This window comes from Notamacropus eugenii, chromosome 5, assembly GCF_028372415.1.
Source record: "Notamacropus eugenii isolate mMacEug1 chromosome 5, mMacEug1.pri_v2, whole genome shotgun sequence".
Classification (NCBI taxonomy): Eukaryota; Metazoa; Chordata; class Mammalia; order Diprotodontia; family Macropodidae; genus Notamacropus; species Notamacropus eugenii.
Genome location: NC_092876.1, coordinates 97,678,428 through 97,822,606, shown reverse-complemented (window position 1 = coordinate 97,822,606; position 144,179 = coordinate 97,678,428). Strand labels below are relative to the sequence as shown.

At 38.7% G+C, this 144,179-nt stretch overlaps 1 protein-coding gene and 1 pseudogene across 4 annotated transcripts; both read right to left on the bottom strand.

Moving 5' to 3' along the window:
* Nucleotides 1–53,340: 53,340 nt before the first annotated feature.
* CCNA1 (cyclin A1) lies at nt 53,341–94,306 on the bottom strand. Of its 4 annotated transcripts, none has more exons than XM_072610342.1 (9): nt 93,920–94,306; nt 92,361–92,546; nt 61,125–61,377; nt 60,815–60,939; nt 59,851–60,074; nt 58,149–58,353; nt 56,237–56,350; nt 54,831–54,964; nt 53,341–53,589 (listed from the first exon to the last, which is right to left on the bottom strand). In XM_072610342.1, exons 2-9 carry the CDS (start codon nt 92,523–92,525, stop codon nt 53,538–53,540), a joined length of 1,272 nt encoding a protein of 423 aa, XP_072466443.1. In that variant the 5' UTR covers nt 92,526–92,546; nt 93,920–94,306; the 3' UTR covers nt 53,341–53,537. The 4 variants fall into 4 exon arrangements, with proteins under 4 accessions (XP_072466443.1, XP_072466445.1, XP_072466444.1 ...); XM_072610344.1 differs by lacking the exon at nt 93,920–94,306 and adding an exon at nt 92,939–93,848; XM_072610343.1 differs by lacking the exon at nt 93,920–94,306 and adding an exon at nt 93,007–93,272.
* Nucleotides 94,307–96,896: 2,590 nt separating this feature from the next.
* Nucleotides 96,897–97,721, bottom strand: LOC140508852 (phosphatidylinositol transfer protein beta isoform pseudogene; annotated as a pseudogene).
* Between the last annotated feature and the right edge of the window lie 46,458 nt (nt 97,722–144,179).

Here is a 144,179-nt window from a genome sequence, read left to right as displayed (position 1 = left end):
TACAGGTTAGAGGTGGTGAATTCCAGAGTTAGAGCAGTGGTTTATTGATAGAAAATAGACAGATGTGAGAAATGTCATTAAGGTAGAAGTAAAAAGACTTGGGAGTTGATTGAATATGGAAAGTGAGGGAGAGGGGAAGAGTCAAGGATGGAAGAGCCCTCAACAAGAGTAGGAATGGTTAGAGGAGTGGTAATTTTTAGAGGGTGAAGAAAGTGAGCTCTGTTTAGTGTATGTTAAGTTTAAGATGCCTGCAAGACATCCAGGAAGAAATCATTAGCATGTAGTTGATGGTTGTGGTTGTTGCTCAGTTGTGTCCAACTCTCTGTGATCCCATTTAGGATTTTCTTGGTGAAGATAGTGGAGTGGTTTGCCTTTTCCTTCAGCTCATTTTTTACAGATGAGGAACTGAGGCAAACAAGGTGAAGTGACTTGCCCAGGATCACACAGCAAGTCTGAGGCTGGATTTAAACTCAGGAAGATGAGTTTTCCTGGTTCCAAGCCCAATGATCTATACATTGTGCCACCTAGCTGCCCCTGTAGTTGATGGTGGGAACCTGGAATTCAAGAGAGAGATTGGATCTGGATATATTAATTTGAGCATCACATGCATGGAAATGATACTTGAAACCAACGGAACTGATGAGATCACTAAGAGAAAAAAAATATAGGAAAGAACCCAGGATAAAGCCATGGGAAACACTAATGCTCTGGGGGTAAAAATGCATGTTGGTCCAACAAAAGACACTAAAAAGGGGCAATCAGATGGACAGGAGAATGAGGAGACATCAATATCAACAAAGGCAAGGGAAGAAAACCTGTCTAAGAGGAGAGTGTGGTCAACAGTATCAAAGCCTTCATAGAGACCAAGGAGATAGCAGTCTTATTCTAATTGTGGGGCAGAAGCCAGAATGAAAGGGATCAGGAAGATAGGAGATGATGAGGAAGAATGTCAACAATTTTTTCCAAGATTTTGTAATAAGCAGAAGAGGTATAGTATAATGACTTTAGTAGATGACAAGGTCAAGTGAAGAGTTTTTAAATGATGGAGAACTGGGTATGTTCTATATGTGACAGAAAAAGGCGATGATTAAGGTAGCGATCTCTGGGAGGAAAGAAAAGAGAATGAGACTGAAGGTTCAGGCAGAACAGTTGACTTTGGCAAGAGGAACATATCTTTCTCAGAAGCAAGAATAAATGAGGAAAGGATAGTTAATGTGCAGAAAGGTTTTAAATTAGAGTCAGGGAAAAGAAGGAGCTCACAGTGGATTGGCTTTTATTCTACAAGTAAGACAGTTGGTAAGGCCCTAAGCTGAAGGGGTGGGAGCCTAAGAAAGGAAAAGTTTGGAACAACACCTAAGGGGAATAATATAGAAAGATTATCAAGAAAGAATAAAAGTTTACCATTCAACAGCAAGAGCCCAGTTGAGATTAACTTGCCTACCTTTGTAGAAGATGAAACTGTCACAGTGGCACAACTTCCTCTAGTAGGAAGTAGTAGGAGTAGAGAAGGTTAATGGTGAGGGCAATACAGAAATGAGCATTTTCAAATTAGCAATAATGGTAGGACAAGGAGGCAAAGAAATTATTTCTCGTTGCTTATAGAACATACTCAGTCCTCCATCATTTAAAAACCCTTCACTTGACCTTGCCATCTACTAAAGGCATTACACTACATCTCTTCTGTTTATTGCAAAATCTTAGAAAGAGATAAAAGGGTATGGCTGAGTTGGTAAACTACAGGGTCAAGACCCTGAGAACAGTAAAAGAAAGTCAGCAAACAGATGGTAGCCTGGAAGAACATGAAGGGACTAGAGGTTATGATAAGGGTAAATAATAGATTCAGGAAAAATAAGGCATAGGGAAAGAAGGAAGGAAAAGCAATTATGATTAGGTAAAGGAATGTCGGAATTAAAAATCATAAAAGTGACAGTTATACCTGGGAAATGATGAGCTCTAAGGTGGGGCATCCCTGTGAGTAGCTGAGGTTGAGTGAAATTATAAGTCATAAGACCTTAGGAGGTGGAAGAACTGGGAGGTCAAAGCATTTGCAGGTAAATCAACATGTACATTGTAGTCCCAAGTATAAAGGAAAGCATTAGGTTAAAGAGAAAAACTGATCCAGATGAACTTTTTGAGAAAAGACAGACAATAACCTGGAGACCAACAGATCACAGTAACAAGGATTTAGATTAGGTGAGAAAGCTGGATGAAGTGAACTTCAAAGAAAGAAAAGTTGATGAGTCATGGTACTAGGGAGAGCATCTGATAATGAGGAATGAGAATTTTGCCAACTTCTCTTACTGATCCAGTATGTCAGAGGATATGAGAAAAGTGAAAACAAGCCTAGAGAGGCATGAATCTTTCACAGAGAATACAAGATTTCCAAAAGACTGTGAAAAGATCAAAAATAATGGGAAGGTTTTTTTTTAATGATCAGTTCAGGGTTCCAAAGGTAGCAATCAATAGAATGGGATGACAGAGGAATTAAGGGAGTCAGGACTAGTAGGATTAGGCCAGAGGAGGACAGAAACACAAACGAAGGAAGTAAATTGAATAAAGGATGGAGGAAGGATGGGCATCTTGTCTCTGGTCCTTATGTGCACATTTATACTATTTTTAACAAAGACTCAAGAATGGTTTCCTTCCTCCTTTCCTCTTGTAAATGATGTTACAGCATATGCACTGTTAAGCGACAGCACACCCTACTTGTATTTATATCTAGCAGCATGATGATTGGAATCAGCATTTAATTAATTATGCATATTAAACAACTGCAGTCATGCTTACGGTCTAATATCTAGAATGTCTGCTGGGATGCCTTGTGACTTCAGAATCCTGGATTAAACAGGGTGTGCAGATGTTCCATTTTATTAGCTGATGTATCAAGGAGGCCACACTTTAAATACTCTTCAGATTTACTAGACATGCATTTTGTGAAATTATACATTTTTTACATTTCTTGCATTGAGAAGGAGAAAAGAAAACTTCACATTTTAGCTTTACCAGGATTCTCACTGGCTGCCATGTAGGATCTGCATATAATTACTTCCTAATTTGCTCTGCCTTTTTGCCATCTGCATGACCTTGGGAAAGTTGTTTAACGTCCCTGAGCCTCAGTTTCTTCATCTAAAAAATGAAGGATATTTACTAATTGACCTCTACAGTCCCATCCCTCTCTCTATATTTTACTAATTTCCTGAAGATTTTCCTGATCCCTCAACTATTGATGTTCTCTGCCCATGAGCAAATCACTCTATTTTCACTTTGTATGTGTGGCAGCAGGTGGTTCAGTGGATAGAGTCCTGGGCCTGGAGTTAGGAAGACTCATCTTCCCGAGTTCAAATTTCAGACACATACTCTGTGGCCCTGGGCAAATCATGTCACCCTATTTGCCTCAGTTCCTCATCTGTAAAATGAACCAGAGAAGGATGTAGTAAACCACCCTAGCATCTTTGCCAAGAAAACCCCAAATGGGGTCATGAAGAATCAGATACGACTGAAAATTGCCTGAACAAGAGCAATTTTATGTATACTTTTATGTGTGCATATTGTTTTTAAGGCAGGTAATCTTGCAAGTAGGGATTCTTTCATGAATTATTTTTGCACCCCTAGTACCTACCCCAGGGCCTGGTACATAGTTGGTGCTTAATGAGTATTTATAGATTGATTGGCTATGGCTTCTCTTCTCCAGTATACAGAACTGAAAAGGTTAAGGGGGTCTTTGTTACAGAATTATAATGACAGAATCCTGGCCTGTTCTATGATCAGACCCATATATCCTGTACTGGGTGCAATGTTTCTAAACAAACCATCCAAGATTACAGAAGCTTTAAGACTTAATTAATGAGATTCCCTGGTGCTTTTCTCTCCACAACATATTTGTGCTAAGTCACGTGAACATTATTTGTATCGGCAAATGGCCACTGCGTGGACTTAAAAGGAAGCATTAAAAATGGATTTGGGAAGATGGAAAGCTAGTATTTAAGTGGGCATGTGTCTGATTTTCAAATCATCCCCCCCAAACTCAAATTTCCACCTGATATTGATGTTTGGAAATGCAGACCATGTGGTTGGTGATGATTAGCATAGATGTTTAGCAGTTTGATCAGTAAATGTCCAAAAGCACAGGTTCATTTTGAAACTCAGAGAGGAAAACTCATCTTCCTGCATAGTCATCTGGTCAGAATGGCAGAACAGTCATCCTGCAGCTGCATTCACTTTTCATTCTCTCTCAGCTTGACCTGCTTTCAGTGCAGATGGGGAGTAGAAAGGGGGCTCTCTAGCTATTAGATTATATATCTCATCAATGCATGTTGTTCAGTCATTTCAGTTGTGTCTGCCTCTTTGTGATGCCATTTGGGGTTTTATTGGCAAAGATACTGGAGTGGTTTGCCATTTCCTCCTCTAGATCTTTTTACAGATGAGAAAACTAAGGGAAACAGGGTGAATTGACTTGCTCAGGGTCACACAGCTACTAAATGTTTGAGGCCAGATTTGAACTCAGGAAGATAAGTCTTCCTGACTCCAGGCCCAGCACTCTACCCACTGCCCCACCTAGCTGTCCTTATCAATACTATGAATCACAGATTATTAAGCTTTCTAATAAAGGATGAGAGCTGGTAGGAGGCAGTAACACTTCCACCTCATTTGCATATATGAGACTAGCTACGATAAAGAACATTTATCTTGGCTTAATTTGAATCAATGAAATAGGAGAGGAAGACAAGTAGGATTCAATTACCCCAGCTGTTACTTTTTCCTTGTAATTATTGTATTTATTTTGAGATTTACAGCTGTATAAAAGAAAACTAGGAAATGAAATCCTGAAATGCTTTTTCAGTCCCTAGATAAAATGATTAGGTTGTGATTAATAAGTTTCATACACCAAGTGCCCAAGATAATGAGCTCTATCTTCACCTTACTATTGATGCTTGTCTCCAGTTTTACAGTTACCTGACCCACTTTGAGTAAAGAAAGACTCTTGACAACTTCAGAGCTGAGGATCTTGCTCACCATGGAAGTGCAAGCTCCAGTATACCCAGCTAAACTGTAAAAGCAGCAAGTAGTAATAGCTCTGTTTCAAAAGCATTTGTCCAGAGACACCTGATAATGATGATTTGGGGGAGGGAGGTAGAAGGCTGAGAAGGGAGGCAGTCGAGTTGGTGATGTACCAACCATATTGCATACCTTAGAGCAACAAACTCCCTCCACTAATGAAAATTGGCTATTCGTTAGTCAGCCAATATGCATTTATTAATGGTCTACTTAGGCACTATATCAAATGCTGGGGATACAAAGCAAGGCAAAATATAGTCCCTGTTCTCAAGAAGCTCACAGTTTAATGTGTGTGTGTACGTGTGTAAACAATATACAATTAACTCGTTACAAACAAACTATACAGAAGGTAAATTGAATATGATCTCATAGGGAAGACACTAAGATCATGGAAGTCTGGGAACAGACTTCTATAAAAGGCAAGACTCTAGCTTAGATTTGCAAGAAGCTAGTAGAAAGAAAGAAGGAGGGAAAGAATTCTAGATATGGAGAAGAGCAAGAGAAAATGCTTGGAGTGAAGAGATTTAGAGAGAAATTGTAGCAGTAAACACCCCAACATGCACAGGTGGCCTGGCATCACAGGTTCCTAGATCTGCAGTCTTAAAAGGAAAACAATTTTCAAAGGGTTAACAATCACTTTAATCAAACACATATCATCATTCAGTTAGTTCAGGGAATCAGTACCCTGAATTTCAAAGAAAATACAGAGAAATAAAAAAATCAACAGACAGCTTCCTCTGCCTGAATTCAACAGACATGGACCCCAACTGTTTGACCATAATTACCAGAGAGGGAAGCACAATATCTGGGTTCTCAGAGCCAGGGGTGGGGAGGACTCCTTAGCAGCTTCCCAGAGTCCTCATCTGGCACTCAAACCCTCTTACCAAAAACTAAGCCCCAAAGTAAAACCTCACCCTCAGAGTATTTATACCTTTTTAAGAGTCAGAGGGCATCCCAACCTTTGAGAACCAGTGCCTCATTAACAAAAGCTGTGGGTGTTCCTACAAATCTTCCCTAATCAAACTCCCCTTAATGGGAAGGCCCATTAATGGGTGGGGAAGATCTTTAATCGCATTAACTAATCACCAATACATGTACTGTTTCTAGTTAAAGAAACTCTTGTTTCTATACTTTACTCCTAGTAAAGACTCTTGATTGATAAAGGCAATATTCAATCACTTGATTATATGAAAACAAAAACAGCAAAAGATCCTAATTTTACTTGCCATTACAGAAGTAAGGTGTAAGAAGACTGGAATGATAGGAAGGAACTATGTTATAAAGGGTTTTAGAGGCCAGAGCATTTCCTATTTGATCCAGAGACAACAGGGAGCCACAGTTTGTTGAATGGGAGTGACATGGTCAGAACTGCACTTTTGGAAAAAAGCTTTGTCAGTTAAATGGACTGGAGTGGAAAGAAGAAAATATTTATCCAGCAAGTATTTATTAAGCACTTATTATTCTAAGCAATGGAAATATAAAACCAAAATATGTCAAAGAAACAAATCTGACTCACAACAGGACTCATGGAAATGATCAATATCTATGCAGCAGCCCTCTCCCAGAGGTTGTATAACCTCAGTTATTTATTTTCAGTCATGCTGGGATAGAGCTTCCAGCAAGTGTCACTTAAAGTGTAGCTTCTTATAATGCTCTTTTCTACTGAAGCCCTCTAATGTGTCAGCAGGGAGTGCCTATGACTTTTCCCTATCAATGTTACTTCAGGCTCTCTCTGCCTACAGTTCCCTGCAGAAGGAGCTTATTGTACTCTTCAAAGCCCCCAGCCAGTTAATATATCAGGAGTGACGTTCCTCAGGTCAATATCCCTTTCAGAGGCCTAGATTGTATCTACAGAGCAGGAGTTAACCTTTTATGTGTGATGGACCACTTTGTCATCTGGTGGAGCCTATGGTACCACTTCTCAGAATGATTTTACAGACATAAAATAAAATACATAGGACTACAAAGGAAACCAGTTATATTGAAGTGGTTATCAAAATATTTTTTAAGGTTTACAAACCTCAGGTTAGGGTATACTCCAGAGCTCCTTCATTTGAACCAGTGATACTTGATTTCTGTGTCTAGCTCTAATTCAGAGCAAAACAATAGACTTCATTCCAGATGGCTTCCTTCCAACTGTTTCTACTGCTCTCTGGAGTCCAAGAACTTTACCTATTTATCCATCCCCAATACTAGGTAGGAAAAGGGTGAATTTCACATCTGGTGTCTCGTCTACTCCCAGCACCTGGAGAATGTAATTTTGGCCCTTATCAACACTTCTAACAAGTCTAGAGGAGAGGTTCTTACCCTCTTTTGTGTCATTGACACTTTGACAGTCTGGTGAATGCAATGGGCCACTTCTCCTAATAACATTTTTTTAAATTTTAAATTATTTTATTTGTTTTCAGGTTTCTACAATCATTTCCATATTTCTTAGATTTTTTCCCCCTCCCTTCTCTGCCTTTTCCCCTCCCTCTCCCCTCCTGCCCCGAAATAGCATGCAATCATACGTAAGTCTTAAACATATATTCTTATAAAATACATTTTCACCTTAGTCATGTAGCATAGAAGAATTAAAATGAATAGGAGAAACTATAAAACAAAACAAAGCAAAACATAACATAACATAACATAATACAAGGGAAGATGGTCTGCTTCATTCTGTGATCTGATTCCATAGTTCTTTCTCTGGATGTGTAAGGCATTTTGCCTTGAGTCCATTGGGAATTTTTAGGTCCTTGCACTGTTGTGAAGGGTTAAGTTTACCAGAAAAATTCCTCACACACTTTGTTTGTTGCTGTGTAGAAAGTTCTCCTGGTTCTGCTCCTTTCACCCAGCAGCAGTTCATATACGTTCTTCCAGGCCTCTCTGAAGTCTTCCTATTCATCATTTCTCATAGCACAATAGTATTGCCATATACCAAATGTGTTCATCCATCCCTCAATTAATGGGCATTCCCTTGATTTCCAGTTCTTGGCAACCACAAAGAGAGCTGCATAAATATTTTTATACATGTGGGACCCTTTCCCATTTTTATACAGTTCTGAAAGCAATATTGCTGGGCCAAAGGGTATGGAGATTTTTATAGCCCTTTGGTCAGAGTTCCACATTGCTCTCCAAAATGGTTGGATCCACTCACAGCTGATCAACACAACAATGAATTAGTGTTCCAACTCTCCCACATCTTTTCTAGCATTTATCATCTTCCTGGTTTGTCATGTTAGCCAATATGATAGGTGTAATGTGGTACCTCAGAGTTGTTTTGATTTGCATCTCTCTGATCAGTAGGAATTTAGAGTATTTTTTTCATATGACTACAGATAGCTTTAATTTTGTCCTCTGAAAACTGTCTGTTCATATCATTTGACCATTTATCAAATGGGGAATGATTTGTATTCTTGTACATTTGACTCAGTTCTCTATATGTTTTAAAAGTGAGGCCTTTGTCACAGACATTAGTTGCAAAAATTCTTTCCCAGTTTTCTGATTCCCTCCTAATCTCGGTTGAATTGTGTTTATTTATGCAAAAACTGTTCAATTGAATGTAATCAAAATTATCCATTTTGCACTTCGTAATATTCTCTGTCTCTTGTTTAGTCAAAAATTTCTCCATTCTCCAAATATCTGACAAATATACTATTTCTTGCTCCTCTAATTTGTTTATATCATCAATCTTTATACCTAGATTGTATGTCCATTTGGACTTTATTCTTGTGTACAGTGTCATATATTGGTCTATGCCCAGTTCTGCCGCACTGTTATACAGTTTTCACAGGAATTTTTGTCAAACAGTGAGTTCTTATCCCAGAAGCTGGGTTTCTTGAGTTTATCAAACAGTAGGTTTCTATATTCTTTGACGATTGTGTCTTGAGAACCTAACCTATTCCACTGGTCTACCCTCTATTTCTTAGCCAGTATCAAGTGGTTTTGATGATTGCTGCTTTATAATACAATCTGAGATCTCGTAGGGATAGGCCACCTTCCCTAGCATTTCTTTTCATTGGTTCCTTTGATATTCTGGACCTTTTGCTCTTCCAGATGAATTTTGATATTATTTTTTCTAGCTCTAGAAAATAATTATCTCTTAATAGGTAAATTAATTTAATTAGAATTGTCATTTTTATATTAGCTTGGCCTTTCCACAAGCAATTAATGTTTTTCCATTTACTTAGGTCTGGCTTTATTTGTGGGAAAAATGTTTTGTAATTGTGTTCATACAGTCCCTGGGTTTGTTTTGGCAGGTAGACTCCCAAATTTTTTATAGTGTCTACTGTAGCTTTAAATGAGATTTCTCTTTCTATCTCTTGCCATTGGTCTTTGTTAGTAATATATAGAAATGCAGATGATTTATCTGGGTTTATTTTGTAACCTGCAACTTTGTCTAAGTTGTTTATTATTTCAAGTAGTTTTTTATTTGATTCTCTGGGATTCTCTAAGTATATCATCATATCATCTACAAAGAGTGATAACTTAGTTTCTTCTTTGCCTATTCTAATTTCTTCAGTTTCTTTATCTTCTCTAATTGCTACAGCTAACATTTCTAGTACCATATTGAATAACAGTAGAGATAATGGACATACTTGTTTCACCCCTGATCTTATTGGAAATGCATCTAGCTTATCCCCATTACATATAATGCTTGCTGATGGCTTTTGGGTAAATACTTCTTATTATTTTCTGATGGGCTGCATTTATTCATATGCTCTCCAAGGTTTTCAATAGGAATGGGTATTGTATTTTGCCAGAAGCTTTTGCTGCATGCATTGAGATAATCATGTGGTTTCTGTTAGTTTTGTTGTTGATGTGATCAATAATGCTGATAATTTTCCTAATATTGAATCAGCCCCCCATCCTGGTATAAATCCTAACTGATCATAATGAGTTATTCTTGTGATAAGCTGCTGTATTTTTTTGCTAATATTTAAAATTTTGCAACTATATTCATTAGAGAAACTGGTCTATAATTTTCTTTGTCTGTTTTGGCTCTTCCCAGTTTAGGTATCAGAACCATGTTTGTATCATAAAAAGAATTTGATGGCACTCCTTCTTCACTAATTTTCCCATATATTCTATATAGTATTGCAATTAATTGTTCTTTAAATGTTTAACCAGGTTCACTTGTAAATCCATCTGGACTTGGAGATTTTTTCCTAGGGAATTCATTGATAGTTTGTTCAATATATTTTATTGAAATGGAGTTATTTAAGTATTCAACTTCATGATCTGTTAATCTGGGCAATTTATATTTTTGAAATATTGATCCATCTCATTTAGATTGTCAAATTTATGTGCATATGTTTGGGTAAAATAATTTTTAGTTACTGTTTTAATTTCCCCCTTGTGGGAGGTGAGTTCACCCTTTTCATTTTTGATATTGGTAATTTGGCTTTTTTCTTTGTTTTTTAAAATAAAAATGATCAAAAGTTTATCAATCTTATTGGTTTTCCATAAATCTGACTCTTAGTTTTATTTATTAGTTCAATAGTTTTCTTAATTCCAATTTTATTAATCTCTCCTTTGGTTTTCAGTATTTCTAATTTGACATTTACTTGGGGATTTTCAATTTGTTCTTTTTGTAGCTTTTTCAGCCATATGCCCAATTCATTGATCTCCTCTTTCTCTATTTTATTCATGTAGGCATTCAATGATATAAAACTTCCCCTAAGAATTGCTTTTGCAGCACCCCATAAGTTTTCCTAGGTTGTCTTATTATTATCATTCTCGTGAATGAAGTTGTTGATTGTTTCTATGATTTGTTGTTTAACCCACTCATTCTTTAGGATTAGATTATTTAGTTTCAAATTAATTTTTGGTTTATCTTTCCATGGCTTTTTATTAGATATAATTTTTATTACATTATGATCTGAGAAGGATACATTGACTATTTCTGCCTTTTTGCACTTGACTGTGAGATTTTTATGCCCTACTACATAGTCAGTTTTTGTATATATGCCATGTACTGCTGAGAAAAAGGTATATTCCTTTCTATTCCCATTCAGTTTTCTCCAGAGATCTATCATATCTACCTTATCCAGAGTTTTATTCACCTCCTTAGCTTCTTTCTTGTTTATTTTGTTATTTTGTCTATTTATTTTAGACTTATCAAGTTCAGAAAGGGGAAGGTTGAGGTCTCCCACTGGTATAATTTTGCTGTCTATTCCTTCCTGTAACTCCTTTAGCATCTCCTCTAAGAATTTAGATGCTATGCTACTTGGAGCATATATGTTTAGTAATGATATTGCTTCATTGTCTATGATGCCTTTTAGGAGGATATAGTTTTCTTCCTTATGTCTTTTGATTAGATCTATATCTGTTTTTTTGCTTTGTCTGAGATTAGGATTGTTACCCCTGCTTTTCTTACATCAGCTGAAGCACAATATATTCTGCTCCCACCTTTTACTGTTACCTTGTGTGTATCCCCTTGTTTCAAATGTGTTTCTTGTGAAGAACATATTGTTGGGTTATGGTTTTTAATACATTCTGCTATCTACCTCCGTTTTATGGGAGGGTTCATCCCATTCACATTCACAGTTAGGATTACTCTCTGTGTCTTTTCCTCTATCTTCTTTCCCCCCACTTATGCTTTTAGTTCTCCCTTCTTCCTTCGCCTCCACAATAGAGTTTTAATTTTTGATCACTGCCTCCCTCAGCATTTCAGCCCCCCCCACTTTTTACTCCCCTTTTTCCTTATTACTTCTCTCCCTTTCAACCTCTCCTCACCCTTTTCCCCCTTTCCCCTGCTACTGTCTATAGAGTTAGTTAGATTTCTATACTTAACTGAGTTTGTTGCTTTCTCCTTGAACCAAATCAAAAGAGAATATATCTCAAACAATGTTCTTCTCCCTTCCCTCTTTCCCTCTCCTGTAATATGTTTTTGTGCCTTTTTCTGTGATATAATTTACCTTTTTCTGCCTCCTCCTTTTCACATCTCCTGTTACAATCCCTTCACACCCTTAGATCATATTTTATCATCACATCATTTAATTTATACTCACTCCCTCTATCTATGTATATCCCTTTAAAATATCATAATAAATAAATAAATATCCCTTTTAAATATCAAAATAAATAAAATATATACCATTCTCAAGATTAACAAGTATCATCTTCCTTTATAGGAATGTAAACAGTTTGCCAGTATTGAATAAGAAGTGTTTTCCCCCTGTCTAACTTTTTATGCCTCTCTTCAAACTTGAGTTTTAAAATCGAATTTTTTTTTTTTTTTTGAGATCTAGCCTTTTCTTCAGGAAGGTCTGGAAATCCTTTATTTCATTGAATGTCCATCTCCTTGCCAGAAATATTATGCTCAATTTTTCTGGGTAATTGATCCTTGGTTATAGTCCAAGCTTCTTTGCCTTATGGAATATCATATTTCAGTCCCTCTGATCTTTTAATGTAGAAGCTGCAAGGTCCTATGTGATCCTGACTGTAGCTCCTCGATATATGAATTATTTCTGTCTGTCTGCCTGCACTATTTTCCCCTTCACTTGATAGTTCTGGAATTCAGCAGTGATAGTCCTTGGTGTTTTCAGGTTGGGATTCTTTCAATGACTATTTTGCCCTCTGGATCTAGGACCTCTGGGTAGTTTTCCTTGATGAGTTCTTGGCAGATATTGTCCAGGCTCTTTTATTCATCATGGCTTTCTGGTACACCAATAATTCTTAGATTTTTCTCTCTTGGATCAATTTTCCAGGTCAGTAGTTTTTTCAATTAAATATTTTCTATTTTCTTTTATCTTTTCATTCTTTAGATTCTGGTTGACTGATTCATGATGTCCCATAGAGTCATTAGCTTCTCCTTGCCCAATTCTAATTTTTAATAGATTGTTTTCTTCAGTTAACTTTTGAATTTCTTTTTCTATTTTCCTAATTGTTCCTTTTAAGGAGCTATTTTCTCCAGTTAGGTTTTGTCCTTCCTTTTGCATTTGTCCAAGTTTCCTTTCTAAGGAGCTGTTCTCTTCAGTGAATTCTTTTTTCATATTTTCATTGGCCAGTTTTTCTTCTACTTCTTTTATTTGGCTTTTAAACTCCTTCTTGAGCTCTTCCAAGAATGCTCTTTGGGTTTGAGACCAGTTCATATTCCCTTCTGAAGTTTCATATTGGAGTCCAGTCTCAATGCTGATCTCTTCGGTATTCGTATTTTGGTCCTTGTCCCCATAGAAAGATTCTATGGTCTTTTCTTTTCTGGTTTGCTTCTTAATCATGATGATCAACCTTTTCCTGGCTTTTAAAGTGGATCTCTACTTCTGGGGTGCAGGTTCTTGTGCTTAGAACTTGTGGCTTTGTGTATTGTGGCCTCTGATTCTTTCAGCTAGTAGCTAAAATGCTGCAGTTGACCTGGTCCTAACTGGCTGATATGCCAAAGCAGAGGCCAGGTGAAATCTTTCTGAGTTTCCCTGGAGTTACCCTGGAGCTAGCTGCATTAAGTGTGAGTGAAGGGTGGTCTGGCTACAGGAGGTCTACTCTGCTGAGCTAAACCATAGGCAAGCTCAGAGGTTGTTGAATCCCTTCTGCATTAGTGTCAGCAATTGCAGGTGCCACTCCCTTGGGGTTCAGGAGCTCCTTCCAGTTTGCTGAGGTGGGGCTGTCTGGGACAGCTCTGGTCCTGCACTGTTCCTCTTCAGTCACAGCAAGAGGGACCCCCCTTTGTGATTTTCTTAACCTCATGGGCTAAGAGATTGTTTACCCCTTTGACTGATCCAACTGTTCCAAGATTTTTCCTGGGGAAACATTCTCTGGATTTTTAAGGTCAACAACAGAAGGGGGATAGCATTTACAGATCACTCCACCATCTTGGCTTCCACAAGTTCAAGTAGATGACTTACAGACGTTTAATCTGTGGGCTGACAGTCTCAGGAGCAGCTCTTACAGTTACCTGGGGCTCTGAGGTTCTCTATCACTCACTTCCACTGGACTCCCATCCTGAGCTGATGTGTTTGAGAATCTGTACTGCTGCTGCTTCAGACTTCCCAGCTTTGCTATTTTGGGGTCTGTGCTGGTATAGCCTGTGCACTGTGCACTCCTCCAGCCCCATGCAACAAATCCTTCCCATTGACCTTCCAGTATGCCTTGGGTTGGAAATCTGCCATACTCTGTCTCCTAATATATTCTTCCACCCTTAAAATTTATTCAGATTCTCTTTTTAGAAGTATCTGAAGGAGTTTGTCTCAGAGCTTAGGTGAGTACTTGATCTCACTCCACCATCTTGACTCTGCCCCCCTCATAATAACATTTTTAAATAATTGAAGGAACTACTAAATTTTGGAGCTTAGTGAAAATAAAACTGTAATCCTCCTCCCTACCCCCATCCAACTTCACAGACCCGGTGAAATTTATCATGGACTCCAGGTTAGGAACCACTGCTCTAGCAGCTAGTCAGACTTGTTTTCCCCCATTACCAACTGTTCTTTCAGACCATGCAATTCCCTCTTGGAATATCTGAGTCAGATTAGCCAAGTTATTCAGTAATGTTTCCTCACACAGTAGATTAGGTAAATGCAACTGACTAGAAGTCAATTACTCCCCTGACATTGTCATTTTCCAAGAAGGAGAAAATTTGACTCTCCTCATTACAATAGTGTACCCGGAGACTGGGTTTTAATTGCTCCCAAAATGTCCAGTAGTCAAGGGTGGTTTTTTCCTACCAGGTTTCTACCAGAAATTCTACGAAAATCCATACCTAGGAAACCCTAGAAAAGTTCTTTAAAGTGTTAAATTAATATCACACATTATTAAATATTGAAATAGAGTAGTGTATTTTTATCAAAGATCTTCTCCACTATCACAGAGAATATCTAATGCTATTATTTGTTCTTCATTTTTAAAGAGGACCATGGCATCAGGAAGGTGATTCCATGACTTGCAAGTGAAATAGATTTAAGTGAGGGAGGGCTGTGCTAAGTCACCAGTCTCTCTTTCTTCTCTGGAGCCCTCTGAGTCCAGTGGCATGATATAAGTCAGGATAACTGGAGATGACCCTGATGCAGTGGGAGATCTTGGACTTTTTAGGTTATGGTCTTTCCCAGGCATCAATTTGACTGAGTCACTGCCCATTCATTGATTAAGGCTAGGTAAGAAATGAGACAAAGACTTTTACCCAGTCAAAAAAAAAATCAATCTGGGAGGGGAATACCCTCAGGGTTTCTGGACAAAACAGAAATAATTGCTATTTACATCCACTTTGAGCCATCTGGGTCCAAACAATGATCACTGAATTGGGCTTGGAATGGGACCTATTATTGGCCAATCAATGAGAGCTAGAGTGAATTGGCTTTAGGGCATGGTTCTTAAGGAAGAAGTCTAGCCAGTCTAATGCAGAATCTAAAAGAGGAACTCCTCAGAGAAGGTAAGATCCTACAATTAACTTCTGTTTGAAGATGACGTTACACTAATTACATTGTGCCACAAAATATTACAGAGCCTACTCTATGAGATCCACAACCATATAAAAGAGTCTATCTTAACAATTCACATGGGGAAAAAAAAAAGAATTGGATGAAGAATGCTTCTTTTTCAGATTGTGATATACAGTTGAAAGGACAATCCATTAATTTAGTACCAATGTGTATATCTTAAATGGACACAGCATTTAGATAATAAGTTGAGTCCATGATTGAACAGGAGGAAGAAAATTAATGGGATGTCATCTAAGAACTAATATAGAACTTTCAACAATCCCTGAATGCTCTCTGAAAGAAAATCCCATAATAAATATCCATAATAAATATGGGAAGGATCCCATAATTCTACTTGTCTACAGATCATGGAAATCTCTGAAAAAGCAAAATTCTAGCTGATCAATAGGGCAATAGGGAGATGCAGAGTAGGTCTAAAAAGGCTGTAGTATATTGCTAATAATGACATGCATAAGAAGAGGTATCAGTGAAAATGTATGAAAGGAGTTTAAAAGATAATTCAAATGGAAGCAATTCAGTTTTCTGATGTGCTATTGATAGACTATCCAGGTGCCACAGCCATAAAACAGTGAAGTCAACACAACAGTTCTGTAGACTTTCAGTTTGGTATGCAGCCTAATACCTCTTCTCTCATACATTTTCTTTAGGAGCCTCCTGAACACTGAGCTAACTCTGGCAATGCACGTGTCAGCCTCATCATCTTTGAATAAAGACCTGGAAAGTATTCTGCCAAGGTAAGTGAATTTGTACACAGCATTCCAAATTTCTCCATTTACTGTGACTAATGGCTCCAGATATAGATGGTGCAGTGCTGGGTGGTGGAGAACCTGTTTTCTTAGTGTTGATTGTCAGGCCAACACTAGCATAAGCAGCAGAGAACTGATCCATACCCTGCTGTATCTTAGCCTCAGAGACTGCATTGAGTGCACAACCATAGGCAAACAAAAAGTCAAGCACTGACCTCCATATTGGCCTTGACTTATAGCCTTTTCAGGTTAAATAGTTTACCATCAGTGCAGTAGCTGTCCTTGATGTCCCTTTTCATTCTCATTAAAGACATCTGACAACCTCTCAGAAAACATCATGCTAAAAATCATGAGAGGAAGCACACTGCCCTGCTTCACTCCACTGGTGACTAGGAAAGTATGAGAGCTTTATCCTTAATCCAGAACCTATGCAAACACACCATCATGAAACTGGTGTACAATATTGATGAATTTCTCCGGAAACCAAATTTTGCCAGAATTTTCTGCAAGCCCTCATAACTGACAGTATCAAAGGCCCTGGTCATGCCAACAAACATTGTGTATAAACCTGTCTTTTGCTCCTGACATTTCTGGTGGAGTTGTCATGCAGCAAACCCATATTTACTATTCCTCTGCCATTTGTGAAGTCACATCGGTGCAAGTGAAGGAACAGCTGATTAAGGAGAACTCTGGCAAGAATCTTGTCAGCAATAACAAAGAGAGTGATCGCCTTGTGATTGTCACAGAACAGCCTGCTTCCTTTTCATTTATAGAGATTCTGAAGATTACCTGGCAAGATAAGATATTGGACACTGAGGCCCTCTCTCAAGATGCACTGCCAAGCATTCAAACTTTACTGTAGAGAGCACGATTCCTATGGGCTGACCATGTAGCCCAAATGCCAAATGTGCTTTTACCTACAAGACTGTTTTATAGAGAACTCACACATGGTGGCCAGAAGAAGCAGTACAAGGACACTCTCAAGCTCTCTCTGAAGAACTTTAGTATCTATTGTGAGATATGCTAGATGTTAACATAGGACTACCGAGCATAACGTGCCCTCATCAAAGGCACTGCACTCCATGAGCAAAGCAGAATTGCAGTAGCACAAATCCAGAGACATATCCATTCCAAATGTTTAATTTGTCTATTTGTGCCCGACTTGTGGTAGAACCTTCCAAGCTCACATTTGGACTAATCAACTGAACACACCCTGATCCCAACATTGTGATGTCATCGGTCCTCTTCAAAAATTAACAATGAATAGCAACATCAAAAGGGGTTAGGCTAATCATGTACCAAGAATGGTAGATGGCCAAAGGACAGCCTGAATGTTCTTCTAGTACCCATCCAATGACAGATGACCCAGAGGAAGGTCTCTGTGCATTGTGTGTGTTCCTTTATGGAGGATTTGCAGAAAGATAGGACAAGAGTGACACAAGATAAGGTATTAGATCATGTGCATGTTGAAGTATTGAAATAAGCAGTGATCTCCCTAAAAATTTGTTCTCACTCTATTTAAGCAATATATTTTGCTCACATGAAAAAAGAAAAACAAACGGGACGGAAGGGAAAGAAAGTGAAGGAAAGAGAAGGAAAAGGAAAGGAAGGCTAGAAGTAGGGAGAAGAGGGAGGAAAGGCTTTGCTACTATGTGTACTTAGGGAAAAAGGAAATTAGCTGACATTGAGGGACAATTTTATATACAACCAATGTACTGGTAGCCTAAAAAACTCTACTCATACTCCTGTGTGATGTTAATTCCAACCCCACTCTTTTATTCTTGTAAGCTACAATCACCCAGAATTTCCTAGAGCATCAACCAAGTTTCTGACTACTTGCCACCAACCCCTGCTTGAGGGACTAAATTTTAATTTAAGACCTTTATTCTTTCTTGTTCTTTAAGGATTGAAAATTATTTCTGGGATCCCCAAAAATCAGAAGTGAGGAAATATCCAAATGAGGTAGCTAAGTGGTCCTTTTCCTTTATTCATACTTTGTCTCCTTTTGGCAATAGCTAATAATAAAAAAAAGCCAATTCAGCAATATTAATCTGTAGCAAAAGACCTCTGAGGTCTTAGATCCCAGGCCTGTTCCCATGAACAGACCTTTTCTAATTTCCTCAGGTGCTCTACCTCTTCATCTCTGCTTTGTATAATCTTTAAATTAGGTGCCATCTCCTGCAGGTGGCTTTGATCCTTCTCTCTATTATTAATGCTCTTCCTTTACTCCCAAATTATTTACATTTACTTTCTCTTGATTTGTTTGTATTTGTCTGTGTACATGTCAGTTTTGTGACATAGGCTATCATCTCCACAAGGGAAGAGATTGTTTGATTTGTAGGCTTACATCCCTAGCACCCATCAAAATGCCTGGCATGATCAGTGTTTGTTGAAATCAGTTATCTTATCAATCGCTTCTACTTCAAGGATCATGATGGTGGTAACCATTGTTACAATAGTAATAACAAGGCTACAGGGGCTTACTGAGCTCCAGAAATTGTTATTGGAGTACCCACTCAGGAGTCCACTGACAGGATTTTGTTTTGAATCTGCCACCTCCCCAGATCTGTCCGAAAAAATAACCAATGAAAAGAAACAAGGAGATCCCTATCTATGATGGCCCTATTTAATTATTCTTCATTTAGCATATATCAGGTTTTTCAAAGGTCTTTCTTCTTTGTCTCTCTTTTGTAAATTCCAGAAATGAAATAAACCTTAGACTGAGAACATCTGTGTTCAATAAAGAACTACATATCTTTGTGTACACAAAACCTTGCACATTGTAGGCACTTAATAAATGCTTGTTGAATTGAATTCTTGCAGGTAGGACTTTAGTGTAACAAATCAGAAGCTTTTCTTTCAGCCAGATCAGGATGTATCTCCCTCTTTTCTCTCCCTTACTCACCCTGGAGATATCCAAATTGAAACCATGCAATAATTTACCCAAATTAAACCCAGACACATGATATATTTTGTGACTGAGGTCAGAATCTCAGATATGAAAAATGTAGGAAGAGAAAAATTCATGAAGCTGTCCTATCATAGTATGATTAAAAGGACATGAATACACCTCATCCTCATCTCATGTACTCATGCAAACCATAGGGGTTACATTCAGTAGCTGCTCTCTATGATCTCCACAACCACTTACTTCTTCTTCTAACAGCTAATCAAATAGCCTTGCAAGAATGGAAACAAAATTATGTCAAGCATTAGTAATGATTAAATGGGTAATAGGCAAATGTGAAGACAAATACATCAACGTATTTGGTTTGTAGGATTTGTTACAGAAAAATAAATGATGGAGCAATTTTCTGGAGCATAAGAAATGGATGCTGCTGATTAAACACATGTTTCATTTCCCCGAAATGTGCTTCCTGTGCAAATGTGTTAAAGGCACCAAATCAGTGCTTTTATACAGTCACTTCAAAATTAGAACCCTTCTTTAAATTCTACCCCTAATCAAAATTAATAGCATGACATTGTGTGAAGCATGAGGTGTCCAAGGAAATTATAATTTGATTTCACCATGTGAGAGCGTTGCCAATTGATTCTGAGATTACTCCAACAATCCCATGGTTTGCTTCTATATTACTATTTACTGCTTTGTCATTTTCCAGGTTTCATTGGCCAATAATGCTTTAGTCTAACCAATACAAAGTGAAAGCTATTAGTATGTTCTGGGAGTGGGAGGAACTATAGTCAATTAAGCAAGATTTTAATGGGGATATGGAAAGGAAGACGAAAACTACTCCAATGCCAGGATAGAAACTCACCATTCATATACCATGGGTCAAAACTACTCTAAATTTCTCCCCAATCTTCTTGAAGGAATCAAATTATGTAGTTGCTATTATCCATTTCTGAAGGGTGACTATTAGTGTTTTCAGCTTGTGAAAGCGAATTCTGCAAATACAACACAAATGATAAGTTACATAGTATACAATGGAGAGAGACAGAGTTTATATTTTTCAACTCTCTTGTCTCCCTGACAATACTTTAATTCTAAAGAAATCAAGGTGTCCAGACATGATCTAGTTCAACTCTCCTTGTAGGATTATAGGAGCAAAGATTTTGAACTAGAAGGGATCTTAGAAGTCTTCTCTAATTCCCTCACTTTACAGATAAGGAAGCTTAGGTCCAAAGAGGTTAAGTCATTTGCCCAAGATCACACAGCTAATAACACAGCTGAGATTTTAACTCAGGTCTTTCAATCCCAATGCTGCTTCACCCAACTATTAAAGTTGTAATTATTTATCAGGATAAATCTATCTTAATGAAACAATGTACTCCAATGTAGACAGAGATGGTTACTTCCTATGTGTTACAATCAGTGACAAAAACTACTGTTGATAAATGGTTATAATTATAATTGTTACATGATTATAATATTTTAAGGATCTTGGATTTTCTTATCAGAATGGATGTTCTCCCCACTATTGATCATAACTTGCTCCAGACATCATTGGAAGAGCTTTGTATACTGCTGCAGCCAAAAGCTACCACTGCATGATGGCAGGCTCACCATCTAACCTGACTGGGCTAGAAGGTCTGCACCAGTCATTACACTCGAGCCCTGTTTGCCATCCCTATGGTTTTGTGAACCAAAGTGCCACTTGTCTCCTAGGAGTAACTCTCTTTGTATTAGTATATGTGTGCCCAAATCTAGAAAGCAAAGTCTATTACTTGGCCCAGTTTGGGAAGGTAGGATCCAGTAGAATCCAATGGTCCAATGCAATTTAGTTCAACTAGCATTTATTAAGTGCAAAGTATGTATAAAGTACTGTGCAAGGACTGCAGATATAAAGACAAAATGAAAAAGTCTCTGTCCTCAAGGGGGTGATAAAATATGTAAACAGATAAGTGAATGCATATGTGATTATTTGAGTAGACAGAGAATATTGACAACTAAGGGTATCAGGAAAGATTTTCTGTTGGAGGTGAGCATGGAAGGAAGCCAGGAATTCTAAGTTTAAAGGAAGAAGGGAGTACATTTCAAGCATCAGGACCAATCTGTGCAAAGGCACAGAGACAAGAGATGGAATGCCAAATTCAAGCAAAGGCACATAGGCCAGTTTGGCCAAAATGCAGAATGCTAAGAAGGGATTTGCATGAAATAAACAGGGAAATATAGTCTGGCAGTTGATTATAAAGGGTTTTAAATGCCAAATCAATATCTTTGTGTCTTCCCAAGAGACTACAGGAAGCCACTGAAGTTTCTTGAGAGTGGGAATAACATAATCAGCTTTATGCTTTAAGTAGACTACTGGACAGCTGTATAAAGGATAGATCTGGGAAGAGAACAGGAAATCAGAAGTTCAAATAGGAGGCTACTGCAATAGTCTGAAAGAAGTAATGAGAATAGGAACTAGGATGGTAAGTGTTTGGATAGAAAAATAGGAGAGATAAAAGATATATTAGGAAGATAAAACTGACAAATCTTGACAGCAGATCAGATATTGAAAGGTAAGGGAGAAAACTTCCAGGTCATGTGACCAACAAAATCGAGGACTAGACCTTTTCTTGGATTCTTGCAACTTCTCAAATCTCTCCAAAAAAAGATATATTCTAGAGATAAAGCAATTTCAACTGCCTTCACAGTCTATGACATCAAGAGCTCAAACAAGCAATATAAAAAGTCAATGAACTAACAGCAGAGAAGGCCAATATTCTCCAACCCCTAATGAAAGTTCCTTCAGCATCTCTACCCTCTCTGTTCATCTTGCCTTCCTTAGAAGGGGTATACGTGTTGTTCCAAAAGGACCAGCACCTCTGGTGTGATGGCTGCTGAATCCTTTTCAGGGCTGCTCATTCACTTTGGTATCTAGGACTGCTGAATCCTTTTCAGGGCTCCTCATTCACTTTGGTATCTACCTTTCACCCAACTCTCACCTGTCACTCCAAGAAGCTGTAGCATGAGCAGTGGCCACACCCCAATGAAACCATGTTGGCATATGGGCTAAACCAGGCTGAGGTAACCAACCATCAAACCCAATGATGAGTTGGGGGCATGTCTATTTTAAGTGTGTGAAGACCTTTTCCAGCAAAATGGGCAGATAAAAGCAATTTGCTCCAATGGCCATGAAGGTGGCTGAAGCAGATGCTGTGGAACTCTTAGAACTTGGTCAGGCATCAGAAATGCCAAGATCATCCATTGCATCCTGAGCCATTGCCTGTAGTCTGAACTTTTGTCTTGCCACTGGATTTTGATAACTCTGGAAGAGAGGGAAACTTTGTAAAACTCTGCCTCATTTAAATTCAATTCACCCACAAGTCAAGACATCACCCATCAGTCCTCTTTGAAAATAATGGAAAAACCACAGCAAACAAGGCAACTCACAGGCTTACAAAAATCTCAGCTCCACATGTCAAACACTCTACACCCCTCCTTTCTCCTTCCAATGTCTCAGAGCTCCAAACTCTAAAAAGCAGAAATGCCATCAGACTATGATAACCACATGGCAGCATTCTATGCCACAAAAGGGGCAGAAGAGCACAGTAATAGAGGGAACAGGACAGAATATGTGACCCATTTGTTACTGAACCAACAACATGTCACTGTTTGTACAAGAACCCAACTCCATACCCTACCCCACACCCTCCTCCAAGTACCTAGGAGAGCCAAACATCGAACAGCAGAAGTGTGCTTAGGTGGAGATAGGAGTGTGGTAGGGCCAGAATACTGAAAAAAAGAGTATGTGGGCAGGATAAGTTGCATTAGACTCCATGAGTGTGGGACTCCACTGAACCTGAAGGAAAAAACCCAGAATTCATTTGGGGCTAGTTCTGCCCCCCCCCCCCCAGAAGTCATTTGGGGAATAAATTTTAGGCTGGTGAACTATGTATTACCTAGCCTGTGAAGAGCTTGAGATGGTTTAAGATGTAGCCCCCAGGGAAACCATTATCAAAGGGGAAGGTCTCAAGAAGTGAGCAATAAGAAATGATAAGGAGGAGGATCCCTAAAATTGCCAAAAACCTAAGGAAGAAGAAAACTCAAAGACTTTGAGCATAAGCACATAAACTAACAAAGAAGATATTAATAGCAGAAGGAAATGTGACTTGTAGATATTATAAAGGAGTTCAGGCATCTATAATAAAGTATTGTGAAATAAGGGAAAATGATTCAATACCTTATGAGGCAGAAGACCTTGTGGATTTTAAAGAAAACATGGAATCACAGAATACTGTTTCTGAAAATTTTAAAAGAGAAATAAAAATCAGAAGGGCATAATTTGTGGCCTGCACAGCAGAAATAATTGGCAGAAGAAAAAACCTTGAATCCATAGTGTCAAATCCCACAAAAGAAATAAAAGAAAACTGGGAATATAAATACAAGAAAGTAGAGGACAGCATAAAAGAAAAGAAGTAAAAAGTCATAACATTAAAAGGGAACATGCTCCTTATACAAGTGAAATGTTTTGCTTTTGAAGACAAGATATACCAAGACAACTTAAGGATTATAGGTCTCCAAAAAGAAGACAAGTCAAAAGACCTGATCATCACAATGCAAGAAATATTATAAGAAAACTATCCAGAACTTCTGAACACAGAAAACAAAGTGCCAATTGAAACCATTCATAGATCATCTCTTGGGACAGTAGGGAAGAGGAGGAGGGGAGTTCTAGTCTGGGAACTCCAAGACATGTAGTAGTTAAAGTCAACAATTTTATTGAGAAACAATAAATTCTGCAAGGGTCCAGGAAACAGACTTTCAATAAAGGAAACTACATTTAAATAATGCAAGACTATTCTGTGCCCACCAAAAAATGCAAGAGAAAATGGGATAAATTGTAATAAAAGGCAATGGAAGCCAAGTTCAAGGTGACCTACCCTACAAATCTAAGTCTAATCATAATGTTCAATAATAAAGGGGTATTAGAAAGATTCTTAAAAAGAAAAGACATGAAGACCTTATTTACTTCTCAAACACTCCAGAGAATAAAAATACAAGAGCAAATAAATACAGAAACAAAAGATGACAACAACAAAACAACGTCGTGTATATTGGAGGCAAGGATAAAAACAGAAGTAAAATAGAAGTGACGGTGGAGAAACAGCCCTGCCACATCATGGACTACAGCTTACAACACGCCCCCAACCCCACTGGTGAATCAACGTACTTTATGGGAATAAATTACAAAATGAGAAGGATCATTAAAAATGGAAATAGGAGGAAGTAAATATAGGGTAATATGCAATGTATCCTAATCAAGACAAATGATAACAATGAAGGGAAAATAACTCCTGTTGTCTTTCAGGGAATGGGGCATTCACAGGAGAATGATAGGAAGGCACAGAGAGGAATTAAAAAGAGGTTCTCCCTTTTAAGGAAAAAGATGAAAACCTTAAGAGTTTTCTTGAGGTCAGAGTCCCATTGATTAATACTTCTTTGGCAAAAGAAAGATATTTTATCAAGAAAAAAGAGGACCTTGTAATGGGTATGATCTGCATGAATTTAAAGTTCAGAGAGACTACTCATCCTACCTCTGGGGATTCAGAGTTCCTGGAGGCAGCTGGCATGCAGAAGAGTAGTAAGGGGGGCAGAGCCAAGATGGCAGAGTAGAAAGATGCATATACTCTAGCACTTCCCCCACAGCCCACAAAACACCTCTAAAAAATAACTCTCAACAAATTCTAGAGCAGCAGATGCCACAGAACAACAGAGTGAAAGAGGTTTCCAGCCAAAGGTAACCTGGAAGGACAACAGGAAAGCTCTGTGTCATAGGATGCTGAGCAGAGCAAAGCCCAGCCCTGACCATGTGGCACTGGGAGGAACAGGACCTGAACAGACCTCCTGGGCAGAATAACCATCAGGGAGGATCCCAGATCCCTCAACCCACAAGCCACAAAGAAAACTCCAAAGGTCAGTGTGGCAGGACTTTCCCAGCTGGGCAACAGGGGAATGGGATTCCCCCACCACTAGCCCCAGATGACAGCAGCAGCAGCATTGGGAGGCAGGTGGCTACAATGGCTGAGGAAGCATCCTGGCTCCATTGTCCAGGCAGCTCAGCTTAAAACCTCTGGTGGAATTGAGCTGCTGATCTGAACCTCAGCCCTCAGTGGTGGCCCTGCCCCCACCCAAAGCCCCTGGGGGAGTTGAGCACCTGATCTGAATCTCAGCCTTGAGCACAGTACTGGGGAGATGAGAAGCACTGGGACCCCCCTCTTGACAAAGGATTCAGAAGTCAAGTAACTGGCTGGGAAAATGCCCAAAAAAAGGGGGAAAAAATAAGACCATAGAAGGTTACTTTCTTGGTGAATAGGTGTCTCCTTCCATCCTTTCAGATGAGGAAGAACAAAGCATACTGTGAGGGGAAGTCAGGGCCTCTGCCTCCGGTACCTCCAAAATGAATATGAAATGGGCTCAGGCCATAGAAGAGCTTGAAAAGCATGTCAGCAGTCTGCTAAAGGAGAACCAAAAAAATGTTGAGGAAAATAACACCTTTAAAAAGAGGCTAACTCAATTGGAAAAGGAGATCCAAAAAGCCAATGAAGAGGAGTCTTTAAAACACAGAATTAGCCAAATGAAAAAGAAAGTTCAAAAGCTCACTGAACAAAATAGTTCTTTAAAAGAGAGAATCAAGTTCAGGGAAGCTAATGACTATGAGATAAACCAAGAAGTTAGAAAACAAAACCAAAAATTTGAAAAAATAGAAGATAATGTGAAACATCTCTTTGGAAAAACAACTGACCCAGAAAATAGATCCAGGAGAAACAATTTAAAAATTATGGGACTACCTGAAAGCCATGATCAAAAAGAGAACCTAGACATTATCTTCCATGAAATTATCAAGGAAAACTGTCCTGATATTCTAGAACCAGGGGGCAAAATAAATATTGAAAGAATTCACTGATCACCTCCTGAAAGAGACCTGAAAAGAGAAACTCCTAGGAATATTGTGGTCAATATTTTTCAGAGTTCCCAGGTCAAGGAGAAAATATTGCAAGCAGCTAGAAAGAAAGAATTTGAGTATTGTGGAAATACAATCAAGATAACACAGGATCTGGCAGCTTCAACATTAAGGGATCAAAGAGCTTAGAATAGGATATTCCAGAAGTCCAAGGAACTGGGATTAAAATCAAGAATCACCTACCCAGAAAAACTGAGTATAATATTTCAAGGCAATAAATGGTCATTCAATGATATAGAGGACTTTCAAGCATTCATGATGAAAGGACCAGAACTGAAAATTTGACTTTCAAACACAAGAATCAAGAGAAGCATGAAAAGGTAAACAGGAAAGAGAAATCATAAAGCACTTTGTAAAGCTGAACTGTTTACATTCCTACATGGAAAGATAATATTTGTAACTCTTCAGACTTTTCTCAGTATTTGGGTAGGTGGAGGGATTACACACACACACACACACACACACACACACACACACACACACACACACACACATAGACAGAGAATACAAGCTGAGTTCAATCAGAATAGATGATATCCATAAATAAATAAATAAAATAAAAATTAAGGGAGGAGGGAGGAAAATACTGGGAGGAGAAAGGGAGAAATGGAATGGGGCAGGCTATAACTCATAGAAGAGATAAGAAAAATCTTATTCAACAGAGGAGAAAAGGGAGAAAGTGAGAGGGGAAAAGTGAAGCCTACTCACTTCACATATGGCTTAAGGAGGGAATAACATGCTCACTAAATTTGGTATGAAAATCTATCTTACACTACAGGAAAATGGGGAGGAGGGGACAAGTGGGGTGAGGGGGATGATAGAAGGGAGGGCAAATGGGAGAAGGGAGTAACTAGAAGTAAACACTTTTGGGAAGGGACAAGGTCAAATGAGAGAATAAAAAAAGGGGGGCAACAGGGTAGGATGGAGGGCAATATAGTTAGTATTACACAATATGATTATTATGGAAGTCTTTTGCAAAATGACACATATATAGCCTGTATTGAATTGCTTGCCTTCTCAGTGGGGATGGGTAGGGAAGGAAGGAGGGAGAGAAGCTGCAATTCAAAATTTTAGAAACAAATGTTGAGAATTATTATTGCATATAATTGGGAAATAAGAAACACAGGGAATGGGGTATAGAAATTTATCTTGCGCTACAAGAAAAGAGAGAAGATGGGGATAAGGGAAGGGTGGAGTGTGATAGAAGGGAGAGTACATTGAGGGAAGCGATAATCAGAATGCAAAATATTATTGGGTGGGGAGGGGAGAGATAGGGAGAAAAACTGGAACTCAAAATTTTGTGGAAATGAATGTCAAAATCTAAAAATAAATAAATAGACAATGAAAAAAACAAAACAAAACAGAAGAGTGGTAGGGCAGACCCAGGGAAGAAATTGCAAGGCAAATTAGAAAAAATGACCAAGACAAAGGCAAAGGTCAATAATGAACTGGTCATTTGGGGATGTAAAAAATCCTACCATGGGGCAATATCCTTTCTATCACCTGCAGGAATTTATTTTGTAAGAGTGAGGCACAACAGATAAGAGGCCAGAGGGCAAGATCTATGCACCAATAACAGGAAATGTTTAGAAGAGAGAATTCAAAATAGGTACCATAAAATCTGAGGAATACAGCTGATAAAGTACTTAATCAGCATAAAGGTCATGGAATCAAAGAACAAAAGTCTAGAATCAGCAGAAAGGGAAGGTAAATAATGAAGAAGGTAAGGGAACAAATAAGGTGCCCAAAATTAAATTTGATAATTAATGAATAAAACAAATTGAAGGGGAAGAGAGAAAACAGAATTCTACTTCACTTCTTAATGGAGAGGGGAAAAGAGGGCAAGATTAAAATACTAGAGAAGAAAACAAAAGGAAATAAGTGAAATCAAGGAAAAGGATAACAGACATCAATGGGAAGGAATTGTCTTGAGGGTGAGAGGAGGAGGACCAGTAAAAATAGTGACATGTGAAAATAAATTAAGCTAAAACAATTGAAAAGATATAGTACTGTATTTATAAGAAATTAAGGGAAAAATCTTAATTTGGGGACAATACATTGCAAAAAATATAAGTCTAACTTTCATAACTTTAAATGACATTGAATTAAACAATCCAATAAAATAGAAAGGAATGACAGACTACATAAGAAAAGCAAATTCCACGATATGTTGCTTACAAGAAACACATTTAAAAACAAAGACATATACATAATAAGAATGAGAGGCTAGAAGAAAACTTACTGTTCAACCTATGAATCCAAAAAAGCAGAGTTGAAATCATGCCAAAACAAATATTTAAAACATAAAAAAGTAAAAACAAGCAAACTACACGTTGTTGAAAAGAACCAAAGACAACAAACCAATATCAGTGTTTGAAAAAATAGAAAACATAAATTACTTAGGAAAGAACTTGCTGTAATAGTAATTTAAATGGAAAGACCTTTCTCATTCATTGATAGGCCCATATGATTTGCTTACATCACCTGGAAGCCTAAGTCACATGTGGTGGGAGGAGTTTGCTGAACTGGTAGAACAGGAAGCTTGGAGCAGAACCAAGAGGAAGGGAGTGAGTGTGGTCCAGGCAGAGGAGAGAGGAAGCAAGCAGTCAGGTAGATGTGCACGGCAAGGCTCAGGCTCTTGAGAGTTTTCTTGTGAGAAGGCCCTGGCTGAGGGGGAGAGGCTTGGGAATGGCTTTGCTCCTTGCAATGATCATGTTTATTAACTTCTTGCTCACCATGACAGATTTTACTTTCTGGTTCTGGGATTTGGCTTTCTGGAGTCTAAATAAATGTTTTTCTTTTGCCTTCTATATAGAGAGTCTTTTATATTTTGTGATTGAGACCTATGCTGGCATATTCATAGTCATCACCAGTGCCGTGAATATTGCTGTGGTGATACACTTGCTATTTGATAAAAACTCCTGGAAAAATTGTATAGCATGCTGGCAGAATTTAGGTCCCAGGGGTGGGGAACCTGAGTCTTTAAGGCTACATGTGACCTTCTAGGTCCTCAAGCATGACTTTTTGACTGAATGCAAACCTCACAGAACAAATCCCCTTAATGAAAGGATTTATTCTGCAAAACTTGGACTCTGTCAAAACCCATACCTGAGGACCTAGAAGGCCACATGTGACCTCAAGAAAATTATCTGGAATAACAAAATTAATATTCCTGGGATAAGAGGGGAAGTGGTCAACTGGAGAAAAATGTCTTTATATAAAATTTTTCTGGTAAGAGTTTGGTATCCAAGACATATGAACAATAAAGCACTTAGCACACAATGCCTGGCACATATTACTACATAAATGTTAGCTATTATTATTATTATTATTAATAGAGAGATATTAGATAGATAGATAGATAGATAGATAGATGACAAATAAGCATTCCTCAATAGGCAAATGGTCAAAGGATATGAGCAGTTATGCAAAGAAAAATCACAAAGTATTAACACTTATATGAATCAATTCCCCAAATCACTAATGATAAGAGAAACAAGTGCACATTAAAACAACCCATAGGTTTAACTTGATGCCCTGTAAATTGGCAAAGATCACAAGAGGACAGTAGTTAATGCTGGAGGGATTGAGAAGACTAGTGTGTTGCTGATGCAGTTGTGAATTGGTAAAACTATTTTAAAAAGCAATTTGGAATTTTGCATGTATGATTAAAATATCCCCCCTTTGACCTAAAGATTATATCACTGTGCTTATCTTCCAAGAAAGCTATTGGTAAAGTAAGAAGATAGTCCTCTATATGCCAAAAAATTTATAGAAGCACTTATGTGATAGCAAAGAATTGTAAACCAAACAGATTCTTTTCAATTGGGGAATGGTTAAACAAATGTAGTATATGAATATAATGGAATATTGCCATGCCATATTATTTGGAATAATGAATATGATAAATAAAGAGAATGGAAAGAACTGCATGAGCTGATGCAGAGTGCAGTAAAAAGATCCAGGAGAGAATACACAGAATTTCAATGTAAAAGGACACACTCCCCAAAAAAGTCAAAAGTGAATGTTTTACAATTATGAACAAGAAGCATGATTGAAGTCTACAGCTGCTACAAATGTTTAGGAACTTTTTTCCCTTTTTCCCTTATCTTAAAAAAAATACTATTTGTTATACTAGAGATCTGTCTGTATGACCTAGAGAGTCATTCCAGAGAAGAAAAGGAGTAGTAGAAAAAATTATGAGGGTGTAAAAAACAAAACAAATAAATAAAAACTCTTTAAAATAAATGAAAAAAGATAAGGGAGAGGAAAGCATCAAGGATGACACAAGCTTACATATCTGAGAATCTAAAAATATAGAAGCACCCTCCCCAAAATTAGGAAAATTTGGAAAAGTGGATTTAGGGAGGGTAAAATGAATTCTGTTTTGGACATGTTACATTTGAGTTGTCTATGGAACTGCTAGGCAGAAATGACTTAAAGACAATTGGTGATGCATGACTAGAGTTCCCAAAAGAAATTGGGACTTAGTAAGTGGAATTCATCTGCATAGAGATAATTGAACCCACAACAGATTTTGAGATCACCAAGAGAAATGTGGAGAGAGAAAAAAAGAGAGCCTAGGGCAGTCTTGAGGGACACTTACAGTTAAGGGTAGAGACATTCATGATGATCTCACAAAGACCATTGAGGAGCAGTCAGACAGGTAAGAGGAGAAACAAGAGATAATGGTGTTAGAAAAATACAGAAAAAAGAGAATATTCAGAGAGAGGATATGGTCAATGGTGTGAACAGCCACAGAGATCAAGAAAGATGATAAATGATGCCACTGAATTTCCATTCTCAGAATTTGGAGGGACCACAGAGATCATCCAGTCTAAGCCTTACATAACAGAATTCTCTATACCACATTCTGGTTCAATGTAAAGAGCACTGAGGACCTAGATTTGAAACACCTTAAACACTATCTATGAGACATAGCTAGTCATTAAACCTCCCTGGGCCTCATTTTCCTCATCTATAAAAGAGAAGATTCAATGAGACAATCTCTGTGATCCCTTCCATCTCTAAATCTTTAATCCTATTTTCCATAAGTACATTCAGTCTCTGCTTGAAGACCTACTGTGACTGGGAAAACACTATCTCTCAAGGTTGCTACATCCCATTCCATTTTTGAAAAACTACATTTGTTAGGTAGTTTTTCCTTATGTTAAGCCCAAATCTAGCTTGCTGTAACCTCCACCCATTGCTTTTAGCTCTTCCTTCTTAAACCAAGGAAAATAATTCTATCCCATCTTCTATGTGACATCCCTAAAAATAACTGAAAACAAATATCATCTCCCCCACCCACCTACTCAACCCACTGCTATCCCCAGTGATTCTCTACTTTGGGATAAACAAACATCTCCACTTCCTTCATATGGCATGATCTCAATGCTCTTCCCTACCTTGGTCACTCTACTCTGGAAGCACTTTGGCTTATAAAAGTTACTTCTAAAATGTGGCACCCAGAACTGAATACCATCCTTTGAAAATGGTTTCACCAGGATAGAGTGTAACCAAATTATGACATCCCTTGCTCTGAATATTATGCCTCTCTGAATGAACACTATGCTTTTATTTGCTTTTTTGAGCTGTTACCATCTCATACTATTGACTTATATTGATGATGCAGGCCACTAAAACCCATAGATCTTTTCCACAGGTATTCTTGCCTCATCATACTTCTCAACCTATATGTGTTCACTTTTAAATCCCAAATGTAGGTTATTACATTTATTCCTATTAAATTACAGTTTGATAGTGATGAGATAGTGTGGTATAGTGTGGATAGAGAGCTGGCCTTGGAGTCTCAAAGATCTGTGCCTCTGACACATGTTGATTTTGTGGCCCTGGACAAGTCCCAAAGCCTCCAGTCAACTCTAAGACCATAAACTGAAGAAGTTTGCATTGGTGGAAGATGTTTTCTAATTGGGAGGTTCCCTATATCAGTGAAAGCATAGATCCAAGAAAAAAAGCCATCCTATTAGATTTGGTCCATCATCCATCAGATGTGTTAGCTATTTCTCCTTTTTTTCAAAAAGTATATTAGATACCTACTATATGCTGAGCAATGTTCTTAGTTAGTCTGTAAGACTACCAGGATAACAAAGCTGAAGTCATACTGAAATGCAATGCAGATGAAGCATGAAGCACTGGAGATTCAAGTAGAAAGAATTTGATAAGCATGCTTTCTGTACTTTCATCCAAGTTAGTGATTAAAATGTTAAAAATAGGACAGAGTGCTGTACAGCCCCCTCTCTGCTGGCTTACCCTTTGAGAAACCAGAATTATCTCCATGGCTCAATGAGGCAACAAAAGAATAGCTATAGCAGTCAAATTTTCATAACAACTTTGATTTATTAAGGACAATGTGGCTGATTAAACGTGGTGATATTTTATAAGATCATAGAATCACAGCTGGAAGGTATTGTCAGAGGTCACCTAGTCTAACCCCCTGCCTGAAACATGAATCTTGATGTAACATCCCTGACATGTTTTTGTACAGCCTCCAGACAGAATAATGGCACAATTTTTGTCTCTGGTCTTTTATAAATTGGATAAAAATTTCTAAATCTAAAAAAGAAACACTGATCTGGAAAGAATAGGTTTATCTCCCTTCCCCAGGGCTGAAAAGCTAATATCAAAAAACAAAAGGCCTTTTTGGGATTATTCAATTTTCTACAGTCTGAATTTTGCAGCTTCTTTTCAAGCTCTGGGCATTATTGTCTTGATTTGGCAGATACATTTTTAATTCCTCCTTCCCATTTGGCCAGAATTGAAACCTTAACATGCTACATTCTCCTGAAATCTGATTATGCATCACATCTGTGTCTTTACACAGGAACAGCTTGGAGTTCCTCCTTGGGCTCTGGGCATCCATACAGCTGGGCTAAACAGTGATTTTATATAGACATGAGAATTGGAGAATTACAGGCAGAGGTAACATATCTCTGAAAGAAGAGATAAAAGAATCAAAAGAGGAAGAATTTCATGAGGAAGGGAATCAACCGGGATGCTGTGGTCCCAGCTATAGATAAAAAAAGCTGAAAGGAAAATGTTGAGAGATTGTATGTTAGTGGACTGTCATAGGGTTATAGGACTTGAAACAATTTCCTAGGCTACATTAGCACTAAAAGCCTGAATAGAGATGAAGTAGATAGATATAAAAGACAGACATAGAGAGTATGACAGAAAGAGACAAAGAATCATGAAACAATTAAAAAGTACACAGAAGAAAATAAAAATTCTGGAGTGTTCATAAATAAATTGTAATTTTGTCTGTACCAGGTTAAATTTAATTTAAAAACAAGCTGCACATAACAGAAATCTATATTTTCATACACATCCTCTTTTTTCTTTTTATATTGAAATGTTTGTTGATGAATAAGTTCATCATGAAAAAGAAAATTAAAAAAAGAAAAAACATGGTGTTGCTTCAGGTCCATATGTAAGTTACAGCCCCTGTTCAGAGACAGAGAATGTAATTGGTGATGTCAGGTCAGGCAATTAAAGACTTTTATTTCTCAGGGATATGCACATCATCCAGTCTAAGCATTATATAACAGAATTCTCTATACCATCTGTAGAACATTTCCACTAATAAAAGAAACTGATTTTTATATAGTATATTATAGTATTTACTATATATTATAGCATTATAATATCTTCCAGTAATATGATTATAGTATCTTCCAATAATATGATTGTCAGAGTCAGGGCTTACTTCAGTGCCCCTCTCTGGCTTTGACTGGATGTGTCAGCATAGGAAAGAATCAGAAATGCTACTTAAACAGGTATAATAAAGTGAGACAGCTCTGTAAGCTTAACTTTATCTCTGTACCACTCACTTGCAGTGGAAAGTGGTAGAAACATAGTGTTGGAATACAATCCCCTGAGGTCTTTGATAGTTATTGGGCATATAATTACTACCTAGTTTATGATATACTGGGTGGCTCAGTGGATAGAGTGTGATCCTGGAATCAAGAAACCTGAGTTCAATACTCACTATCGATGTGACTCTTGGAAAGTCACTTAACCCTGTTTGTCTCATTTTCCTCATCAGCAAAATGAGCTAGTGAAGGAAATAGCAAACAATTTCAGTGTCTTTGATAAGAAAACCCCAAATGGGGTTATAAAGAGTCAGACATGACTGAATGGCAACACAGAGTTATTGTGAGGAACAAATGAGATAATATTTGTAAAGCATGTATTCCATGGTAGGCACTTAATAAATACATATTCCCTCCCCTCTTCAGGGGGATGCTGTAAAGAAAACATTCTATAAACTGTAACATTACACAAAACAAAATACTACCCTTTCTGTACAATTCTTGGGACTTGTTGCTGAGTCTGTAGAGAGATGCAAAAGGGGGAACAGAGGAGCTCTGTTCTCACTCAGGGGCGATCTCTTCTCCATAAAAGGACAATTAACATAAGTGGCATTTGTTAATGATCTCTCTTTCTAAAAGATAAAAAGACCAAATCACAATGTTTATCATAGCAGAGAACAATGCAAGATACAGGGTTGGGACTGGAGTCACACCAGCCTTTAGGAATCATGATTTAAACAATGGAGGTAAATTCCTTTACCTGGATTTTCAATTTCATGAAATTGACTGTCATCTGTTCATAAAGATGATGACAATATCAACCTGAATCTTTCAGTCTAGTGCTGAAGAAATCTTAGGAATGAGTACTAAGAAGAAAATGAATTTTTTTTTCATGAAAAGAGCATTCAGGTAAGCCTTGAGGCTCTTGGTGGTTTATAACAAATCAATTCTAAGATTACTTAGAATTTTCAGCATTTCATATGGAGAGCTGCTGCCCAAAACTCCAACTTCCTTTAAACATGATCAAGTCATGAAATCCTTGCAAAAGAAAATTCTTGCTACTCATGGACTATTAAATGTTCTTTTAAATGTTCAGAAAAAACAAACCAAGACATAAACATTTCTTTCTTTTCCTCTGTATACCATATATAGTATACTGTGTATACTATATACTTACACAGTCAATGCTGGACTTACAGCAATTCAGTTTGTATTGATTCACATTTACAAATTCCCCCCAGGTTACCAAAGTATGGTACCTGTAATACAGAAATGAAGTTTCATCTGTCAGGCTGTTGCTTGTCATTCGTAGGATGTTTCTGGTTGCCAGTCCCAATATGATCCATCTGTCCACTCTCTCCCAAGCCAAAGGGGTGCATTATGCGACTATAAAGTAATTAATTTGTTCTTGGTGTGGTTGCAGAGTCAGCTATGTGGGTAATCTTGAAAAAATATTGGGACATCAAAAAGCTTTTCATTAACAGTGTCATTTTAAAATGATATAGCTTTTGAAGGAGTCTACTTTGAAAAACAACGTTGTTGGAATGCACAGATTCTCATTCATGCCAGAACCTTTGTACTAGTGCTTTCCTTCTGTTAGTTAGCTCTAATATTTTCTGTATATATCTTTTTTGCACACATATATTTGCATGTCATCTTCCCCACTAGATTGTGATCTCCTTGAGAGTAACCTTTCTTTGCATTCCTAGTGCTTAGCACAGAGCCTGACATGTGGTAGGTGCTTCATAAATGCTCATTGAATGGCATTTTTGATTGGTTCTCCTGTCAGTTCTGCCAGAAACTAGCCAGAGCAAGACCCAGAGATAGTAAGGTCTTGTTTGCTCATAATATTATGTTGGTTATATCACTCTCAGAATACTGTACAGTCTCCTAAATGAGGTCCATAATCACAAATAATTTTAACTGAAAAATGCGTGGAAAGTGCTTAAGAGAGAAGCAAATAAAGTGCTATGTGAGTCTAAGATAGGAAGGAGCTCTTTTCCCTGGAGAGATTAGAGAAGATTAAAGGAAGACCTCTCAGAAGAAGTGTTTGAGCTGGACTCAAAGAGGCAGAGATTCAAGGAGAGGTCATTCTAGGCTAAGAGAAAAATATGAACAAAGTTTCATAGGCAGGAGGGTATGAGGCTTACTTTGGGCCCCAAAACACTTCTTCAAATAGCAAAATAGGGAAGGGAAAAATTGAGTCTTTTGCAAGACTGGGAAAAGCCAATTGTGTTTGAAGATAGACAGGAAAGAGCCATTGGAGGAAAGACTAAAGTTGCATGAGAAACAAGGAATGATTTAATAGGCAGGAAAGGATAAAAATAAGAGATCAGATAAAGAGGTGAGTCTTAGTAAAGAGTGATGATACTTATGGCTAATAAGTTAATAGTAAAGAAGGAAAGAATAATGGATATTGCTGAGAAATTTTCATGAAGAAAGGGAGGAAGTCAAAGTATCTCTCCTCACATGGAGCCTAAATTATTTGATTTTAGTATAAAGGGCGGGATTGTAATTAGAGCAAGATTTCTTAAGTTGGGTTCTGTGAACTTGGTTTCTGTTCTTGTTGATGGTGGTGGTGTTTTTAAATAGTTTGACAACAGTTATTTCAATTTATTTGATATACTTTTTAATTCCATGTATTTTTTTATGCATTCAAAAACATTATTTTGAGAAGGGGTCCATAGGCTTCACAAGACTGCCAAGGGGGTCCATGAAACAAAAAAGGGTAAGAACCCCTGAATTAGAGCCTTGAGGAGAAAAAAAAAGGTTTAAAATACTCAAAATATGAAATAAGAAAAAAGCATTTAAAAAGAACAGAGTAGAACAATAACTGAACATTGGTTGGTGAAGTTGTTAATGAATCACAGATTTATAGGGGGTGAAATCAGTCAATTCATCTTCACAAACTGGATGAGAATGAACTAAAGCCCTGCCCAAGTGCCTCATCATGGCATACAGATGACTCAGTTCTTGAAGGCTATGCCAGCAGAGTACAAGCACTGTCAGGTTCTGCCAAGCTGGGAAAGCTTTGAGCCCTTTGGCTTATCAATGGACTATATAACTAGTCCAAGGACCAGCATAGCCCTGTTTGAAAGACTGGCCACAAGGTCATCTGCTCCACTGGTTATTGGATCCATATAAATAAAATGATAGATTTTGAAGTTTTGATTTAGGTGAAGGCATAGATGGCATATTTATTAAATTTGGAAATGAAATGAAGCCAGATGAGGTAACTAATATGTTAGGTGAGAGAGTTGTGAGCCAAAAAGATTCTGACAGGCCAAGTTGTTGGACTGAGTCTAATGAGTTCAGATTTAATAGAGATAAATGTATAGTCCTACACGTGTTTGAAAATCAACAGCCCAACTAAAGAATGGAGAAGGAATTATCATTTTCACTTGAAAAAGACTTTGGTTCATGGGTTACAGCCAAAACAGTACTTAGCAGAAAATTTATATCTCTAAATGCTTACATCAATAAAGAGAAAGAGCAGAACAATGAATTGGGCATGCAATTAAAAAAAACAAGAAAAAGAACAAATTAAAAATCCCCAATTAAACACAAAATGGAAATCTTAAAAATCAAAGGAGAGATTAATAAAGTTTAAAGTAAAAAAAAATACAACAAGCCATACACTAATAAATAAAACTAGATTCTGTTTTTTTATGAAAAAAATAAACCATTGGTTAATTTGATTTTTTTTAATGAAAACCAAATTACCAGTATCAAAAAATGAAAAGAGGGAATGCATCATCAATGAAGATGAAATTAAAGCAATTATTAGCAGCTATTTTGCCTAATTGTATGCCAATAAATCTGACAATCTAAGTGAAATCATGAATATTTACAAAATGTAAATTGCTCAGATTAACAGAATAGAATACTTAAATAATCCTATTTTTAACAAATAAATCTAATATGCTGTCAATGAGCTCACTAAGAAAAAATCCCCAGTACAAGATGGATTTACAATTGAATTTTATTGAGCATCTTCCAAGACAAAGCCAAGAACTATATGAACACAATTACAAGATAGTCCACACAAATAAAGACAGATCCAAACCACTGAAGATATAGTCACTGCTCATGGGTAGGCCAAGTCAATATAATAAAATGACAATTCTGCCTAAATAAATTTACTTATTCAGTACCATAACAATAAAATTACCAAATAATTTTATATATATACATGAAAAAAAGCAACAAATTTCATCTGGAAGAACAAAATATCAAGAATATCAAGAAATCAATGAAAAAATGTTAAAGAAGGTGGCCTAGCAGTACTAGTTGCAAAGTATATTACAAGGCAGTAATCATCAAAACAATCTGGTATTGGCTAAGAAATAGAGCAGTAGATTAGTAGAATAGGTTAGGTACACAACACACAATAGAAAATGACCATAGTAACCTAGTGTTTGATAAACCCAAAGATCCAAGCTTTGGGGGGCAACAACTCACCATTTGACAAAAGTTGCTAGAAAACAAAATAATACCCTTGCAGAAACTAAACATAAACCAGTGTCTCACTCTATATACCAACATAAGGCCAAAATGGATATCTAATATAGATGTAAAGTGTGATGGAAGAAAATTAAAAGAGCATGGGAAAAGGCACCTGTCAGATCTATGGATAAATGAAAAGTTTATGACAAACAGGAGAGAGGGGAATCTTTAAATAGATAATTTTAATTACCTGAAATTAAAAGCAGTTTCCATAATAAAAAGCAAATGCAGCCAAAATTAGAACAAAAGCAGGAAACTGAGGAAATAATTTTACATCACATTTTTTCTGATAAAGATTTCATTTCTTAAATATATAAGGAGCTGAGTCAAATTTATAAAAATGAGACCTATTACTCAATTGATAGTCAAAGTATATGAAAAGGCAGTTTTCAGAATAAGAAATCAAACAATCTCTAGTTATATGAAAAAAATACTGTCACTATTGATTAAAGAAATGCAAATTAAAACAACTTTAAGCTATCAACTCACACCTATTAAATTGGATAACATGATATATAATTGGAATTAAATGAAGCAGGGCAGAGACTAATAGAATTTTGTCAAGATAACTCACTGGTCATAACACTCTTTTCCAACAACCCACCAAAACAACTCTACATAGACATCACCAGATGGTCAACATAGAAACCAGGTTAATTATATATTTTGCAGCCAAATGTGGAGAAGCTCTATACAGCCAGTTAAAACAAGATCTAGAGGTGACTATGGGCCAGATCATGAGCTTCTTATTGCAAAATTCAGACTTAAATTGAAGAAAGTAGAAAAAAACCCATCAGACTATAATAGCCTTCCTTATGAGTAGGAAGAGGAGGTGATGAATAGATTTAAGCAACTGGATCTGATAGAGTGCTTTAAGAACCATGGACACAACATTGTACAGCATGTGGCAACAAAAAAACATTCCAAAGAAAAAGAGCAAGAAAACAAATTGACTGTCTGACGAAGCCTTACAAATAGCTGAGGAAAGAAAGAAAGTGAAAGGTAAAAAGGAAAGATGGAAGAGCTGACTGAATGCAGAATTCCAGAAAACAGTAAGGAAAGATAAGATTTTCTTAAATGAGCAATAAAAAGAAATAGAAGAAAACAGCAGAAGAGGAAAGATGAGAGATTTCTTCAAGAAAATTACATATTGTCACCTTATTTATTTAACTTATGTGCAAAGTATATTATGTGAAATGCCAGGCTGGATGAATCAAAAGCTAGAGTTAAGGTTTCTATGAGAAATCACCAATCTCAGATTCAAAATTTTTGAAGATGAATGCTAAAAATAATATTTTTTTAAAAAGACATAAGAGTTTCTTATAGATTTTATTATTCAATAGTATGATATGGTGGAGGAGGAGGAGAAAGATAATGAAGAAGAGGAAGAATAAAAAAGAAAAGAAAGGAGGGAGAGAGAGGGAAGAAGGAAAGAAAGAAAGAGAAAGAAAGGAAGGAAGGAAGGAAGGAAGGAAGGAAGGAAGGAAGGAAGGAAGGAAGGAAGGAAGGAAGGAAGAAAAGAGAAAACCATAATTTTATGACTAGTTCTATGTATTATACCAATAGATGGAATTTGTTCTTCAGGGAGATCCTTCTCCATTTCTAATAAAACTAAACCAGTGACAACTTGACTTAAGTGATAACATGTTATCTGAATTGACCACTTCATTCCTGATCAATCCAAATCCCCCTAAGTCATTCTGAAAAAATGAAGCTCCTAATACTTCCTGACCCAGACATCTACCCACTCTCAATTCCAATATAGGTGGGCCCTGGGCAGAGATAGCAAAACAGTGAAGATAATTTGCCATTTGTTCTCTACCTGAAGCAAACCAGAGATAATTACTAAAGGGAAAGTTCTCTTATTGTCTATTTCACTTTTGTTATTTCACTGCAAATTTAGAAACCCTAACACCAACTGCTATTAAGCAGGAGCAGGAAGACATCTGCAGTCTCTGTAGCTGTCACCCAGGAAGCTCTCCCCTGCCCCCTACTTCCTCTTCATCCCCTCCCCAGTCTAGACTTAGGGGCTCAGTGAATGACAAGCTGTCCTGAAGCTACATCTTCATTAGATGAGTATGAGCAGAGAGCTGCACAAGGTGAAATACAATATGACTTCTGCCTCCTTATTCAGCTCAGTACGTTGCCTAAGAAGATTTTAAAAAGCCACTATACCTGCTGATGTGTGTGTGTGTGTGTGTGTGTGTGTGTGTGTGTGTGAACAGGCTGAGACATTCATAAATAAAAATCTGGATGTCCCATAGACACCTAAACTGAACATGCCAAAAACTGAACTCATCTTTCCTCTCAAAACCCTTCCCTTTAACTTCCATACTACTATTGTTTCTTATTATCACCTAAACCTGAAACCTAGCTATCATCCTTGACTTTTCTCTCTCACTCCCCATATCCAATACATTGCAAAACCCTTTCAGTTCTACCTTTATAACATCTCTTGTATGCATTCCCTACTCTCTTCTGACACTGCCACCACACTGGTGTAGACCTTTGTCAGTTCACATCTGGACTATAAAAATAGCCTTTTCATTGGTTTCCCTGTTTTGTCTCTTCCCACTTCAAGTCCATTCTCCACTCAGCTCTCTAAGTGATCTTCCTAAAGCATAAGTCTGACTATGCACCTTCCTTCCTACTCAATAAACTTCTGTGGTTCCCTTTTACCTTCTGGATCAAATATAAAATACTGTTTGGCATTTGAAACTCTTCATAAACTGGTTGCATTATACTTTTCCTGTCTTCTTACACGTTACTCCCTTCCACACATTCTATAGTCTAGCTACTAGCCTTCTTGCCATTCCTAGAACTCAACAATCCATCTCTTGACTCACTGCCTTTGCATGAGCTGTCTCTTATGCCTATAATGCTCTACCTCCTCAAATTTGCCTCTTGACTTTCTTCAAGTAACAGATAAAAAATATACTTTCTACAAGAATTTTTTCACAGCTCTCCTTAAGGCTACTGCCTTCCCTCTAAGATTATCTCCAATTTATCTTGTGTATATTTTGTTTGTATATAGTTGTTTGTATGTTGCTTCCCCATTAGATTGTGAGAGACTATTTTTGTCTTTCTTTGTATCTCTGGTGCTTAGCACAATGCCTGCCATGTAGCAGACACCTAATAAAGGCTGGTTAGCTTAACTATTATTTTTCTATTTGCTATAAGCGACAACTTAAAGGGAGTATATATTGAGAAATGAAGGTCATATAAAACAGGGCAATAAAAAATTAAGGCATGGTCCCTTCACATAAGTAGTTTATAATACAGTTTAAACATGGAACTCCTATCACCATCACAGGACTGGGAGGGGCTGAAATGTCAATCAGATCAGTCAAATTAATGATGAAAATTGGACAATTACATAAGAAAGAACATACCATGGGAATTGTTACCATTCCTGAATACATCATTGGAATAGGTATGTTGAGAGGTATAACTCTAAATTTTCCTGAAGGGAGATACAAGTTGCAGTAAGAAAGATTGAAATTAATACGGTTTTAATGCATAAAATAAAAATGGACCCAATCACTTTATCTGAACCTTCTAAAGTAATTACTCTAAAGTATCATGTGCTGGGTGGGCAAGATGAAATTACCAGTACTATCAAGGCATATGTTGAGGTGGGAATGTTAGTGTCTACAACTACTCAATAGAATAATCCTGTCTAGCCAGTACAAAAGTCAGATGGAACATGGAGGATGACAGTGGATTGTAGACAATTGAATAATTGTCTTCTTTTGTATGCTATTGTTCCAGATACTATTACCTTAATAGAAAAGATCCAAAAATTTGAAGGGACTTGGTACACAGTTATTTATTTAGCAAATGCTTTCTTTACTATCTCAATAGATTTGAAACAATGGAACCAATTTGCTTTCACTTGGCAGGGCTGACAATATACTTTTACATGCTTGCCGCAAGGATATCTGCATAGCCCCACTATTTGTCATAGGATTGTGATTGAACATTTAGATGAATTAGAGATACCTAATGTACAACTTATCCACTACATATATGATATTATGATACAGGTAAAAAATGTAAAACAAGTGGAGAAGAGTTTGATGCTTTTAATTGAGCATATGAAAAGCAAAGGGTGGAAAATTAACCTTGCAAAGATTCAAGGGTCAGTTCAAACTATAAAATTTTGGGGTATATAATGGCTGTGAGAGATTCTCCCACAAGCCTGATAAAAGATTCAGGATTTTCCTATGCCCACCAATAAGAAAGAGGCCCAAAGGTTTATAAGATTATTGGGATATTGGCAACATCACATACCACTTCTAGGACAATTTTGAAACCCTTATATAAAATTACAAGGAAAAAAATATGAATTTGATTGGGGACTTGAGCAGAGTAAAGTTTTGAGGAAGAAAAGGCCACTATACAATTGACTCTAGATTTATGGCCTATGCAAAGTGGCCCAGTGGAATTATAAGAGACTATACAGGATGAATATACAAACTAGAATTTATGGCAAAAACACCAGAGCTGAAATGTACCCTCAGGATTTTGGTCTAGGAAACTCCCTTCATCTGGAATTTAATATAACCCTTTTGAAAAACAGTTATTAGTTGCATATTGGGCTTTGGTAGAGACTGAACCACTAACTTTGGACCATGAGATAATATTAAGGCCTGAAATCCTAATTATGACCCGGGTAATTAGTACCCCAGCTTCTCACAGAATTGAATATGCAGAAGAAGCCAGCATAATTAAATGGAAATGCTATATTCAAAATAGATCTACAGCAGGCAAAAGTAGAGTTTCTGCTTTACATGAATCTATAGCAAACATAGATACTAAGGGAAATGATACACCCCCTGAACCAAAGCAACAGCTGGTACAGTCTTTGGTAAAAGGGAATGAGGGATATGATGGATTAACTGAAGAACAAAAGAGTCAATGGTTTACTGATGGGACAGCAAAATATTTGGGTCACAAAAGAAATTGAAAAGCAGTAGCCTACAACCCATATACTAGGTGGACTTTGGAAAGTACTGGGATAGGTGGAAGTAGTAAGTGTGCTGAACTTATGGCAGTACATCAGGCTATCAAAACAGAACAAGGAGGAGGGTGTCATGCATACACTGATTAATGGGTGGTAGCTATTGGATTAGCAACATGGATATATTCATATATTCTACTATGAATGAGGCTATGATAGTGGTTTCATGTACTCCAGAAGCACAACTAACCCTATATCTACCCTGCTTCTGGATATTGTCTTCTTGTTTCTTTTTGGCTTTTTCTCTGTTAAACTTGTTTGCTAGATTTGTTTTCTGCAGGCTTAGTACCCTCTAGCTGAAGATGACTGATTGCTTAAGCCAGATGTTACCCCCATTCATGACTGTGATGTGTTACCCCTGGACCTGTCATCAACCAAGCTCCAGATGCCAGCTACAGAACTGACCTCTTGAATGGAACCTCTTGGGGCAGGGACAGCTCTACATCCAATCTCAGCAGGAAGTGGCTATGGAAGAAGAGACCATCACCCTTTACCCCAAGATTTTGGGTCCTGTTTATTCAAGCGGGGAATGATGGCATGCTTGTGCTCAAGTCCCACCCCAAGATATTGCTTTATGTGTTTATTTTTTGTGATCCCTGTTATATTGGCATAAAGTTCTGTTGACACCAGTTATCTAAGATACTGTTTTATATGCTTATCTTTTGCTATCCCTGTTACAATTCTATTGATACCAGTTGCGCCATCAACCTATGTAATGAATACAAAAGATGTTGGGGCCAGATGTAATGATAATTTAAGTGGGAAGATCTTTCCCATTCATTAATAGTGACCTGCTTAAATCACATGGAAGCCTAAGTCACATGTGGTGGCTGTAGCTTGAAGCAGGAAGGGTGAAACAGAGCTGAGAGGCAGTTGTTCAGGTTAGTCAGAGCTGGGAAAGACACTGACAAGCAAGCTCAGCTAGTTTCATGAGTATTTGTCCCCTGCAATGCTAATGTGTATTGACTTCTTGGTTACTATGACAGATTTGGCTTTATCGTTTTGGAACTTGACTTTCTGGTGTCTGAATAAATGTTTTTCTTCCACCTTCTATATAGAAAGTATATATAAGTATACATGTATATATGTATATATACAAAGAAAATACTTTGTGATTCAGAATTATGCAGCATATTCATAGTCACTTCCAGTGCTGTAAATATTGCCTTGGCAATACATATACATACATAAAATAGTGAATAAGATGCTAATATTATGAATATGTACTAAGTACAAAATTATGCAGTAGAAAGCTATAAGTACTTGTATAGTGACACATTAAAAAAAGGAAAGAAAATGGCATAGATGTGAGTTTATGTATCAGAACTTCAATTCAATCAACAATACCAGGATGAATATCTTCACCATACCAAGAATTGACAAGATTAGTTTTGAGCCTATTTGAACTAAAAGGCAGTACTTAAAGGTACCACAAATAATGGTATCATTAGATGAAGTTGCCTACAGCCAGATCACTTCACAAAATCTAATGCCACTTGCATTTGGAATACATTTGTCATTTTGTCATATTTAGCGCACAACTGTAGTTTCCATGGAGCTAAAGATAAAAACACCATTGAGTTAATTTCATCTCTCTACATGAACATGGAAAGATCTCATTATAGCATTCTATTATGCTATATACAATAGAGATAGTCTTTACTGGAGCCATTCATTTGCATTTTCAGAATAATTTTTGTCTTCTACTTTTACTCAGTTACTAAATAGTTTCCCTTTTTGTACTTCAAAGTCCAGAAATGAATTTCTTTTCTCTTAGTCTTCTTGATTCATAAACAAAGATCCAGCTCTAACTTTCAGGGTTGATAGGACTCCAAATGACATTAGTCTCCAAACAAGGGGCTAAATACCCCTAAGGAGCCGTAGTATGACTCCAAAAAGTGTGTGATTAATCTGAGGGTGGGAAGATGTGTCACATCTCATATTTGCTCAGCAAGCATGATCACTTCTCATTAACAACTACACTATCTCCCTCAGGATATTTATAAATTTAATCATATCTAAGGCACCCATAGTAGCTGAGCAGACAAAAATCTCTCCTGCCCCATACCCCAGCATCCCTTCACCTTGCCCCCTACCCTAAAATTTAGTGGCAGCAGTAAATGTAGGGCTCTGCACTTCAGGGCAGTGACCAGGAAGAACCTCACTGGTTTAGAGTGAGAAAGAATGAATCAATGAAAAGGATGGACAGGAATGCATAGATTTCAGTCTGCATTGAAGATTTAATTGCTGCAAACTAAGCCCTCTCTGGAACATTCCTATTTTTGTTGAGGGCACCATCATCCTTTTAGTCAACCAGGTTCCAAACCTCTGAGCGTCATCCTCAGTTCCTCACATTTACCCCATATCCCCAATCAGTTGCCAAATCTTGTCATTTTTACCTCCACAAGTTCATGTATATATATATGTATATATATATATAAAATATATATGTGTGTGTGTGTGTGTGTATGTGTGTATACATACATACATAGTATATGTTACTACTCTAGTTCTGACCTGAAACACCTTTCACCTAGACTACTGCTATAATTGGTCTTGCCTACCTCTTCTCTCTCCAATCCACCCTCTACAGCAGTCAAAGTAACTTCCCTATCAATCAATCAATAAAACATTTATTAAGTGCCTACTATGTGTCAGGAACTGTGCTAAGTACTAGAAGTGTTGATGTGGCCATGTTTCTCCCATAACTCACTAAGTTCTAGATACTCCCTACTGATTCAACTGATCAATTATTTCATATTTATTTCATTGCCTCAATTTCCATTTTTCTGTATGTTTTGTAATATACATAATTAATAGTATAATGTTAAATGTAAACAATTTACATGTGAGTAAATATACACACATTAAGGGTGCATAACCACTGTTTTTAACTCAGGGATGTGTGATCAAAAGAAATTTGGAGACTACCATTATGGGCAAAGCCTAAGTGTGCCAAGTCATTTAGGCAGTGGACCCAGGCTAATGAGGCTAGCAGGTCTAATCCTAGGGAGAAGAAGAAAAAAATAAAACATTTCCACAATCCATGAAGTAACTGTCTGAGCTAATCCGGCCATACAGCACAGAAACATAAGATGGAAATGATGGAAAAGTCCAATTAATACCAAGATTCCCTGTAACACTCTATTTAGGGTTCAGTAGGTACCTAGAATAGGTGCCCTTTCCTTCTTAGGAGTTTTCTTCTTTGGAGTTTTTCTCTACCCATCTTTAGGAGTAAAGATTGGAGGGAAAAGAGAAGTTTTTAAAGCTGGGAAGATAATATTAGATAGTTACAACTGAAGCTGCACCCAGGCTGTACCTCTTTACATTTACAGTGAGATCAATTTCATTACAGTACTTCACACTTGAATATATTAGCTACAGTATGACACACTGTTTGTTTAATGGTTTTTCCCCTTCATGGCATATCACAGTTCCCACTAAAGAGAAGTAGAAACAAGACTAAATGCAAATATTACAGCAGATTAGTTCAGGCATCTAAACTTGTATTTTCTTTTATGATGTCTGCTATGAAGGCAACATGTTGCAATAAAAGAGAATCACTGAAATTTTTTAAAATGTTATTTATTCATTTATGTAAAGCAGAAACTTTTCATTCTTTTTAAAAATTCCATCTTCTCTCCCTCCTCCTAGCCCCTCTCCTACCCAATAAGAAGGCAAGAAAAACAAAACTGCTGCAAATACATATAACTATGCAAAACAAATGTCCACATTAGTCATATTCCAAAAAAAAAAAAAGGCAAGAAAAAAATAAAGAGAAAAAATATTGTTAAACCAATATTCTCTGTTTGGAATTAGGTGGCTCATTGTGTTGATCAGTTATTAAATCTTTCAAAGCTGATTTTCTTTACAACATTGTTGTTACTGCATAGATTGTTCCTCTGGTCCTACTCACCTGACTTTGTAAGAGTTCATACAATTTTTCCCAGGTTTTTCTCAAACCATCCTCTTCATCATTTCTTATAGCACAATAATATACAATCACATTTTTGTGTCATACATTGTCCAGCCATTCCTCAATTAATGGGTATCCCCTCAGTGTCCAATTCTTTACCACCATAAAAAAACCCATTATAAATATTTGTGTACATATGAGTCATTTTCCTCTTTCTTTGGTCTCTTTTGGGTATATCCCTAGCAGTGATATTACTGGGTCAAAGGATATGCAAACTTTAAAAGCCTTTGGGGGATAACTGAAAATTGCTTTCCAGAATGGTTGGACTAGTTCATCGTTCCAGCAGTGCATCAGTGTACCCATTTCCCCACATCCTCTCCAGTACTTCTCATTTTCCTTTTTTGTCATCTTAGCTAATCTCAGGGATATGATACTTTATAGTTATTTTAGTTTACATTTCTTTCATTATAGTGATTTATGGTATTTTTAATACGGCTATTGACTGCCTGGTCATATTCTTTGACCATTTATTATTTGATAATTTTATATTATAATATATTATATTATCAAATAAAAAAGTAAACTCTACTCCTACATATTTTATAAATGAGATTCTTACCAGAGAAACTTGCTGAAAAGATTTTTTTTCTTTTTCCTGCATTTTTCCTAGTTTCAACTGCATTGGTTAAAAACTATAACTTATACAATCAAAAATTATTCATTTTACCTCCCACGAACCGCTCTATTTCTTGTTTGGTCATGAATTCTTCTCCTATCCAGAGAACTAACTCTAAACTCCATTAATTTATTTATATCCCTATTTTTGTCTAACTTAGAACTTATTTAGTTATATGGTGTGAGATGTTGGTCTATCTTTAGCTTCTGATAGACTACTTTCTGGTTTTCTCAACAGTTTTTATAAAATAGTGAGTTCTTGTCCCAATATCTGAGATCTTTGAGTTTATCAAACATTAGGTTACTATGTTCGTTTGCTTCTGTATTGTTTAGGTACTGAATACTTTAATCTATTTGACTCATCAATTTCTATATGTCTTACCAATTATCAAATTGTTTTGATGACTGCAACTTTGTAGCATAATTTGAGACCTGGTGCTACTACACCCCCTTCCTTCCCATTTTTTTTCATTGATTCCTTTGATATTCTTGACCTTTTGTTGTTCCAGATGAATTATTTTTTCTAGTTCCATAATTATTGGGTAATTTGTTATGGCACTCAATAAGTAAATTAATTTGGGTAATATTTTCATTTTATATACCAGATTAGCCTTTTTAGGAGAAATTAATATTTCACCAATTATTTAGATCTGTCTTTATTTGTGTGGAGTGTTTTGTACTTGTGTTCATATAATTCCTGTGCCTTGGCAGGTAGATTCCCATATGTTTTATATGGTCTGTAGTTGTTTTAAATGGAATTTCTTTATCTCTTCCTGATGGATTTTGTTGGTAATATAAATACTGATAATTTCTTGGGGTTTATTTTTTTATATCTGACAACTTTGCTAAGGTTGTAAACTGTTTTGATTAAATTTTTGTTTGACTTCCTAGAGTTCTTTAGGTTAATCCTCACATTATCTGCAAAAAGTAAAAAGTTCTATTTCCTCGTTGCCTATACTTATTCCTTCAACTTATTTTTCTTTTCTTATTGCTATCCCTAGCATTTCTAGTAACTTACTGGATAATAATATTGTAATGGACCTCCTTGTTTCACCTGTGATCTTATTGGAAAGGCTTCTGACTTATCCCTATTATAAATAATCATCGCTCTTGGATTTAGATACTATTTATTCCTGTACTTTCTGGTTTCTGAGAGGAACGAATGTTGTATTTTGTCAAAAGCTTTTGTTTGTATCTATTGAAATAATTGTGTAATTTTAAAAATATCATTAATATGGTCATTGTTAATAGTTTTTCTAATATTCAACCAGTCTTGTATTCCTGGCATAAACGCAGCCTGGTCATAATGTATGTTCCTTGTGATATATTGCTGTGATCTTCTTGCTACTATTTTAAAATTTTTGTATCAATATTTATTGGGGAAGTTAGTCTAAATTTTTCTTTCTCTGCTTTGACTCTTCCTGCTTTAGGTATCAAGACTATATTTGTGTCATAGAAGGAGTTTAGTAGAACTCCTTTGCCTATTTATTTCAAATAGTTTATGCAATATTGGAATTGTCCTCTAAATATTTGGTAGAATTTATCTGAATATCCATCTGGTTCTGGTCTTTTCCCCCCTTTCATGAGCTCATTTAACCCTGGTTCAATTTCTTTTTATCAGATAGGGGCATTTAATTATTGTATTTGCTATTTCATTAATCTGGACAATTTAAAAAATATTTATCAAGAAGAGAGAGTTTAAGAATCATTGAACTTCCTGGAAGTCCTGAACCAAAAAAAAATTATTCTAGTCATTATATTTAAAGTAATTATGAAGAAAAACTGCTCAAATATCTTAGAACTAGAGGAAGAAAAGTAGAAATTGGAAAAATCCACCTGTAACTTCCCAAAAGAAACTCCAAAATGAAAACTCCCAAGAATATTATAACCGAATTCCAGAATCAAGGAGAAAATACTGCAAGTAGCCAAAAAGAAACAACTGAAAGACCTTGGAACCACAGAATCATACAAGTTTGAACATTCATCATTGTCAAGGAATTTTGGACATGGAATATGCTATTCTAGAAAACAATGTATCTAGGATTACAGCTAAGAATACCTGTTCAGCATAATCCTTCAGGGGAAAAATTGATGTTTAATAAAATAGAAGACCTTTAAGCATTCCTTATGAAAAGACCAGAGCTGGATAGAAAATATGATATTCAAACATGGGACTCGAGAGAAGTATAAAAGGGTAAACATAAGAGAGAAATCATAAAGGACTTAAGAAGATTAAACATTCTTACATGGAGAAAGGACAAATGTAATCTCTCAGAATTTTTATCATCTCCAAAGCTTTTAGAAGGTCTAATGTTAAGATTATCGCAAAAGAAGAATAAAAGGATAGGGAAGAGGAATGCACTGGGGGAGGACGTGCCAGAGAGGAAGAATAGAGAAAATTTTCTCATATAAATGGTACAACAAAGAAGAATTTATCCAATGAATGTAGGCACTGGGGGGTTGCGAAGCAACATTTGACCCTCATTATCATCTGAATTAGTTCAAGGATGGAAGAATAAACAGTTGAGTAGAGAAATTCACCTTACCGAACAGGGAAGTGGGGAAAAGTTGTTAAGACGAAGCAAGGGGGAAGTAAGGGAAGGTAGATTAAGGAAGGCAGTGGTCAGAAGTAAGGCAGACTTGTAAGGAGAAAACAGACTCTTAAGGAGGAAACAGTTTAAAAAAGAGATGGTTAAATATATCAAAATAGGATGGAGGGAAATAAACAGCAATCATAACTGAATGCACATTAGATGAACTCATCCATAAAACAAGAGGATAGCAGAATTGATCTCCTTTCTTTTCCCATTTTTCTTCTTCTATTTCTATTTAGTTTTAATTGTGCTCTTTTATTTTTTTTTAACTTTTCTAATAATTCTTGTTGAATTTGTATCTGGATTTGCATTTTTCTTTAAGGCTTTACTTGTAGACATTTAAAATTCCCTGCCACCACAGAAGCTTTTTATGATCAGGTTTTTTTTTGTTTGCTCATTCTTCCAGCCTCCTTCTTGACTTTGAACTTTGTTAGTTTGCGGCTCTGCTCACTTCTGGACAAGATGGAGGGGATGTCTGACCTCTTTTCACAGCACATTCTGGGGGCCACAAGTTTTTGATGCTTCCAAGATGGTATGATCTGAGGAGAAGATTGTTCGTGACCCTCTCAGTATAAGTTCTACAAGTTTCTGAAATAGATTTGTTCCTGTTGGTTTCTGTGCATTTAAGTTTCTTTAGATGACTGCTGGACTCAGTTACTGTTAGTCTGCTGGGAAGTTCTGCAGTTTCAAGGGCGATTGCACTGCAATCACAGTGACTCCCCTTTGGTTGTGGTTTCTTGCCCTGGTTATTCTAGTGCAGGCTTATGTCCTGGGCTAAACGTTAAAACAGTCCTCCTTTTGCTCTAAGGATCAGAACCACACAGTTCAATTTTTGGAACTTGCTCTTTGCTCCCTCCACAGCTAGGGTCTCTCTTGCTCCTGACCATGACCACTCTTCTCTCTCCTGGAACCATGACCCATAACTTTGTAATGAGTGACAGAGCTACCGGCCCACATCTGTTCCTATTCCCAGTGCCAGTTCGGAAGTCCTCTGGTATCCCTTTCTGTCCTGGTGCTTACAACCCTTGTGTTCAACCCTGAGGACTAGAATGTTCCCTATAATTATAACCACTACACTGCTGGCCAATCGTGCCCCAGTGTCCACATACCTCTATCTTCCTAAACTGCCTCGAACTAGAAAAATGACAAACTGTAATTGTTTCTTCTTTTTCCCAATAAGAATTCAACCTGGTGCATTTCCTAGCTTGATATGGAGGACAGTGTTGAGTAATCTGGGCAAAAATGCCAACATACCCTCTGCCATGTTGAGTGCACACCCCCCCCCCCCCATCATGATTTTAATGGGCATTATGAGAGGAAGCCTGGTTTAACAGACATAGGTTAAACTTTGAGAAGGGGGCATGGTATACTGCTAAGAGTCCTAGTCTGTTTCCAACAACTAACTAGCTGTGTAGCCTCAAGAAAGTTGGTTAACTTCCATGGTTCTCAGTTTCCTCGCCCATAAAAGGAATGAATTTGTTTGTCTCTAAGGCACTATGAGCTCTAAATCTACCATCTGCTGATCACCTGTGTCCCTGACACATAGTTGGCTATGTAAGCACTGTCAAGTAATATCATTTTACTGCCTCAAAGCTAATCTCTAAGTTACAGGGAAATTATCCAAGATGCCTTGAAAGAAACAAGGGATGGCAACATCAACATTAGGAATTTCTAGGTTCAAAAATTCATGTTAAGCTTATTTTATTTTAGGTTCTATGCTTAACACAAACAAAAATAAAGCAGGAAGTCTCTACACTGCCAGGAAGTTTCCACACCAGAAGTACCCAATAATCTGATTAAAATCTCTAGTATAGACTGCCTCCCCACTCCCCCAAAAGGTCCATTAGGCTTAAAAGCAGGAGGAAGGGGAAAAACAGCAGCTGCCAAAACTGATCCTTATAGTTTCCCTTATGACTAAGCAGCTTTTCCCTGTGGATGTCATATTTTATTCATAATGACAATATTGACATAGTGCTTTACACATGTTCTCATTTGATCTTCACAATAACCCTGGGAAGTAGATGCTATTATACTCATCTTACAGACGAGGAAACTGAGGCTGAGCAAATTGTCCACTATCACAAATTTAGTAAGTGTCTAAGATAGGATTTGAACTAAAGATTTCTTGACTCCAAATCCAACATGCTAGTCACTGCACTATTAAGCTGCCTTTCTATATGGTAGATTAGATCCTTCCCAAATCCTATGCCACAGGTAAAATTGACCCTTTCTATTTATGAATACTATAGTTCTAGAGAAGATAGAGTTGATTTTACTTTCCTGTTTTCAAGCACATGCATAAGACAGTTGACTAAATCAAACCTGAAGTTCATTTCGGTTTAACCACCAGATTCCTATGGTATACTAAACTCCATTTCTCTCCTATCTCCTGCTTCTTCTCTTAGAAGAACCATAGGGCTGGGTTGACAGTTTCCCAGTCATCTATGCCCCTGGGCTACTTTTGGTTCTTTCTTTCCCTTTCAGTTCAGTTCTCTGAGAAGGAAAATGGTTACCTGCACAGACCCTCTCCAATATGGCAGCCGCTGGATTCTCCAGACCTGATCCTTTGCTTTGAAAGACTTCATAACTAAAAAAAGAATGTTGATTTCATTTATGGCTCATGATTAAAATCCTATTAATAGTAAATAAGTAAAACTTGACACAATATTGTGAGGTAAGTTTTTTATTTTAAAAAATCATCTATATTACAAGCTACTTAAGTCTCAATGACCTTTAATACATTTACATCTTTAAAAAGTGTCAGCTATGTTTAGCAACACTTGCTGACCTGACCTGCAGTGCCCTATAAAAATACAAAGATCAACGCTGTTGATCTTGAGATTAATTGCTTTGTTTCTGGAATTTTATTTCAGAGGAAGAACTGCAGGTGGTTCCATAAGGGAGACATGCAAGTACCTGCAATGAGACCACAAAGAGAATTTGTAATCATGGGTTAAAGATTAATTTCACAAAATTTATTCAGATAGCTTAAGCCATAGAAGAGCATGTGTAGCAAGTACTGGCACATTTAAACTACATTTTAGTCAGCTTACAATAACTTATAAATGGTCCCCTCCCTCTGCCACTAGCCCCCCCCCCCCCCCCACAAAAAAAGGAAAATCAAGCCCAGACCCTAGGCTCTACTGACCTGAAGTCAGCTTCCTCCTCTAGATAAAGCCCCCCATACTTTATCTCTAGCCCCTGAGACGTTGCCTCATACACCCTTTACTTAATTTCCCCGACTTTTGAAGTCTGACTGGAGTCACTAACCCTCCCCAACCTCTCTACTTCAGGAGCCAGTTTCTGTCTGAGTTCAGAGATCAACTACAGCTGGACTCTAGGCATTTCTAGTCATTTTGTCCCCTTCTGCAGTGACTGCTGTCACTAGGTCCCACCCTCTTCCCTATTTTCTTTCTCTCCACTCTGGAGCACAAGAGGGTACATTCTAAGGTTTATTGACAAAGGAAATGGATACATACAAATTCAGAAACACAGTAGAGTAAGGTAATTAGCAGCATAGATAATAAATTTATACCTTTTCTTAATTAGGTTACCCCAAATTTCCAGGTATTCTAGAGTAAAGCATTCCCTCAGGCTTATCCTATTCATCTGATTTCTCTCTGGCCCTGGTGGCCTCAGACTTTCCCTTCTGAACACACCTTCGCCAAATTGGGGATTGCCTACTTGAGCTGTCTAAACCAAGATCACTGGTTCATTCTTCCAATCCCAGGTTCATTCTCAGCCAATCAGGGAGCCTCTTGATGGTATAGCAAGCTCATGGTGCTTCACCCAGTCTGGTGCCATCACTCAACTAGGTAACTAACCACACCTCTCCCCACCAGGAGACAAACAAGGAATATAAAAACAGGTAAATAGAACAGAACCCATTCACCTCAAAATCAAAATTACAATTTAATCTGATATATGTCATCCCCAAATGCACACACACACACATAAAGATAACCCCATTTTATATACATATATGTAGCTTTAGAGTTAAGGGGATTCTCTCCAGTCAAATTGCCTTGGTTTAAAAAATTTAATATGTATGATACTGGCTGCAGAGAGACTACTACTTCTAACACTGATGCTGGTGTGACACACATTCAGCTTTTATTGAAAGTGATCCAAGACACAAGGAAGTTTTAGAAACTTACTTTGATGCCTTATACTTTTCCCTAATTGCTTGTTGAGGTCGATGGGGGATATCAAGGCATGTTCTGTGCAGCTCACTCAGGCAAGGCACTATTTCACTTAATGAATATCCAGTGAAGGCAGCCAGGGTTTCTGGCTAATTAAGGAGGAAGAAAAACAGGAGACAAACTTGCTTCATAATTTTAAAAACAGATAACTCTGATGACTATGATAGGTTGTGTTGAATGTCTTTGTGTATATAGTCCGTTTACAAGACTGACAAGATAGGAAAGAGGAAACTTTTCTAGAACTAAATTTTCTTGTATTTTCATACTTGACAAGAAAAGGCAAATCCATTCTACCAGTTTCTACTACTGCCTGTCTGGCTTGATGAAGGAGGCAAGTTTTCCGGAAGATGGGGCCCTTCACCAACATATCTGTTAGAGGGCTCTCTGCCAAAAGCAGAGCACTTTTAATAGTATCTAACTTGCAATGATATTTTTCAAAAAAGAGTGAAAGGAGTTATGTTCTGCCTGATTCTGACCAGGAATTTAAGCCAGAAATAAGTGGAAAAACATTTATGATGGCTAGGTACTTTAACTGAGTTCACATGACCTGGAAAAACCAGGTAACACCCCAGGGTATGAAAACCTCACAGAAATTTTTACAGAACCAGTATGTAAATGGAGAATGGGAAAAATATGCTATGGAGAAAGGAGAAAGTAAATTTGGCAAGCTATAGATTGGTTTGGCATTGATCACTGTTCTAGAACAGATTACTACAAGTGGCATAGAAAAATAGTGAATGCTTAATACATGCTTGATCCATCTGTGGGCCAGGCACTCATTAAAAGGAAGAAGCAATTGCTATGAACCAGCATAGATACACTGAAAGCAAAAGCGTTTCAAATTAACTTTATTTCTTCTCTTCCATTCTAGCCCTCTCCCTACCCCATCCTTATTTTGGCCATGATTGCCATGACAGAGCACACAAATGAGGCTCCAGATGTAGAGACTCTAAGAGCCCTACCACATACTTATACACATATATGCACATAAACACACACATATATACACTTGTACATGTGAGTACTGACATATGTGTGCATAGGCATAGCATGTGGATAAGCATGCATATACACATCTGTGTACATACATGAAGACCTAGAGAGTTTAAAGTGTCTCAGCTTGGGGTCCTCAGACTACCCTCATCATGGCTTCATGAATAGATTTCAGAAGGGGAGTGGGTGTGTGAACTTGAATGGGAAAAAAAGATTACATCTTTATTTTAATCACAAATCAGTTCCCTTTGTAATCTTATGTATTCTGTTTTGGACACTTGAAAACATTATTCTGAAAGGGATCCATAGACTTTCCCAGAGTGCCAAACGGGTTCATGAACCCCTGATCTAGAAACGTTATTTCTTACCCAGAAGTGCCGGTTCACAGTGTAGTTTGCGAGACAATAAGCAGCTGCAGCAATAAGTGAAGGAACATATTTCAAGAATGGGTCAGCTTCAAGGAGGCTTAATTCTGCAACATACTAAAGACAAATTCCCACCAAAACCATTAAATCTTACTTAATTGAACAAATATGCAATTGATTTCTCATTGTGACATTTATTTGGTTGGTACTAAGTTTTTAGTGTCACCCATCAGTGGCCCATGACTTCAAGCTAGGTCAGCCCAAGATGTACAGCCTCATCGTGGGGATAGTCAGCTCTGGGTTCACCCTCCTGAGAATCCTCTATGGCTTCCACCAACCTAACAATGGTAAAACTGATGGCCAGATGACAAACTGTGTGAGTCAGTATGAAGTCAAAATAGGTTATCACATGGATAAGGACACTGATATGGAAAACAACATTGACAAAAATCAAGCTATCATGGGCTACTTCAACCTAGAAGTAGTAGATTTGGGGGAAAAACAAACAAAAAACACAAGCAAAATCACAAGCAAAAACAAACAAAAATATTCTAGCTATAATAAGAAAACTCCCTAACCCACAGCCAGAAAACAAGTTTAATTATAACATAGCTATGGTTCACCTTCATAAAACATATGACCTCATTTAACGTGTTGGGGCAATGCAGGCTTTAGGTCTTTGCCACCTAAATCCTACATATTGTATAAGAGTAGATACACTTCCCTTAGCTTCCCTAGGAGAATGTAAGTTCCTTGAGGCCTCAGAAACACTTTTTTTCTTTGTTATCACCAATACTTTGTGCAGACCCTGGCCCATAGCAAATGCTTAATAATAATGCTCATCGTTGTGATTCCAATGCTAGAATCAGAAATCTAGTTCCTCTGATTCTGCTGATTTTAAACTACAAGGCAGGGGAAAAGGGAGGGAGACAGAATGACATTTACGTAGCACCTACTATATTCCAGGTACTGTGCTTAGTGCTTAAGGATTATTGGCTCATTTGATCTTTACAACAACCCTACAAGGTAGGTGTGATTATTAGCTGCATTTCATAGATGAAGAAACTGAGGCAGACAGAGGTTAAATGATTTGCCCGAGGTCACACTTGTAGTAAATGTCTGAGGCCAGATTGGAACTCAGCTTCCCAACTCCAGGTCCAGTGCTCTACCCACTCACCATCCAGCAATGGTTTATTATTGGAAACAGACTATAATAGGAGAAGTGATATTAGTCAAATGAAACTGAACTACACACAGCTACTTTCTCCTATCTAATAGCAAGTCTACTTGATATTTTAGTTTAGAGCTCCTTTATACCCCAAAAGTGAAGCTCCTCCAAGTACAGTGTCCCAAATCTTTAAGCAGTTTCAAGTTATTAAAGCTTAAAAGTGCATTAAGACTTTGGGGATGTCCTGTATATTATTTGTTTTAAGTATCACTAGCTTATAATAACACAGGGAAAGGGCCTCTATCTTTTCAGAAAAAAAAAAAACTTAAAAAAAGTTAACCATGACATTGTTGTTGTTCAGTTGTTTCAGTCATGTCCAACTCTTCATGACCCCATTTGGCAAAGGTTTTCTTGGCAAAGATACTGGAGTGGTTTGCTATTTCCTTCTTCAGCTCATTTCGCAGATGAGGAACTGAGGCAAACAGGTTAAATGACTTGCCCAGGGTCACACTGCTAGTGTCTGAAGTTAGATTTGCATTCAGGTCTTCTTGATTCCAGGCCCAATACTCTATCCAGTGTACCATCTTGCTGCCCATTTAACCATGCTAGAAAAGCCATTTAGAAAGTAAATTTAAACCCACAGTCAAACCCATGAAAAGGAAATGAGAAGCTCTGAGCAAAAATTTATATACGCCTGAAAAAAAATTGCCTCTGACCTCCTTGATTTTCAAAAGTTGCTTAGCATACCTTGGCCAGGTTCTCAGTTCTTAGACAGACTCCTTGCTTCTGTAAGTAATGAAGAAGAAACTGGTTGGTAGTGGGCACTGTCAGGTCAAAAGCCAGCACTTTCAGGAGCAGGTGCTCCATTCTTAAGAGCTGCCGTTTTGTGTAAGTGTCATCGGTTATGTAGACAAATTCATCAACCTCTGGTGGATAAATCTCCTCATATTTCCTAAGAAAAGCAAGGAGTTTCACAAAGATAACAAATATTTTAGAAATAAAATCTCCTGTTTTTACTTCCCTGCTCTACCCTTTCCATTCTCTACAAATCCTCACTATTTAGCAAGAGACTTTATTGATCAATCTCTAAGAGTCTATAAGCTCCTTCAGGTGGGAGCCATATTTATCTTATCACCTTCACTGTATAGCCTATCATCCAGTTCATAGCAGTCCCTTCAGCATTTGAGTTTCTTTATATTCTATCTTCTCACCCACTTGAATGACACAGGATAGAAGTGAGGACATTTTCATCCTAAGAATTTTACATTTTGAAGATATGCTTAGGCAGGCTGAGTAGCCCATTTTCCAACTCTTGAGGTTTTGTTCTCAAACCCTGGAAAAAATTTCAGTCTGACAACAGATAAAATTCCATTATGACTAATACCCTGAAATTCTCAAAAAAGTTTTGTTGTTGTAGAAAAAATTATGATTAATTCAATTCAATCTCAATTCAACTTAAAAAGTATCTAATAGGTAAATATATCGTCCCAAGTGCTAGGACTACAAAAATAAAAATGAAATAATTCTCGCTCTCAAGGAGCTTACATTCCTAAGGACCAGAAAGGTAGGCAATTTGATGACCAGATATTTTTGTAGTTAAACAGTAAAAATGATTTGAACACAGCAGGAGGAAGATTATATATGCATTTCTCTACCTAAATCCCTCATTCTATCTGACATAGGTCTCTGTAGTGTTGCTTTGGGGAATGTTTTTTCCAGACTTAGAATAAAAATGCAGCATATTCTTTAGCATTTTATAGTTTACAAAGCATTTTCTTCACAAAAATCTTAGAAGATAGTACAAACATATTCCTATTTTAAAAATGATTAAGGAAGGGTTCAGAGGTCTTAACCTCTTTCATGACTAGGTATAGGTCAAATTAAGAGCTGAACTGGCAATTCCACTTCAGGCCATGTTATAAATCCTATGCTCTTTATTCAATGCCATGCTGCTTCTCAAATTGACTAGCCTGCATATAAAATACTTATTTTGTAAATGGAAGTCAAAAGGTAAGACACAATCCTGCAAGAACTCAGCAACATCTTGCAACACTACTATTAGTGTTTGTCAGAAATAAGTAATTTTGTATTGACTTTTAAGGGCCCAGAGAAAGTCTTTGTTGAAAGTATTACCCATTAATCAAAACATTAAGCTGTTGTTGCTATGACCCATTCACTCGGACATTGTTAAACTGAATTCAGCATTAGCAAAATTATGTGTGCATTTTTTATTGTAGGCCAAGAGTAAGAAGCATATTAAGTCACTGTGCTATTAAATAACAAAAAGAAAAACTCTAAACCTAATTCCATAAAAGAGGAGCTTTTCCTGCAGAAGGTGAGAATATATCTTAATTACCAACTGACTTAATTGACATCTCTTCAACAAAAGAAGATAGGAATTTTCACATTTTAGGAGTGTCAGTATCACTTTAGTAAGAGAGATACTTACGAAGCCAACAGAATGGCTGCTGTTCCTACAAGCTGCAATTTCCCTCTGAGAACAGACATGCACGAAAGAAACCTGTCCAAGAAATTGACAGCCAGGTACAGAGTTTCAGCTCGAAGTTTGTATTCTTCCCCAACCTCTACCAGCCAGTCCACTAAAATGGTACGCATTCCTTCTGTGATATCAGGCTGCTTCCGCATGTAGTGGGCCTTTGGTCTGTATTTCATCTGTTTTTTGATAGAGTTTTGATATGAATTCAGTATGTGCTAGATGAGAGAAGGTATAAGACCACAACGAAGGAGCTGTGGGTTGTTTAATTTAGAACAAAAACAAAGAACCTGAAATGGGTTAAGAAAGCAAAAGATTAAGAATCAAGTTTGTTCTGTTACTATCACATCAAAAAAAAAAATCCTTACTGTTTTAAGTGTGAGAGAGAAGGTGCACATGGAATGGAGTTATCTGGACCACTCCTTCTCCATGATGTAATAGAATTTAAAATGAAGTAAGAAGAGACTGATCACATGGTTGTTTCCTACAGCATGTGTCAAGGTCTCTGATTTCATTAGTGTGGGAATTCCCTCCACCAACACAGAATGCATAATCTATAATTTAGGAGTAAAACCTCAAGAGTTGACTAAACTCAGAATTATTAAGTACTTGTCAATGTTCACACAACTAGTAATTATCAGCCATGAGATTCCAACCCAGGTATTCCTGCCTCCATGCCCAGGCATTATACTGTGTGTGAAGTGCTTTACTCAAGTTTCAGACTTCAAGCTATATAGCCCGAGGTCCAAGTGAACTCCTTGTCCCATCCACCATGTTCACAGATGTCATCATTCTGTAATGACTAACCAAACCAATGACTAACGCTAGGAAACTACTGGCAGCCATAGCCAACTACTGATAATTATGTCAACATCAAGGATCTGGGGTTGCTGAGAAAAAGAAAAGAAGTGCAACTCACTTCAGCTTCTCTAAGGTAATGATGAATTTCTTCAGCATATTCAGTCACATTTATTACATCTGTACCAATATCTAAATGATCCTCAAACTGTGATTGCAGAGATGTATCCACCAACATAGGAGAAACTGCACGGGTTCAAAATTTAGTCAGGTAAGTCATTGGCAAAATGGTAGCCTCTACCAATCCTCCCCAGTTAGAAGTCACAAGAGAGTCATTTCTTCTTCATACTTGATGTAACTAGATGGAGAATTTAAAATGTCAAAGATATCATTAAAACAGAGTACCATGAACTGGAGGCAAGGGAAATTACCTGCGCTAAAGTCCAACAAGAAATGGAGGTCTGATTTCAGGGTGTTGGAGTCCACTTCATACACATCTTCATATGAGATCTCTTCTCTAACAGCACAGCTACATCTATATGTCTCCCCATGGTCTGGTTCATCTACATAGATATCAAAGCCTTGTTTGGCTGGCACATGGACCATACAGTTAGAAATGAGTTTCTTTCCAGCTGGAGGGAAAACATTTTCCGATCCAGAGAAGCACCTGATGGTTGCAATTCCCTGAAACAAACAAAAGATTTATCTTCTTTTAAGGTAAGAAATAAACCAGTGCAAACTGCCTCAGTAGGGGACATCATAAAGATGGCACTTCTGAGTTTTGCCTTGTAAATTAAATGAGAGGAAGCAATGGTTGTTGCTAAAAGGCTGCCTCAAAACCTAGATAGCGTCAGTGACAAATATTTCTGGAAAGTTTCATTCAGAGAATGAAACTTTCCATACTTGCTTCTTATACAGTACAAAAACAAAGTGATGCCTAGGGATCTGGGTGTACAGAAGTTCACACTGTGTTCTCTGCTCCTAAAGCCAGGAAAATTGAGACTAAGAAAGAAGTAATAAAAGAAAAGAAGAAAAAAACCTGCTAGGTCTCTTCCCTACTTTGTTCTACACCCTTCTATAAGTGACTCCGGAGTAAAGTACTTCACAGAGTCAAACAAACCCCTTTCATGGGGAGATGGAGTGGGCAGGAGACAACACAGGAAAAATTTTCAGGAGACTCTGCAAATTAGTAGATAACAAAGCTTTCCTCAAGGATGATTCCATGTGTCATTTTCCTCATGGACACTATCCTATGTGGCTCTCTAACCTTAAGTGAGTAATCTAAAAATGATCTACACAGAATCCAGTAATGAAAGCAAAACAGTTTCCTTTATCTGTCACAATAATCCTTCCAAACAGACTAGTCTAAACTTTTCCTCAGGAATAGGAAAATACAGATATAGACGTTAAACAGTCACCATTCAGGGCCAAAACTTAGATACATGCTGGCCAGTTCCATCATCACCACAGCTTATCAGTCAGCATATCAATATTCTGTTTCACTGCATTGCTAGAAATCAGCTGGAAGAAGAATTTTAAAATTTAAGCTAAAGTTGACATTTTTCAATATAACAACCCTCATGTCAGTGGAATTGCTGAGTATTAGCAAACATGGTCTTTGACCAATTTTTATTTATTTAAGCACCACTGACTAAATCATGACAAAGATAAAGAAAATTCTATCAATAGCATATTGTAGTAAACAGAACACTGATCTTGAACTCAAAATGACCCAGTTCATACCTGGGCTCTAACGTTACCTCTCTAGCACTGGACATGTTTGTCCCAATGGAATCTAAGCTTCTTGAGAGCAAGATCTGATTAATTTTTGACTTTGTACTCCTAGTACCTTGCACAGTGCCTTGACCATATAGTATGTGCTTTTAAAATGTTGAACTACAAATATTTTAATACACAGAGTTTAGGCAGCTATTCTTTAATTCCTTTATCCAAAGGGGTGTAAAGCTATGAGCAAAAATTACTGGCCAAATTACTGGATACCTCTACTGTAGACTGACCAGACCACTAAGAGAGGTTGCAAAATAAGGTATAACTGTAATGTATAAAGAAATGTATGCCACCACACATAAGGCAATTGCTATACAAGCTATAAGACTTTAGCTACAACCAGTTCCATTCATTGTGTTTATCAAGCTGGCAAGGTGGTTTAAATTGGAAAGAATGGCAATCAAATTAGGATCTTTTGCTGTTTGTCCTTTACTAGAAGTGCCTCTGATTGAATAATGTGATTAAAGAAGATCTTTCCCATCCATTGTTGGGCCTGCCCATTGTGGGAAGCTTGATTAGGGGAATTGTTTTGTAGGAGGGTCATAAGTACCTTTTGCTTTTTCTATTGAGGCACTGGGTCAGAAGGTTATGCCTTCTGGCTCTAAAAAGTGTATAAATATTCTGAGTTAAAGTTTTACTTTAGGGCTTATATTTTGTATGAAGGTTTGTATGCCAGACAAGGTCTCTGGGAAGCCGCTTTAAGGAGCCACCCGGCTTTGAAAACCCAGATGTCAGTGCTTCCCTCTCTCATAAGTACAGTCAGACAGTTGGGGTTCAACTGTCTGTTGAATTCAGGCAGAGGAAGCCATGTCTGTTGACTTTTAGTTTCTCTGTATTTTCTTTGAAGTTCAGGGTGTTGACTCCCCTGAACTAGGTGAATGATATATGTGTTTGGTTAAAAGAATGATACATGTGCTTGATTAAAGTGGTTGTTAACCCCTCAAAAGTTGCCTTTCCTTTCATGAATGCAGATCTAAGAACCTGTGATAGCAGGCCCCCCTGTGCATGTTGGGGTGCTTACTGTTACAGGTATAGAAAGGGGAAAAACTCCCCACATTTATCTCCAAAAACTGGAAACAATTAAGAATAGCAAAAGAGAGGAAATTTAAATCACTCACAATAAATAATATTCAAGGAGAGAACTAACAAAAAGCTTCAGATGTCTACATACAAATGTATAAAGTATGAATACTAAGCAAGGAGGATCAAAAATGTTAACAGAAAAAGAGGTAAATTCTACTTCACAGGCTTCACTGAGATTTGGTAGAATTGGATTAATGGCTGGAACCAGTATGAAATGGTATCACTTCTTCAGAAGACACAGGCTAGATAAAAACAGTAGTGTGTTAAGACAAAAACTTATTTCAGGAATTCCAAAAACTAAGGAAAGGAAGGTACAGTGAAGGATTTTTGAGTGAGGATGAATGGGGCAGAAACAGAAATTCTAAGATAGGAGGCATGGTTACAACAATAGTTCCTATGAAAATGATCCAGGAGGTTTAGTGCATTGTAACCTCAATAAGTCAACAGTGTGATATGGCAGAAGAGAAAATAAAGCAACCTTAAAGTAAACTGAGAGGGATAATGCCCAGGATGAAGAAGGAACTATCCCTACTATACTTGACCCTCTAAGCATATCTGAAGTACTTGGCACAGCTGTGGGCATCATGTTTTAGAAGGATATTAATAAGCTAGAGGGCATCTAAGAGATGAACTCAAGAAGCCCAGCATTCATACTACATGAGGTTTAGTCAAAGAAGCATGATATTGAATCAACAAACATTTATGAAGTGCCTACTACATATCAAGCACCATAGTGGGCACTGAGGAAACAAAGACAAAAGCAGAACAGGACCTGACCTCAGGGAGCTTTCCTTCTAACAGGAAAAGACAACGTGCACATTTATAGGAATCTATAAAACAAATAAAAAGTAACATGGGATTGGGTGAGAAGACAGGAAAACTTTCATGTAGAAGGTAGATCCTGAGCTGAATCTTGGGGTGTGGGGGTGGGAACACAAGAGGAAGAGGAATTTTAAGAGATAGCGAAGGGAGAGCATTGCAGGCTTGGGGACTAGGCAAATTCAAAAACACAGAGATGAGCTACCGAATGTCTTTTATGCCATTCAGGGAGGAACAGCACACTAAGGCTAGTTTGGCTGGAGTGGAGAGGAGTAATAAGTAATGACTAGAAAGGTAGGATAAGGCTAGCTTGTGCACAGCTTTCAATGCCAAAGAAAAGTGTGTATTTGATCCTAGAGGTAATTGGGAACCTCTGGAATTCACTGAATACAAGGGTTACATGGTTAGCGCTTTAGGAAAATCACTAGAGAAGACTCAGAGAAACATGATACCTACCTTCAACATTCTGAAGGGCCAGCATGTAAAGGAATTAGCTTTTTAAAAATTTGTTTAGACTTTCAAGGAGCAAATGGATGCAAACTTCTATAGAGGGGTAGGGAGAGGAAACAGCAGTAGCTAGCATTTATATAGGGCTTTAAGGTTTGCAAAATATTTTACAAATAACTCATTTGAGCCTCACAATAATGCTAAGAGATATGTATTATTATCCAATTTTCCATATAGGGTAATTGAGGCAGATCTTGGTTAAATGACTTTACTAGTGTCACACAGCTACTAAATGTCTCAAGTCACATTTTAACTCAGGTTTTCCTGACTCCATGTCCAATTCTCTATCTACTTGCACCACCTAGTTGCTTTAAGCTTGATGGCAATAAAATGCAATCTTAGCAAGCCTGTCTACTTTCCAAAGACAAGCCTGGCAAAGGACAAAGAAACTCACGACTACGAGGCTGGATATGGTAACACATGACATAAAGAAATGCACAAAAAGTCTCATGAGGCCCCTTTCCATTTCTGCAGCAAAGAGTAATGGAATGGCAGAAAAGGGGACAGAGTGCTAAGCATCACAGCTTTTAGACTGGCCATAACCATTAACTTAGATGTTAATGTATTCAATATGTGATTCTCCAGGAGCCAATTATATTAATCTTGTTGTCTTTATAAACAAACCCTGAAGGCACAAGGGATGATGCAGCTAAAATGGAAAGACAACTCAAAGGTTCTTCTCATAAACAAAAATAGAAAATATTGGCAGAGGTGGATTTGCAGACATCTGAGGCTAGAAACATTAGTTGGAAAAGGAGTATGGTAAGAAAGAGGTCAAAGAATTATTAAATTACATAGAAGCCTCACATCTCTATATAAATATATTTTCAAAAAAAAAGAACTGGAAGATGCTAGTTAAGGGAATCATCAGATAAAAAATTAATTTTAAATGAGAAGGAACTTATCAATTACATGATAAGCTAAAACAAAAATGAGGAAAAGATATATTACACAATTGAAATCCACTCAAACTTGACCTACTTAAACTAATTGTTGAAGTGAAAAAAATCAAAACGAGTAGAGAAAAAGATATTGGTGTCAATATTTCCATTTCATATATATTTAATCTGTATGAACTAACTGCCATAATAAACAGTCAAAAGTCCACCTTATTCAACAAACACTTGATCTACTTACCAAGAAGAAAGATGCTACAGCTAATGAAAAAACTAGTTTAGAATATAAACCTTGTTTATAAAATCTTACCAAAAATGTGCAATATTGCCTCACAACAAAAGACAAGTGGAGGGGTAAAATTTTAAATTAAGTTTGACGAGAAACTCAATTAAATATAATATCATGCTATCCCCCCAAAAAAACTAAGGATGAAACCAGAAGAGAGACAGACAAAAAGCAGAAAAGATCTGTAAAGTTGTTTTGTTTTGTTTTTTTAATAATTCTACCACCAAAGACAGTGAAGCCCCTACATTTAGATTCTAACATTACAATCCTGGATGTACTTTGAGGAAATGGAAAAAAACATTGAAAAAAATAAAGATGAGAAAAGCAGATGGATTACACTAAGTAGATTAGATCATACAGGTTGATGTTGGAGATGATACTGTTTTAAGATAGTTAAGAAATCCAAGCTTTCTCAAGAAGATTCCAGAAGCATGAGGAAAAACAACCTCATTACCATCCCCATAAACAGTAATAGCATGTTATTAGCTATTAGCCCATATGCCCATCTAGATAAAGTTTTTAACAGGAATAATGTACATATGTATCAAGGGCATCATTGAAGATATTAGGAACAGGTAGAGTTCACATGATAGTCAACAGAAGTACATCTTTTTATTCTCACACAATTGACTAGAAGAAAGTTTACAAATCCCCATTAGTGTCTTAACTATTAAAAAGACTTCTCTCCAATAAGGTGTCTCCCATGCAAGGAAAAAATCATACAAAATTTCTTGAAAGGTATAACAAATAACTTCGATCAAAAGTGAAGCACAAAACAGGGAAGCCTCCTCAGTATCAACTTTGAAGAATTCCCAAGAAATGGTGAAGCTCTCCAAATGCTCCTGTTTATAGACAACATTTTATTATGTGTATCAAGACCTAGAATACTGCAGAATCTCCTGAATGAGACCTGTAACTACTTAAATGTTTGATCTAACTATCCACACAGGAAAAAAAAACAAGTGGATGAAGAATGTCTCTCATCCATTTAAATGGATGACTATCATCTATAACACTCATCTAAAATTAAGTATATCTTAGATAGTACAAATGGACCATTAATTAGGCCCAGAATTAAGCAGAAAGGACAAGGAACACTGGGTTAGCTTTGGGAAATGACAAGTTTTTTTTTTTTTAATGACTCCAAAGCTTCTTCCTGATAAAGGAACCATCTTTTTAATAACAATGTTCTAGTGATGTATATGCCTTTGTGTGATTGTTCACTACCAAGGTTTCTAATGAATGGAAGGAAGAAAGATTACCAAAAGGCTATAGAGAACCATACAATAAATGGAAGTAGGATGCTATACAACACAAATAATTATTCAAGAAAAGCAGTATAAGGAAGGTCATCAAAAAAACCTAATAAACAAAAATATTAAGATGGGGTAATCAAATGGCAAGAGTGAGGGATCAAATAGATGGTCTATCTGCTGCTTTGGTATTCCCATGATAGTGAATGAAAGCCCTCCTAGATTCTCAGCACTTTGGGTGAACCCCTTGTGATAAACTTATAAAAGGATATAGATATGAGCTCAACTCTGAATGGAAGCATGCTTATGTTTGGGACAAGCACATATGGGTGGCTATCCGCAATGGAGGAAAATACCCATAATGACAATAATGATCCACAAAGAGTAAAAGGGAGGGGAACTCCTAAAAATTAAAGCTACCTAAGAAGTGGAATCCACTGTACCTCAGAACTTGTGTATTTTCCTTCAGTGGAGGTTCTCAAGCAAAATCTAGACAACCACATCAGATATGTTGTAGTTCACATCACATCTCAAGAACTTCCAAGCCAAGAGATCCCGACATAATTCATACCAGAAGATTCATTCACAGAGAAAATATGTCAAAAAGTGAAAATGATATGGGGATGCAAAGTCAAGATGGCAGAGTAAAACCAGGGACTCACCTGAGTTCTCTCCGAAACCCCTCCAAACACCTTTAAAAAATGACTCTAAACAAATTCTAGAGCAGGAGAATCCACATAAAGATGGAATGAAACAAAGTTCCAGCCCAAGAAAACTTGAAAGATGAGCAGGAAAGGTCTGTTGTACCAGAGTGAGAGAGGAGTACAATCCAGCACAGACTGAGCCAGTGCAGATCTGAACTGACCCCAACAAACCCACAGCAGACCTCAAGGTGACTGAATCACTGGCAGCAGTGGTGGTTCCCAGACCTCTTAGCCCACAGATGCCAAAGACAACTTAGAAAGTGAGCAGAAAAGGTCTGTTGCACCTGGGTGAGAGTGGAGCACAGTCCAGCATAGGCCATGCCAGCACATCGCTGGCCCCAGTAAACTAGGAGCAGGTCTTAGGAGCCACTGAATCAGCAGCAGCTGCTTCTGGAGCTCTCAACCCACAGATAGTAGTGGGGTTGAGTACTGGACAGAAGGAGATTACAGCCTTCTTCTCGCTAGCAGTGAAGCAGGTCTCTGTTGCTTTGCCCATTCTCAGATACAGATTGCAGTCCTGGGTAGCCCTCCCAGGGTATAGAGAAGCACTACACATAGCAGAGCTTGCAGCCACCATGGAGGGGGTACCCTCCTCACAGTTCCAATGCAGAAAAAAGTACTTGTGGTCACTCAAAGACCAGAGCACAGGCCTGGAGAACAGTAAATACTTCTCCTTAGATCATACCACCTTGGAAGATACCTAAAAGTATCTTTGAAAACAGTTGTACAAAACCCCTGAGGCTTGGGACAGTGTGCCCTCCACCTTTGGAAGCAGAGCCCTATGTTAAGAAAGAGTTAAAAGGTCAACTAATAGGCAGGGAAAATGAGATGACAATAAAAAAATAAACTATTGAAAGTTATTATGTACACATTATGAAATATTTGGGAATCTACCTGCTGACACAAATGTAGGAACCATATGAACACAATTACAAAGCACTTTTCATGTAAATAAAGTCAGATGTACATAACTAGAAACATATCAGTTGCTCATGGATAGGCTGAGATAATATACTAAAAATTCCAATTCTACCTGAATTAATTTACTTATTCAGTGCCATACCAAACTCCCAAAAGATTATTCTATGGTGCTCAACAAAAAATATCAAAATTCATCTGGAAGAACAAAAGATTTAGAAAATCAAGGGAATTAATGTGAAGAAATGCTAGGGAAGGTGGCCTAGCCATATCAGATCTTAAATAGTAATATAAAGCAACAATCATCAAAACTATTTGGTACTGGCTAAGAAATAGAGGGGTAGATCAGTAGAATAGGGTAGGTACACAAGACACAGTAGTCAATGATTATAGCAATCTACTGTCTGATAAACCCAAAGATCCCAGCTTCTGGGATAACAGCTCACTATTTGACAAAAACTGCTGGGAAGGCCGACATGGAGGAGTGAGAGAAAGTACTCACCTACACTCCAAGACAAACTCCTTCAGTTACCTCTAAAAAGAGAATCTGAACAAATTTTAGGGTGGCAGAATAATAGGAATCAGAGTGTGGTAAATTTCCAACCCAGGACAAACTGGAAGGTTGATGGAAAGGATCTATTGCAAGGGGTCAAAGAAGCACACAGCACAAAGGCTGTACCAGTGTAGACCCCATCATAGCAAAGCTGAACAGGAAGCCCCAGGTGGTCTGAAGCAGCAGCAGCACTGCAGAATCACAAACATGTGAGCCCAGGACAGGAACTCAGTGGAAGTGAGCAAGGGAGAACCACAGAACCCCAGGTAATTGCAGCAGCTGCTCCTGAGACTATCAGCACACACATTAAATGTCTGTAAGTCATCTATTTGAACTTCCAGGAGCCAAGATGGTGGAGTGATCAGTAAATGCCATCTCCCTTCCCTTGTTGATCTAGCAAAACGAAGAGAATATTTCCCCAGGAAAAATCCTGGAATAGTGCCATCAGCCAAAGGGGTAAACAGTCTCTTTGCCCTTGAGGCTAGGAAAATCACAAAGTGAGGGGTGTTGGGGGGAGGGGGAATTCCTCTTGCTGTGACTGAAGGGGACTAATGAAGGACTGGAGGTGTCCAAGACAGCCCCTACCTCAGTGAACTGGATGGAGATCTTGGGCCCCGGGGGGGTAGAACCCACAGTCACCAACATCAGGACCCTAGGCATGCCTCAGCACAGCCAGGGGAATTGGGAAGACACTAGTGTAGATGGGGTTAACCAACCACTGAGCTTGCCTATGCTCTAGCTCGGCAGAGGAGACCTCCTGTGGCCAGACCACTCCTCCCACATGCTTAAGGCAGCTCACTCCAGGGTAACTTCAGGGAAACTCAGAAAGACTTCACCTGGTGTCTGCTGTGGCACACCAGCCACCTCAGCATCAGGTAAATTGCAGTATTTTAGCTTCTAGCTGAAAGAACCAGAGGCCATAATAGACAAAGCCTCAAGTTCTAAGCACAAGAACTGTGGGATAGAGCTCCCTGTGCTTCAGAAGCAGAGATATACTTTAAAAGCCAGGAAAAGGGTGATTATTATGAGTAAGAAGCAAACCAGAAAAGACCATAGAATCTTTCTGCGGGGACAAGGACCAAAATACAAATACCAAAGAGGTCAGCATTGAGACTGTACTCCCATCTGAAACTTCAGAAGGGAATACAAACTGGTATGAAGCCCAAAGAGCATTCCTGGAAGAGCTCAAGAAGAATTTAAAAAGCCAAATTAGGAAAATAGCAAAAAAACTGGCCAATGATTTTAAAAATACGAAAAAAAAATTCACTGAAGAGAACAGCTCTTTAAAAAGAAAAATCGGACAAATGGAAAAGAAAGTGGAAAACCTAACTGGAGAAAATAACTCCTTAAAAGGAAGAGTTGGGCACAAGGAAAAGGAGATGCAAAAGTTAAATGAAGGAAACAATCTATCAAAAATTAGAATTGGGAAAGTAGAAACTAATGACACTGTGAGACATCAAGAATCAGTCAAACAGAATCTAAAGAATAAAAAAATTGGAGAAAATGTAAAACATTTCATAGGAAAAAGAACTGACCTGAGAAACACATCCAAGAGAGAAAATCTAAGAATTAGTCTATCAGAAAGCCTTGATGAAAAAAGAGCCTGGACAATATCTTCCAAGAAATCATTAAGGAAAACTGCCCTAGATACAGAGGGCAAAATAGGCATTGAAAGAATCCCCTGTTCACCTCCTGAAAGGGATGCCAAACTGAGAACACCAAGGAATATCATTGCCAAATTCCAGAATTAACAAGTGAAGGAGAAAATACTTCAGGAAGCCGGAAAGAAACAATTCAAATATAGAGGTGTTACAGTCAGGATCACACAGGACCTTGCAGTTTCTACATTAAAAGATCAGAGCAATAAGAATATTATATTCCATACAGCAAAGAGCTGGGATGATAAGCAAGGATCAATTACTCAGCAAAATTGAGAATAATATTTCAGGCAAGGAGATGCACATTCAATGAAATAAGGGATTTCTAGACTTTTCTAATGAAAAGGCCAGAGACCAATAGAAAATTCGACTTTCAAACACAAGTCTCAAGAGAGGCATAAAAAGGGAAAAAGGGGGAAAAAAACCTTGTTATTCAATATGAGCAAACTGTTCACATTCCTATAAGGGAAAATAATAATTGTTAATCCTGAAAATTGTACATTTATTATGATATTTAAAAGGGATATACATACATAGAGGGAGTGGATATAAATTAAATGATGTGACAACAAAAAATGTGATTTAAGGGTGCAAGAGGATTGTAATGGGAGATGTGAAAAGAAGGGGGCAGAAAAAGATAAATAACATCACAGGAAGAGACACAAAAATATATTACAGTAGAGAGAAAGAGGGGAGGGAGATGAGCATCTTTTGAGATTTACTGTCATATGATTTGGTTCAAGGAGGGAACAAACTCAGGTAAGTAAGTAAAGACATCTAACTAGCTCTATAGGCAGTAGGAGGGGAAAGGGGAAAGAAAAGGGAGGGGAATTTAAAGGGAGGGAAGAAGTAGTAAGGGGAAAGGGGAGTAAAAGGGAGGGGGGGTTAAAAGAAGGAAGGGAAGACTGAGGGAGGCAGTGGTCAAATATTAAACCTCTTATTGTGGAGGGAGAGGGAGAAGAGAAAGCTAAAATCATAAATGTGGGGGAAAGCGGATGGAGGGAAAGATACAGATAGTGATTATAACTGTGAATGTGAATGGGATGAATTCTCCCATAAAACAGAGGTGGATAGTAGAATGGATTAAAAACCATAATCCAACAATATGTTGTTTACAAGAAACACATTTGAAATAAGGGGGATACGCACAGGGTAAAGGTAAAAGGTTGGAACAGAATATATTGTTCTTCAGCTAATGTAAAAATAGCAGGGGTAGCAAGTCTAATCTCAGACAAAGCAAAAGCAGAAATAGATCTAATCAAAAGAGATAAGGAAGGAAACTATATCCTGCTAAAAGGCATCATAGATAACAATGCAATATCATTACTAAATATATATAGTCCAAGTGGTATAGCATCCAGATTCTTAGAGAAGAAGTTAAGAGAGTTACAGGAAGAAATAGACAGCAGAACTATACTAGTGGGGGACAACTTACCCCTCTCTCAACTTGATCAATCTAACCTCAAAATAAACAAGAAAGAAGATAATGAGGTGAATAAAACTATGGATAATGTAGATATGATAGATCTCTGGAGAAAACTGAATGGGGATAGAAAGCAATAAACCTTTTACTCAGTGGTACAAGGCACATATACAAAAATTGACCATATTCTAGGACATAAAAACATCACAATCCAGTGCAGAAAGGCAGAGATAGTCAATGAATCCTTCTCAGATCAAAACGCAATAAAAATTATATGTAATAAGAGGTCATGGAAATATAGACCAAAAATGAATTGGAAACTAAATAATCTAATCCTAAAGAATGAGTGGGTTAAACAACAAATCATAGAAACAATCAATAACTTCTTTCAAGAGAATGATAATAATGAGACAATCTACCAAAACTTATGGGATACTGCAAAAGCAGTTCTTAGGGGAAGTTTTATATCATTGAACATCTACATGAATAAAATGGAGAAAGAGGAGATCAATGAATTGGGCATACAGCTGAAAAGCAAGAACAAAAACAAAGTGAAAATCCCCAAGTGAATACCAAATTAGAAATACTGAAAACCAAAGGAGAGATTAACAAAATTGAAACTAAGAAAACTATTGAAGTAATAAATAAAACTAAGAGTGGTTTTATGAAAAAAACAATAAAAGTGATAACCTTTTGGTCAACTTGATTTAAAAAAATAAAGAAGAAAATCAAATTACCAATATCAGCAATGAAAAGGGTGAATTCACCTCCAGGAGGAGGAAATTACAACAATAATTAGAAATTTCTTTGCCCAATTGTACGCTCATAAATTTGACAATAAAAATGAGCTGGATGAATATTTTAAAAGCATATAAATTGCCCAGATTAACAGAAAAGGAAGTTGCATACTTAAATAACCCCATCTCAGAAAAAGAAATTGAACAATGATCAAAGAACTCCCTTGGAAAAAATCACCAGGGTCAAATGGATTTACAAGTGAATTCTATCAAACGTTTAAAGAACAATTAATTCTAATATCATATAAAATATTTGGGAAAAATTGGTGGAGTCCCATCAAATCCTTTTTATGATATAAATATGGTTCTGATACCTAAACCAGGAAGACACAAAACAGAGAAAGAAAATTATAGACCAATTTCTCTAATGAAAATAGATGCAAAAAATTTAAATAAGATATTAGCAAAAATAATACCAAGAATAATATATTATGATCAAGTAGGATTTACACCAGGAATGCAGGGCCGGTATAATATTAGGAAAAGTATCAGCATTATTGATCATTATCAACAACAAAAGTAAAAGAAAGCATATAATTATCTCAATAGATGCTGGAAAAGCTTTTGACAAAATACAACATCCATTCCTATTGGAAATACTGGAGAGCTCAGGAATAAATGTAGCCTTCCATAAAATAATAAGCAGTATCTAACTAAAATATTATCAGTCAGCATTATATGTAATGAGGATAAGCAAGATGTATTTCCAATTAGATCAGGGGTGAAACAAGGATGTCCATTATCTCCACTGTGATTCAAAGACGTACTAGAAATGTTAGCTTTAGCAATAAGAGAAGAAAAAGAAATTGAAGGAATCAGAATAGGCAAAGAAGAAACTAAGTTATCACTCTTTGCAGATGATATGATGATATACTTAGAGAGTAAAAGAGAATCAAGTAAAAAAACTACCTGAAATAAACAATTTTGGCAAAGTTGCAGGTTACAAAATAAACCCAGATAAATCATCTGCATTTCTATATACTACTAACAAATCCCAATAGCAAGAGATAGAATGATATATCCCATTTAAAGCTACAGTAAATACTATAAACTATCTGGGAGTCTACCTGCCAAAACAAACCCAGGGACTTTATGAACACAATTAAGAAACACTTTTCCCACAGATAAAGTCAGATCTAAGTAAGTGGAAAACCATCAATTGCTCGTGGGCAGGCCAAGCTAACATAATAAAATTGACAATTCTACCTAAATTAATTTACTTAATTCAGTGCCATACCAATAAAACTACAAGATAATTACTTTCTAGAGCTAGAAAAAATAATATCAATATGCATCTACAAGAACAAAAGGTCCAGAATATCAAGGGAATTAATGAAAAGAAATGCTAGGGAAGATGCCCTAGTCTTATTAGATTTCAGATTGTATTATAAAGCAGCAATTATCAAAACCACTTGGTACTGGCTACAAAATAGAAGGGTAGACCAGTGAAACAGAACAGATTAATGTGAAGACACATTAGTCAATGAATATAGTTATCTACTGTCTGATAAACCCAAGGACTCCAGCTTCTGAGATAAGAAGTCACTCTTTGACAAAACTTACTGGGAAAAATGGATAACAGTGTGGTGGAAACTGGGCATAGACCAATGCCTGACATAGTACACAAGAATAAAGACCAAATGGATACATGATCTAGGTATAAAGACTGACACTATAAACAAATTAGGGGACCAAGGAATAGTGTACTTGTCAGATTTATGGAGAATGGAGAAATTTTTAACCAAATAAGAGATAGAGAACATTATGAAGTGCAAAATGGATAATTTTGATTATATTAAATTGAAAAGTTTTTGCACAAACAAACTTAATGCAATCAAGATTAGGAGGGATGTAGAAAACTGGGAAAGAATTTTTTCAACTAGTGTCTGTGATAAAGGTCTCATTTCTAAAATATATCAAGAACTGAGTCAAATGTACAAGAATACAAGTCATTCCCCAATTGATAAATGGTCAAAGGATATGAACAGGGAGTTTTCAGAGAAAGAAATTAAAGCTATCTATAGTCACATGAAAAAAATGCTGTAAATCACTATTGATTAGAGAGACACAAATCAAAATAACTCTCAGGTACTACATCTCACATATCAGATTGGCTAACATGACAAAACAAGAAGGTGATAAATGTTGGAAAAGACTTGGGAAAGTTGGAACACTAATTCATTGTTGATGCAGCTGTGAGCTGATCCAACCATTCTGGAGAGCAATTTGGAACTATGCCCAAAGGGCTACAAAAATGTGCATACTCTTTGACCCAGCAATATCACTTCTAGGACTGTATCCCAAAGAAATCACAAAAATGGGAAAGGGTCCCACATGTTAAAGATATTAATAGCAGCTCTCTTTGTTGTGGCCAACAACTGGAAATCAAAGGGATGCCCATCAGTTGGAGAATGACTGAATAAGTTGTGGTGTATGAATGTACTGGAATATTATTGTACTATAAAATGATTTATAGGAAAACTTCCGAGAGGCTTGGAAGGACTTACATGAACTGATGCTGAGTGAAAGGAGCAGAACTAGGAGAACTTTGTACACAGCAACAACCACAGTGTGAGAGGAATTTTTCTGGCAGACTTAGCCCTTCACAGCAATGCAAGGACCTAAAAAATTCCCAGTGGACTCGAGGTAAAATGCCTTCCACATTCAGAGAAAGATTTATAGAATTTGATCAAGAAAGAAGCAGACCATTTTCTCTTGTTGTGTTTTGTTTTGTTTTCTGGTTTCTCTCATTCATTTTAATTCTTTTATGCAACATGAGTAAGGTGAAAATGTATGTAGTAAGAATGAACATGTAGAGCCTATATAAGATTGTATGCTGTCTCTGGAAAGGAGGGGAGAGGGAGGGGGGAAAATTCAAGATATATGGAAGTGATGGTAGAAAACTGAAAATAAAAAAATAAACAGATAAATAAATAAATAAATGGTGCAGAGTAGATCATACAAATGGGGAAAGGACCCACATGTACAGAAATATTTGTAGCAGCTCTTTTTGTGATGCCCAAGAACTGGAAAATGAGGGGATACCCACCAATTGGGGAACTGCTTAACAAGTTGTGGTATATGAATATAATGGAATACTATTGTGTTTTAGGAAGTGATGCATAGGTGGACTTCAGAAAAATTTATATGAACTAATGTTGAGTGAAGTAAGCAGAGTCAGGAGAACATTGTACACAGTACCAGCCACAGTATGTGATGACTTATTTTGACAAACTTGGCTTTTCTCAGCAATGTAAGAACTAAAACAATTCCAAAGGACTCATGATGGAAAATGCCATCCACATCCAGAGAAAGAACTGTGGATCTAAATGCAGAGCAAAACAAACTATTTTTTTTGTTGTTTTTCTTTCTCATAGTTTCTCCCATTCATTAGATTCTTCTATGCAACATGACTAATGTGAAAATGTGCTTAATAGGAACGTATATGTAGAACCTATATCAGATTGCATACCATCTTGAGGAGGGGGGGGGGAATTTAAAGCAGATGGAAGTGAATGTTGAACACTAAAAACAAATAAATTAACTAATAAAAAAACCCAAAGCACTATACTCTATATATGCTAGATGATAATATGCCAGATGAAAAAAAGTTACTATGGTGACAAGAAGATCAAAGCCACCTTAAGAAGACAATAAAGTCAAAGCTCCTATAACCAAAGCCTCCAAGAAATATATGAAGTGATCTCAGGCCATGGAATAGCTCAAAAAAGGATTTCTAAAATCAATTTAGAGAGGTAGAGAAAAAATTGGGAAAATAAATGTGAGTGATGCAAGAAAATCATGAAAAATGAGTCAACAGCTTGGTAAAGGAGACGTACACAGACTAGACCAAATGCTAAAAGAGGTCTAAAAAGCCAATGAGGAGAAGAAGAATGCCTTAAAAAGCAGAATTGGTCAAATGGACAAGTAAGTCCAAGAGTTCACTGAAAAAAATAATTCCTTAAAAATTAGAATGGAGCAAATGGACACTAATGACTTTATGAGGAAATCAAGAAACAATAAAACAAAACCAAAAGAATGAAATAGAAGACAATGTGAAACATCTCACTGGAAAAACAACTGATCTGTAAAACAGATCCAGGAGGGACAATTTAAAAATTATTAGACTTCCTGAAATGATCAAAAAAAGAGCTCAGATATCATCTTTCAAAAATTATCAAGGAAAACTGCCCTGATATTCCGGAACCAGAGGGTAAAATACCAATTGAAAAAATCCACCAATCACCTCCTGAAAGAGATCCCAACATGAAAACTGCCAGGAATACTATAGCCAAATCCCAGAGTTCCCAGGTCACAGGGAAAATATTGCAAACAGACAGAAAGAAAGCATTCAAGTATAGTGGAACCACAGTCAGGATAACACAAGATGGAGCAGCTTCTACATTAAAGGCATCAGAGATCTTAGAATATGATACTCTGGAGGAGCTAGGCTTATAACCAAGAGTCACCTACCCAGCAAAACTGACTATAATCCTTCAAGGGGAAAAAACGGATGTTCAATAAGGTAGAGGACTTTCAAGTACTGATGAAAAGACCAGAGCTGAATAGAAAATCTGACTTTCAAATGTAAAACTAGAGAGAAGCATAAAAAGGTAAGCAGGAAATGGAAATCATAAGGGACTTAATAAGGTTAAATTGTTTACATTTATACATGGAAAGATGATATTTGTAACTCATAAGACCTTTCTCATTATAAGGGTTTTTAGAAGAAATATGTATAGACAGAGGGCACAGGTGTAAATTCAATATGAAGGGATGATATCTAAAAAATAAAATTAAGGGGTAAGAGAGGAATGTACTGGGAGAAAAATAAAGGGAAATGTAGAATGAGGTAAATTATTTCACATCAAAAAGGCAAGAAAAAACTTTTACAGTGGAGCAGAAGAGTGGGGAGGTGAGGAAGAGTAAGTGAAGCTTACTGTCATCAGAACTGGCTCAAAATTGGGAATAACATACATACTCAACTGGGCATAGAAATCTATCTTACTCTACAAGAAAATAGTAGGGGAATGGGTAAGATAAGGGGGGGGTGTTTGTGATAGAAGGGAGGGTAGATTGGGGGAGGTAGCAGTCAGAAGCAAAACACTATTGAGGAGGGACAGGGTGAAAGGAGGAAGAGAATAGAATAAATGGTGCAGAATAGAATGGAGGGAAACACAGTTAGCAATAGTAACTGAAAAAAAAATTGAAGCAGCCTTATTTCTCAAACATATAGAGAACTGAGTCAAATTTATAAAAATAAGAGCCATTCCCCAAATGATAAATGATCAGTTTTCAGATGAAGTAATTAAGTTATCCATAACCATATGAAAATAATCTCTAATTCACTACAGAGTGGAGAAATGCAAATTAAAACAATTCTGAAGTACTACCTCATACCAATTAGATTAGCCAATAGGACAGAAAAGATAAATGACAAATGTTGGAAGGCATGTGGGAAAAATGAAACTTTAATGTACTGTTAGTTGCATTGTGAACTGATTCATCCATTCTGTAGAGCAATTTGGAACTATGCCCAATGGGTTATAAAGCCAAGCATATATTTTGACATAGTAATACAACTATCAGATCTGTATCTCAAAAGAGATAAAAACCAAAAAAAAAAAAAAAAAAGGATCTATATGTACAAACTTATTTATAGCAGCTCTTTTCTGGGGGTAAAGAATTAGAAGTTAAGGGGAAGCCCATCAATTGGGTAATAACTGAACATGTTGTGGTATATGATTATGATGCAGTACTATAGTAGTATAAGAAATTATGAATAGGATGCACCAGAAAAATCTGGAAAGACTTGCATAGGCTGATGCAAAGTGAAATGTACTGTGTACAAAGTAACAGCAATATTGTAGGATGATTAACTGAATGATTAAGCTATTTTCAGCAATACAACAAACCAAGACATCTCTGAAGGACTTCTGATGAAAAATACTATGACATTTTTCAGACAATGAACTGAAGGTAGCAGAATACAGATTGAAGCATGCCTTTTTTAAAAAAAAACTTTATTTTTCTTGAGTTTTGGCTTATGATTTCTTTCACATGACTGTTATGAATCTTTTATATGACCACACATGTATAACCTATATCAAATTACTTGCCTTCTCAGTGGTGGGGGAAGGGAGGAAAGCAGAGAATTGGGAACTCAAAGTTTTAAAAACAAATGTTAAAAACTGTTTTTACAAGTAACTAGGGAAAAATAAAATACTAAATAAAAAAGTGATATGACAAAGATGTCAATAAAAACGATTGGGCAGGGGGTGTCACAGAACTGGGAAATGGCAAATATAGACAACTTTCAACAAAGAGAAACATGTATCCTTAATGCTCTGTAGTATAGGCTAGTGAGAAAAACCAATTCGATTACTGACAAAATCTAGAATACATCAAGCTTTAGAGCACTGTGGCAAGGAGGATAGAATTCTGGGTTTAAATCTCCCTTCTTATACTCTCTGACTGAGACCCTGAGCTGACACTCAGCCTCCATGTGCATGAGATAATTCTCTAGGACTTACTTAAGTCACTGACAAAGTTTCCCATGGTGACAAAAATCACATACATTTAGCACATTTGGGTAAAAAATAGTTGGTGAGCATTTATAAAGAGAGTGGTGATCTATGAATGCTTCAAAAAGGTAATGCCAGATTAGCTTCATTTCCCTTTTTGAGACGGTTGCTACTAAATGTGTAGATAAGGAGAATGCTGTGATACATATACATACACACACACACACACATAATGTACGTGTATACACATATATTTCAGCAAAATGCCTCATAGTCTTTGATGCTATTTGTAGACAAGATGGAGAAATGCCACCTAAATGACTTGTAACTGGCTGACTAAAAATATACAAAGAACAATCTCTATCCTTAGCCCTGGGCTATTCAACACTCTAATTAGTGACTTGGAAGAAGGCACAAAGGATATGCTTACCAAATCTGAAGATGACATGAGACTGGAGAACTGCTAACACTTTGGACAACAGATGGTCAGAAACCAAAAGGACCTCTACAGCCAAATCTATTAGGAGGAGATTTAACAGGGATAAAATCAAGTCCTACACTTAGGTGCAAAATATAAACTTCACAAGTACAAGATGGAGAGAGGTGTGGCTAAATTAAAGCTCATGTGAACATGATCTCTGGGTGCTCAACTGTAATAAAGATGACAGGGACTCATAAAAGCTAAAGTAATCTTAGGACGCAAACAGTATCCAGAAGAAGGAAAGTGATAGCTTCACTGTAATATGTGAGGCTCAGACTATATTTGGAATATTTTCCAATTCTTTTCATCACATTTTAAAGACACTGACAAGATAGAGAGCTTCCAAGATAGAAGGCAACTAGCATGCTGAGAAGACACGAGATCATGCTATGAGGATCAGTTCAAAAGAACTAGTAGAGGTGCTTCACCTCGAGAAGAAACACTCATTAAAAGTTTCAGTGAAGAGCATTTGTTGTAACCAAAAGCTTCTTGATCATTAAAAGTTATCCGAAATTGGAACAGGGTGCCTCGGGAGACACTGGGATCTCTAGCCTTTCTGCTTAGGTGAGGAATAGATGGTTCCTAATAGCTTTTCCTAACCTCTAAGGCATCCACAGCAACAAGGTAAGGGTTAAATGTTGCTTATTTAATACCAGACAAACTCTTATACTTCTAACAACTTTCAAAAGAAAAATTAAATATTTTATTTTATTAACCAGGTCCAAAAGTGAGTGGCTACTTTCACATAATAAGGTAGAGAATGATTTTGCAAAAGTAATATCCAACTCTCATATTAAGACACATAATAGTCTGAGGTTCAATTGTTTAGACAGCAAATATTTAAGTACGTAGGAGACACAAAAAAGGAAAAAGAATCCCTGCCCTCAAAATTTACAATTTCATGAGAAGGGGGGAAAAGGAAGGAGAATCTAAGATTCTATTTTGTATTATATGTATTTGTATATCCCACATGGACACACATTATCTCAAAAATCTTGATGCAGTTTTAATCTTTAATAACTTCAGAAATACAAGGGCTAAGAAACTTAAAATAGGACATTTCAGTGGGAAGGGAGAGGCAACATGGAAGGCTTCATAGAAAAAGTAGCATCTGAACTAGGTCTCATAGAACAAGAAAGAAGAACTGACAATTGTCCAACAAAACAGTGTAGAATGTGATCTAGACCTGAGAGCTGGGCTGGACATGAACCAGCTGTTCAATGTGGCTAAAATAAAGATGTGAAGAGGAATCATGGTGGGGTGAGGGGCAGGGAAACAGAAAGGGGCTGTGGAAGAGACAAGGCAGAGACAAGTTAGTATATTTGGAGAGACAGCAGGAACTCAAGATTTTTGAGAAGGGGAGTGACATTTTTTAAATCAGAAGATTAATTTGACAGCTGAATGAGAGATGGCATAAAGGTTAAAGACTCAAAGTAAAGATGGAGGATATTACCAGTTATGGTCAGTCAGGAAGTTACAATAACTCAAGTGAAAAGTAACAAAGCCCTGAACAAGAATGGTAGTAGTGTGAGTGAGGAGGAGGGAACACATGATGGATCATGTACTTAACAATAATTGTAACATAATTTAAGCTACTGTAGCTAAACCTATCCTTTTCTCCTTCATTCACCAAAAGAAAAAAAAAGGCTGAGTTGTCTGAGATATCTCAGGAAACCACCATAAAATATAAATATTTAGTAAATACAGCAGGAAGCAGCAGGATACATTAAGATACTCTAAGGTGCCACATTAGAGAAGTCAATAATGCTATGTGGCCTTAAGGTCAGAAGACAGGTAATTTTACAAATTTGATCTAGATTTGTTCCAAAGGAAATTCCATTTGTTCCATTAAATATTTTGCGGTTTATGATTACACAACGTATTTATTTAGTGCTAAAGTCTACTGCTAAAGTTAGCATTTGGACCTATCCATTTTCCCTTTTAGCTGGCATACAGAAGTGTGTGATTTATGCATCTAGTTTAAAAGATCTCCTTCGGGTATTATGGGAAAATAAGTCATGTGATAAATAGATGTGGTGCCAAAATAGCAATGTGACAGTGCCGGGGTCATTCATAAACCATGATTAATGTCTCCATTACTCCAAGTGTTCTACCAGAGCCAGACCTGTCATATTGCTGTGCATTTGGAAAGTGGGATAAATGTAAATTCATAAGGATTAGACACCCACTACTCACACTGACTTCAACATACCACTAGATAAAGCTTAGGTCTTTTAAGGTCACTTTAATTGAAGGTCTCAAGACAAGTTAGGATATTCAAGAGCTAAATTCACAAGTCAATGATATGCGTAGGCTATGGAGTATTCAGGCCACTCTTTGTTCAACCAAAGCCCTTTGAAGGCAGAACACTAGCCAGTTACCAGAAAGAGGCAGTGTGGTTTCATGTGAACATTTACCAGATGTCTAAAAGCCTCAATTCTAGCCTCTAACAACCAGCTCTTGGCCACAGCCTACAAACTTAATTTTCCTTATCTATTAAATGAGGATGACTCTACTGACTTTTCATATTACTGTGATAAGCCTTTATATATGTATAATATACATATACGCATACACATATGTATATATACAAATAATGTGTATATACATATATACACACACATAGGAACTTTCATATTAGTTTTGTATTATTACCATTAGAAAAGAAAGAACAAGAAACAAGCATTTATCAGGCACCTGCATGTGGTGCCAGGCATTGTGCTAAGAGATGTATAAATATTATTTCATTTAATCCTAATGACAATTCTGAGAGGTAGGTGCTATTATGTCATCATTTTATAGTAGAGGAAGCAGAGGCAGGCAAAGGCTAACTGATTTGTCCAGGGTCAAAAAGGAACAGCATGAAGACTTGTTTGATTTTAAATGATTAATCTTTCAGATCTAATCATGGGAATGAATCAGAGTCCCAGGTAAAAGCAAGCTTAAGGTTTTTTCCCCCAATTATCTCCTTACTTCTTAATATAACATTTTAGCCATACTAAGCATCATCGGGGATACCAACTCTTGGTCATCAGACCTTTAGGCAGCTTATAACATGATAAAATACACAAGTATCTTCATATATTGTGAATATATTCACAAATATCATATCTTCATATGATACTTCATATCATTAATTCAAAGATTAATGATAGTGCATAAAAAAGATGATAGATACTTCAAGAGCTCAGAGCAAGGTTGCTTCTCGATGGGGGAAGGGGACAGGATAGAAATGGCATTTCACCTGGCCCTTCAAGCAGGGATTCTTAACCTGAGGTCTGTGAATAAATTTCTGGAGATAGAATGGGAAAAAATAATCTTTATTTTTATTAACCTCTAACTCAAATTTATAATTTCCATCAACTATTTAAAAATGCTCATTTGAGAAGGAATTTCATTGGTTTTACCAGACTGATGAAGGGTTCACTGATGCATAAAAATGCTTAAGAGATTCTGACTTAAAGAATGTGTTTGGAGCAGCTAGGTAGTACAGTAGAGAGAGCTCTAGCCCTGGAGTTAAGAGGATCTGAGTTGAAATCTGGTCTCAAACACTTGACACTGACTAGCTGACCCTGGGGCAAGTCACTTAACCAATTGCCTAGTAAAAAGTTAAAAAAAAAAAAAAAAAGAAGGAATGGGTTTGAGAAGGCAACATATTGCATTCTACTCATAAAAAATATAGTGAGCAATGTTCATGAAGTGGAGAAAGCTCAAGAAGAGGACAGTCCAAACTGATGTAATTAAGAGTATTTGAAGGTTTATGATGTGAGAAGCCGGGAAGTTGGCAGAGGTCAGATTGTGGAGAGCTTTGAATCCCTACCTGAATAGCATGGATATTATTTAGGAGACAAATTGAAGGTTTCCAAGTGGGGAGAGTAGTGATAAAGTCAGAACTGGAAGATATTACTGACAGCAGGGTATGTGATAGATCAGAGGGAGAAAGAAGAAAAAGATTAAAAATCAGATAACAGGCTATTGCTGTCTAATAAACAAGAGGAAATGAAATCTGGAAAGATAGTGGTTCAGCAAAAATGTAAAATAGCACCATACAAGAGATGGAAAAAAGAAATCAATAACACCAACTAGATGAAAGGGGCCAGAGACTGAAAGAATTAAAAATGGTAAGTTTTAATCACAAATGACTGATTGCTTATTCCATTAAGGCAGAGGTTTCCAAACCTGTTTGGTCCACCAACCCCTTTTCAAATAAAAAAAATTACTCAGTGTGCCCCCTTGGAAATCTACTTTCTTTAACCTTTTAATGTTTTTTTTTGAAATTTGCATCATTTTCAAAGAAAATTAATGACACATCTTAAATTTAATAATTTATTGTAAATTTGTGGGGTTTTTCCTGCATTGAAATTTTGATGACACAACTGTGTGTCATGTAACTGGATAGTATCATATTGTAAACAAGCCCTTATATGTACATATTTCCAACAATGCACAACATGCTCGCCTGCCAGCACTTGCTTGTTAAGACCTGTTGTTGGGCTTGACCACAGATTGGTTATAACTTGCATTTTGTATGTTTATTTCGAAAATAATGTAAACACTATGATTCTAATTCTGTTACATAACAGATGAAATATGTATGAATGGTTTTTCAAAACTTTCTTCTTTTCTCTTCTTCCCTTATGCTTCCACTGCCCCCTTATTTTTATTCAACACTCCTCAATTGTATCCAAGGCTAATTCCACTTGCCCCCTCCCCATCATTCCAGCATCTCCCAGGGGACAGTATCACCCACTTTGGAAACCTATTCATTAAGGGAAAATAGTTGCCTTGTTTGGGATTAATTTGGGAATTGGTGGCAAAAGTATTCTTTTTAGCCAGTTAGAGTTTGTTGGACATCCTAGTAGAGATGGAAAATCAGGAAGGTAATTGAAGAGTTAAGAGAAGCAGGATGCCTTTCTTGCACATAGTGTATGTTTAACAAATGCTGAACTGAAATGACAGGGTTCAGGAAAGGGGCTAGAGCTACCAATGGAATGGATGAAACAGGTTAGTGCCACAATCATAGGCATAGAAAGGACAAGGGTTTCAAAAAAGGAAAATATTTTGATATTAAAAACTCAATAGTGGGCACTATCGTCAGGAATTCAGACTACTCAGCTAAAGGGCAAATAGGTAGTAAGTGCAAATACTGGCTGTGTATTTCCAGGGAATGTGTATTTCTAGAAATCTGAGAGCAAATAAGGAGAGAAAGTTGGGTGGATAGAACGGAAAGGAAAGAGAAGTGAATTTGTTAGTAGGCAAAAAGGGAAGGAGGCAGTATGTGGTCATGGGAAGAACACTTTAGGGGAAGTCAGAAAATTTGGGTTCCAATCTTCACTTTGCTACTTTCTACCTGGGTGACCTTGAGCAAGACATTTAATCTCTTGTCCTCAGTTTCCTTATGTAAAAATAAAGGGATTAGACTAAGTGCCTCCTGACATCTCTTTCCAGGTCCAAGATCTTACTAACTCAAGGAAGATAGAGATTGATGGGGCAAAGAATTAGCACAGAACAAGACATATAAATCAAGGACACAATTAACACTTAGGGTTAGCACTTGGTAAGAAGGAGGTCCTTATGAAACAGAGAGGGAGAGAATATGGTGTTTCCTCAACTTTATTTCTTCTCAGCCAACTCAGATTGTTTGGAATAATAAATTATGTGTCCTTCCTCTGAATTCTGAGGACCACTACTTTTGTCCTTTCTATTCTGTATCAGTAAATTACTTGTATTTCTCCATACCATCATATAAGCTCCTTGATAAGTGTTTTGTTTTTTCCTTCTTTACTCAGTAGGTAAGACATCAAATAAATGCTGGAAGAATGAGCTAATAGGTATCCAATAATTGAGGGCCCAGATAAATCTGTGCTTTATCTCAAGTCAGTAAGATTAAATTGACTTTCTTCAACATGAAGGGAGCAGATATCTCTCCTCAGCTGTGAAATGAGAGATCTGAGGATGACTCAGCCTAGGCATGAGGCCTGCCAGCTGGTCTCCCAGTGTAGGCCACAGATCCCTCCAGGAAGCACTTTGTAGAACAAACTCATATTGGACTAAGATGAATGAGCAATCATCTTCCCTCATCTCCTACCTGTGAACGACTAACAAAAAATGTTGGGCTTCAACAGAAGCAAATGAGGAAATTAAATCTCTGACCCAACCCTTCCTGGGATTACCTCTACCTCCTCAATTTCAATTTTGATTTCCTTAGCTTCTCAATGTTCCCTAAAGTTTTCAGAAAACAAGGGGTAGGAAAAGATTGTTCAGCTTTCTTCAGTTGTATCCAACTCTTTGTGATCCCTTTGGGTTTTTGGTTTTTTTTGGCAAAGATAGCGGAATGGTTTGCCATTTCCTTTTCCAGCTTATTTTACAGATGAGGAAACTGAGGCAAACAAGGCTAAGTGACTTGCCGAGAGTCACACAGATAATAAGTCTCTAAGGTCAAATTTGAACTCAGGTCTTCCTGACTCTAGACCAACTGGGCTTCCCTAGGAAAAGATTACTAGATTAAAAGTAAAGTGAACTACAATATGAGACGAGAGTTAGGAGAGGGTATACTTCTGGGATGCCAGACCCTCTCAGTGTGGAAAATTCTTCTGTAGGAGCCCTGTTCTCTGAATCTTCTCAGAAGGCACTATCCTGGGAAAAGACGAATGGGGAAAACCTTATGGAAGGCAAAACGAGGGAGGAGCCAGAACCATATTTTCCTGGAAATGCCTTTGCCTCTCCCACCCTTAGAATTCTTCTCTGGAAGCTTTGCCTCTTTTTTCACTACTTAAGTTGCAAGGTGGGGTGCTGGGTTAAGAGAGAAGATAAAATGAGTGAAAATCTCCCTTCTTACATTCTTATACTGAGTCAAAAGACCAGGGGCCTCTGAAAGTCAAATTTAAACAACCTGATTAAGGATTGTGGGCTCCTTGAGGGCAAGGACTGTCTTTTGTCTCTTTCTGTATATTCAGGGCTTGTTGCAGGGACTGAAACATAGGCACTTAATGTTTATTGACTGACTGGCCTGACAGCCAGGAAAACTGGGTTCTGGTCCCTGCTCTGACATTAATTGTGTCTGTTTCCACTTCTGTAAAATGGGAAAGTTGGCCAAGGTGGTCTATAAGACTGTTTAGCCAACAGTCTGAATCTATAAATTTGGGGATCCAACTCAGCTTAAAGTCAATTTCAAAAAAGAACTGAGAGAGTCTTTTTCTACCACCCTGGGGCAAATCATTTTCCCCATTCTCCCCACCCTCGTTTCCTCTTCTGTAAAACCTAGAGTTGATTGGGACAATCCTTAAGGTCCCTTCCATCTCTGATATATTCTGAGGGATTTGAGCGGTTGACTTCAAGCCCTCTTTCAGCCTTCCCTCCCCTCAAAAAGCCATCTCTCCAGTAAATCAGGATTCTTGGATGTCAAGTAAGAAGAACAATTATTCTTGATAACTTGGGGTAAGGTTTGTCTAAACAGGAAGCTACCAAATAGTTCTCTTCCTGAGAGTATACAGCAGTACAATAAGAGATGAAGAAATGTTAGTTGGATTGGAGGAAAAGAGAAGTTATAGAGAAAGCAAATAGGGAGGGTTACCTAGTTGGAAACAAGCAACCAAGAGTTAAAGTGCACCATCTTAGTAAAGACTATACTTACCAAATCTATCCAGGCTGCCAGTCTGAGGACATTCTTCCTTATTGCTAGAAATACTTGTTATGTATGGATGAACATTTTTAAGTGTTTACAATGTACCAAGAACTAGACAGCAAAAAGAAAAAATAAGTGATTCCCTGTCCTCAAGATCCTTATGATCTAATGGGGGAGATAACACATATATGGGAGTAGTGCCCAGAGGAGGCAGGGAAGCCCAGCAGTACAAGAAGACAGTGAATTGGAGATTGGCATGTCCTTTTTGGAAGCAAAGATGGCATTGATTTCATTTGTATATTATTTCCTTTACAATACTTTATCCTACCTACCACCTAGATTTATAGCCCTCAAAGTTATGATTGCCTCAGGAGAGATTTTTCTCCTTTCTTACTATAGAGGCAACTCAATCTTATCTGAACCCTGAATATTAGGCATCTAGGTGGCACGGTAGATAGCAGACTGGAACTGGAGAGAAATACCTCAATTCAAATCCTTCCTATGTGACCCTGTGCAAATCACTTCATCTGTTTGCCTCAGTTTCCCCACATGTAAAGTAGGGCTAATAATAGCGTCTACCTCCTAGAGTTGTGAGGATTAACTTAGATATGTATAAAGTGCTTAGCACAGCACCTGGCACATGGTTAATACTATATAAATACTATCATTTTCATCATCATCTTAGCTTATCTCCAAAGCAAGGGACTATAAATCTACCTACAAATTGTTGTTTTTAGCAGTTTGAATAATTAGACGAAAACATTTATTAAACCTCAATAGACCAAGCACTATACTAGGCACCTGGGAGCCCAAGCCTTTGCCCTCAAGAATTCACTTTTACGCCAGCAACCAGACACTAAAACTACTTTCTTTAACATTATTAGTGATCTCAAGTGTAAATCCAATTACCTTTTCTTAATCCTAATTCTGCTTTATTTCCCTACAGCTTTTGGACAATGACAGTTCCCACTCCCCAGTTTCTCTGTCTTCGTGGATCTCTCTCTCTCTCTCTCTCTCACTCTTTACTTTTTACTCACTTCTCATTCTCTCTTTTGCTAGTTCATGCCCACTAAGTTTGAGTGTGTCCTAGGATTCTGTCCTGGGCTAAATTTTCTTCTCTGTGTAGAGTCTCTTTCTTGGTGATCTCATCAGCTCCCAAGGAGTTCAATTATCATCTCCATGAAAATTATTTCCAAGTCTATCCTTCAATCAACAAGTACTTATTGAGGACCTTCTGTTTGCCAGGCAGTATTGACACAAGTACAAAGAATAAAGCAATACCTACTCAACAATGACAGAGTTCTAATGACAAAGAGTAGTGTGCATAAAAATACGTAGAGCATAAAGACAAAATAAATAGAAAGTAGTTAAATACAAGGTAGCTTGGGGAGGGTATGAGCAGTTGAGGAGATCAAGGAAGGAACTGCCAAACCTAATCTCTCTCCTGAACTACAGTGCCATGTTACTCCTAACTGCTAGTTGAACAAGCCCACCTGGATGAATATATCATGGGCATCTTAAACACAATATACCCAACAGAGAAACATTCCACTACCACCACCAACACCCCAACCCATTTTCCTTCCTACAATTACCCCTTTTCTATTGAGGGTACAACAACCTTTCCAGTAATTCCAAGTCATCAGACTCTTCCTACTTCTTCAACTACCATATGAAGTCAATTGTTAAATCTTATTTACCCTACACCTCAACAACTTCTTTCCCATTCTTCACTCCAATCACAGCTCCTTCACTTCACCCTAGTTCAGGCCTTCCAAAACCTTTCATTGATACTACTACAGTAGCTTCCTAATTTGCCTCCCTCCAGTCTTTCACCTTTTTAACCCATCTACCACAGACCACCAAATTAGTTACTCCTAAAATACATTTCTAACCCTGCTCAAAAATCCTCAATGGTTCCTTATTACCTCCAGGACAAAATACAAAATCCTCATCCTGGATCCCACCTGCCATTTCAGTCTTACTGATGGAATCCTAAAAAAGCCATCCCCAGCCCTAATACTTTAATTTCCTGATGGGCCTCACTGAACAGCAGGCATGTCCTGATTTAAACATACCACAGGCTCCCAGACTCAATCACAGGCCTCACCGAACAGCAGACCCACTGCCCCTACCTTGACTCAATATTCTAACTTCCTCATAAATGCCTCACTGCTCCACTAGACCAGCAGGCATGTCCATGGGATAGAATCCTAGCCACTGCCCTCAGACCCAACTCTCATTTCTCACAGCAGGTGTGTCCATGCACTCAACCAACCACATCCATCTAGTCTCAGACAGGACCACTAGCCAATTAATCAGAAAGCAGCAGCACCAGGATGCCTGAGCAGGATGTAGATCCCAAAACAATAAAAGGAACTTTCCCTAAATAGGCACCTCCACAGTAATAGCAACAGCTGTCCTTTAGGCAAACTTATGACATAGAGAGGCTTATTATAATATCATTATCATATATTAACACCCCCCTTCGTCCTTTTCTATATGCATTATATGCATACACAGTTCCACCAAGGTTGAGACTGCTCTCCTATTACCTAATCCCTTGATAAACCCCCCTTGCTTTTTTAACATTCATAATTTTTGTTATGTAATCAGTATTATTATACTACAAAATTGCATATACAAAGAGAGAGAGAGGGAGAGAGACGGAGAGAGAGGGAGAGAGAGGAGGAGAGGGGGGGAGAGAGGGGGAGAGAGGGGGAGGGAGAGAGAGAAGGGGGGAGGGAAAGGAGAGTAAATGAGGGGGTGGGAAGGGGAGAAGGAAGGGGAAAGGGAGAATGAATTCCAGATCCATGACTTTGGGGCAAATTGCTGTCCTTTCTGAGCCTGTTTTCAGACCTGTGAAATAGATATAATTCCTAAGGATCACATACACCAAACAGAGAGTTACCTTTCGTATTACTAAATTAAAGGTGCTGGAGCTCCTGCTATCAGTGTGCCTATCCAACAACCCCAAAGCCACTCCAGCCTGTGGTATAGCCTATATCAGTCCTCTAGTTCTACCTCATCTGATTTTGTTTCCTTTTTCTTATAATACAACAATCCTCCCTTGATCAGAGAGATGCCATAGAACTTGACTATTTGTACTCCAAGAAAGCTTCCATTCTCTCCTTCCCTCAAGAGAGTCACTACCCCATCCCACCCACAAGTGTGATTAAAGAACTTCCACAGATCAAAGGCAAAACCAAAGTCACTGGGGGTGGAGAAGTCAAGATAAGTAGCATTAGTACAGGGGCACCAGCATAGAATGAAATGTGGTAGCATGGAAAGAACACTAGTCTAAGTTCTTGTCCAGTCTCCATCAGTTACCTGTATAATGGAGTTCTTATTCTATAGCACTTAAGTTTATAAAGACCTTTTCTCACAAAAGCCCTGGGAGCACATTATCAGAGCATCACAAAACAGAGTAGCAATTGTTTGTTTGAAGTTTTTCAGGTAAACTGAACCTCAAGGTTTGATTTAGTTGTATACTACCCAGTAATAACTATCGAAAGCTACTTTTTTTTAGCAACAATAACTAGTCTAGGAAGCAGCTGGTTGGCACAATGGACGGTGTTTGACCTGGAGGTAGGAAGAGCAGAGTTTAAATCTGTCCTTACATACTAGCTGTGTGACCCTCGGCAAGCCACTTAACCTCTGCCTCAGTTTTCTGAACTGTAAAGATGGGGATAACAGCAGCATGTACCTCTAAGGGTTTTTGTGAGGATTAAATGAAACACTTGTAAAGCTCTTAGCACAGTGCCTGGCATATAGTAGGTGCCATATAAATGCTTCTCCCCTTCCATTCCCTTCTAGAAATTTGATGTTATTTCTGCCTGTAACGTTAAGGTTTTATTCTGTTCCTGTGATCTTCTGACTTCTTTGGTTCAGAATTGTGATGTCAGCCGTAACCAAGCTCCTCGTAAACTCCCTCTCCCAAAGCATATCTGTAATTAGGGAGTTGTAGACCCAGCATCAAGCTGGCCCTGGTGTGGCAGATTCTGGATTTGAACTCAATGTCTACCTGTCCCCAGGCTCCTATGACCATTATAAAAACACTGCCTGTTCCGATTCCTCCCTTTCATGACACTGTCCAGACTTGGTGCTGTGGCTTACAGAGTTCTGAGACTACTTTAATCAAGAACTCTAACAAGGTCATCATAGTTAACAGTAATCAGGAGCTCTCAGTACTCCCAAAGGCATATTTTAAAATGGAAAACTAACTTAGCAACAGCGCTAGTTAATACTTTATTAAGAAAACAAAAGCCAAGCAAAGATTCAGTTGCCTCAGCCAAGGTGCTTGATAAACAAGGACGGTCAGAACGATGCTTCCCCCAGGGCTCTCGAAGTTACCTGGCCACACGTCCTCCGGTACTGCCCATTTTCAGTTAGCAGCCCTAGCACAGTTCTTTGCGGGGGGTCCTGGACCGGCTGGGCTCTGGCAACCACCTGACAGATCTCCTGGCTTCGAGCTGCGGGGCCCAGAGGAATCCTGCCTCTGGAGATGCTGCGACGCATTGCCTTAGCTTCCCCAGGCCACTGTGAGCAGGGAGAGATGGTTAAACCAGATAATCCACCCTCTCCATTCCCCTCCCCACCGCTCAGTACAAAGGCATAGGTGTCCTTAGTGAGTCCCAGAGAGGCTTTCCTTCCTCCAGTAAAGCAGCTACTGAAGTAAGGAGAGGCAGCATGAAGAGTGAAAGTGTCTTTAAATAAAGCACATCAGAATATGTCTCTTGCAGTCCTCGATGTGAGCTGGAAGAGACAAGTTTTGAGAGATGTGCACAAAGCAAGTCTTCCTCCTAGATACCGTTTCAGGTACTAAAGGTTACTTTTATTTGAACGTCTGTCTAACCCTAGAATGTGCTTTCCCTGCCCAAGCCCGAGAGCCCTCTTCCACACTCCCGAAGTCAAGGCAAACAATCCATGACAACGTGAAGCTCACGTCCCGTCCTCCGACACCGGAGTGGCACTGCTCTTCGGCCCTCCTCCCACTGACCAGACAGGCGATGCCCAGACCAGCTTGGAACCCGCAGCGCTTGCTGGAGCCGCCTGTATATAGAGACCTTCCAATTCACGAGTGCGCTCCGGGATTGGCGCTGTAGGGGCCGAGGGTGGGGCCGGGGGAGTGGGGAGGGGGAGGGGAGGGGAGGAGCGGGGAGTGTTAATAGATTCCAGCCGCGGCGCTCAGCTCCAGGTCCTTGCAGAAGCTGCCGGGAGGGCCGAGCGCTAATTACTTTCAAGCCCCCCGCGTCTGTTGAATCGGGCCAATCGAAGGCGCGACCGGCCCTCGAGGTAGCGGCTTCCATGCCAACCGAAGCGGGCGTGCTGGGAGCCAGAGGAGCATCGCCATGGAGACCCCAGCGGACACGCTCCCCGCTGGCCCAGGGCTACCCTCGGGCGTTCTGGCTCGGGAAGCGGCGCTAACGGGCAGCGGGAGGCGGGCGGCGGGCGGCGGCGGCCCGTCCCCCGCGCTGTCCAAGCCCGGTGCCTCCCCGGGGACGGGCGCCCCCCGGGACCGCTAGGCCGCAGCTTGGCCCGCCGCCCAGCTTCCTCCCAGTCCGGGGTGGTCGCGCTGATGTGGAAAAGCATTCCCGCTTAGACCCCGGGCCTCAGGCTTTCGGAGCTTTGGAAGGGGTAGCCTCTCTGCTGAGCCCGTTCCCCGCAACAGCTGCGAATTCCCTCCTCTAACGTATTTCCCGCAGCCGCCCCCGAGGCCCGAGAAGCCGAGAACTTTGGCTGGGAAGCGCGACGCGAGGCCCCCGAGGCCGAGGGGCCGGGACCGGGGCCAGCCCCGACCGGGACGGCCCGAGGCGCACCCAGGCAGCCCCGCTTAGCCAGTTACACTCAAGCACTTCCCCAGCCCCCCTCCCCCCAATCTGTCTTCCGCACCCGCCCCGGGACCCACGCACCTATCCATCCTCCTAGGGAGGCAGCAGTTTAGCCAGGGGCCTCTCAGTCCAAGGCAGTCTCATGCATTCAAAGTGATTTCGGGTCCTGGACACAGCGCCCAGCGCCTAAGCGCTCCGGCTCCATGCCAGTGCCGGTCCCCTGGGGATGCGGAGGCCCAAAGTTTGGGGGGTGCACGAGGCCTTGCTCCCGACGCATCCTGACCCTCACCGCGCAAAGGGGCGCCTGGAACTCAGCTGTAGAGCCCCCCAGGAACAGGAAGGAACGCGGGGGACAGGAACGAGGCCTGGAACCCTCCGTAACGCCCCCCACCCCGAGGATGGGGGTGGAGGGAGGAGAGGACCCAACAGCGGTCCACATCTGCAACGCTCCCTGTACGCGAGTCCCACTAGCCCAGAAGAAGCGCTGCGCGCGGACCGCTGAGAAGCCGCGGTAATAATAACCCGTACCAAGGGTTGTAAGTGATGATAATAGCCAGCATTTACATGTGGTACTACACGGGTTGTCTCCTTTGATCTTTACAACCCTGGGAGACGGGTGCTAGTATTATCACTATTATCCTTATTTTACAGATAAGGAAACTGAGGCTGAGAGATGCTCATGAGACTTGCCCAGGATCGCACAGCTAGAAAACGTCGGTGTCAAGATTCGTGACACCAGGGTTAGCTGTCTATCCATTCGGCCACCCAGCTATCCGTTTCCTCATTAATTTTTGAGAAATAGGCTTGCAAAATCTTGAAGACTTTTAGTTCTTTCTAGTATCTCCAAAAACAGAAATATCTCTCCAGATTGATTGGCAGGGTACCTGTCTTTTTAAGGAGTGTGTTTTCTCTTTTTAAAAATTTTTTAAAATTCAACTTAATTATTAAATGATTGTCATTTCATCCTAACGTAGCTGTGTGGTATAGGTTCACTTTAACAAGAAGTTTACCCAACCTGCCTTATTTTTTTAGTTCAGATTTAGATAGATAGATAGATGATAGATAGATAGATAGATAGATAGACGATAGATAGATAGATAGATAGATAGATAGATAGATAGATAGATAGATAGATAGATAGATAGATTTCTTTGGGAATCTAAGTATCTCATTCTTCTCTGATGAACTTCTGATGTTGTTATATGAAGCAATTCAGTACTAAAGCCTTATGCAAATGATCATGAGATCCAAAACATTTTTATGTCACTATTGTTTGAAGGAAAAAGAATTAGAAGGGATCTATCTTGGACTGCATGCTGAATGTTGTGGCTCACAGACACATTTGGAAAGGAATGTGAAATCATACTATACTTTTTCCCCTCCTGAATTCTAAATGATAAACTAATTTTAGAATAATAAAAATTTATTCTGACATTAAAAAGAAAACCACCTTTTTGAATCCTGGATTGAGATCAGCATCCAAGCTTCAGTCAAAATGGCAATCATTAACTGAAGCAATTGGAGAGAGCATTGGTTACTGTTTAGTTGTAGCAACAGATATTAAGCGGGACATTAATGATTTGTTATTGCTAGGTTTCTGTGCCTAGGAGTCTCCCTCTTCTACTCCGTGGAGAGCTGTTCTAGGGCTTCCTGGGCATCAACTGCCATATGAAATTGTTGTGATTTCTAGGGACGCCAAGTGCCCCAAGCAGGGACTTCTGGGCAAGTAGCTTTGCTTATGAACTCCCCCAGAGACTAACAACTATTGCTTAAAGAGATTAGGATGGTTTTCCAGAATAGAAAATGTGCCTCAGCAGATTTTAAATACACCCATCTGTTTCCTTATAAATGGTTCAGAGCCTTTGATTTCCCCCGGGGAAAATGTAGTGTATCACTACTTCAGTTTGTTGTTGTTTTTTTTTATCAGAATAAAAGAGGAAGACTATTTATTATATAGAGTTCTACAGCTCTGACATAAATCTCATGGTTTAAGCTTCTTCCTTTAAGAGCTCAAGTGAGTACAAGATATAACCTATAGCAAACATTCCTAGAGAATCAGCAATCTGGACTGAGTGTTCACTGAATCTAGTCTCAGACACTTACTAGCTGTTGGATTCTGGGTAAGTCACTTGACTGCTCTCAGCCTCAGTTTCCCCCTCTGTAAAGTGGAGATAATTATAGCACCTACCTCATAGGGTTGTTGTGAGGATCAATGAAGATAAAATATGTAAAGTTCTTTGCTAACCTTCAAACATTATATAAATGCTGGCTATTATTATTAGTAGTACCTAAAATCACATTGATAATATTTTTATAAGTAAAAAGCAAATTTTTAATAACTGGCATGCATGATAAATATCTTAGCTTTAAATACCTTAACTTTGGCAACTCCTGGCTATTTAATTCTCATTTGTTTTTATTTTATTTTTTATTTATGGAACAAAACAAGCATTTCCATAATACAATACAATAAAAAAGATGCTTGTACATGTAACTGCAAGTCTGCTATGTACAACTTGATATTCTTTCAAATATACAACAAAATTATCATGTAAATTTCTTTTTGTTCTTCCCTCCCCTTGCCCTAGAAATGGCCTTTTCTTCTTTTCTGATCCTTTTTTTTTCTTTTAACTTTTGCTTTCGGAGTCTGTTTACTAAAATAGAAAATTTTAACAGACATTTAAGGGAACAACAAAAATGTATATGTTGGTCCACAACTTGACATTCATGAAACGTACAAGCTAGATTACATTGTAGTCAATTCATCCATTAATGGTATTACTCTTATAATTTTCAAAATCTGATTCAGGTATATACAATGAAAATATTTTCCTTTGCATTTTTTTTTTTGCTGTAGGTGCAGTACTCTGGAGAAATTGTACTAATCGCCTAAGTAGATGTATGTATGTACATATTTACACAATTTGTGCATCAGTATCCATAGCTCTATATAAATTTTAGACAGCTACAGATATACATATATATACATACATGTTTCCAAAGCAGTACATGTGTACAGATCATCACATGCACAGATCTGTGAAACATCAATACTGCGAGGTACTAGTCAGATCCCTCCTCATTTGTCATGGGCATACTGGTTCCCCTCACTTGACCTTGTTATATAAAGTTTCTAGCTCTTTCTGGGTCTCATCTCCCATTCTTCCAATATCTTCCATACTCAGTTCAATCCATCTGTCAACCCAAAAAAGGAACTGGTGGTAAAAGTTGGTAAACATTAATTTTTCTTGTTTTTGAATAGTTTTCCACTATACTCTGAAGACCACACTACTTGAATTTGATGGTTACTAGCTTATAGGCACACATTTGGGGACAGTCCTGGTTATTTGTCTGGCTTTTCTTCCATTTGGGTCCCAAAGTTCCTCTCTTGGTCTTGACTGACTGGAATAATGCTGGGTCTTCATCCAGTGTGTAATCTGCAGGTTCTCCTTGAGTCTGCAATATCATTATGACAATTTCAACCATCTTCTATGTGTTAGGATCTAAATTGTGAGCCTTTTCTGTTGCTCCCAAGTCTGGTTTGTGCTAAGCTTCAATTTTTATGAAGGAGTTATCTTTCATATATTTGTCTGTCACAATTGTTCTTCAGTAGGGAATATACCTTCCAGGCTTTCTCAAGAAATATCAGAAACTTCCAGAAGCAGTCATCCTGACAAACCCAGGAACTTTAACCTTTAAGTGGTAAATCCTGTATATGTGCTGCCCCTTCTCTCCATCCATCTCAAAAATTTCATTTCTTAAGACTTCAATGCCTTCTCTACCTCCTGTTTCATTTTTACTGACCAACCACAGGGTAAAGTCTAGCCTGGTACACTTGAACTGAACATGGTAAAACCACATAGAATTCCTTAATCAGCAGCATCTTTCCCTCACTGCTGCAGCTGCTGTCCCACCTCCCTGCCCCTCTGCCTGAACCATCCCATCCTTCTGCTGCGGGCCTACATCCCCACATCAGGACAGGAGCTGCCCCTGCCCTCAGTGGGCCCCAATTGGTAACATTTGTAGATAAATAACGTACAGAGAGGTAACAAAAATAACATTTAGATTTAGGGGACATGGATGGCATTTACACATAAGTGACACAGGTGGCATTTGCCAAAAGGCCCCTTGTAGAACTCTTTGTTCTTTTTGCCTTGACTTGCTCATGAATTGGATTTAAGAGGTGCAGAGCTGTACAAAGTCCTCAGCCTTACTCTCACCTCCAGCGCCATCAGTCCTCCTTAATTTTAACGATTTCTCTAGAAGCTATCTCGAAATTATCCTGTATATATCCTGTTTGTTCATAACTGTTTGCTTTTCCTCTCCCTCATTACATGAGCCCCTTAAAGCAGAGACTTTATTTTGCATTTCTTTATATTCCCAGGGCTTAGCACAGTGCCAGGTACACAACTGATTGTAGTCCTTCATTCTCAAAAAGCTCCAAAATGACATCACTATGCTAGAGTCAAGTTTTGGTGTGCCCAACTATGGTTGATCAGACCAACACGAGCTCAGATTTACCACAGGTCAGGCACAAATAGTCCATGTGAACATTTGGGGTACATTCTCTAAATCTGCACATCCTGTGTTTTTCTTGAGCTATTTCAATTCTGCTTTACTCGTACAGTACAGTACCTTCTCTGATGAGGGCATACCATGCTAAGTGGTCCTATGTCAATGTCTCCCATGTCACATAATCGATTCCAAAATCCTTAAGAGAGACCTTGAGAGTGTATTTGTATGCCTTCTTCTGACTACCATGAGAACCTGTTTGTGTTCCCCATAAAATAGTCTTTTTGACAAACATTTTGCTTTCAAACAACAGAGACAGCCCATCTGACTTTAATGAATGCTAATTCATTGACTTTGAAAGGCAAAGACCCACTATGGGACTGATGGGGTAATGGGACCTGGATGAATCCCTAAAGAAAAAGAACATATCTCTGGAAGCAACGCAGAATTTCAGTAACCCCCTGTGAGAAAATTCTTTTCTTGTTACATATACAGGCCTGACCCTGTAATTACTCATATAAAAGTCATCAGTGCAGGCACAGGGTGCTTGCCCAAGGACCATATCTCTGGCAAACCTTTGTATAAACAGAATTGATGGAATCCTAATAAAGATGCCCCTAGTTTCAATATTCTAACTTCCTTATAGACAGTCCTGTTCTGCCTATAACAGCATTCCTGTCCTGCCTATAACAGCAGGCATGTCCTGATTTAACTACACAGTGTGGTTTTAACCACACCACAGGGCCCAAGCCTCAATACAGCCACTGCCTCCTAACTAACCACTGCCCCCCAGATCCAATTCACACATTTGAACAGGTGTGCTCTTGTACTCAACCACAATTACATCATCCATTTAGCCCAAGACAGGACTACAATTCCCAAGTATCCATCTTGACCATACAGGACCACAATAGCTACTCAATCAGAAAGCAGCATGACCAGGAAGTTTGACCACCAAACCATAGGAGGGATGCCTCCCCTGTTACCTAATCCCTTAAACAAACCACTCCTGCCATTTTAATATTCATAATTTCTGTTATGCAATTGCATCTTTACCATATAAACATCCATCTTGCTTTCTCTGAAGTTGCTTGTTTCTCTTGGAATTTAGCCTGCTTCATGAGAGGCATCAATCTCAATAAATGCCTATACTTGGATTAGAGGTGGTATGACTGAATTCTTTGAAACAATGCTACCGCACACACCATGAAACTGCAACAGAAGTGTCTTGTCCCTTTAACAAGGCTATCTCTGTTGACTCCCTGAATTTTTCTATACATTCCAGCAGCCCAGACCACTGGTGCCTCTGCCCAAGGCACCTGACCCACCCCAGACTACTAGCATATACCTATCACTCCTTACTCCTGCCCGGAGCTCCTAATTAGCTTACCTAGCATTCCTTTCACTGTTGCACCTGGCCCACCTCTGACTACTTACTGCTCCTTAATCTTACCCAGATCCCGTAGTCCCTTTTGTATATAAGCATTAGCTTATATCTTTATTAATTTGCAGGTTCCTTTAGAACTTGGCTCACTTTATTGGCAATACAGTAAACTTTGCCACTTGACTAGAAGATGGTTTGAGTGCATGAATTCATTCCTGGCACCACTTCCCTATACCACTAAATTGTGTCAGCACCCCTAACCACATCAAGATTTCTGAACAGATATTCCAGATGAACCTTGGATGTATACTGAGTGACTTTGTAGATGAGTCCAGATTTTCTGAACAGCCTAGAATGGCCCTCTTCAATTCTTCAGCTGATAGGCCCATTCTAATGAAAGGCTAGGAGACTTGACTTTTATTATGTCACTCATGGACAAACAGACTCATCTAAAATACTCCTGATCAATCTATAGAAAAGGATTTACCTCCAACTCAAGCCTGTCTAAGTAGAACATCATGGGCCACAATTCACCTAGATTAGTTTCTCCTCGTAAGGTTTTCTAGTTGGATGAGGTCAACACAGTGGTAGAGACAGATAGGGAACCCGTGGCCTCCTAAAGGACCTAGAGGGCCACATGTGGTCTCAAGGCCACAGGGTTTCCACTCCAAAACTAAGCTTCTCAGGACTTCAGAATAAAGAATGTAAGAACTGGAAGAGATCTTAGAAATAATTGAGCCTGGCTACCCCAGTTTACAGAGAGGAAAATAGAAGAGAGAGACCCTCAATCCTTTAGCTTGTAAGTCAAAGAGTCAGGACTGAAGCCTGGGTGCTCTGACTCGAAATTCCCACTACCTCACAGCTGTGTCTTTATAGATTCAGAGACTTTCAGAGGGTAATGGGACCTTAGATCACATGTGGTCCAACCCCTTCATCAGATAAGAGGACCAGAGAACAGAGAGGGATAGAGACTTATCTAAGAGGTTTCACCAACAGGACCAGATCCCAGGTCTCTATAGGATGCTACTCTCTTCTAAAGTCCATTCTGGATCTGGTTCTTATATCCCCATTGAGAAACTCTGGCTCTTAGCTGAGCAGCCTGGACTCCAGCAGCCCTGGGGTCAGTCTTCCACTAAATTGTCACATTGCTCCATTGCCGCCTCTTGGCCTTTGTTTGACCACCAGTAAAAGGAGGGGATTAGGGGCAACAAGATGATGCAGCAGAGCAGAAACAACCCTAGACTTGGAAAATCAGAAGATCTGGTTTCCAATAGTGACTCTGTCACTTGGTGGCTAATTTAATTTCACAAGCATTATCTTCCTCTGGTTTTCTTCCTTTTAGGGAAAAGGGGGATTTAAATCTCAAGAACTGGCTTTTGTGTTCTTGAAGTGTCTTCTTTGGGGAAAGAGATCTACATTCCTCAAGAGAGCATCTACCTCAGTTGACAAAGTGCAGCTTTTCAGGAGGCTACTTATCCTCTGAGCTGTAGCCATGACCAGAGGGACATTCTCTTGAGAATGGATGATGGAAAAGACCAGGGCTAGACCTGATCCACAGTACAAAGATGCCTCCTCCCTGCCTCAGGGCTCTTCCTAAAAATGTTTTAGAGTAAGGTTTCTCTATCAAGACAAGATATCCCTACTGAGAATCTTCCACGGTCCTGCGCAGACTGTCCTGGGCCATTGGGCTAGGGAAGTAGGAGGGAAGAGAAGGCATAACAAAGTAGGCCCTGCCTCTGAGGTGCTCACTGTCTACTTGGGGAAATGAGTTTAACTCCCATAAATAGGTTTGTGATCCAAATGACACTGTAGTGTCTGCTTCTGGGGTACAGACAGAAAGTCCTTTAACTGCTTAGAGACCTCATCTCTGACTAGTATCAGATGAATCAATGATCTGGGGAAGGGGCTTGATTTCTTCCCTTTGGCCCCAGAGGCTGAAATGCAAACAGCTAGAAGTGATTGGAGGCCCAGTTAGCCTCCCTGCTTAGGAGTGCTGCCCCAGGTGGGATGAGCTGCCTCAGCAGGAGCCCAGGCCTCCTTCCACTGAAGGTCATCAGCCAGGGCCTAGATGATCATGTGTCACTGATGTTTTAGACATTTTACAGGTTTCCTTTCAGGTACTGCTTAGACTAGATGGTCCCTGAGCTCCCTTGAAGCCCCGAGGTTCCATGGGGAAGCTGGGTCTTGGTGAGACAGTCAGTATGGGCCTGAGTGTGAGGCCTCTCCCCCCGCTTCTTTCATCCTCACAGCTCCTCTGCATCTTCACTCACTCTCTTCTCTTCCCCTGGCCACAGAAAGAGAGGCCTCTCTGCTTGTTGAGGCTGATTCTTTCCCTGTGCCACTGATCCTGTCTTCTTTCCTCCTTCCCTCACTAATCAACTGTTCTGTCATATATCTTCAGGGGCTCCTTCTACAGTGGCTCTTTCCCATTGTCCTAAAAGCATGCTCAAGACTTCCCAGTCCTAAGGCTTTCCATGATATTTTTACCTGTCACGATATTTAGAGATGCCCTGTTTCATTGAGCTAAATCCTAGGAAGCAGGCTGTGCCCTGAGCTTGACATAACAGCCATCCTTTGTGCTCTGGGTGATCTCACCCTCTGGCAAAGTGTATTATTTGCCAGCACCAGGTGTTCGCTGAGGGATATATGATTTTCATATTAATCAATAACTGTTTAGTTTTGTTGGAGCTCTCCATTTTTCCCAGAGACCTTGAGAGCCAGAAGCAGCTGATTTGCTTCAGCACAAGGTCATCCATCAAAATCTCCTGACATGCCAAGAACTCCTGAATTCCTGTGCTTGTGTAACTTGACCAGATAATGCATTCCTGTTCCTTCCACACTAACTCTGATTCTGTACCCCACTGAATAATTAAATAGCTCAATGACCCTGATGCAGTGATTCTAGAGACTCTTTCCAAGGGATCCAAAAATGGTTGCATTGTCCCAAGAAGTGCCAATCATTGGAAATGATTACCCAAGACCTAAAAGTGATAGTGTGATGGTCTAGCCCCTTTGTAGTTTTGCATGTATATAAACTCTGCCTCTGCCAGGGGGTTGGGGGAGTAGCTCTAGCTTGCTCTGTTAGCCTCCTACCACTCACAGGTTAGAGGCCAGTTTCTGTCTGGTTGACATACCCATCTCCAGTAACTCTTCCCTCACTGTTAAAACTGAGGTAAAATTTGCCCACCCCCAAAATGTCTCTAGTGCCTAATAACACTTTCTCTTCTATGACTTTCAGTTTGGCTTTCTATTCCACACAATTCTATTGAAATGTGCTCTCCAAAATCACCATTACACACCTATCAGACTGGTTAATATGACAGAAAAGGAAAACGAATGTTAGAGAAGATGTGGGAAAATGGAAACACTAATGCATTGTTGGTGGAGTTGTGAACTGAGCCAGCCATTCTGGTGAGCAATTTGGAACTATGCCCAAAGATCTATAAAGCTATGCATACCCTTTGACCCAGCAATACCAATTTCTAGGTCTATATCTCAAAGAGATCATAAAAAAGCGTAAAGGACCCACATATACAAAAATATTTATAGCAGCTCTTTTAGCGGTGGCAAAGAATTGGGAATTGAGAGAGTTCCCATCAATTGGGGAATGGCTGAACAAGTTGTGGTATATGAATGTAATGGAATATTATTGTGCTACAAGAAATGATGAGCAGGTGAATTTCAGAAAAGCCTAGAAAGACTTATATGAACTGATTCCAAGTGAAGTGGGCAGAAGCAGGAGAACACTGTACACAGTAATAGTAACATTACAGGATGATCATCTTTGATAGACTTAGCTCTTCTCAGCAATACAACGATCCAAGACAATTCCAAAAACTCATGATGTCAAATGCCATTCCAATCCAGAAAAAGAACTATGGGGTCTGAATGCAGATCAAAGCATACTATTTTTACTTTTTTTGTTTTCTTTCTCACAGTTTTTCTGTTTTTTTCTGATTCTTCTTTCACAATATAACTAATGTGGAAACATGTTTAAAATTATTGTACATGTACAACCTGTAGCATATTGCTTGCTGTCTTGAGAAGGGGAGATGGGAGGGAGAAAAACGTTTGGAACTCAAAATCTTATAAAAGTGAATGTTCAAAGCTATCTTTACATGTGATTGGAACAAATAAAATACTTTTAAGTAGAAAAAAAACACAAAAAATCCAACAACCAAAATCATCATTGACCTTCTAACAAATGGATCCTGTGGATTTCCTCCAAGTCCTCACTGTCCTTGACCTCTCTGGAGTATCCAGCATTATTGGCCACCTCAATCATATCTCAGCTGTTTTCTCTGTATTCTCTTCTCTTATTTAAGAGACAAGACATTCTCCTCATCCTCCTCCCATTTCTCTGAAGGTTCCTCCTACGTCTCTTTTCTTGGGTCTCTTAATATTAAATTAAGGTGGATGTTGGCCAACGCTCTGTCTTTGACCCTGCCTGTCACATGTGATAATAAGAATCACTAACATTTCTGTAGCATCTGCTGTGTGCCAGATGTCGTGTGAAGCGCTTTATAATTATGATCTTGCTTGACCATTAGAACAGCTCTAGTAATAATAAAGATATTAATAATCGTGATACTAATAATTATTATAATTAGTATTTATATAGAGTTCATGAATTATCAAGAACTTTCAATGTATTATCTCACTAGTTCCTCCTCACAACCCTAGGAGGTAAGTAGATGCCAGGTGAGTAAATAGAGAGTTGAAGTCAGGAAGAGCTGAGTTCAAATCCATCCTCGGACACTTCCTGGCTCTGCCTGTGTGAAATGGGGCAAACCTCTTAAAACTGTATCTGCCTCAGTGTACTTATTAGTAAAACTGGATTAGAAACAGCACCTACCTCCCAAGGTTGAGAATAATAAGCAGGGATTTTTGTAAAGTGCTTTGCAAATCTTCAAGTACTACAGACATGCATTTTGTTGTTATCATTCCTATGTTACTGATGAGGAAACTGAGGCTGAGAAAGTGTGACTTGCACAGGAACATACAGTTAGTAAATGTCTGGCAGGATTTGAACTGTGTTCCCAGCTCTAAGTCTGACTATGTGCTCTGCCACCAAACTGCCATAAGTCTTTAATGAATGCTTCTTGATGGACTGGCTAACTTACATGTCTTTTTAACTCTAGATCCCCACCTCCATTACCCCCTCCCCACTCTAGCTGGGCTCTAGGCTCATGTTATTTATTGCTAGGAGTGACCACATCATTCATCTCTTGAAACATTTGTCATTTTTTTCTACTTGTGAGTGAAGCTCAGACTTCTCCTGGCATTCAGAACCCTCTCCAACCTGGTGCCATCCTACCCTTCCCATCTATTGCATCTGACTACACTCCTGGTACTCTGGGCTCTGGCTGGACTGGACAGTTCAGTGTCTCCTGAAGGCACCAGCCCTTCTCGGCTAACATGTCTTTGCTCATGAGGCCACTAGGTGGCAAAGTGGATTTAGCTCTCATACCAGAGTCAGGAAGCCCTGAATTGAAATCTAATCTCAGACATTTACTAGCTGGGTGACCCTGGGCAGGTTTGCTAAAAAATAAAGGAAAAAAAAATCTGTCTGCCTCAGTTTCCTTATCTGTAAGATAGGGAGGAATTGGTCCCTAACCCTCTATATCTCTCCTGCCCTTTGTAGCTCAACTCCTCCAAAAGGCCTTCTGCACTGGCTGCCTCCACTTCCCCTCCTCTCCCTTTCTTATTAACCCCTTACAATCTGGCTTCTGATCTCCTCAGTCTACTGACACTGCTCTCTCCAAAGCTACTAATGATCACTTAGCTGCCAAATCCAATTGCTTTTGCTCAGTTCTCCTTTTCCTTCTTCTCTCTATACCTTTGCCACTGTTGATGACTCTCCACTCCTTGATACTCTCTTTCCTCCATGTTTTCAGAATACCTATCTCCCTCCTGGTATTCCTCCTACCTGTCCATTCCTGGATCTTCACTTAGGTTATGCCTCTGAGGGCAGGCTTCTCCCAGAGTTCTGTCCTCAGTGCTCTTCCCTTCTCCCTTGTCATGACTGCACTTGGTTTTCTCATCAGCTATCATGAATTTAATTACTGTCTCTCTGCTGCTGATTCTCAAGTCTACCTTTCCTGCCCCAGTCTGTCTACTGACCTCCAATGTCAGGTCTCTAACTGCCTTTCAGACACCTCAATCTGAATGTCCAGTAGACATCTTAATCTCAAAATGAACAAACAAACAAACAAAAAAAAAACATTATCTTCCCCCTCCTACACTCTCTCCACACCCTACCTTCAATATGATTGTAGGGGGCAACACCATCCTCCCAGCCTCTTGAAGGATGCCTCAAGATGAGGAGACTGAGACAACCTAGCAGTCATCCTGGATTCCTCACTATCTCTCACCCCTCATGTCCAATCTATTGCCAAGACCTACGGATTTCACCTTTGAAACATGCCTCATGTAAGCCCTCTTTTCTCTGACATTACCACCACTTTAGTGCAAGCCCTCATCATCTCATGCCTTGATCACTGCAAGCATTTGCTGGTGAGTCTAACTGCATCTAGTCTCTCCCCACTCCAATCCACCCTCCATCCAGTCACTAAAGAGAGTTGCCTGAAATCCAGGCCCAATCATGTCACTCTTCTACTCAATAAACTCTAGTGGCTCCCTATTGCCTCAGAGAACAAATTCAAAATGCTCTCTGTTGCCTTCAGAGCCCTTTATAACCCAAGTCCCTCCTACCATTCCAACACATACTCTTCAGTCAAGTGACAAAGGCCTCCTGGCTGTTCCACAAACAAGACACTCCATCTCTCAGCTCTGGGCATTTTCACTGGCTATCCCCTGGACCTGACTGGAATGCTCTCTCTTTTCTATTGACTTCCCTGGCTTCCTTCAAGTCCCAATAAAAATTCTACCTTCTACAGGAACTTTTCGCTAATCCCTTTTAATTTCAGTGTCTTTCCCCTTTTATTTATTTCCTATTTATCCTTTATATCCTGTGCATTGTATACATCTGTTTGCGTGTTGGCTCCCCCATTAGACTGTGCACTCCTGGAGAGGCGGGACTCTTTTGCTTCTTTTGTGTTCCCAGTGCTTAGTTAGCACAGCGCTTTGCACATAGTAGGTGCAATAAATGTCATTGCTTGGTTGATTCTTTATAAAGCGCTTGGCCAACATTAAAGCATTCTAGAAATGCAGCCATAATGATGATAATGATTCCAGTGCCTGTTGGTGTGATGCCTTCCTTTCTCCTCTCTCCATTATCTAAATCCTGTCTCAGAGGCTACTGCCCATAGCAAGTGTTCCCTGGTCCTCTCATCTGTAACAATCCTCACTTTCAGACATTACCTAGGACACAGTATCATACAACGTAGGTGGTTAATGCTTGCTGAATTTAATCAAACAGCATTTAGTTTTGCACCTTGGAAGTCCACTTAGCATATACTATTGATGATTATACTTATTTGTGTGTCTTATCTCATTGTTATAGACAAAGCTCCTTGAATGGTATCTCCCTCTGGGGTCTGAGTATCTCCCTCAGCACAGGATCATGTAGGTGGTGAATAAATAATACCACAATATAACAATAGCTCACATTTCTATAGGGCTCTTTAGGGCAGTTAGCTGGTGTAGTAGATAGAGCACTGGGTCTGAAGTCAAGAAGTCCTGAGTTCAAATCTGGTTTCAGACACTTAGCAGCTATGTGATCCTGGGCAAGTCAACAAGCCCCGTTTGCCTCAGTTTCCTCTTCTGTAAAATAAGCTAGAGAAGAAAATGTCAAATTTCTTTAGTATCTTTGCCAAGAAAACTCCCAGTGTGGTCATGGAGAGTCGTTCACCAGTGAAACAACTGATAATAACAGGTTTGCAATACCCTTTACAAATATTGGCTCATTTGACGCTCACAGTAATCCTAGGGGATAAAAGCTACAATTATCCTCATTTTACAGTTGAAGAAACTGAGGCAGACAGAGGTTAAGTGACTTGCCCAGGGTCACACAGCTACTAAGTGTCTGAGGCTAGATGAGAACTCAGGTTTTCCTATTTCCAGGACTTTTCACTGAATTAAGATCTAAATAATTACTTAGCATCTTATTTTATACTGTTTAATATTTTGTATCCTATGATATGAATATCATCTTATGCCTTCCAAACCCCTGAAGAATGGACAACAAACCCCTTATTAGCAAGGAACATGTAGCCTTTTCTTATCTTTCCAAGAGCACACAGGAAGCACTTGGTGAATATTTGTGCTTGGACTGATGTGCATAGAATGTGAGCAGGAGAGGAATCCTTAGCCACTCCATACCCTCCTCAGTGCATGGGACTTGGGTGTTAGTCCAGGCCTGGTGCCTTCAGGGGAGGGAGAATAATCATCCCAGTTCTCTGAGGTCCAAGCCAGAGAACAGATCCCCCCAGCCTGTCAGAGGGAAAACCTCAGACCTGCGTGATCTCCTTGTGTGGAGAACTCGATGTGGTTTAGAAGCTCAGTGGCACATAAGCTTCCATCCAACAGCAGCCTCCAGTTTTCTTTGTCTTTGCTCCTCCTTTTATTTAAATCATGAGAAAGGCCATGAGATAGGCCACTGACAGTAAGGGAGTCAGACAGCTTCTCAGAAGGAGATTACAGAGGACCGTTTGCTGGCACTGGGTGCAGGAATTGTTTGCATTGCCTATAAATAGTTCTGGGTCCCAGTACCAAGGTGAGGAGTAGATCACTAGAGCATGCAGCCTTAGGGAAAGGAAAGGTGTAGAAGTCTTCTGAGAATGTAGAGAGGTGAGAAATCTGGGGGAGAGTATAGAGAAGGGACTTTTAGAGGGGTATGTAGGTTAGAATTTGGGAGCAGGGGGAGAAGTTGGAGGGACTTTGGAGGGTTGTGTGGATTGAGATTGGACGAGTAGAGGGAGGTGATTGGAGACTCTTGGAAAGTGAATTAAGTAGGAGGTGGAAGACTGGGGGAGAAGATAAGGTAACAGCAATAGGGTAAAAAGAGAGACTGAGAAAGAAAATAGCAAAAGTAAAATGGATGGAAATTCACAAATAGTAATTATAAATTTGAATGTGAAGATGTTCTTTCCAGCTCTCTTTATGATGGCAAACAACTGCAAATTGCAGGGATCCCAATCGATTGAGGAATGGTTGGACAAGTTGTGGTCTATGGTTGTGATAGAGTATTACTGTGCAATAAGAAATGATGAGCCAAGTGATCTTAGAATGGCATGGAAAGACCTGCATGAAATGATGAAGGGCGAAGTGAGCACAACCAAGAGAACAGTAAGAACGATATTGTTTTAAAAATAACTTTGAGCAACTGAGTCATTTTTACTCTTATAAATACATGAATTAAAAATAAAGGACATGGGAAGAGAGATGCTATCTGCATACACAGAAGGAACTGATAAATAGAAGTATGTATAGAATCATTTTACATATGTATATATACCTACTTGAGAGTAATGGTAGCCATCGCTAAAGTGGGAAGAGAAAAGGGAAAAAATTAAATTTACATGATAATTTTGTTGTATATTTGGAGGGAATAGTAAGTTGTAAATGGTAGCTTTATAGTTTCATGTGAAATCATCTTTTTTTTATTGTAATGTGTTATGGAAATGCTTGTTTTGTTCCCTAAATAGAAAATAAAAGTTTTTTTTTTTTAAAAGAATGCTTGTAGTCACACACATAATAGAATACAGGTCAGGAGAACAGTAACCACTCCTTTCCTTAGATCTTACTACCTTGGAAGTATCAAAAACTTTCAGATCCCCAGAACTAGTTCTGAATACAGCAGTACAAAATCCTAAAACTTGAGACAGTACTTGCCCCACCCTGAGAGCAGAACCCAACTTTGACATAAAGTCAAAACTCAATAAATAGACTGAAAAAAATGAACAAACACCAAAAAAAAGAGCCTGGTCATAAGAAATTACTATGGAGACAGGAAAAATCAAAACACAAACTTAGAAGGGCACAATAAAGTCAAAAAAGCTATATGTAATGCCCCAAAGAAAAATGTTACACACATATCTTCCCAACAACAATTCTGAGAAGAGCTCCAAAAGGATTTTAAACATAAAATAAGAGAATTATTATAAAAGAAATGAGAGTGATACAAGAAAATTATATAAAGAGAATTAACAGCTTGGTATAGGAGGTTCAAAAAATACTGAATAAAGTAAAACCTTAAAAAGCAGAATTGGTCAAATGGAAAAAGAGGTACAAAAATTCACTGAAAAAAACTCCTTACAAGCAACAAAGACAGGAATGGGCTGTATCTTCTGAAGCATCCATCTTCATCTCAGAAAATTACCATGGGAAGGTATCTTGTATCATTCAAAACCCCATCCTGGACCAAGAGAAAGCATATACACTACAACTGACAGTTTACTAATTATGAAATCTTCCATAGAATACAAGCAGAGAATTAAAGCTGGAAGGGACCTCAGAGGGCACTTTTTCAAACTCCTGAATTTTACAAAAGAAGAAAATAAATGAACAAGTAAGTAAGAAAGTACTTAACTAGATAACTAATTGAATAGCTAGAAATATAGGGAAACCATTTGTGCCAAGCACTGGATATGCACATTTAAAAGTGAGATAGTCCCTGCCCTCAAGGAATTTATTTTCCACCAGGAAGAGAGGAGTGATACCCAGAGAAGGGAGTGGTACTTTGGAGATTTGGGGAAGTAGAACAGTAGGGCAGTCCATTTTCATATGTTCCCTTGGAGGCAATAGTTGGTGTTGATACCATTACAGTGCTCAGTACAAGATGTGGAAAGATAAGGAGAGTGTTTGCCAGTGAGAGTTGGGGGAGATGATGGACCTACTGCATCAGGGTGGAAATTGACCAGGAGAAGGAGTCTGAAAAGGGGAGAAGGAATTGACAGCAGTCAAACAGAAGGGGGATGGCAGAGCCAGGTACCAGAAGTCAGTTCTCCAAAATCTTACAAAGTCTCTGTTGATTACAATTCTAGGAGTGTGCTGTTACTTCTAGATACTTCTGGGAAGGACTGGCATATTAAGCCATCTTGTATAAAAATACTTTAGCAGGAATGCGTGGATTAGACCCTTTCTAATTTTCCAGGGGAGGTCCAGAACAAGACAGATTTATTAGACATACCTATCCATCTATCCAGATGACCAGACTCCCCGACAACCCAGTGAGCTGAACTCTTCCTCCTCATAGAGATTTCACCTTGCTCTCTGACCCACTCATCTTCTAACTTAGCTGCACAGATAGTAAAGTATAAGAGCCAGGCAACACAAGCCTAGGAGCCAGTGCTCCCTCTGCGCTTGTAAGTTATCTATGGGCAGTGGTAGAGCAGAAGCTAATGCAACACCTCTCTTCAGGTGATTGATGGAATTTGATGCCTTCCTGTCTCTGTCCCTAACCCTTCAGCATCCAAAATGCTTCCCTCCCTTTCTGACTATACAAAGTAGTCAAGAGAGACAATGTCTTTCTACAAGGGGATTCCAGGAAGGAAAGTGGTTTGCCCAGAAGTGGACCCACAGCAGATTAGCTGCTGATCCCCAAGTCAGACCTTCACCTACTAGGGTCCCCATAACCACACAAACAAATACCCTTAATCTTGGATATACATTGTCCTCTCATTTTCTTCTGCTTTGTCCCTAGAACACCTGAAAGGAACATTCTCAGTGAGTGACCCAGCTTAGTTCATTCAGGCCAACCAAGGGGAAGACCTTACACTCTCCCCTAAGATGGATGCTCAGGATATGACTGTGAACTGGTTCAAAAACAAGACCCTTGTTTAGAGGTACTTCATTGGGGAGAAGCTGGAGGAATCCCAGGGCACTGAGTTTCAGGGGTGGACAATTCTGCTAAAACATCACCTGGCTGAAGGGAAGGTAACCTTGAAGATCCAGCAGGTCCAGGTCTCTGACTCTAGCCCATATACTTGCCAATTCCAGTCACCTGACTAGCAAAGTGAAGCCCACATTGAACTGCAGGTAGCAGGTAGGTCCTGTGTGGTTTATGGGTTTCTTCTAAGTCTCAGATTGCTAGAACTGGGAGAGATTTTAAAGAGCATCAAGTCAAAACCCCTTTATTGAATACATGAGGAAAATGGGACACAGAAAGGGGAGGGACTTTGCATAAGGTCATACAAGTTGGAAATGTCTCAACTGGGAATCTGACTTGGTTCTTCGCACCCCAAATCTGGCCATTTTCTTATCCTTGACACATCCCTTGGGTCCTGCATGTGTGAAATCACAGGCTTTGAGAAAGGGACAAACTGACTTTGGGAAGCGAACCATGACTCATGGCTTCAATTCTCTTTCCCCACTTTGATCCTTTGGGCCTGGTGTTCCCCACTAAAAGATGATGGAAGCCTCTCCTCTGTCCTGGAGTTCAAAAAAATAGGCAATTTGATGCTGTCTTCCAGAGATGCCATACCTCATCTGACTTAAAAAACCATCCACCAAGTGAGGTACTAAGGGTCTGAGGCCTTCTTGACTGTCATCTGCAGAGCTTCCATCCACACTGGCCTCATAACAAATATTTACTAGATGCCTTCTCTGTGCCCAGCTCCATGCTAAGTGAGGCTACAAGGAAGGGAAGGAAAGAAGACCCAGCCTCATCCCTTGAGGAAGCCGGAGAGATATGAGGCTTAATCTGTTAAGAAAAAAAATTTAGTATATGGCAGAGTGAAAGAGAGTATGACAGAATGGAGAGAGTTCTGGGCTTGAAGGCAGGAAGAACTGGGTCCAGATGCTGCCTCTGACTCTTTTTGTCTGTGTGACTATGGGCAAGTCACTCAAACTCTCTGTGCTAACTTCAATACTAAAGACCTTCATAGCTGTTCCCACACTGAAAAAAGCTCTTTAATATATTGACGAATATACCTAAGCCCTGCAAATTATGAATTTAATAAATTTCAGTTCATAGTATTTGAATTTATAATTATGTAAAAAATGGTCATTAGTTCTAACCAAAAGGAAATATGTGAGATTTCAAGTAACACAACCACTTCAGAATATTCCTTTATCAAACTAATCTGGACCTCCCTCTATAGTGGAGTGATAGAGCATTTGGGACATAATTTAGTTCAATTTCAAAAACTTTAATTTCAATGAAATATAGTTCAATATATTTAGTTATGTATTTAACTGATCTCATATAATTTGTATTCACATTAGTTATGTGAAAAAATAATCAGAGCAGAAGGGGAAAACCATGAGAAAGAAAAAAAAGAGAAAACAATATGCTTTAATCTGCATTCAGATTCCATAATTCTTTCTCTGCACATGGATAGTATTTTCCATCACGAGTCTTTTGAAATTGTGTCACATCATTTTATTGCTGAGAAGAGCTAAGTCTATCAAAGTCGATCATAGCACAATGTTGCTGTTACCATGTACAGTGTTCTCCTGGCTCTGCTCACTTTACTCAGCATCAGTTCATGTAAGTCTTTCCAGGTTTTTCTCAAATCTGCTGGCTCATCATTTCTCACAGCACAATAGTATCCATTCCATTCATATACCACACCTTGTTCAACCATTCCCCAAATGATGGGCATTCCCTTGATTAACAATTTTTTGCCACCACTAAAAGAGCTACTATAAATACTTTTGTACAAGTGGGTTCTTTCCCTTTTTAATGATCTTTTGGGGATACAAATGTAGTAGTGGTATTGCTGGACAATTCCATATAATTCAGTTCCATCCAACAACTACATGTTATTATGCAGGTCTCTATACTTTAGCAAGAGAGACAGAAAGTTTAGGTAAGACAGGTCTCCCCTGCCCTTAAGTTGCCCAGTTTAGGAATAAGGTATCTTAGGATGAGAAAGCAAGAGACATACCTAGAATGTGCAGTAATATAAGATAAGTGCATGATAAGGGTGAAAAATGAAATGAGATGTGAAGACTGATAGGGAAGGTGTCAGTGACACAGGAATCAGGGAAGGCTTCCTTGAGGTGGTGGTAATCAAACTGGACTTTAAAGGAAGAGGAGGAAAGGCATTGCCAGCACAGGGAAGTGCATGAGCAAAGGCATGACACCAGGAAGAGCAGGGCATTGTTAGGGCAAAAGGTCTGGTCCAGTCTGACCAAAGCAAAGAGCTCATGGAGGAAGAAGGGATAAAGTTAGAATGGTAGGGTGTTATCAGATTAGGGAGGCTTACCCCAGTATGAAGGTGAAGCTAAGCTAAACAGTAAAGAGCCCCTAAAGTTTTTGGAAGGCAGGAATGTCCTGAGCAAGGCTTATGTGCAAGGCAGATGGACCTGGAGGCTGATGGAAGGATGGAGGGAGGAAGTGGAGGTGGGGAATCATGTATGGAATCTAATGGAAGACTCCAGCTGGGGTAAGGAGGACTTGAGTCTACATTGTCTCAGTGAAAACGAGAGTGAGGGAAGGCTGGGGAAGGTGTTCTAGAGACAAGATGAAGGAGAATTGGCAGTGGTTTTGGTGTTCAAGATGAGGAAGACAGTGTGCATCAGAGATTCCTCAAGCAAAGGAGAATGGGTGAAACATGTTGCCTGATATTAGAATGGTAAAATCAGAAGGAGGGGCAGGAGTAAAGACAAAAATAAACTCAGTGTGTGACAAGGAGAATGTGAAGTACTGAAAAGACATCTGGATAGAGATGTCCTGTAGGAAGGTGCAGATGAGGGAAAAGTGGGATAAAGGAGCTGGAGATAGAGATCTGAAAGTCATGTGGTTTGAGGTGGCAATGAAAGTTATGGGGGAATAAAATTGCCAAAAGCACAATTGTGAAAGACAAGAGGGTCAATTACAGAGCCTTGATCAACATCCAACTTAACTTAAGAAGATGGGGATAAAAATCAGTGAAAGAAACAAAGAAGGAACTGCCAGATGAGTAGGAGAAGGACCAGGAAAGTGTCTTGCCTCTGAAGCCAAGGAAAGAGAATACAGAGAAAATAATTGAATGTGTAATTTGGCATTAGCAATCACTCCACTGCACCGCACCACCACCCATCTTCCAACCTTAGAAGATTTCATAACTCAACTTAATCTCTAGCTTATGGGGAAAAAAAGGGACCTTGTGCACTAACACTGGAAAGAGAAACTTAGCCTTTGGCTAACACCCCTTCCAGCTTCCAGAAAGGGGAACTTGTTATTTCTGCAGTTTTTGGCTAAGTTGAGAATGTCAGTAGGTGGTGAGATGTGAAGGGTACAATGAAAGGGACCAGAATGACCCTACATGAGCTGGTTTGGCAAAGAACCATGGAAATAAGGAACAGCAAATACAGAAGTGGATTCAGGCTTTCATTTTATTTTCTAGTTCCCAGAAAACCTGAAATAACCAGTCAGGTACCGAAGACAAGTCAAGGGTGTTGGCAGTGAAGGGCATGGTTCCCTCTGTCTTCTTCAGCCTACAAAGAAATCAGTTGTGATGATGAGGGGGTGTTCTGGTAAATGTTTAACAACCGACACTCCATGGAGAGAAGTGTATACAGGACACACTTTTAAATTAAATGTGCATTACTAATATTTTTCCATCACTTTATTAAGATGAGACAGTCAACAAAGTGATAAATCAAGCCCTAATTTCTAGCATTTGCTATTTCTGTAGTAAAAATGCTCACACTGACCAGCTGCTCTTTGGTGAACTGATATGAGCCAACTTCAGCATAGTCCTGGACTGATGCCTCCGAAGACGGGTAATCACACGCTAAGAGACATAGGAATTGTGGCCCCATTTATGCTTATTCAACATTATCTCCTCCTCCTTACACAGTCCTCACAGTTCAGGCTGATCACCTGATAAATCATTTTCAGGTCCTTCAGGGGTTCAGACTGCACATGTCTTTCAGCACTATTATGCCTAAGGACAAACACACTGTCATCTGAGACTTTGGATGTACAAAGGAATCCCCCCCTCCATCCCATACCCCCACATTTGGTAGGAAATTATTTTGTAACAACTATTCCTACCAAACTGTTTTAGTAAATACCATTTTTAAAAGCACCTAATATCATCCTACTGGCTGCTTCATAATGAGAAACATATTTGATGGGGGCTTATTGAGTTTCACTACTATAAACCCCCAACCTCTCAAGATTACCACTAAGAACCCAAAAGGGAGCAGAAGTCAGCTGCCCTCCAGAGGCTTGGGAAAGGGGGTGTGGCAGATAGACTGTTGGGCATGTAGTCAGGAAAATCTGAGTTCAAATGCTGCCTATTAGCTGTGTGATCTAAGACAAGTTACTTTCCTTTGCCTCAGTTTCCTCATCTGTAAAATAAAGGTGGCTTTACGGTGTTTTCCAGCCCTATGTCTATTGTCATAGAATTCTCTAAACTTATGACCCAACCAGCCAGTCCAAGACAAAATTGCAGCAGCAAGCCCAGAGTGGGTATTTACATGAATGATGTTTTTTCTTTGAAAGGAGACTGGTTTGAAGTCAGAAAACCTGAAATTGGTTCTTCTTTCCCGACTTAGACTCTGAGCCTACTCTTTCTCGGGCTGTCAGAATAACCTGTGTGCAGGGTAGTTGGGAGGCTCACTAGACAAGATGGTGCTTTGCCAGTTGTGAAGTCTTAGAAAAATCAGCAGCTATTGTTTTGCTTACTGCCCATGCAGGTCAACTTTTTGCCAGCAAGGGGCTCTCTAGCGCAACTTCTAAAATTATGGGTTAAGTTACACTGTGAAAAATAACCCACAGCAAACATTCTAGGCAGAGCAGAGAAAACACCCTGATGGGCAAGGGCCTTGCTCTCCTTTCCTAGAATTTCAGAAGGGCTTCTGGAAGGGAGATTAAAGGTTATCAAGTACAATCCCTGCCAGAAGAACGAATTCCCCTAGCTTCTCCTTGAAGACCAGCAGTGATGGGGAGCTCACTACCTGAAAAGTGACCACATTCCCCCCAGGGTAGCTCTGATTGTTAAGAAGTTTTTGAGCTTGATCTTCCCTGTACCCTGACCACCCCCTTGCTTCTGCCCTGGGGGCAGAAGAGCAAGATGTCACAAGTCTCTCCTCCATTCATCCACCAATGGGATTTTCCAAAAGCATAGGCCTAACCATGTCACTCCTCCCACTCCCACAATAAACTCCCTATCATCTGGATCAAATACAAAATCCCCTGTTTTCCTGCAAAGCCTTGCATAACCTAACATCCCCTTTCACCTTTTCAGTCTTTTACCTCAAAGCCTCCCATGTCTTCCATCCAATGACCCTGGCCTTGGAGCTGCTTCTAGAACAAGAGAAGGACTCTGTGGCTGGGGCCTTTTCTTTGGCCTCCAGGCCTGGAATGCTCTCCTTTCCTCTTCTCCTGGCTTCTCTGACTTCTTCAAGTCCAAACTAAAATCCCACCTTCTATAGGAAGTCTTTTCTGATTCCTCTAATGATGGCTTCCTATTTATCGTATACGTAGCTTATTTCTTTGTATTACTTTGTTTAGTGTCTCCCCCATTAGAATGGGAATTTCTTGAGGACAGGGACTGTCTTTTGCCTTTCTCTGTATCCCCAGAGTACAGTGTCTGGAAGATGCTGTTGTTCATACATTTCAATCATGTCTGACTCTCCATGACCCCATTTGGAGTTTTCTTGGCAAAGACTTTGGAATGGTTTGCCATTTTCTTCTCCAGGTCATTTTACAGATGAGGAAAATGAGGAAACTAGTTAAGTGACTTGCCCAGGGTCACACAGCTAATAAGTGTCTGAGGTCAGATTTGAACTCAGAAAGATGAGTCTTTCTGATTTCAGGCAGGGCACTCTAACCAGCTGCCCCCTGGCACATAGTGGATCATTAATAAATTCTTATTGATTGACTGACCAATAGTATGAAGAAGAATTCTGATTATCCCACCCTCTGTATTCACACTGGCCTACCTACAACTAAAGCATGATGTGAGTCATGAAGCTATTTCATTTCATTCCAATGACTGACTATACCAGTGTTAGAGGGGGTCCTGAAACCAGCAGCCTGTTAGTTCAGGTTTGATGTTGGAATAAAACGTGGCACTTGGAAGTTGTTGAACAGCTAAAAAAAAAATAAGTGTACTTAGCCTTAACATAGCAAGGAGATGTATCAAAGATAGGATGGTACATAACTCCCTAGACATCCCCACCCTGACCCCTACTAATGTTGTCTCAACACAGAAGTAGTTCTGGTAAGCTGAGCAGGAAGTTCTAACTCATCCATCACACATACACCCATACACACACAGAGTTATCAATTACCATCATTAGGTTTTAACATTAAAATATAACCAGCAAGCTTGCAATTTTCACAAGCAATAGCCAAATTATTTTACCTGTAACACAAATAATAAACTTCAGATGACATCAACTGCATTTCCAGATCATATAAAAATTATTGATAGAAGAATGGGCTGGCTTACCAAGTGCAAACACTGACTGGCTGGCTTCTGTACTTTAACCCATCTCCTTTCACCCTCTCCCCAGGGCAGTGGCTGTGTGCTGAATCTGGACACTTCCAAGCTGTAGCTGCTGCCCTTCTCCCTCCTTCCTTTTGCCAAGTGGGGGAAGGTGAATCTGCAGGTGGAGAAAAGGATGAAACACTCTTTTCCTAATCTGATCTGGGATGAGAGGAGTTAATAGAAAAACTCCAGGGCTCTTTGCAGTACTACTGAAATACCCTCTTAACTCAAGGGAAGGGAGTGGGGGAAGGGATCTTCACAGTGTTTCAAAACTCCTTAAAGATTGATCACAAAACCTCTAGGATCTGCTAAGATATTTTTAGCTATTCTAACTTTTCTCTGGCCTGGTCAGAACTGGGACCACAAGAAGAAGAAGAATCTCAATTTTTTTCTTTGCTAACTCAGGGGCAACTCTCAAGGAAGTCCTGCTGAGTCCAACTGTGAAGATCTAGTGGCCAGGAAGCCAGGAAACAAGGAAGATCCTGCAGGCATGGCCATGGGGACAGGGAGTATTAGGGTGTAGAGGGAAGGGAGTACTTGCAGGTTTTCCAATTCTCTCATGACTAGAGAATTGAGAGAATTGGAATTACCCTTCTGGATAGGGTTTTGGAAGGTGTGCCCAGGTCCATGGCCAGTGAACCCAGAGCTTTAGAGTATCAGGTCGAATGTGAGACAGACTTGTAACAGTCTGCTCTAATAGGACCTGAGAAGTCAGGTCTAAAAAGCACTTCCAACCCTTCCGAGGTGCTTGGAGAGCAACCCCAACTATAGAATGAAAGAGGAATAGGTAAAAGAGGAGACTTGCATACTTTCCAGTCTTGGCTGGAGAGGAGCTGTAGTTCCTTCTTCTTTTACCTTTGCAACTTATCAGATTAGAAAATGCATATTTCATAGGAGAGGGAAAGAAAGGGATAGGGAGAGAGGAGAAGCTAACATCTAGGCAGTTTTCCCAGGAGCATAGGCCCACCAACGCACCTCCCCCAATGTCCCACAGGGGAGGGGAACCACACAGGATGCAGAGAACCTGAAACCAGGGCACAAGGGCTCCCAAAGAATACTAAACACAGAGGTCCACAGGGCATAGAGACCCTGAAACTAGGGTACAGGGACTCCCCAAAGAAAACCAGATGCAGAAGCTCACCTCCTGCCTCCCCCACCATCCCACAGAGACGGGAAGGAACAACACAGGGTAAATTGCAAGAGGAATAACACAGGGTAAAAAGTCCACTCAAGAGGAGCAAGATGCCTTTTCTTTAAGTTTTGGAGACCAAATTTCTTACTAAACTTGTTTTGTTTAGAAATTGCCTTCACAAAATTCTTTTCTAGATCATACTGAGGTAAGGCTGTGTTACAATGGAACACTAGCCACTTTTCCTTGAGATTTCCTCCCTATCCTTGAGATACTGTCACTCCTAACAGTATCTAACCACCTGTTGACATTTATCCCAGCATCCCAGGGCAGAGGGGAGAAAAAATGTGACAGATCCAGTGCAAGAGCATCCCCTTGCACAAGGTCCACAGCCTGATTGACTGCCCAGAAGTCAATGGAGCTTCAGACACCACTGGCTGTGTCTAAGCTCTTCAGAGGTCTCTCAGTCAGAGACACGGTGGGAGCAGAAATGTCTGGGGAAGTGAAAAAAGAAAAAGCATTAACTGTTATCCCAGGGGCTAGGAGAAGATCAGCAGAGTTCAATTAATACTAAGACTCCTGGATTTCTCCACCAAATTGTTGAGGTCAGAGTTGGGAGAGCAGTTTTAGATGTGAAAGAATTCACTTAGACCTTTTCTGTAGCCATTGGAAGCTTTACTGAAGCAAAAGCATGGGAGCAAGCACACAGTCTTGTTTCACTCCATTGGTAACAAGGAAAGCATGAGAGCGTTATCTATTCTCCAGAACCTGGACAAGTATGTAGTCATGAAATTTATGTACATTGTTGATGAACTTCTCTTCTCCAGAGTCATCATAGTCCAGTGGTAGGAAAGAATCAAGATGACTGATGATGGCTTAAGATGCAATGGATGACCTTGGAATCCTTGATGTAAGCAGGCTTTAAGTGCTCCACAGTGCCTGTTTCAGCTGCCTTCATGGCTGTTGGAACAAATTGTTCTCATCCACTCATTCTACCAGGAGAAGTCTTCACATGCTTGGGGTAGACAACCCCCTAACTCACCAGTAGGTTTGACACACCTGGGTTACCCTCAGTTGTCTGTGAAAATGATTTACTGGGATGTGGTCACTGCACATGACACAGCTTTTTAGAGCCACAGGAAAGAGTTGGGGGGAACAGGTGGACACCAAAGCAGCCCAGAAAAGGGCTCAGCAACCATCACACCAGAGGTACTAGTCTTCCCTGAATATAATCTACACCACTGGACAGAGAAAATATCTCTATATCAGACTACCTCCTGCCTTGGGATAGACAAAAGAATGTATCTATCTATTTTATCTAGACAAAAGAATGTATCTCCACCCAAGTTTGTATAGAGCTCAATGGCCTTCCTCACCTTAGATTAAATACCTTATAAGGTTGAGTGAGGTCTGACCAAGATCCAGGAGAGTTAACTAAATCTCATTATCAGTAATGTCCTTCTAGAGACAGAACTTTCAGGACTTTGGAAGAAGGGGAGAGATTTGAATTTTCCCAAAAATATTGGTTGTTAATAATCATTTTTTCTCATGAATCAGCACAAAAACCTTTTAAAAATACTATTAAATGTTTATGATACTAAACTAGACTAAACTATACTAAACAAATACTGCAAAACATCTCAAACTCTTACAATCCTTTTTTCCCACAACAGTTTTGCGTGTTACAGTTTTCTCTCCCCTGAATTCTGTGTGATCCCATGACAGTGGCCTCCTTCCTCATTTTTCCTTCAACAAGACCCTCCATTTATCAAATCCAAAAAGTTACTCTGACAGTCCCTCTTGCTTGGAATTCTCTTCCTCCTTGTCTCCACCTGACTTCTTGAGAATCATATCTAAACTCCCACGTTTTACAAAGTGCCTTTCTATGTCTTCCTTGTTGTTTCAAGCTTCCTTCTGGAATAGGACCAATGATATCATAAGGCTTATGTATCTTGACTTGCTTAAGAATTATATTTAAGTGAGGCAAAATTACACAGAGTCATCAGTCTCACTTTCTCCTCCAGTCTTCTGAATCCAGTGGCAAAGCAAAAGTTAACAAGACTGGTGATGGCCAGAATACAGTGGGTGACCTTGACCCCTTTAAATTAAGGTTTTGCCACCTCTCATTTTGTCTGAAGCAAGATAATTCAATAACCAAGGTCTAGGTAACAATTTAGACAAAAGATAGCCTAGTTTTCCATGACAAAAGTTTCTGTCTGGAGGAAAAAGACCCTCAAAGTTTATGGCCAGAACAGAAAACAATTGCTATTCACACTCTTTCTAAGCCATCAAAATCTAGATAATGAGGAACAGAAGTTTAAGCTAAGGGCTTTTCTTTTACTGGTTTTCAGTGTTCTGTAATCACTCCATATATCCTAGACTTTTTTACCCTCCATCTCCCTCTTTCCCCCCTACCTCCCCACTCCCTCCTTGAGATGGCATGCAATTTTATATAGGTTCTACACATATGTTCCTATCAAATTTCACCTTAGTTATGTTGCACAGAAGAATTAAAATGAATGGGAGAAATCATAAAACAAACCAAAACATAACACAAAAGAAAATGATCTGCTTCATTCTGTGATCGAATTGCAAAGTTTTCTCTGGATGTGGAAGGCATTTTGCCTTAAGAGACCACTGGGAATTTATTTTAAATACTTGCATTGCAATGAAGTACTAAGACCACCAGAAAAATTCCTCACACACTCTGGTTGTTGCTCTGTACAAAGTACTCTTGGTTCTGCTCCTTTCACTCAGCATCAGTTCATATAAGTCTTTCCAGGACTAACTGAAGTCTTCTTATTCATCATTTCTTATACCACAATAGTATTCCATTACATTCACGTATGACAGTTTATTCAGCCATTCCCCAGTTGATGGGCATCCCTTTGATTTCCAGTTTTTGGCCACAACAAAGAGTGCTGCTATAAATATCTTTAACATGTGAGACCCTTTCCCTTTTATGATTTTTTTGGGATACAGTTCTAGAAGTGATATTGCTGGATCAAAGAGTATGCACATTTTTGTAGCCCTTTGGGCATAGTTCCAAATTGCTCTCCAAAATGGTTGGATCAACTCACAGCTCCACCAACAATGAACTAGTGTTCCAACTCTCCCAAATCTTCTTCAACATTTACAATCTTCCTGTTTTGTCACGTTAGCCAGTCTGATAGGGGTGATGTGGTATCTCAGAGTTGTTTTGATTTGCATCTCTCTAATCAATAGTGATTTAGAGCATTTTTTCATATGACTATAGATAGCTTTAATTTCTTTTGAAAACTACCTGTTCATATCCTTTGACCATTTATCAATTGAGGAATGACTTGTATTCTTGTATATTTGACCCAGTTCTCTACATATTGTAGAAATGAGACCTTTATCACAGACACTAGTTGGAAAACTTCTTTCCTAGTTTTCTTCTTCCCTCCTAATCTTGGTTGTATTGGGTTTTGTTGTGCAAAAACTTTTCAATTTATTGTAATCAAAATTATTATTTTTGTACTTCATAATGCTTTCTATCTCTTGTTTAGTCAAAAATTCTTCCCTTCTCCATAAATCTGATAAATACACTATACCTTGGTCCACAATTTGTTTATAGTATCAATTTTTATACCTAGATCATGTACCCATTTGGACTTTATTCTTGTGTACTGTGTCAGGCATTGGTCTATGCCTAGTTTCTGCCACACTGTTATCCAGTTTCCCCAGCAATTTTTCTCAGACAGTGAGTTCTTATCCCAGAACCTGGGGTCCTTGGGTTTATCAAACTATAGATTGCTATATTCATTGACTGCTGTGTGTTGAATACCTCACCTATTTCACTGGTCTACCCTTCTGTTTCTTAGCTAGTACTGAGTGGTTTTGATAACTGCTGCTTTATAACACAATTTGAGATCCAGTAGAGCTAGGCCATCTTCCCTAGCATTTCTTTTTATTAGTTCCCTTGATATTCTGGACCTTTTGTTCTTCTAGATCAGTTTTGATATTATTTTTTCTAGCTCTAGAAAATAACTATCTGATAGTTTGATTGCTATGGCACTGAATAAGTAAATTAATTTAGATAAAATTGTCATTTTTATTATATTTGCTCAGCCTACCCATGAGCAACTGATGTTTTTCCACTTACTTAGATTGACTTTATTTGTGTGAATAGTGTTTAGTAATTGTGATCATATAATGCCCAGGTTTGTTTTGGCAGGTAGACTCCCAAATATTTTATAATGTCTACCCTAGCTTTAAATAGGATTTCTCTTTCTATCTCTTGCTGTTGCACTTTGTTATATATAGAAACGCAGAAGATTTGTGTGTTTATATTGCAACCTACAAATTTGCCAGAGTTGTTTATTATTTCAAGCAATTTTTTACTTGAATCTCTGGGATTCTCTAAGTATGTCATCATATCATCTACAAAGACTGATGACTTAGTTTCATCTTTGCCTATTCTAATCCCTTCAATTTCTTTTTCTTCTTTTATTGCTACAGCTAACATTTGTAGTATCATGCTGAATAATAGCAGTGATAATGGACATCCTTGTTTAACCCCTGATCTTATTGGAAATGTGTCTAGCTTATCCCCATTGCATATAATGCTTACTAATTGTTTTAGGTAGATACTGCTTATTAATTTATGGAAAGTTCCATTTATTCCTATGCTCTCCAGTGTTTTCAATAGGAATGGGTGTTGTGTTTTGTAAAAAACTTTTTCTGCATTAATTGAAATAATCATGTGATTCCTGTTAGTTTTGTTGTTCACATGAGCAATAATGCTAATAGTTTTTCTAATACTGAACAAGCCATGAATTCCTGGTATAAATCCTACCTGATCACAATCTATTGTTCTCATAGCAAGTTGCTGTATTCTTTTTGCTAAAATCCTTTTGAAAATTTTTGCATCTATTTTCATTACAGAAATTGGTCTATAATTTTCTTTCCCTGTTTTGGCACTTGCTGGTGTAGGTATCAAAACCGTATTTGTATCAGAAAAAGAATTTATGAGGACTCTTTCCCACCAAATTTTCCCAAATAGTCTATATAGCATTGGAATTAACTGTTCTTTAAATGTTTAATAGAATTCACTTGTGAACTCATCTTGCCGTGGAGATATTTTCCTAGGGAGCTCATTGATGACTTATTCCATTTCTTTTTATGAAATGGGGTTATTTATGTATTCAACTTCCTCTCCTGTTAATCTGGGCAATTTATTTTTTTTTAAATAAACATCCATTTCATTTAGATTGTCAAATTTATGGGCATAAAGTTGAGCAAAGTAATTTCTAATTATTGTTTTAATTTCCTCTTCATTGGAGGTGAGTTCACCCTTTTCATTTTTGATATTGGTAATTTGGTTTTCTTCTTTCTTTTTTTAAAGCAAATTGACCAAAGATTATCAATTATACTGGTTTTTTTCATAAAACCAACTCTTGGTTTTATTTATTAGTTCAATAGTTTTCTTAATTTCAATTTTTTTTAATCTCTCCCTTGGTTTTCAGTATTTCTAATTTGGTATTTACTTGGGAATTATCAATTTGTTCTTTTTCTAGTTTTTTCAGCTGCATGCCATATTTATGGCTCTCCTCTTTCTCTATTTTATTCATGTAGGCATTCAAAGATAGAACTGCTTTTGCAGTATCCCATAAGATTTGCTACATTGTCTCATTATTGTCATTTTCTTGAATGAAGTTGTTGATTATTTCTATGATTTATTGTTTAATCCATTCATTCTCTAGGATTAGATTATTTAGTTTCCAACTAATTTTTGACCTATCTTTCCATGGCCTTCTATCACATATAATTTTATTGCATTATGATCTGAGAAAGCTGCAGTCACTATTTCTGCCTTTGTCCACTGGATTGTGAGGTTTTTGTGCCCTAGTATATGGTCAATTTTTGTATACGTGCCGTTTATTTCTGAGAAAAAGCTATATTCCTTCCTATCCCCATTAAATTTTCTCCAGAGATCTGTCATATCTACCTTATCCAGAGTTTTATTCATGTTCTTAACTTCTTTCTTGCTTAATTTAAGACTAGATTAATCAAATTCAGAGAGGGGGAGGTTGAGGTCCCCCACTAGTATAGTTTTGCTGTCTATTTCTTCCTGTAACTCCCTTAACTTCTCCTCTTGGAGCAAATATGTTTAGTAATGATATGGTTTCCTTGTCTGTGGTACCTTTTGGAAGAATATAGTTTCCTCCCTTATCTCTTTTGATTAGATCTATTTCTGCTTTTGCTTTGTCTGAGATTAGGATTGCTACCCCTGCTTCTTTTACATCAGCTGAAGCACAATAAATTCTGCTCCAACCTTTTACCTTTACCTTATGTGTATCTCCCCTTTTCAAATGTGTTTCTTGTAAACAACATATTGTTGGATTATTACTGGTGGCTTCTTTCAATGACTATTCTGGCCTCTGGATCTAGGATTTCTGGGCAATTTTCCTTCATGATTTCTTAGAAGATACTGTCCAGGCTCTTTTATTCATTATGGTTTTCTGTTAGCCCAATAGTCCTTAGATTTTTTTCTCCAGCATCTATTTTCCAGGTCAATTGTTTTTCCAATTACATATTTTATGTTTTCTTCTTCTTTTCTTTCTTTAGATTCTGTTTAAATGATTCTTGATTTCTCATAAATTCATTAGCTTCTACTTGCCCAGTTCTATTTTTTATCAAATTATTTTCTTCAGTTAACTTTTGCATCTCCTTTTTCATATGTCCAATTGTTACTTTTAAGGAGTTATTTTCACCAGTTAGGTTTTGTATTTTCTTTTCCATTTGTCCAATTTTCCTTTATAAGGAGCTGTTCTCTTCAGTGAATTCTTTGTTCACATTTTTAAAATCAATGGTCAGTTTTTCTTCTATTTCTTTAATTTGGGTTTTAAAATCCTTCCAGAGCTCTTCCAAGAAGGCTCTTTGTTCTTCTGACTGGTTCATATTCCCTTTTGAAGTTTCAGATGGGAATACAGTCTTAATGTTGACCTCTTTGGTAATTATGTTTTGGTCTTTGTCCCCATAGAAAGATTCTATGTTTTTTTCTTTTCTGCTTTGCTTTTTACTCATGATAATAACCTTTTTCCTGTCTTTTAATGTAGATCTCTGCATCTGTGGCACAGGGAGCTCTGTCCCACAGTTCTTGTGCCTAAAACTTGAAGCTTTCTTTGTTGTAGCCTCTGGTTCTTTCAGCTAGAAATTAAATGCTGCAGCTTACCTGGTGCTGAGCTGGCTGGTGTTTGAAAGCAGTGGCCAGGTAGATCTTTCTGGTTTCCCCACAGTTACTCTGGAGGCAGTTCATTAAGTATAGGGAAGTGGTGGTCTGGATGCTGGAGGCCCCTCTGCTGAGCTAGAGCATAGGCAAACTCAGCTTTCTGCACTAGTGTCTTTCCAATTCCGCTGGGCTGCTGAGGCACACCTGCAGTCTTGGTATTGGCAGTTGTTGGCTTTACCCCCCTGGGGTTCAGGTTCTTCGCCCAGTTTGTAGAGATGGGACTGTCTGCGACAGCTCTGATCTTGCACTGGTTGCCTTTGGCCACAGCAAGAGGAACCTTCCTTAGCAATCTTTCTGGCTTCCTATGCTGAGAGTCTGTTTACCCCTTCTGCCACTCCCACTGTTCCAGGGTTTTTCCCAGGGAAATAATCTCTGGGCTGTTCAAGGTCAACAATGGGAGGGAGATAGCAGTTACTAATCCCTCTGCCATCTTGGCTCCTGGAACCAGAAATCACCCTTCTGAACATTCAGATGGGAGTACAGTGTCAATGCTGACCTCTTTGATATTTGTGTTTTGGTCCTTGTCCCCATAGAAAGATTCTATGGTCTTTTCTTTCCTGCTTTACTTCTTACTCATGATGATGACAATCATCCTTTTCCTGGCTATTAAAGTGGATCTCTGTTTCTAGAGCACAAGAGGCTCTGTCCCACAGTTCTTGTGTCCTGAACTTTGTGTGTTGTGGCCTCTGGTTCTTTCAGCTAGAAGCAAAAATGTTGCAGCTTACCTGGTGCTGAGCTGGCTGGTATGAGAAAGCAGAGACCAGTTGTAGTCTTTCTGTATTTCCCCAGATTTACCCTGGAGCTAGCTTGTTAAGTGTGGGGGAGGGGTGGTCTGGCCACAGAAGGTGTCCTTTGATCCCAGCTGCCTTAGTGTCTTTCTAATCCCCCTGGGATTCTAAGGCACACCTGGGGTCCTGATGTTGGTGGTTGCAGGGCTCCAACCCCCTGAGACTCCAAATCTTTTCCCAGTTTGCTGAAGTGGGACTGTCTGGGACAACTCTGATCCTATACTGGTCTCCTTCAGCCACAGCAAGAGGGACACTCTATAATGATTTTCCTAGCCTCACATGCTAAGAGACTGTTTGCCCCTTCTGCTGATCCCACTATTCCAGGATTTTTCTGGGGAAATATTTTATAGTTCTTTTAAGGTCAACAAGGGGAAGGGGAGAGAGAATTTACTGATCACTCTGCCATTTTGGCTCCTGGAAGTTCAAGTAGGTGACTTACAGACATTTGATCTGATGGCTGATAATCTCAGGAGCAGTTGCTGCAGATACCTGGGGCTCCACAGCTCTCACTCACTTGGTTCTGCTGAACACCTGCCCTGGCCTATTATGCCCAAGTTTCTTCAGTTCAGCCACTGCTACAGACTGCCTAGAGCTTCCTGCTCCTCCCTGCTTCAGTGGGGATGGGGACACACTGGTACAACCTGTGCTCTGTGAGCTGTGTGCTCCTCCAGCCCCGTGGAACAGATCCTTCCCATCTACCTTCCAGTCTGTCCTGGGCTGTGAATCTGTCACAGTCTGTCTTCTATTGGATTCTGCCCCTCCAAAATCTGGTCAGATTCTCTTTTTAGAGGTATCTGAAGGAGTCTGCATAAGAATTTAGGTGAGTAGTTGCTCTCACTCCCCCATCTTGGCTCCACCCCCTGAGGGCTCTTACTTGTTATTCAATGAAAGCCAGAGTAATTTGGGTTTAAAGCCAGTCATATCTCCATTTGAATCACAATGGGTTTTCTTTTTTTTTCTTTTAGTAGTTATGAGTATTTTTTACTATCTAATTAATATAATTATCATGGAATTTTAAAGAATAGGAATTAAAAATACCATTTGTGAAAAATGTATTGTTGTTTCTCTTGTTGCAGCTGCTGTGGTTGTTGTTGCTGCTGTTGCTTGTCAAGGATGAGATATGAGGCCAACAGCCCAAGGACTCCAAAGGTAGCATGACCATTTCAGGAAAAAGGAAGGAAGTTTCACAGAACCCTATGTGGACTCACTATATGAAACTTTGCGTACTTCTCTTCAGTCTCATATTTTAAAGTCAAATTTTCTATTCACCTCTGGTCTTTTCACACAATGACCTTTCTTAATACCCTGGTCGTTTTTTTTTTCAGAGCTATATTTCAAGAAATCACAAAGGAAAACTGCCCAGAAAAAAGTCCCAGCTTGTTGAAAAGATATAAAGTTTAAAATATCTAGTTCCTAAGTCCCAAAATATCTTTAAAGATGTGAGACCAAAAATTATATTCCTATGTACAGAGTACCCACATGTGGAGGAGGAGGAGGAGGAAAAGAAGGAGAAAAGAGGGAGAAGAAGAGGGGGAGGGGGATGAGGAGGGAAGGAGGGAGAAAGGGAAGGAGGGAAGGATTGGCAAGTTGTGTCCCTAGAGAACAGCCACTGCTAATCACAGATAACATGGTAAAGACCACTAATATAGCATGTTTTCTTATAAACAAGATTCACTTCTTCCGACAAATACACAGCATCCGTGAGAGGAGGAAGCTTCAACTTGGATCACAATTAGTTATTAGGATCACAAGTAAGAGATATGTTTAGCAAAGGTTTAACTCATAAAGCCTGCTCTGGAAGTCTTTCTCTCTATGTAGAGGCCTCCTGCAGAACCCATTGGTGTTGTTGTCTTGACTAGCTCATGATTAAAATGAGGCAGAGCAGGACAAGTCATCAGCCTCACTCTTACCTCCAGTCATCAGTATGAGAGAGATGATTCATTGAGGACACCTAATCAAACTCTAATCAGTATTAATTAGCTCATTATGATTCTATAAGGTGTAATGGTTGTTAGTAATTATTTCAATACATTCATCTACTAATATATATTTAATCAGTTATCTAATAATAGATATAAGAATAAACAATGTATTAATCCATATTTTGTATAAGTCTCATAGGGATATAGATTGTAACAGAAGGACACTATAACAGGCCTGAAACTTTAATGTAATGTTCGTTACTTATTTTACAGCTATGGAGTTCACTTGTGCAACCATAAGAATGCTGACAAAAACATATCCATCCTGTTTTGCTCAAATTCCATGACCAAACCAAGCATGGATGGTGGCATGTTATGCAAAGTCCTCCTGATATGTTCTTGAAGTGTATGTATAGATAATCTCCTCCTTCCCAACCTAAGGAGGAGCCCATTCATCTTCTGACCACCCTAGTCAGTGGAGATATTCCTTGGTTTACTCAACTCTTGAACCTCTTGACAGATCATTTTTGCTTATTTTAGCTTATGCATTGTATGTCAACCAATGAGATTCTGTATTTTGCCATGCTTCTTTTGCATATTTGAGCATTAAACTCTATAAATACAAGGTACCCAAAGAAGGAGGCATCTAGATTGTGAGGAACATGGGAGGTCCACTTCATTAGAGGAGACCATAGACCCTTTAATAAAGTACCATTGACTCAGAGCTTTGCCGCAGTCTCTTTTATTGTAGGTTAGAAAATTTTAATCCTCACTTTAGTGGCACTTTAGATGGGATGGTGATGTGTGGAGCTTAACATTTTCATGCCAGCCCCTGCAAGAGACCCAAAAAAGAAGTGTACACTGAATCAGTTTTTGCCAATGACTCCCCTATGGACATTGACTTTGGCAGGTTGGAATCCTCTCATTCTCTATACCCAAATTCTCTGAGCCTGATGTAAATCTCTTCAAGTTTGGTGAGTCTACCTTGATTTATCTTAAATTCATTTTCTTTAAGCCCAATTGTATAAGTCACTTCATAAGCATATTATAAATATTATAATATATATAAATATTATAAAATAAAAATTATAAATTGACTGTATAAGTCAATTTAGCCCAATTGGGCTGAAAGGGACTATTTGAATTTGTGACTCATCTATATAAATTTAATAGCTCTGGAGCACTCAAATTCTATTTTTATAAAAATAATATGGCCATAATTTTAACTTTTACACACAGGCTACTGTTTTTTTTCTTTTTCCTCCATTTTCTTTACTTTCATTTTGTGACCAGGGAGATTGAGCAGTGGATTAGCTAATTCCTCATTTTCAGCTAGCTAGCCACCTAGCTAATTTTAAAACTTACTTTTGGCAAAACTTACTTAAATTTTTTGCTTTTAAATTCTCTTAACAAGGAACACTTAAATTATTTTTGCAGAGAAATCTCTCAAATTGGTTGAAGAGGAACTTTTTTAGTATTTCACAGCAGGGTGAGGAACCCATCTAGAGGACCCTATTACTGGTCCCTGAATGGGTAGGGTCTGAGAGAATGATTCCCCCTAGTGCCCTTATACTGCTTTGAAGGAGCAATAGTTCAGTGCAGACCTGATAGCCTTAGAGGAGAGATTCCCCACCTCAAGGTGTAAACTGTCAAGGCAATCCTGGGATTAATCCCATCCTCTTTTGACCTAGAAGAAGCATTTTGGTTCTGTGGAGATGAGAGAAGGAAAAAGTTATTTTCACTTATGTTTGCTTAGGATTAAATCAGTCACTCACAATCCAAACTAAATTTTCAGGAGGTTTTAAAGAAAAGTAGATATAAATTTTTCTGAATATTCACTTATAAAAGACCTTTAGGCCCTAGTTGACCAGTTTTAGGACCCTAGAGATTATGCTCAGAAATTAAGAATTGGAAGTGTTGGAGAATTTGCCATTCATGCTTTGTGCTAACCTAGAGCCAAGTTTTACCTATGACTTTTCTTTTGCCATGATCAACCAAAAGAAACAGTCTATAAAAAAAACTTTTCCAAAAAGGCTAAAATGAGGACAAATCTCTTTATTCCCCACTCTGTTTCTGACACTGGCCATTTTGGAGATTGATGAGATGAAAGTCAGATATAGAAATTAATTGAAAACTAAGATACAAAAAAAAAAAGATTAGAAACCACATTTGTGAAAAAGGAATAATTATTTCTTTCACTTCTAAACTATAATTTGGATATCTTAATAAAGTATTTTGATGAACTTATGTGGTATTAGTGAACTCTGTAGAGTTTAATAAAAACAGCAGAAAAAAGTTCACAAATCAGTTATTCCTTACAAGGGACCTTTAAGAATGACTAGGTATTGATTGAAAGTGGATGTCTGCACTTTAAGAATTGTCTTATTAGCCATGAGATATAATCAGGAGAGATCAGTGAAATAGGAATTCAGGGAATTGTTAAAATAAAAAAACTTAGGAAATAGTATTGGAGAAATTAGATTAAAATTCTTGTGAATTTAAATAATCCCGCAACTCAGTATTTAAAAAGGAAACACATTTGCTAAATCTGAAGAAGTTTCAGCTAGCCAATCTCTTAACTCTGAAATTTTAAGCAATGATCTGTGAAATTGGTTTTAAATTAGTGCATAGAATTGGAGTTCATTTATCCTTCTGTTGTTTACTGCTCTTAAACAACGAACCTGAGGGCACCAAGCAAGTCCTGATTAGGGATCCTAGATTGAAGGTGATTCCCAAAGTAGTCCCAGAAAAAAAAACCTAAAACCTTATTTTGAAATCAGAGAGCAACTGAAGGTAAGTGAAGTTTAACGATACTACTGCAATTTAAGGCAATTGTCAGCTTGTGTTGAAATCAGTTGTTTCGTGAAAATAAGTTGAAATTGTATAAATAAGGCTATAGTAGGTTAGGGAAAGAATCATTGAAGATACAATTAAACAAGAATATGTATAAAAATAGATATAGAAATAAAGTGCATGCACACCTAATATAGGGTGCTCAGATTATGAAAGATCAAATTAAAATGAGCATATGGCTTATAAAGATATAAAATACTGAACTTTTGAGATCAAAAAGCAGAACGTGCAAATTATTTTTAAAACAAAATAAATTGACTTAATTTTGAGTGACTTGAAAAGGAAATAGAGGAAAAGTTACACCGTGAGCCCTTCAGAAAAGTACAATTTCTATCACAGAGTTTTCCAATAGTGCAATTCCTGTGCCATAGTTGGCCTTTGGCTGATCCCTTTGAGCATTGCCAAAATAGTTGGATGAATGTCTTTCCAGCATAAAGAGGTTAACTTTGAGGAGATGGATAATTTCTTCTCCAAAGTAATCCTGGTTCCTGAGATCAGTAACACACTGTGATACAAATTAAGTGAGTGGAAGAAAGAATAGTGTTGAATAAGGAAATAAGAAAAGTTAAGGATGAGTCAAAGGGTAAAGAAAGTTAGAATCTATTTGCATTGACACAGCATAAATTCAGGATTTGATAGTAAAGGGTCCTGCAGTTTTGAAAAGAGATTTTAGAGAGGGTCTTAATCCCACTGAAAAAAAATTTAGGAATTTTTAAAAGAAATGTTCTTTGATAACATTGCATGCCTTCCTTCCCCAATAAAGTTTAAATAGTTTAAAAAATTATAGATGAGATTATTGAGGCTCATACATGAAAAAATTATTATTTAGCCCTAAGCTATAATTAATGAAATCTTGCTGTTCGATGAAGAGTCTCTTGAGACTTCAGTTTGTTGCTATTATATATCTTGAATGCAAGTATAAGAGTGCTGACCTTGCATAAAGCTGCTTGTTCATCATTCAAGGGAAATGTCATGTGCTCCTGAAGTCCTAGGACTGCCACTGGGAAAGTTGAGAGAATATCTTTTCAAGGTGAAGGTAGGAATCTCTTGACCTATCCTCATCTTGACAAATAAGACATTTTCCCATCTGGTTAACTCTGAGGCTGCTATGACATTCTGTCATACAATTTGCTACCTGTGACTCATACCTGAACTCAAACATAACTGCTGTCCTTGCCATTCTCCTCACATATCAAATTCCATTGATAAGAGCAAGTATAGAAGAAGATGAACGTTACTGGTGATATTTGATTAAGTTATACATGCCTAGTATAGTGAGGGATCACTTTGAATTGTCATTTGAATCAGATAATAGAGACCATGAAGTCTTACAGCTAGGGGGTTATTTAGTTTGTAAGAGACTACCCTATAACATTCATTCATCGTGATAATATGATAGTAGGAGATATGGCACAATTTTCAAAACTGGATTAAGAATTTTATACATAAAAATTGTTTGAAGCATCTGTCTAATAATATTAAGAGAGACAGACTTATTTCCCATTTTAGGCCTTCATGATGCAACAATTGAAATACTCTAAAGTTTCAGGTGAATTATGTCCATTTTTAGATGAACTTAGTTGTATACCAGGGCTTATCATCTTTAATAAAAAGTATTCTGTTAATAATTCCCTAGCAGAATCTCATCCTCCTAAGGAAGGATATAAGGGGAGGGATGAATAACTAGAAAGGAACATAGTTAGAGTAATATATTTCAGTTGGTTTAAATTAATGGTTGTAACAAGATCAGGCAATATTGTATGTCAAATATAAAATCTGGGTTCAATATATTTTTTAATTTTTCAGTTATTATATGAATTTGCCAACCTATAAATGTAAATTCTCTGTTCTAGTGATGTTCATAGTAGTTCTAATAAAGTTTGAGCTGGATCTCACTACCTGACCTGGTTATTGTAATAGCATACTAAAATTGTATAAAGATCTATTTTGTCAAATATTTTTTAATAGAGAAGGCAATCTCTGCAAAGGAGATGAACTGGAGAATCAAATCCACTAGAAGCTGCTCTGAAGATCCTCTCATTCCAACATTCCTAAGAGGAGAGATCTCCAGAGGAACACAGGACTGCATCAGAGGATATTTCAGAGATTGGATAACTGTATGAGATGCAACAAGTAAGCACAACACCTTTGTCATCATCATCCTCTCCACAAATGATTCTTAATCGGTTCCTGAACAGGCAGTGACTGGAACCTCAAATCCTCCTTTTCAGTCTCCTCCTTTGGCTGCCACTGACAGCAATGAGATCTTCATGGAACTTTTGCTTCCACTGTCTAAATCTGTTTGTGTCACCTGCAGGAATGTTGCTTCTCACTATCATAATGGAGTGGCTGTTTGTCAAAATTGTTTGAATTGTTTTCACAAATTCAAGAGATTTCCAGGACCTGTGTGTAGGGCAGACAATGCTTGCTCTGCTGCTCTTGAACAAATGTGCTGTGGTCCCTCAATTTTAATATCTTTTTTTACTAAGAGGTATCTGTCCCTAGTGGTTCTTAGTGAGAGCATCACCTCAGGTATTTATTGTTACCTTTAATATATTATGAATTATTGCTTAATCAAATGGAACATAATCAGAATTTTATAAGTTGTGCCCATTTCCCTCTTTACTAATGTCACTATTATGACTCAGTGAGGGAACTGTCCCCTACCACTTTTATGTCATGCATGGAGGACTGATTTCTGTGCATTTACATCAGGACTTAACAACATATGTCCCCCCAACAGATTTCAGGCAACTTGCAAAAAATGTAGGATTGCCACAGCACTCTCTCCTGTTTGTCAGTGACCCACAGCAACCAACAATCATCAGTCTATCTCTAGTCTAATCTCTTTGCAGCCCGAATAAGTTTAGTCTATCTTAACTTTGACCCCTACCTACTGCCAAGTTGTGCAAGTCTGATTTATATTGTAATTATACAAGTAAAGAGTGGATTTCATCTCTGGATAAAGGAAGAGAATGAGAGAAATGACTGGTTAAGGATATCTACTCAAACTCTAATTAGTATTAGTTCATTATGATTCTATGAGGAGTAATGATTGTTAGAATATATTATTTCAATATATTCACCTAGTAATATATGTAGTAAGTTATCTAATAATAGGTATAAGAATGAACAATGTATTAATTCATATTTTGTATAAGTCACATAGAAATATAGATTCCAATAGAAGGGTCATATAATAAACCTCAAACTTTAATATTATGTTCACTACTTGTTTCACAGCTCAGATGAGGGAAAGTCTAACCTACAACTAGAAATCAATGATTAAAATTATTTACTGAAGTCAAAATTACTTAATTCTTTGAATCAGCCTGGGGGTGGATAGGCCTGAGAAAGGGACAGGATGTGGGGCCAAGGTGACCGAGTAAGCCACAAGGGACTAAGGGAGAGCAGGCTAGGATATGCAAGACTAGGGCTGATTCCTGGGACCAGGTGCACATTCAAGTATTGAATGGAACAGCTCTGGAACAGACTGCCTGGCAAGGGACAGCCCCAGAAACCCCCATCCCTTCACCTAGACCTAGAAAGTGACCCAGAAACCAGTTTCTTGATGGGGACATGTGGAGAATTAGACAGAGGTGAGAACATGGCTTAGAGGTTTCTCCCCCAGATTCCATCTTCCTGAATCCCTGTGAATAGTCATCTTTAATGCAACCCCCCTAGCACAGGGACCACTCAGGAATTTTTCTGTCATATCAGCAAAGCTCAGGCTCCTCAGCCCAGAACCAGACATATGTTTACCAGAAAACCATGATTAAAAAAAAGAGCCTAGAAATCATCTTCCAAGAAATCATTAAGGAAAACTGCCCTGATATTTCTAGAACCAGAGAGTTAAATAGAAATGGAAAAAAATCCACTGATCATCTTCTGAAAGAGATTCCAAAAGAAAAACCTCTACAAATATTGTAGCCAAATTCCAGAGCTCCCAGGTGAAGTAGAAAATGTTGCAAGCATCTAGAAATAATCAATTCAAGTACTGTGGAAATACAATTAGGATAACACAGGATTTAGTAGTTTCTAAGGCATTGAAAGGTTTGGAATATGATATTCCAGAGGTCAAAGGAGGTAGGTTTAAAACCAAGAATTACCTACCCAGCAAAACTAAGCATAATACTTCAGGGGGGGAAATGGAATTTCAATGAAATAGAGGACTTCTAAGCCCTCATGATGAAAAGACTAGAGCTGAATAGAAAATTTGACTTTCAAATGCAAGAATCAAGAGAAACATGAAAAGGTAAACAGGAAAGAGAGGACATAACTAGAAGGACAAAAACCAGGAGTGCTGAATTAGAGAGGATGATTTGAGCCCTTCTGGAGTGACATATCAAATAATCTTCTGTGATCCTCTCTGAGTGAACCCTAAATCCTCCAGTTATATCAACAACAACAAAACCAGATTAAGCTTACACAGACGTCCTGAGTCAGGGGCTCTTCCTTTCTTCATGGTTTTATAATCTGTGCAGGTTAACCCTGAAGTGAGCTCAGTTCTAACTGTAGCTTCCATGCATGCAGGCCCACCCACTCTGAGAGAAGTAAACATGGATACAGCTGAATTTTATTTGTCTTTTCCCACTACCTTTTGGCAGCTGACATTTTATAACACAGTACGACTGTACATGAAATTGCAAATTTTCTATTCACAGCTTGCTATTCCTTTCAAATATACAGCAAAAATATTGTGTTCTTACCTATGAACGACCCACTCACAATCTACCTAGAGATGGCTACCTTTTGAACTAAAAAGGTATATGTGTGTGTGTGTGTGTGTGTGTATACACACACACAAACACATATATACATACATCATATACATATATATATACAGAGATACATGTATATATAGATATGTCTATATCTATCTATGTGCACATATACAGAGATACATGTATATCTATCTATCTATCTATCTATCTATCTATCTATCTATCTATCTATATCTATATCTCTATATAGATCTGAGGCCCGTGGGTCAGGCCCTGACCCTGAGCCCATCTACTAAAATGATTTACCAGGGTGTGGTAGGTGTACATGCTGCAGCTTCTTGATAGGTGAGAGTTGGGTGGAACAGGTGAACATCAAAGGTAGAAGAGAAGCCCTGAGTAGGGCTCAGTAGAAAAAGATGTACTTTTCTTCCTTGAATGAATGCTATACTCAGTCAGGGAGGGAAAGAAGGCAATAAAGAAAATATTGCCTATATCATAGTCTGTAGATTTCCCCTTCTTGTATCAAGAAAGAACATGTAGATTCTCCAGTTGTTGGCCTTCAGGGAAGCTGGGATTTCCTAGGAGAGGCAAGTGGGTCCCTCTGCTTCTCTGTCCTTCTTCTGGAGCTGGATGCCCTGGAATAGTCTCTGCTGTCAATAAAACAAAAGCAGTTGTTTCATAAGGGTTAGCAGTATCTTGATAAAGTACATTTAATATGTTTCTAAATGAAGGAATAAGAAATAAAAACCATTCAAAACAATACAAATTTAAACTAAATTTTTTCCAAGTGATATAACATTTTAAAAATATAACTGATTTTCTGAAGGATAAGGGAATGGACTTGGGATTCATTGGTCTAGCACATTCTGGAGAAGGAACCAATACTGGTCTGTGCCTCCTCTGTGACCTCTAATCTTTTTGTTTTTTAGAGTGAAAAGTACAAACTTTAATCAATTAACTTACTGTTTGTAACATAGACCAAAAAGTCCAGTTGACTATATTTAACTGCATATTGCTATCAAAGTCAGCATCTTTATATTTTTAAATACCTCTGCATTTAGAAACAATAGATTTTTAAGGTAAAATTCTTCTGCTTCATTAAACTAAGAGCCCCACTTCCAGAAATGGTAACAATCCATTCCTTTTCCTAAATAGAAGCTTGGACCAAATCTCCAAAGTGAAAGAGAAGATCAGACACAGCCATATTAAAAGATTTAACTATTCTGTTAGAGTAAATCAGTGCCTTCAGATTTACTCTACATTTTTAAGAAAATGTAGTCAGGGGGACAGAGCCAAGACAGCAGAGTAGAAAGAAACACATATGCAGGCTTTCCCCACACAGCCCATAAAATACTTGTAGAGAGGCACTCTCAACAAGTTCTGGAGCAGGAGAAGTGGAGAACAACAGAGTGGAGGAGATTTCCAGCCCAGGGTGACCTGAAAGGCCCATGGGAAACATCTGTTGCACCAGACACGGAGCAGAGACCAGCCCAGCTGTGTGGAGTGGCATGGTGTGGCTCTGGAGGAGGACACCTCAGGGGCGGAATCTCCAGTCGCAGCAGAATCAGATTCACAGATCCCTCAACCCACAGGTGCCAAAGGTCAGTGACAGGGTTTTTTCAGCTGGCTGGGAAGGGAGAAGGGCCTTCCCATAGCTCAGTCCTTAGGCAGCATCCAGGCAGGCAGCAGTTCCCACAGCAGCATGCTGAATAGTAAAACCCCTGGGGGCAATGAGCAGCCCATTCTTACCTCAGCTCTGTGTAGAAGCCCTGAGGGAGCTGATTTTTATCTCAAACTGAATGGCCACCCTGCCTCCACACCTTATCTGAAAATCAGCCCCCAGAGCTGGCTTGGTGGAACTGGAGGCCAGGTGGCTATGGAGAGGTAACTGCTAAGATTCTGGGCACAAAAATCTCTTCATGCTCCCAGACCAGTGTACACACTTGATTGTGCCATCTTGGAGGAACTGAGATCTTACAGATTCCCCGAGCATACCCTACTCTTGACAAAGGACCCAAAAGTCAAGTAACTGGTTGGGGAAATGCCCAAAAAAAGGGGGAAAAAATAAGACTGTAGAAGATTACTTTCTTGGTGAACAGATATCTTCTCCCATCCTTTCTGATGAGGAAGAACAATGCTTACCATCAGGGAAGGACATAAAAGTCAAGGCTTCTGTATCCCAAACATCCAAAATAAATATTCAATGGGCTCAGGCCATGGAAGAGCTCATAAAGGATTTTGAAAATCAAGTAAGAGAGGTGGAGGAAAAATTGGGAAGAGAAATGAGAGAGATGCAAGAAAAGCATGAAAAGCAGGTCAACACGTTGCTAAAGGAGACCCAAAAAAATGCTGAAGAAAATAACACCTTGAAAAATAGCTAACTCAATTGGCAAAAGAGGTTCAAAAAGCCAATGAGGAGAAGAATGCTTTCAAAAGCAGAATTAGCCAAATGGAAAATGAGGTCCAAAAGCTCACTGAAGAAAATAGTTCTTTCAAAATTAGAATGGAACAGATGGAGGCTAATGACTTTAGGAGAAACCAAGAAATCACAAAACAAAACCAAAAGAATGAAAAAATGGGAGATAATGTGAAATATCTCATTGGAAAAACAACTGACCTGGAAAATAGATCCAGGAGAGACAATTTAAAAATTATGGGACTACCTGAAAGCCATGATCAAAAAAACAGCCTAGACATCATCTTTCATGAAATTATCAAGAAAAACTGCCCTGATATTCTAGAACCAGATATTGAAAGAATCCACTGATCACCTCCTGAAAGAGATCCAAAGAAAGAAACTCCTAGGAACATTGTGGCCAAATTCCAGAGTTCCCTGGTGAAAGAGAAAATATTGCAAGCAGCTAGAAAGAAACAATTCAAGTATTGTGGTAATACAATCAGGATAACACAAGATCTAGCAGCTTCTACATTAAGGGATTGAAGGGCATGGAATATGATATTCCAGAAGTCAAAGGAACTAGGACTAAAACCAAGAATCACCTGCCCAGCAAAACTGAGTATAATACTTCAGGGGAAAAAAATGGTCTTTCAATGAAATAGAGGACTTTCAAGCATTCTTGATTAAAAGATCAGAGTTGAAAAGAAAATTTGACTTTCAAACACAAGAATGAAGAGAAGCATGAAAAGGTAAACAGCAAAGAGAAATCATAAGGGACTTACTAAAGTTGAACTGTTTACATTCCTACATGGAAACACATTATTTGTAACTCTTAAAACTTTTTTCAGTATCTGGGTAGTTGGTGGGATTACACACACACACACACACACACACACACACACACACACACATATACATACACACACACAGAGGCAGAGAGCATAGGGTGAATTGAATAGGATGGGATCATATCTTAAAATAATGAAATTAAGAGGTGAGAGAGAAATATATTGGGAGAAGAAAAGGAGAAATGGAATGGAGCAAATTATCTCTCATAAAAGAGGCAAGTAAAAGACTTTTCAGTGGAGGTGAAAGAAAAAACATGAAGCTTACTCTCATCACATTTGACTAAAGGAAGGAATAAAATGCACACTCATTTTGGTATGAAAACCTATCTTACAATACAAGAAAGTGGGGGAGAAGGGAATAAGCAGGGTGGGGGGATGATGGAAGGGAGGGCAATGGGAGGAGGGAACAATTAGAAGTCAACACTCTTGGGGAGGGACAGGGTCAAAAGAGAGAGCAGAAGAAATGGGGGGCAGGATAGGATGGAGGGAAATATAGTTAGTCTTACACAACATGACTATTATGGAAGTCATTTGCAAAACTACACAGATATGGCCTATGTTGAATTGCTTGCCTTCCCCAAGGGGATGGGTAGGGAGGGAGGGAGGGAGGAAGAGAAGTTGGAACTCAAAGTTTTAGGAACAACTGTTGAGTATTGTTCTTGCATACAACTAGGAAATGAGAAATACAGGTAATGGGGTATAGGAAGTTATCTTGCCCTACAGGACTAAAGAGAAGATGGGGATAAAGGAAGGGAAGGATGTTAGAAGGGAGGGCAGATTGGTGATAAGGGTAATTAGAATGCTAGGCATTTTGGGGTGGGGGGAGGGGAGAAATGGGGAGAAAATTTGGAACCCAAAATTTTGTGGAAATGAATGTTGAAAACTTAAATAAATAAATTTAAATTAAAAAAAAAAGAAAATACAATCAGTTTCCCACCTACAACTCCCATTTCCTATATTCTCAACTTCAACAACACTCAGTACTGATGTTCAAGGACAGAATCACATCTATGGAACCTCTAATCTTACAGAGCACTGAGGTAGGTGACTAGCCCAGGGTCATACAGCCAGGTGTGAAAATAAAAATGGGAATGGATCTATAAGAACCAAATTAGAGAGAAGATATAAAACAAGTAAGAGAAACTAATAAAATCTTAAGGAAATGCATTTAAATAGGAATAGGTTGTATTCTAAGACAAATTGGAATTGAAAAGACCCAGTTCAACTGGACAAATAAAAATCTTACTAGCAGAGGGCGAGGTAGAGAGCCTGACAACTGAAGGGACATAGCCTCGGATGAAAGATAACAAATCAGGGGAACCTAGGGGACCAGGCTAGGTTCCAAGTACATAGTCTACTGCCTTCAGAAAATGGTACAGCTATCACCCCTCAGTCTCAGGTCCTCAGTTGACCAGAGGCAGGAGCATGGGGAGAAGGCAGTCTCATTTAAGACTAAGGAGCTAGAGGCAGGGAGGCTGTGACAGGGAACAGGGCTGCCAGGAGGCTGGGGAGAGGACCTGGGACCAGGCTGCATCAATAAACAGATAAATGAGACTCAGAAGAAACAAAGTCCAGTTCACACTTAGAAATCACTGATTAACTTTTTATTCAAGTAAAAATTATTCAGTTCCCTGAGTCAGCCTGTGAGTGTGTAGGCCTAGGGAAGGGTCAGGGCATAGGCTGAGGATGACTGGATAAGGGCCAAAGGAGCAAGGGAGAGAAAACTAGAACATCCAGGGATTGACTAGGGCTGGTTCCTAGGACCAGGTGCACATTCAAATATTGAACTAAAAGCTCCGGGAGCAAGCTGCCTGGCAAAAGGCACCCCCAATAACCCCCATACTTCCACCTAGACCTAGAAAGTAACCCAGGAGCCAGTTCTTGGATAAGGGTGTGTGGAGTATTAGGCAGAGGTGAGAACATGGCTAAGAGTTTTCTCGATGTGTCCATCTTGCAGACTCCCAGTGTATGATCAACTTTGACACAACCCACCTAGCACAGGGAACACTCAGGAATTTTTCTGTTGTCACAGCAAAACTCAGGTGCCTCAGGCCTGAGCCAGACTATGGTTAAGATTCAAAGGAGGTAGCCCAGACCATCAAATCAGGGGAGCTTCAGGTCACTCTCACAGCAATACTCAAAAGTTCTGGTGAGTGATGGAAGGATTAAAGGCCTAAGGGTAGGGGGCTTCTCTTACCTGTAGTTCTTTGTACTTTTGTTTTGTAGAAGAAATAAGTCCCAGTGAAGATCATGGGGAGTACAGCAACAGAAGGAAGTATTATAAGAAGTGTCATCTGAGATGTGGAGTGTTTTTCTGAAAAAAGTTCAAATTCCATTACTGTGGACATCAGAGAAGGGAAAACACTGGTCCCTGATCCATGTGGCCCAGGTTAGGGGTGGGAACATAGATGGCCTCAGATTTCAGGAAATCCTGGGCAAGGATAGTAGTCCCTCCCCCTTCATCAGCCTCAAAATATCCCCCCAAAACCAAACTTACACAGGACTTTAAAGAACAGAATGCAAGAATTGAAAGAGATCTTAGAAAGAATCTAGCCCAACTGCCCCAGTTTACAGAGAGGAAAACAGCGAGAGAGGCCCTCCATTGTTCAGCTTGGAAGTCACAGAGCCAGGACTGAAGGCTGAGTCCTCTGACTCCCAATTCAGACCTTTTCCCACTACCTCAGAGCTGTGTCCTTATAGATTCAGAGACTTTCAGAGGATGATAGGACCTTACATAACATCTAGTCCAACCCCATCATTAGATGGAGGAACAAATTACAGAGAGGGAAGAGACTTGCCCAAGAGGTTACACTGAGGTAATGACAGACAGTACCAAACCCTAGGTCTCCTGAGACCCAGCCCAGGTCTCCTGATTCCATAGGATGCTTCTCTCTTCTGAAGTCTGTTCTAGATTTGGCTGTTACATCTCCCCTGAGAAATTCTCTCTGGCTCTTAGTTGAACAGCCTGGCCTCCAGCAGCCCTGGGATCAGCCCTCCACCAAATTATCATATTGGTCCATTGCTCTCTCTTGGCCTTGGTTTGACCACTTATAAAAAGAGGGGGTTGGAAGCAACAGAGCAGAAACTGACCCAGATGTGCAAAATCAGAAGATCTATTTTCAAATTTTGACTCTGTCCCTTACTGGCTAAGAGAACTTCTGCAAGTCACTGGGCTCCAGTCTCTTCCTCAGCAAACAGAGGAGGGGGCCTGGATAATTTCTAAGGCCCCTTCCAGAGATGACTTTCTTCAATGCTAAGAGTCTCTGTCAGCATCTCTCCCCTCTTCCAGTAACCTTCCATTCCCTCTATCCCCAGGAGCCCAGTGCTTCAATTTTCTCATTAGTGACATGCACAATGTTGGGTTTTTTGTCCTTTGTTCTCAAAGAGAACCAACATGTGCAATAGGATATTGGGAGGAACCATGACACTGGACAGTTATGCTGGGGCTAGATTTTGAAGGACTCTACAACAATAAGGAAACTTGGAAGTTTCTCGAGCAGTTGAAATGACATGACCATAGCTGTCTTTTAGGGAGATGAATCTAACAGCCTGTGAAAGATACACTGGTGAAAGGAGAAACTGGAGACTCTCCTTAAAAACAAAAGAAAAAGATGGACTTGAAGTAGGGATGTTATTAGGATCCAGCCCCATCACTGGCACTTATCAGGACCATAGGGGGAAAAAGTACCTTTACTGCTTTGGGCCTCAGTTTCCCAAATGTGAAATAAAACCTGTGACTTATATGATTAATAAGGTCTCTTCTAGCTGCAACCTCAGATTTGAACTACTCTGTTCTACTGAAGGGCAGCTTTTCAGGGGACAATTTATCCACAGAGCTGAAACTATGGCCAGAGGGACATCTTCTTGAGGTTGGATAATGATGTAATCCAGGACTAGACCTGGTCTCCAGTCCAAAAGGTCCCCCTCCCTGCCTCAGGGTCCATTCTAAAATGTTTGGTTGGGGAGTGTTTATTTCAAGGACAGATGTCCCTACTGAGAGGATTCTATGGGCCTACCCAGACCTGTCCAAGGCCCTTGGAGTATGGAAGGAGCAGGGGAGAGAAGTCAAATAATGTAGGCCCTACCCTTGAGGATCTCACTGTCTACTTGGGAAAATAAACTGAACCCTTTTAAATCAGTTTGTGAACTAGATGATACTAGAGGGTTTGCTTTTGGTGTACAGACAGACAGCC

Excerpts from the sequence above, each read along its gene's own strand:
- CCNA1 (XM_072610344.1), bottom strand. The coding sequence starts at position 93,316 with ATGGAAGCCGCTACCTCGAGGGCCGGTCGCGCCTTCGATTGGCCCGAT. Across the intron at positions 56,351-58,148 it reads GAACTGAGAACCTGGCCAAG|TATGTTGCAGAATTAAGCCT; the intron begins GTATGCTAAGCA and ends ATTTGTCTTTAG. Across the intron at positions 53,590-54,830 it reads GAAAAGTATAAGGCATCAAA|GTACTTGCATGTCTCCCTTA; the intron begins GTAAGTTTCTAA and ends GTCTCATTGCAG.